This window comes from Mesoplodon mirus, assembly GCF_964341445.2.
Source record: "Mesoplodon mirus genome assembly, chromosome: 8".
NCBI lineage: Eukaryota > Metazoa > Chordata > Mammalia > Artiodactyla > Ziphiidae > Mesoplodon > Mesoplodon mirus.
This window is the reverse complement of record NC_138984.1, coordinates 43,626,933-43,771,111: the sequence shown is the minus strand read 5'-3', so window position 1 is coordinate 43,771,111 and position 144,179 is coordinate 43,626,933.

The following is a 144,179-nucleotide window of genomic DNA, read 5'->3' as shown; positions in this document are numbered from 1 at the left end:
TGGTCATCATAGATTTATGTTTGTTATTATAATTCTGCTGAGCATCTCCCGTCTGTTCCTCCTGTTCCACTCTTTGCACTTCTTCACCTTGCTCTGTGTCCAAGAAATTGACCTGTATGAGCTATCTCAATGGCTTCTGGTTGGATTCAGAGAAAATCAGAGGGTAAGAGGAATGTGGGGTGGGAGTATGTCTTCCCCTGATTCTCTTTGCCGGGTCAACATAGGTTGCCCACATCCCTATACTGAAGGTCACAATTCTTGTCAAACAGCCCTTTCCATACAGCTACCTTTCTCTGGGTTGTGATAACCACACCCTGCCCTCCAGGCCTAGTGATAATAGCTCCTGACTGTTGCAAGCCCTGGGGTACTACATTCTCCATTATTTGTTTCCCTAAATCCTACCCAAAGCTTTGTAAATAGTCCTTTTATTAACTGTACCTAAATTATCCAGTTCCAATGTACCATCTGTTTCCTGATGAGACCCTGGCTTATAACAAGCATTTTGCCGCAGGTGGCAGTCAAATATCTTGAGGACAGGGTACCTTTTTCTACCTTGCACCTGAGCTAGCCATCCTGGAGGGGTAGGGGAGGTGTAGGATAGTAGTGGTGATGGTTGAGGTGTCAGGGCTTATGAAATTATTCTGAATGTCAGGATAAGGCTAACATGTACAACAGACAATATAGATTCTCAAACACGTGGACGATGCTCTTTAAGATTATTCTGGCAGCTCTGTGAAAAACGGACTGGGATAAAGGACAGCTTCAGAAAAAGAAGCCAACTAGAAAACTGCTGCTCTGTTGTTGGAACAAAGCAGTGAGGGCCTAGACTAGAAAAGAAACTCTAGGAGAAAAAGGAAGCATCCCAGAGACCCAACGAAAGGAAAAGGCAGAGCTTCCTGGCAAGTTATGTTGTAGATAGAAGGAAAGAAAAACAATGAGAAGAACAAAACATGACTGTAGCACCTATGGGTAAACTAGAGAGTTGAGGCAGATGACAGAAATAATAATAATGAGAATGACTAATTACAGCTTAGATTTATTAGATGCTCCGTGAGTTGCGATCACAAGGTTTTAAGAGCTAACAAGTATTAGGCCCCTTAATCCTCCACGACTTTGTGAAATAGATCTCATTATTGCAATTTACAGTGAGGAAATAGAGGAACAGAGAACTCCAGTTACTTATCCAAGGTCACATAGTAAGCAAGTTAGTGAACACCTGAGCTGAGATTCGAACTCTAGAGCCTGAACACTGCCGCCTCTGAAGATGTGTAGGAAGTGCTGAGGGCTCAGGGAGCTGGAGTCCTAAATCAACTCTCCAAGTTTATCTCTACCCCTGGTACCCACCAAGGTGGCCATAATTAACTTCTAGCTGTTTCCATATTCACCACATCCTTCCCACCTCTGACTGGGATGCCCTCGCCTTCCTGCCCACCTAACAATTAAAATAATAATAACATTGTTGAGCATCTGTTACATGTGCTCTGACTGTTTTGTGTGCTTGATATGTGTTTGCTCCTTAATCTTTCATGACAACCCCTTGACTTGGGTATTATTATTATTACTATCATTATTCTCATCCATTCAAAGGTAAGCTGTAGGGAGCAAGGATTTCTGTCTGTTTTATTCACCAGAATGCTGCCTAGTACACTGTAGGGCTCAACAAAGACTTGTTGAATGAATGAACTTTACAGATGAGAAAACTGAGGCACAGCTAAGGCTAAGACGACACAACTCTCATGCAGTAGGGCCGGGCTGGAGCCCAGCTGTCTGGGTTCCTAGCCTGTGCAGTATCACTAACTCATTCCAGCCCAGTCTTTAAGACCAGCACAGATGTCACCCCCCCTGGAAGTGGGAAGGGAAATGGATCTTCTGGGAAAACTTTCCCGCTCCTCTCCCCTTCCCATGGGAGATCTTAGAAGAAATAGCAGGTCTTGGGTTTTGAGCAAGATCACCAATCATGTATGATCTTGCTTGATCTTTAAGTTCTGCACTGCTTCTTTGTGGTCTTCCTCGCTTCTCCTCGGCCTCTTCCCTTGTATTCTGTGCTTCTATCCTCTCATGTACTCATTTTGGATTCCCAGGATCACACTCCCACCCTCAGCCTTGCCCTTTATCTCCCTTGGCCAAATTCTGGCAGTAACACTGTCCACGCAGCCACTCCCCGCCAGTCCCTGGGGACCAGTGTGCTAGCTCTGCAGAAGACACTTGGGTTTCCATTTCTATCCAACCTTTGATCCTCTCCAAGACTCTTTTTTTTAAAATTATTATTTATTTATTTTTTTTGCAGTACGTGGGCCTCTCCCTGTTGTGGCCTCTCCCGTTGCAGAGCACAGGCTCCGGACGCGCAGGCTCAGCGGCCGTGGCTCACGGGCCCAGCCGTTCCACGGCATGTGGGATCCTCCCGGACCGGGGCACGAACCCACGTCCCCCGCATCAGCAGGCGGACTCCCAACCACTGCGCCACCAGGGAAGCCCCAAGACTCTTTTTATAGTCAGCAAGTTGCATTTCCTGTTTCCTCTCAAACTTTGAAATTAGGCAGTGAAGGCTGCCCTGCATGTGGTACTCTAAAAGTAGGACTGGCACTACCTCCTTCTTATTTCTCCTAAGGTAGCAGCAGGAAGAGGACTGACAGTGAGTATTTATTAGATACCTAGTAGAAGCCCAGCAAGGAGCTCAGGTGAGCCTACCTGTGGGGAGAAGGGTGGGCAGGATGGCCTTAGAAGGACACTGCTATCACAAAGCCATGCTTTGAACCCATGCCCTAAAATTAAGTAAAGCGAAAATGCCAAAAGAACAAGTAGGCTCATCAGACTTCCCAGATAGGAGCAGATTGTGTCAATGATTGTGTTCAGTTAAGCACTGCATTTGCTGTGATCTAATGTCCCATGAAGCAGCTCTGGATCCAACAACCGACAATGATAAGTAAAACCAAAATCTCGGTTTTTCCAATTGGAGATTAAAACTCATATCTGGAGCTATGTGTCTAGGAGGAAATAGGACATGATATTTCATAAGCCACAAATACTATTTTTTCCTTTTGGGAAGAAACCAGTTCTTAGGAAACCAGTTATGGAAGGCAAATTGCCTTTCGTGGTCTCGTTCCGATTACTGGATCTAAGAGTTTGTGACTCATAATCACAGACTTCAGCCTGAGCCTGGGCAGCAGCGTGGAGCTGGGAGTGGAGGTTATTCCTGGAGGTGACTAACCAGCATCCAACTGAGGTAGCGGAACCTGGTGCTGCTAATGAGAAGTGATGACTACTGCTTTTTCTTTTCCATAAGTTGGAGGTTTTCTCTGGCAGATTTTCATCCTCTGCATGAAATGGCAGACTCACCTCTCCAGATATAAAGTTTCCATAGATGTAGAATTTTAGAACTAGAAAGTTCCTTAGGGATTATCTCCTCCATCTTCTCAAGTTATAGAGAGAGAAACTCCCACACTTGTGTAAGGTCTAATTCCTGTAAGAAGTCCTTTATCCTGTAACACACAGAGGGACTCTGCCCCTCTGACTGTGCCCTGATTGATTCATGCTGGATCTCCAGGAAAGATAAGCCTGGGGCATCCAGGGCTCCTGCCTCTCCCTGCATTTGGTAATCCACCACGGAAACCCAGGTGGCAAAGGAGGAAGCAGGAAGTGCTCTTACTGTGTGCGGGCAAGTATATGTTGTCAGCACCTCCCTGTAAGACTCCTCAGGTGAAGAAAGAAGGTCCCTGACTCTGTCAGCAAAGGACTGTCGAGGACGATGGAGGAAGCTGAAAGCCACACATCCTAGTGGGCCTCCCATGGGGACACTGCTTCCATCAGTCAAAAGCCTTTCCTAAGCCTTAGCAACCTTCCAACCTCTCCCACTCCTCTCCTCCCCCCAAAGAACTGAGCTGTATTATGAGATTTTTGGTTGTCTAATGGATCTACAGAGCTGAAGCCTGGCTTTCTTAATCTATTTTGACAATTCCTATTTCCAGACCCTTCTGGGACGAGATAAGTTGTGAAAATCAATCTTAAAAGGATTATGATTAACTGAACTTTTCCGACCCCTACAAAATACATAATTTGTAGCTTCTCACATTATTGTTTTTCACCCTGTCATTTAAAAACATGACATGATAGTGGTAAAAAGTCAGAATATCATTTGAATGAACTTCCTGAGGCCTAAGAAAAAAAGCCCCCAAATTAGAAAACTGCTGAACTCACCACATTTTAGCTAAACCCGAAACAGCAAAGGAAGGACATGACTATATCTGACAGTAGGGCATCAAGTGATTTTTTAATAAAAATTTTCCTCTGTTCTCCTTTATTGAGCAATGCAAATTTTCCTTTTAAATTTCTTCATTGATTTTTAAAAATAGCTAACTCAGAAGTTCCTGAAAACACTGATATGCAGGTTGTTGAACAGATGTTATAAAAGAAAGATGTTATAACCATGCTTCTGGTTAAAGCATGGGAAGTACTGGCTTCATTCAAAAAAAGAGACAAAGTGCCTCCTTGTCTCAGGAGCTGTGCTGGACACTGGGCAAAATACACCCAGTCGAGCACAGTTAAACAAGCTTGCTTCCTGGAAGATTCTTTAGGACCAATGTGCATTGTGAATACTAAGGGGAAATGCTGTGCCACATTTTCCCAACTGATGTGACCGCACTTCTTCCTCTTCCTTTCTCTTTTGTAAAGCTTACAGAGGAGAACTACTTTTCCTTAGGATATTTGTTTGTGAATAGCTGACCTAAATCAAATAAAATCCTGAACCTAACTAATTTGTAGAAAGAGTATTTCTAAGGAGCAGCACTGAAGTCTTGTCCAAGTTGAACCCTGCATCATTTTAAAAAATAAAATTAAAAGATGCTATTCATCCTTTGTACAATGAACTAAGAGTCTTGACATCATATTGTTAGCAATGCAAAGATGGATTTTGATGTTTTTTTTTTCTTTTTTTTTTGCGGTGTGTGGGCCTCTCACGGTTGCGGCCCCTCCCGTTGCGGAGCACAGACTCCGGACGCGCAGGCTCAGCGGCCATGGCTCACGGGCTCAGCCGCTCCGCGGCATGTGGGATCCTCCCGGACCGGGGCACGAACCCGTGTCCCCTGCATCGGCAGGTGGACTCTCAACCACTGCGCCACCAGGGAAGCCCAATTTTGATGTTTTTATATAGCTTTAAGTGGGACAAATATTTAATGTATCTATTATAGTGGTGATAATTCACAAAGCAGAAAAACAAGCAAATTCTTCATGTAGGGCTGTGTTTATACTTCTGCTGTAAAAGATTAATTCAATACAACTTGATGATATGTAGTAGAAGAAAAAATTTGAGTCTGGATTGTTTTTTGAATTATAATCCAAGTGTCTGCCTGTGTCCATTCAAGGATTATCTTCTTTGGTGCCTCTGGAGAAAAGGGAAGCTTGTTTCATTTCTGCTCCAGGGTCAGTCCAAACCAGCCCACTTCTGTGTTATGCTCTGGCTGCAGCTCCCACTTAGACCTCCATTTACCTGAATCCTGGTCCTCGTGGACTCTGTTGTCCCCCCTTGATATCATGCTGCTGTGATTCATGCTGTTGGCCTCAGCCGAGCAAGGCTGCAAACACATTTGCCTACATCATTCTGTTCCTGAACTTCCCACTATGCTGTTGGTGGTAAAAGGTTTATTTTTTTAAGTAAAAGTAGCTGAGGATGGAAATGAAATTTAGATATTACTCTCTTAAAATCCCTTAGCCATTTTATCATGGTGAATTTCTAACCTCCTCAATGCCCTGGATTACCTGTATCTTCTTTTCTCTCTCCTTCTCTCCTCCCCACCCCATTTCTCATTCTTTTAAAAGTCGAGTATATGGAGGTATAATTTATATAATATATAAAATTCACCCTGTTTAGTGTACAGCAGTTTTATGACTTCAGACAAATGCTACAGTTGTAGGACCACCACCATAATCAAGATATAGAACATCTTCATTACCCCCCCAAAATTCCCTTGTGCTCCTTCTAGTCACCCCTCACCTTACCACCAGCCCTCGGTCACCACTGATCTGTTTTCTGTCTATATCTTTGCCTTTTCAAGAATGTCATAAAAAAGGAGTCAAAAAGGAGTCACACTGTATATAGCTTTATTTACTTAGCATAATGCATTTGAGATTTATTCACATTTTTTCCATGAATCATTGGTTTGTTCATCCTTACTGGTGAGTAGTACTCCATTGTATGGGTGTACATTTTTTTTAAATCAATTTGTCAGTTGAAAGACGTTTGAGCTGTTTCCCATTTTTGGTGTTTATTAGTAAAACCACTCTAAACATATGCTTACAGGTTTTCATGTGACTATAAGTCTTCATTTCTCTTGGGAAACGAGATAAGTGAATCATGGGGTAAGTATATGTTTAACTTTATAAGAAACTGACAGCTTTCAAAAGTGGCTGTATGTCATATTGCATTCCCACCAGCAATGAATAAATGTCCAGTGGTTCTGCATCTTCATCAGCACTTGGTATTGTTTCCTTCCAGCAATTCTAATAAGTGTATAGTGATATCTCATTGCAGTTTTAATTTGCCTAATGACTAATAATGTTGCACATCTTTTCATGTCCTTGTGTGCCACCCATATCTCTTTTTTGGTGAAGTGTCTGTTCAAATCTTCTGCCCACTTTTTAAAATTGGATAGTTTGTTTTCTTAATATTGCATTTTTAAGGTTCTTTATAAATTTATAAGTACTTCATCAAACATGTTTTACAAATATTTCTCCCAGTCAGTGGTTTGTGTCTGTTAACTTCCTTAATTGTGTCTCTCAAAGAGCAGAAGTTTTAAATTTTGATTAATTCCAATTTATCAAATTTTTTTCTTTTATGGATCATGCTTTTAGTGTGGTATATAAAAATGTTTTGGCTAACTCAAAGTCACAAAAATTTTCTCTTATGTCTTCTTCTAAGAAATTTATAGTTTTAGATTTAACATTTAGGTTTAGATTCATTTTTGTATATAGTGCAAAATATGGGTCAAAGTTTGTTTTTTTTTCATATAAATGTCCAATAGTCCACCACAGTTAGTTGAAAATACTATTCTTTCTCAACTAAATTACTGTATTAGGGTTCCTCAGAGACACAAAACCAATAAGATATGTATATATCTTTATATTAATGTTATATGTATTTATATTATATACAAAATACATATAATTGTTTATTATGAAGAATTGGCTAATGCAATTATGCAGGCTAAGAAGTTCTATCATCTGCAATCTGCAAGCTGGAGCCCCAGGGAAGCTGCTGGTGTAATTCCAGTCCAAGTCCAAAGGCCTGAGAACCAGGAACACAGCTGTTTTAAGCCCCAGTTCAAGAGCAGAAGACCAATGTTTTAACTCAAGCAGTCAGGCAAAGAGAGAGAAAATTCTCCCTTCCTCTGCCTTTTTGTTTTATTCACACCCTCAGTGGTTTGGATGATGCCCACCTGCATTGGGGAGGGCCATCTGCTCTACTCAGTCTGCCAATACAAATTCTAATCTCTTCCAGAAAGACTCTCACAGACACACCTCGAAATAATGTTTAACAAGATTTCTGGACATCCTGTGGTCCAGTCAAGTTAACACAAAACATGAATCATACCAATTACCTTGGAATCTTTCCAGCAATCAATTGACCATATATATTGGCTCCATATCTGAACTCCCTATTCTGTTCCATTGATCTCTCCTTTCACTAATACCACATAGTCTTGATTCATATTGCTTTATAATAATTCTTAAAATCAGGTAGTATAGGGTCTTACAATCTTGTCCTTCTTTTTCAAAATTGTTTTGGCTTTTCTAGTTTCTTGGCTTTTCTGTATAAATTTTAGTATCAGCTTGTCTATTTCTATAAAATATCCTGCTGTGATTTTGGCTTAGGTTGAATCTTTAGATAAATTTGGGGACAATTATTAACTTAACAATACTGAGCCTTTGAATCTGTGAGTGCAATAACCTTTCCATTTACTTAGGTATTCTTTGGTTTCTTTCATCAATGTTCTGTAGTTTCCACTATACAAATAAATATTCCACATATTTTTTTAGATTTATACCTAAGTATTTTTGTTTTTCAATGCTATTATAAATGGTACATTTAAAAAACTCAATATTCCATTGTTTATTATTAGTGTATACAAATACATTGATTTTTTTTTGATACCAACCTTGTATAAAATGCAACCTTGCTAAACTCATTCATTACTTCTAGTACGTATATAGAGACTTCTTGGAGTTTTCTATGTAGACAATCCTGTCTGCAAATAGAGATAGCTTTATTTCTTCCTTTCCAATCTGTATGCCACTTTTTTCCTTGCCTCATTACAGTGGCTGGAATCTCCAGAGGATGTTGGTAGGAGTAATGAGAGCAAATATCCTTGCCTTATTTCTTGATCTTAGGGGGAAAGCAATCAGTCTGACACTATTAAGTACGATGTTAGCTGTAGGTTTTTAAATGATGTCCTTCATCAAATTAAGGACGTTCCCCTCTATTCCTAGCTTGCTGAGAGTTTTAACCAGAATAGTAATTTTGTCAAATGCTTTTTATGAATCTATTGAAATGATCATATAATTTTTCTTCCTTAGTCTTTTGATATGGTGAATAATATGATTGTTTTTCAAATATTGAGCCACCATTGTATTCCTGGGATTAACCCCATTTGGTATGATGTATTATTCTTATTGCTGGATTCAATTTTTTATTGTTATGAGGATTTTTACATCCATGTTCCAATACTCATGTGGGATGTTGGTCTGTAACTTCCTTTTCTCGTGATGTTTTTGTCTGGTTTTGGTATCAAGCAATGCTTGCCTCATAAAATTATTTGGGAAGTATTCTCTTCTATTTTCTGGAAGAGTTGGGAATTATTGGAATTATTTCTTCTTTAAATATTTGGTAAAACTTGACAGAAAAGACATATGGGCCTGAAGTTATCTTTGGTAGAAGGTACTTAACTGTGAATTCAATTTCTTTAATAGATATAGAGTTATTCAGGTTATCTATAATTTTTTGAGCAAGCTTTGGTCTATATCATCTAAATTGTCAAATTTATGGGTATAAAATTGTTGGTAATATTTCCTAGTTATCCTTATAATATGTGGAGGATCTGTAGCAAGTTCCCATAATTTGTTCCAGGTATTAGTATATTACATTTACTTTTTTTTTTCTTGATCTTTGTTGATCTTTTCAAAGAACCAGCTTTTGATTTCATTGATTTTCTTTATTGTTTTCCTTTAACTTTTCTTGTGGGCAGAGCTGTTAGTCATGAATTCTCTAAGCTTGTTTGTCTGAAAAGTTTTAATTTCACCTTCGTTTTTTATCAAGTGTGAAATTCTGTGTTGACAGTTTTCTTTTAGAACATTAAAAATGTCACTTAAGGGCTTCCCTGGTGGCACAGTGGTTGAGAGTCCGCCTGCCGATGCAGGGGACATGGGTTCATGCCCCGGTCCGGGAAGATCCCACGTGCCACGGAGCGGCTGGGCCCGTGAGCCATGGCCGCTGAGCCTGCGCGTCGGGAGCCTGTGCTCCGCAATGGGAGAGGCCACAACAGTGAGAGGCCCGCGTACTGCAAAAAAAAAAAAAAAAAAAAAAAAAAAGTCACTTAATTTTCTTCTGGCTTGTATTACCTGTCTTCAATATTTTCTCTTTACCTTTGGATTTTAGCAGTTTGAATAGGTTTTCGTTGTTGTTATTTATTGGCGTTCTCTAAGTTCTTAGATCTGTGGTTTACATCTTTTATTATTTTAAGAAATTCTCATCCTGAATTTCTTCAAGTATTTCTTCTTCCTAGTTTATACTCTCTTCTCCTGGGATTCCAATGACATGCTTTTATGTCCATTTAGATTGGCCCATAACGCTTGCATGTTCTGGCACTTTTTTTTTCAGTCTTTTTGTGTTTCAATTTGGGTAATTTATGTTGACCTCTCTTCAAATTCACTGATTCTTTCCTTAGTTGTGTTGAGTCTACTGATAGCCCATTAACTTTATTCTCCATTTTTGATACTGTGTTTTCTATTTCTAATATATCCATTTGAGTCTTTCAAATAGATTTCTCCTCTCTACTGAAGTTCTATTTATTCACATTGTCCATCTTTACCACTAGACACTTTGATATTAATCACAGTTATTTTAAATGCCCCGTCTGATATTCTGTGTCATTTCTGAGTCTGGCTTTGATGATTACTTTGCCTCGTGGTTTGTTTCCTCTTGTTTTTTTCCCTCCTTTGTAATTTTTGCTTGAATTCTAGATATACAGTATAGCACAGGAGAGACCGAGGTAAATTGAATTCACCCCTGAAAATGAACATGCCTCTTCTGCTAGGCCATTCATGTGGGGAGTTGAGACAGTCTAGTCAGAGTTTGACTGGGGTGGGATCATTTGTTGCTGTGGTTACCTTTAGTATACCACCAACTTTAAATTCCTTTAGCATTACCCTGAGCTTAGGGTGGAGATTGGGTAGCTGGAGGGTATCTCTCAATGCTCTTTTTTTCTCCCTCATCTTATGTCTTTCTCCATCTCCATTCCCTTATCCTCCGTCATCAGTAAATGGCTGTTGTGTGTTATTGGGCAGTTGATAGTCTGGTGGTGGTGGGGAGCAGAGCGTGGTCCTCTATTGCCTTGATCCAACCTCAGTCTTAGGTAAACTGTGTCTCACTGGATCTTGGGGTCAGTATTTTTCAGTGCTCCTTCCTGTCCTCCCACTGGCACCCAAATTCTACCTGGTATTTTTGGAGAGGGCATTTTGAAAGAGTCTCCTGCCCCTCCACCAGTAATAGAAGGCCTCTAATGCTCTGGACCCAGAATACATCACTGGGAGAGGGCTTGTCTCTTCCCTTCCCCCATCCCCATGGGTCTTTGTCTGTGCTCTGGGAGTGACAGGCTTTCTTCTATTCCCCCAGCAACTTATGACTTTGGTTCCAAAGGGCAGATTGTCCAGGCAGGGTTTGTGATATTCCCAACATGGCAGGCAGCCACTCCTCTCCTCTCGAAGTCCACCACCAAATGAGGTGTGGTCAGGCCCCCAGTCTTTCTCCAGAGTATGTGGGAGTAGGGTGGAGGGGTGTGGAGAATAGCCTGTGAGTGGGTGCAATCTTCCTTGGTGTCTGTGGAATTCCTGGGAGTCACACTTGGCAATTAGTAATCCATTAAACATCTTAGCTGAATTCATCTTACCTGCATGTGCGGCATCCAGTGTCTCCTCCTTACTCTGGCTTGAGCCAGTGCTTGCATCCTGTCTCCTTGGAGGGGCCTGTTTTTCTTAGATTTTAGGTTAATTGGTTTCCTGTGAATTCAGCTCTCTGATAGGTTCTAGAGAATTATGATTTTGCAGCCTATGCAGCTTTTTCTTGTTACTATGGTGGGAGTGATGCTCTTCTTAGCTTTCTATAATCTAGATGGAAGTGCCATCTTCTTTCTCTTTATATAACTTCCATACATCTCTCATTTCTTTCCAGTGTTTTCCCCTCTCTCTCACTCCAAGCTATCAACAGAAATACCAAGTCCTAATTTCACTAGGCAGAGAAATCCAGCTCTTTTTCTGTCCCATCCTCACACATCCAGGCCATGGTTAGGGGCCCTTACTTTCTTTTAATCAAAAAACAAAACAAAACAAGAACACATGAAGATCTTTCATAGAACTAAAGAATGTGTACAACTTACAATAGTATGTGTTCAGCTGAAGGTACCAGAAAATATAGGAGCTATTAAATCACTATCATGCTGATTATTACATTGCAAGAAATCTGGAGGTAATCAGTCCCAGGGTTAATCTGATGGCTTAATGATGTCCTCAATAGCACTAACCTCAGAGTCTGGCTCTCTTCCTCAAGCAGATCACCTCATACTTACTAGACAGCTGCCACATCACTGGATATTATATCCTTACAAAACAGTGTTCAAAGGAGGAAAAGTAATAAGGCAAGAAAGGAAAAAAGAAAGCTTGTATCAATCACATTTCTTGGATGCAGACATCAAAATCCACTCTAGTTAATGTAAGCAGAAAAGGATGTATTAAAGAAGAGTAAATAGTTCATAGAATTTCTTGGAAACCAGAAAAACAGGTTTTCTAACCAGGAACAATACAACTGGGGACAATGCCCTTCCAAACCTTAGGGCTGCTGTAGATGAACAGGCAGGTAGACTCCCGGCTATGCAGCACCTATGAAAACAGAGCTCTACCATAGCTGATTGATAAGAATCAGATACTTTCATCCCCCTGGAGGCCAGAATATCAACCATGGTGCTCACTTACACAATCCAAGTCTAACACCAGTACATCTACTTGGTCAAACCAAGATCATATGCCTCTCTTCTAACTGCAAAAGCATCTTGGAAGTGTAACTTTTCAGGTTTACAAAACTGGGGCCACATGCATACCTCAAGACCAGTTATTGACACGGAGACTGTGATTCATTATTTAGGGTGCATATATTCTTAGTATGGAAGGGATGAGGGGAAAGGCTGTTGGGCAGGCAAACAATATTCATTCCTTCAAATAGTTGGGCACTAGCTACTGTATATGCTGACACTGTTCTAGCTGCTTGGATGCCTCAGTGAACAAGACAAAAAGTATTCCTGCCCTTGAAGAGCTTACATTCTAGTTGAGGGGAGACAGGCATTGTTTATTAAGTATGGAGTATTAATATATGTCGTGCTAGAATGTGATAAGTAGTATGGAAAAGAAAAACATTAGAGCAGAGCAGGGAACTTGGAATATAGGAGTCTGGGGTGGAGGGAGGACTTAGGACAAACTTCTTGAAAAGGTAAGATCTCAGCAAAGACCTGAAGGAGCAGAGGAAGTGGGGCTTGGGGCTCTATGGGGAGCAGTTATCCAGATGCAGAGAAGAGCAAGAGCAAAGGCCCTGAGGCAGGAGTGCCCTTGGCCTGTGCAAGGGACAGCCAGGGGACCAGTGAGCAGACAGTAGAGGAGATGAGCTCGGGGAAGGAATGGGGAGCTAGAACTTGTGGGGCCACTTTGAGGACTGGTTTCTAGGCTGAGTGAAATGGAGAGTCACTGTAGGCTTTTGAGCAGAAGAGGAACATGATCTGAACTGTAAGAGCGTCGCCCTGACTGCTGTGTTGAGAACAGACTATTGGAGGCAAGGGAACAGCAGGAGTACCTAACAGACTAATGCAGAGATGGGGTGATAGGACCAGGGTGTTCCACTGAAGGGTCATAGCAGTGGTGCAGCCTGGCATGTATTGTTAAGGCCCAGCCAGTGGGATATAATGAGGGGAAAGGATGTGAAATGGGAAAGAAAGAGCACAGTAAAGGTGACTCCAAGGTTTTTGTTCTGAGCAGCTAGAAGGATGGAGCTGTCATCAACTGGGATGGGAAGGCTGTGGGTGGAATGGATTGGGGGCCAGGGGATGAGGATCAGAAGTTCACTTTTGGAGAGGCAAGTCTGAGAGTCTTTTAGACATCAAGAAAAGTTATCTCCTAGACAGACAGTTGGGTGTGTAAGCCTACAATTCAGGTGAAAAGTATGGGTTACAAATATAAATGGTCTCTAGAGGAAGCAGCAGCTAGCAACAGCTTTCGTTTTAAATGGGAGTTTTAGGATTTTCTTCCCCCTCCTGGTACAAGGCCTCCAAATTAATAAAAATCCTTTGATGCTTTCCAAAAGCAAATGTACTTTCACACATTAAAACCCTTTTTTTCTTTTTTGAGAGAGAGAGAGAGATTTAATCAAGGTAAAGTACCTTAGTTAAGACAAAGAATTTTTAACAGAATTAAGGATCCTTAATATATTTGTTCATTATTCTTCTGTTTTCCTGGCTGAATTTTGAAGGGAGGCAGGATGTTGAAATATTAAGGACGTGAGCACTGACATGAGACCACGGTGTAAGTCTAGGTTCTACCATTTATTAGTTGTGTGGACTTGGCAAATCATTTAACCTCCCTGAGCCTCAAGGTCAGGAGTAATTACAGCACCAAGTGTCATTACAATTAAAAACACAAACTTCTACTAGCATCTATCAGAATGCTTAATCATTCGTTCATTCAGCAAATAATTATGACTACCTATTTTGTGCTAGGTGATAAGTATTCTGCTATGAATAATAGACTGCTTTGCCCTTATGGAATTTTCAGTATAGGAAGCAAGCAGCTTATAAAAGAAGAAGCTAGAATGTCCAGAAACTTGTGAAAACCTGCTCAATCTCACTGATGGGGGGAATACAAATTAAACTCACAATGAGATATCACTTCACACCCATTAGCTTAAGAGGAAAAAAAAGTAATGATACCCAAGTTTGGTGAGGGCAATGGGGGAAACAAAATGTCTTTTTTCAATGAAGGTGGGAATTCAGTTGTACAACCACTTTGGAGATCAACTTGACAACATTCAGTAAAGTGGAAAATGCATATCCCCTACAACTTTAAACAAAGTTTAACGGCTAGGAATGTGCACAAGAGAAACTCTCACGTGTGTGCTCAGGGCAACATGCTCAGGAAATGATAGCAAAAAAGCAGAAGCAAGCTAAATGTCCATCAGTGCGGGATTGAAGAAACACAGTAATATTCAGGACTTTAAAATGCATGGACTCCATAGACCCGTGTGCATAAATCTCCCCAAAAAGATGGGTAAAAAAGCAAGTTGCAAAAGATATTATCCCTCTGTCTAATTTAAACACCACACAAAACAATATTATATGTTCTTATGTAGTAAAATGTTAAAGTATACACGGAAGGATACATGCAAAGGTGGTTACCTCTGTGGAGCAGAAAGAGGAATGAAACAGATGGAGTGAAGAGGGGCGATTTAGCTGCATCTGTGATGATTTATTGCTTAGAAATAAAAAAGAAGCAAACAGCAAAATTATTAAATCCAGGAGCTTAACACAATTGGCTGTTATTATATGTACTTTTCTGTATGTTTGACATATTTCATAGTTAAACATTTAAAAAATGTTATTGTGGTAAAATATATATAACATAAAAGTTACCATTTTAACCTTTTTTTTTTTTTTTTTTTTTTTTTTTTTGCGGTACGCAGGTCTTGTGGCCTCTCCCATTGCGGAGCGCAGGCTCAGCGGCCATGGCTCACGGGCCCAGCCGCTCCGCGGCATGTGGGATCCTCCCGGACTGGGGCACGAACCTGTGTCCCCCGCATCGGCAGGCGGACTCTCAACCACTGCGCCACCAGGGAAGCCCTAACCATTTTTTTTTTTTTTTTTTTTTTTTTCTGTACGCGGGCCTCTCACTGCTGTGGCCTCTCCCGTTGCGGAGCACAGGCTCCGGACACACAGGCTCCGCGGCCATGGCTCGCGGGCCCAGCCGCTCCGCGGCATGTGGGATCTTCCGGGATCGGGGCACGAACCCGTGTCCCCTGCATCGGCAGGCGGACTCTCAACCACTGCGCCACCAGGGAAGCCCCCCTAACCATTTTTGAGTGTACAGTTCAGTGGTGGTAAGTACATTCACATTGTACAGCCATCACCACCGTCCATCTCTAGCACTTTTTTCATCTTCCTAAACTGAAACTCTAGCTATTAAACACTAACTCCCCATTCTCCCTCCCCTCAGCCCCGGGCAACCACCATTCTACTTTCTGTCTTTATGAATTTGACTGTTCTAGGTACCTCATATAGGTGGAATCGTATTGTATTTGTCCTTTTGTGACTGGCTTAAAATAATGTCCTCAAGGTTCATCCACGTCATAGCATGTGTCAGAATGTCCTTCCTTTTTAAGGCTGAATACTATTCCATTGTGTGTATACACCATATTTTATTTAACCATTCATCCCTCGATGGATACTTGGGTTGCCTCCACCTTTTGACTATTGTGACATAAACACTTTAAATCAAAATAAAATTAAAAAATAACTGGGAAGTTATAGAGAAGGCAAAAATAAAACAAATTTTTACCCAATAAGAATACCCAGAGTTACACTTTTACCACACTAAGTCCATACTCACTGATCTAGGTAGGCTCATGGGAACATGTGGCACAATGCGAATGTTGTGTGTGTGTGTGTGTGTGTCGTGTTTCAAGTTGAGAAGGAGCCTCTGTCATTCACAGGGCACGTGGCATGGGCAATCCACACCAGCGGACTGTCTCCCCCGTCAGAGGCAGGGCTGGCTGTGGGCAGCGGCTATGCTCTGCAACCCTGGCTTCTGCAACTGCCCCTCCTGGAGCTGCTTCAAGCCAAATGGCTTCCTTCTCAATAAAGCTGGCAAAAGCCGAAAAAGAAAACAGTCCCTGGCAATCGGCAAGTGGTAAGTATTTGGACTGAGAAGTATTCTGAGCTTCCTGTGCCAGCAAGCTGATTGCAGTTGATGCAGACCGGAACCCACCCAATTCTTGCGCACAGCCCCATGCCTTTTGAGCATCACACCCCATCCCTACAGCTCATCTGAGTGGTTCCAGATGCACTCTGCCAGGGGGTTCTCAGACTGAAAGCATTCGACTGTTTTCTCCTCAGCATATTACTCAGAATTGCTTTAAGTTACATAGGACAGATGAAAATGGAGGTGCTTTGGTTAAAGGGTGGGTGTCGGGTGGCTGTGAATCTGGGGGATCCAAACCCCAGTGTAGGTTCAGGGAAGCTCTGCACAAGACTAGTGACTAGAAACTCCAGGCTGAAAGCCCGTTGGCATATGGGAACACAGGAAGAAAGAGGATTCTAATCCGGGGAGGGTCAAACTCTTGTACATCAGGCCAACCAGATATTCTGGTTGCAGTGTGTGTAAAAGTGTGTGTGTGTGTGTGCCTGTGCATGCATAAGAGGGTGAGATCTGATTGCCAGACCCCCCTCTATATTGCCAGAGTGGTCTCTTTGATATGTCCTCCAAACACTTAGGGCTCCTCAAGGAGGGATTTGAAAATCCCTGAGTCGTCTGACCTCACTTCAACGTTATGATACTCTGCAGACGAAGTGTTATCATCCCCACGTAACATGGTCAAACTGAGGTCAAAACCCCACAGGCTGGAAGTAATGGTGCTAGGAAGTCTCCATCCCAAGACTTGAACTGCCTTTCAACAGAGGCACATACACTGCAGCAGCTTAAAGAGTGGAGGTTTCTGGGAACTGTGGGACTGCCCCCAAATGAGTCATCCCCGGATAGGGGAAACCCACTCTGGCTCACAGAAACAGAGTGAATTCTAGCTGCTGGGGAAGCAGGCCAAGCTGAGCGAGGTGGAGCCTGAACTGGGATTACTGCTCATCTCCAGGGGAATCCCCCTGCGTTCAGGTCTCTCTTCCTCCAGTTCCTGCTCTCCAGGCTCCTCTCCCCCTTCCAGCAGGGAGATCCAGGCTGCCCGGTGTCTGGTAGAAAACACATGACACATGGCAGAGCAGCAGTAGGCTCGATTCCTCTTCCCAGCCCTCCAGGTGCCCGGGTGCTGAGCTCTTGCCCAAGGGGACGGGGAGGGGCCAGCAGCGTGGGTACTGGGGAGAGCCCCGGAGAGCAGGAAGGAGTGAGACACAAGGGAACTGCGTGCGAGGGGGCTTGGTGGGATGGGGGTGCCACATGTCCAGCCGGAGGAGTGAAGGCCGTGTTGGGAGATGGCTGTGGCCTTTGTTAAAAGCTCTGCTTGGGAACCCGGTTTCAGTTTAAGTCTCTCTGTTACTGAATGCAATTTCATGTGCCTGATGCACAGTGAGGTCAAACAAACCAAAATGTCAGAGTTTAGAGCAGAGAAAGAGCCCAGCAATGAGAAAGGGTGGCTTGTGCCCCCAAAAGCCCCAAACTCCCTGAAGGGTTTCAGCAAAGCATTTTTTCTGGGGTGGGGGGAGCCGCACCATGCGGCTTGCAGGATCCCCAACCAGAGACTGAACCCGGGACACGGCACTGAAAGCACCAAATCCTAACCACTAGATCACAAGAGAAATCCCTCAGCAAAGCATTTTAAAAGCTAAGTGTCCATGATTGGATGAATGGATAAAGAAGATGTGGCACATATATACAATGGAATATTACTCAGCCATAAAAAGTAATGAAATTGAGATATTTGTAGTGAGGTGGATGCACCTAGACTCTGTCATACAGAGTGAAGTAAGTCAGAAAGAGAAAAACAAATACCATATGCTAACACATATGTATGGAATCTAAGGGAAAAAAAAGGTCATGAAGAACCTAGGGGTAAGAGGGGAATAAAGACTCAGACCTACTAGAGAATGGACTTGAGGACACAGGGAGGGGGAAGGGTAAGCTGTGATGAAGTGAGAGAGTGACATGGACATATATACACTACCAAATGTAAAATAGATAGCTAGTGGGAAGCAGCCGCATAGCACAGGGAGATCAGCCCGGTGCTTTGTGACCACCTGGAGGGGTGGGATAGGGAGGGTGGGAGGGAGACACAAGAGAGAGGAGTTATGGAGATATATGTATATGCATAGCTGATTCACTTTGTTATAAAGCAGAAACTAACGCACCATTGTTAAGCAATTATACTCCAATAAAGATGTTAAAAAAAAAAAAAAAAGGTACGGTGAGGGAGGAGAGTCCCAGGATAGGTGATCAGCTCGTGTGCACAATTCTCTGACTGGCTGATGTTGAGATAACAGGATGTTTAACATTATCAAGCCTCAGGCACCAGTAGGTCTGGAGGCTATGTGCTCATAATCATCAGATAGTTAATTCTTCCATTTGGAGGTGGTTTTTAGCATCTGAAAAACTCAGGAAATATGCATGAGGCTATTATCTAGATGCTTCAGAGAGGAGATACAGCAGAGGATATGGGGAAGGCCCCATATGGTCCTGCTCCGTTGCATCTCTAGACAGGACCCTTTTCTCCAAGGGCCAATTGAGAGGTAAGCTGTAAAGGGAAAAGCGCACAGAGGGTCTCAAGTGTAGGACCAGAAAGAAAACCAGGAGCTATCTCAGACCGGGAGGTAGCTGTCTCCACCTTTGGGGAGTAGAAACAGATGGTGACGGGCCAGCAGCGGGAACTTCAGTTCTGGAGGCAAGGGCGACCCTGCAGACTAGCCCAGAGAAATGAGGTGGAGGCAGGGAGAACACACAGGTCTAGCGTCTCCTGAGTGTCAAGCCAGTTAAATGGAGGAGCTTGCATAGCTCCCTGCCAGATGGGGCCAGAAACGGGCCAGGCTGCCAAGCCTGCCCTGGGACTGCAGCTCCTCAACCCTGCAGACTGGGTTTGTTAAAGGACTTTTCCCTTCTCCTTCTTAACCCCCCCTCCTCTTTCTTCTTTTTTTCCTTTTTTTACCCTTTTTCTTTTGGAAACTGTATCACCCAACAGAAATTTGAGTGTGTAGGTGTGTACGCACACTCAAAGGTTTGCCAACTTGTTTTAAGATATTATTTCACTTCATAGAATAGAAAACTACACCCTTAAAAAAATGACTAAACCTAAAATGCCTTTGGAAATTTCAAGAAGTCCTTGAACAGAATTATAGTTTTACTCTTTTTTTTTTTTAACTTTCCCTGAGGAAATTGAGCATGAACCTGTCTCCCTCTTGTGGATTTAATCTTATCTCTTGGTTGTGCTGTGTGTCATAAAATCAGAGTGAAATTTACTGGGGACTTCTTGTTGCCTTGTCTTTCTTTGCAAAAGAAAAAGAAGCATTATAATTATCAAAGAAAAAGTTTACTTTTCTGAATATAAGTGTTTTGAAATAAACTTTAATCAACACATGATAATGCAAAAATTCTGCCTGTAAAATCTAATGCTTAAAGATTTAACATTAGATTAAAATTACTTAATCCTTCAATATTAGGCTGAATCTATTCTCCATTTTATAATTAAGGAAGGAAAAGAAAAACCATAGCAAAACTAAATTTATGCCTCCTAGGCCAAACTAAAGTTCTTTGCAGAATTGTTAGCAGTAGTGACACGATACAACAATACTTAATATTTTATTTATTGATCATTTGCTTTTTGCCAAGCATTAGGCAAAGCGCTTGACCTAAATTATATCACTTACTCTTGGCAATGAAAGTATTAGTCTAATTTTGCTAGGAAACTGAGGCTTAAAGAGGTTAAATACTTGCTTAAAATCACACAGCCCTTGCTGAGGTTTAAATTGGATTAATATCAATAATCCTAAATGGAGACACAGGAATGAAGAATAACAGAAGCACACATTAAACCCTCTTCCAAATTTTGGTCTTTGGGAGATGAGCCGAAAGATATGTGAATAATCCATAGGGTTTTTTTTTTTTCATCCTCTGCAATATTTCAAAGGATAGTGGGCTTGTAAATAATGTAGGTTGATCATATTTTATATTTGCAAGGTTAAATTAAACTTTAAAACATGGAATACTTACGATTAATAATTGAGAAACAGCTCTCCTGCCACAAAGAGGGGTCGAGACCCAGATGTCAGGAGGTGGAGATGGCTGCCTCCTGCCATCCAGCCACACCCACCCCCCTGATTGTGTGAGACGGGGATTACAAACCACCCAGAACATAACCCGACAAGGCTGCATTGCTGAGCCGGAAACCCCTGGGGCTGGACAGCAAGAAAGGGTAGGGTAACAGAGGCTCTTCTGAAACAAGTCAGTCTTTTAAATATTCACTATGGTGTCGTCGTCTATGACACGTCTTTCTGCTATCTTTGAACCGAATTTAGGTCTACATAAAAGAGACAGAACAAATAGATGCTGTTAGTGGCCTCCAGCAAATTATGGAAACTTGATTGCCTTGGTGATTCCTTTTCTCATAAATTTGGCTGTGAGCAACTAACCTATCACCTCAACAGCACCCTTCTCCTTCTTAAGACCATATGGTAAAAAAAGAAAAACAAAACAAAACCTGGGGGTCCAACAGTCATGTTTCTGTCCAGAAACAGCTGGTATTAATTGCCAAGAAGGCAACATAAACACAGAGCAATTCGAGAGTGGTGAATGAGATCAAGCATCCTTAAATCTGAAGATGAAAATGGCAGTCCTTGCCGTAGCAGCTCCCATTGACATAGTGTAAATATTGTATTCAAATGGGTTTGATTTTAGTCAATGGGCTTGAACACAGGGTAGAGGGATGCTTTCCACGCTAGAAGCCAGAAAACCCAAACTCAACTGGATAAATAAGGGGGCAATTTAGTTTTTCTCAGAAAAAAATAAACGCTGAGGCAGCTCCAAGGATGATTAATTCAAAGGTAAAATGATATCATCAAGGATTCAGGTTTTTTCTGTGTTTTCACTCTGCCATCTTATCCTGTCAGACTCATCCTCTACCTTACTGTACTCATAGTTACAAGCTGGTGACTGCAGTTCCAGGTATCATAGGCAGACATGAAAACATCCAGTATAAGAGATTATATGTTCCTTGAGCTTTTTTTTTTTTTCTGCAGTACGTGGGCCTCTCACCATTGTGGCCTCTCCTGTTGCGGAGCACAGGCTCCGGACGCGCAGGCCCAGCGGCCATGGCTCACGGGCCCAGCCGCTCTGCGGCATGTGGGATCTTCCCGGACCGGGGCACGAACCCGTGCCCTCTGCATCGGCAGGTGGACTCTCAATCACTGCGCCACCAGGGAAGCCCGAGCTTTTTTTTTTTTTCCTTTAAGAGTGAAGGGAATGCTTCCCAACATTTCCCAGTAGATATTTGCCCATTATTATATGTTGTCCAGGACTAGATCACATGCCCATGTTTAAAACAATCACTGGCAAGAGAAATTGTGTTTCACGATTGGCTTACACCAATCAAGATTTATCCTTGAGTCACGTGGGAGAGGAATCACCTCTGGAGTGAAATAGGGGCCCTGCTATGATAAAGAAAAGGAAAGGGAGATGGCTGTTGTGTTAGCAACCAATGTTGGCTACATATGGTTTAGAATATATGAGTATGTATACATATGTTTTCTTTTTTGAACATCATTTAAGGATGCTATTTATAGTCCAGACCCCATCTCAACCATTTGGAATGTAACTTGGCAGAAATAGCCACACCCAACACCTATAGGAACTTTGAGTAAAGACACCTTTTAAAGAAAAGAAAGAAGGAAAAAAGGAAGGAAGAAAAAAAGGGGCCTTCTGAGTTCAACTCTCTTGACATGAGGGGACTATAAAGGAAAAACAGTGTTTAGTACTGTTACTTTATATTTCAGTCTGACAGTGGGCATTCCCCAAGTACCTCTGCCAGCAGTTTCCAGACCAACACAGAGAAGAAAGCCTACCAAGTCATTATTTCTTCATGTTTTCTAACTATAAAAGTAATTTTATATAATAAATATTTTAAATATTTACCACACTACCTGTGTGTGCATGTGTGTGCGTGTGCACGTATGTGTGTGTGTGCATGCGTGTGTGGGGGTGGGGAGAAGGGGGAGAGAGAGAGAGGTAGAATGAAATTGTAGTTTTAGTTGTTTAGGAAAAGTGCTTAGTAAGTCTCTCATATACAGAAAATGAGGCTCCAGGGCATGTTTAGAAGGAAATAGCCAAAGAGACAGTGAAATTGCCTTGCATGTGAAATGATCAGAAGTGTAGTTATGGGAAAAGAAAAGAGAGGAGGAAAGAGGAAATGAGAAGTGAGCAGGGCAACAAGTCAGGAAGCTACAGGCTGAAATGAAAAATTCCTATGGCAGGGTGATCACAGGACTTTTATGAGCAAGTATGTCTAAGACTTCATTTGAACTTGTGTGATATATGATCCTCTTTGGTCACCCAAATCTGTGTCATCTTGCTTCACATCCTAATGCCTGGTGTGGGTGTTTTGGGGGAAATCAAAATGGCTGCATCCCACATCTGGATCAGTGCAGGGGAAGGTAGAGAAATGCCATAGCAGTGACGTTTGCATGAGATCCAGAGTTTAGCAGAAGCCTGGCACCACAGGTGACTCAGAAAGTTAACCCCAAAACGCACAGAGATTTTGGAGATGGTCGCAAACTCCAGTTGGGATTTAGAAAGGAGGCAAAACCAATTTTGTTTAAATCTTAAAGGAAGGATAGTGTCAACTGACACTTGGGTTGCGTCAGTATAATGAAAAATATTTGCAAACACACTGGGCATAGTTTTATGTCCTTCCTCGACCCATGTTCCATAAACATTTACATGTTTTTGAAAATATATCCTATTTAAATCTTAATTCTTAAAATTTTATTATGAGTTATAGTCTATTCCAATTCAAAAATAGATAAAATGTTATAGGCCCACTATTACAGATGGATGGTGGAAGATATTTGTACAGTCCTTATAAATTCATTTTTGTAGATTTAGACAAGTATTTAATTTTTGTTGTGTACCTACAAATAACTAAATGCTGAAATAGCAAGTAACGTGTCTCCTTGAATTTTAAATACTAAAATTGCATAAAATGTGCTAAGACCTCAAAATATCAATAGATGTGTTGCGCTGACTTTAATTGGTGTGAACAATTAAAACAGATTTATTGTGGTTGTTTCTTCTTCAAAATCTATTATCTTCTTACTTCCACATTATTCTTTAACTTTTGGCTATGAGTTGGGAGACATGTTAAGAGTCTGCCTTATGCTAGGAGGCTACTTTACCCTTTTTCTCTTCTTGCTGGATATAGACAAATTTTCCTGGTAGATACAAACTATTTAGTTTTTTTAAAATGCAAAATATTTCCTTGAATATCAGCTGTTAACACAAACAGATGCGGGGCCTCTGATAACATACGTGAAAGCTATGTTATGATTTCTAGCCCTGAAGTTTAAGGATTTTTCTTAAATATTACATAAGACAAATACAGGCCACTGACAGCAAATTAATGCCTGCCTTTTATTTTAAGGGACCTTAATAAAACTGTGGTTTTAAAATCTCAGGAAATGTTAATGCTACTTTTCTGTGCCTATTTCTGGAACATTCTTTGCAGATGAGTGCTGTAATCAAATCTTTCCCACCTATGGGCCAGAGACCCCTGATGAGCCTATGTAATTTTACAAGATATTAGAAAATCATACAGGAATTGAATAGTTTTTATTTTAACCTGTGTGTATATATGACAGCTTGTTAAATGTGTGCGTAGTTACCATTGTGATTAATGAAATATTATACAAATTCACTGAAAAGTACTGCTAAATTAATACTCGCCTTTTGTTTCCCAGTGAGATACTATGACTGTTGTCATGTATCTATCTGATAATTTCTTTTTATATAATAGCAAAAAAAAAAAAAAAAAAACCCAAAAGGAAGCAACCTAAAAGCCCAGCATTAGGGGGATGTTTAAATAAAAGATGGTACATTCTTATAATTGGAATATTAGGCAGCCATTAAAAATCATATTGTAGAATAAAATACTGAACAAGGAAAAGATGTTAGCAGAATATAATTATATGGAAAAAAGAAAGATGTAAACCAGTATAATGGTATGACATTACTATTTAACAAATTATAGACAGATAGATAAAATATAGAATAAAAAGATATCATTATAAGGTTATTATTGTTTATCTCTGTGTAATGAAATTACAGCATTTTTAATGTTCTATAACTTCAATTATAAGAGAAAATTTGAATTTATTTTTAAGGGTCCTCTTTTTAAAGAGTTTGCTATTGTCCCATAAGTAAACAGTGTTGGTGACCATTGGCTTTTCAGCCCACTAGAAATCCTAAATTTGTCTAACTTTAGGTATGTGAGACAATGCCAATTAGTTTTTGCTGGCAGCCCTCTCCCTCATCCCATCATCTGTGGCAGTCCTGCTAATGATGTGACGATGCCTGTCACCATTACTTGGGGAGAAAGCACAGCTGGGCACTTCTTTCTCAGGGAACAGGAGAGGTCAGAGGCCTTCCCTGATGATCATGAGAAGAAGGGGAGTCATTTAAAGGGTGTGTTGCGATGATAAAAAAAATCCTCCTTATCTCTAAACAAATATGTATGTGCATATGGGTGTGTATAGCATGTATGTATATAGTGTTTTGCAATAAGGGAAACTGTAATTAAAACCAAGTGTTGCTCTGGGCTATTGTGGGCCGTTACTGCCCCTTTTGCTGAATTGCAGATGGACAGAATTATGTTGCCTTAATAACGTGACTCTTAAGTGCCAGCTGTCATACAGCATGGCAGCCCTCCATGCTAACAAAGCCCTCATTGAATGGTTTGCTCAGAATAATTTGCCTGCTCTCCCTGCCTTTCTAGCAACTGACAGCTCTGCTCCTTCCCCGGCTCCCCCGGACCTTCAGTGGCCACCGTTAATCACTGAAAGAGAAGTCTGTGCCATGTGTGATGGGATGGTAATGTTTTTAATAGTACATGTCTTCATATTATTTTTATGCCCTGTTTCAAAAGTTTTTAAACGAGGTTGGTAGCTAACGTCCTGTGCTATCATTCATTCTGTGGCAAAATAATAATTGCTAATTTTCTTCTTCAGAGAACCAGGGCTTTATCGGGAATAACATTATGCAAATGACTATGCAAATGTTAGACAGAGGAGTATCGGGGAAAAAAAAAAGTTCAGATAAAACCTTCAGAGCACGTCCAAAGTTGGCTGAAAAAATAACTGTGCATTTTAAACTATAAGGTCACCGTAGTAGCAAAGGGAATTTATTATGAATAAGAATTTTGTGAGAAAGCTCTGCACTCAGAGGAGGTAGGGCGTACATTAGTATTTATTCAAGCTTAATTTATTTATGATATTATGGTTGTCCTTGTCAACCATTAAATCTCCTTAGGATGGGTCTCTTCATCCTTTGTATGATGTCTAACAGTCCAAAATTCTTAATGTTCAAAGTTCTATTAGCATTAAGAATTAATCCTTTATTTTCTCCACCGTATGTAATTTTTCTTATCATCAGTGTTTTTAGCTCTTTCGTGTTGAGTACTATTGGAAGAAAGTGCATTGAAATACAGAGATATATGCTCAAATCTTTCAAAACATAACTTTTAGGATATTGGGAAAAAAGTGTGTCTTTAAAAGCTCTACATTATTCCTCGGGATACATCCTTTGGAGCAGTGGGGAAAGAAGCCTGATTAAAAGGAAGGATGAACTCCAATACTGTTTATTTCATATATATGATATATGTATATATAATGATCAAAAAGGGGAAAATGGTTATTTAGTAAGTTTCATGATAATAAACCTGAGGTTTTATTTTTGTTCTTTTTTTTAAAAAGACCAATTCGTTGAATTTGATATGAGAAGAATATTTAAAATATCCTTGCTTTAATATCTCTATGAATAAAATCTGTAACCAAGAGTGACCTATATGATAGCAGGAGAAAAAACAAAGGCCTCTCTGATGTAAAATATCTCACCCACCCTGGCCTGAAATTCCCACTGGAAAATCCCTCCCTACCGTGCAAATCTGTTGCCAAAAAATAATGAAATATTGGACTAATGTAACTGAAGCTGGGCTGCCTGGGTCTGAATCAAGGTTGCTTACTAGAAAGGCAGATGGATATCTGGGCTTCACCCAGTTCTACCTCATCAGAGCCTGGGATTTGTATTTTCAGCAGACTCAGCACTCTAAAGTGCTACCTCAGACCGTGAAAAATTAGAATGGGATAAATAAATTATTAGTTTCCTTATAAAGCCCCTCCCCCAAGGAGACAAAAGAGGGGGCCGTTTTATGATGATGCCTTGGGGTTTGGTGGGCAGTGAGGAAGGTGGGCTGCAGTGAGAGTTCAGAGACAGAAAGGGGATAGAGAATGGAAAAGAGAGAAGGTGGCAGCTGTTCGAGAACACCTCAGACACCCACTTCAAGGCAGACACTTCAAGGCCAGACACCCACTGAGATTTCTGGGGAAACAGAGTTCAATGCCCAGGAGCCAAGGCTTTGGAGTCCAAGGGATCTGAGGAGGACCCCAATTACTACTTGTATTAATTAACATCTCTGGACCTCAGTTTCCTCATCTGCTAACTGGGTATAAAAGTAGAATTTTTACAAGGATGAAAAGTGGCTGAACAGGGAAGGTAAAATAAGATGGTTAAGGGTATGATTGTTAGAGCTTCCAGACATCATGTCCCAGCTCCAGCTTTTACTCCTTGTGTGACCTCGGCATGTTATTTAATCTGTCTGAACCTCAGTTTCCTTATATGTCCAATGGTGTTAAAAATCTGTATCTACCTTAAACTTGCATTTTCTTATGTAAAGAATACATGTAAATGTAAATACATGTAAGGAACCTATAACAGTACCTAGCACATAACAGGCAACTCAATAAATGTTACTTCTCATCATTATTTCAGATATAACAGCTGGCACCTGGTAGGAATTTAATAAATGATAGCTATTATTAGTAATAATAATCACTCCTGGCTTCAAGACAGGGTCTATTGCCAAAATCTTCTTGTGCAATCCTGGCTGAACCCCATACCTTATTCCTAGTTTTTCATAATAGTGCTATTGAGGTTATTCGAGATAACATCTTGTTAGGAGAGAGAGAATCGCACAGTGGTATATGCACAGATAATCGAGCAGAGAAATATCTGAATGTTTTATGAAGGTGCATGGGTGGAGGGGCCTAGGGTGAGCTGCAAGAAGACTCCCCTCAGTCCTTCTGTAGGGAGAGCCTGGCAGCTGTGTCAACAGCAAAGTGGCAGCTGGGTCAGTAAGAGCTTATCTCTCAGAAGCTAATGGACACACTTTAAAAAAAAAAGACTTGAAAATCTAAAAATTGTACTCACTTGATTAAAAGCTTATCATATTCCCTCATGTCCTGTGGTTGTTTGCTGCCTTGAGTTGAGCTCCCCAACAATCCCCACAGCGATGGCTACTTCTTTTTCAAAGCTGGAAAGAGCTGAAATATGTTTTTCCTCTGGTGAATACTGTTTTTTAATTTCTTTGTTTTCAAAATTCTCAAATCTGAAATCGGTGCCCAGTTCAGCATCCTTTGTTGCCACATGCATCCTACAATCTTTGTAGAAAAATAAAGAATACAGGAGAGGGCTTCCCTGGTGGCACAGTGGTTGAGAGTCCGCCTGCCGATGCAGGGGACACGGATTCGTGCCCTGGTCCGGGAAGATCCCACATGCCGCGGAGTGGCTGGGCCCGTGAGCCGTGGCCGCTGAGCCTGTGCGTCCAAAGCCTGTGCTCTGCAACGGGAGAAGCCACAACAGTGAGAGGCCCACGTACCGCAAAAAAAACCCCCAAAAACGTACATACCATTTAGTCTGTTTGTATGTATGTTTATGTATTTTTGTGTGTGTTCATACACTAATTTCTGAGTGTGGAGGAGATTTTGGTAGAGTACGTTGATTTGAAAATGGCAGTTTTGGCCTCGCAAAGGTTACAGTTTAAAGGGAAATTATGAACCATTATTTGGAATGTTCTTTTTCTTTTTTTTCCTAAAGTACAACTTCTTATTCCAGAGGAAAATGATTAAAATTTTGATAATGAATCATGTGGCAGATGAGGCTTAGCAAGTTGTTCTTTTGTAATTCCTGCCACACAAGAGCCCTGTTACCTGGGACCAAGGTGACATCCACTGTAGTAAGAGCTTTTCTTAAGGCTCCTGAAGAAAGAAAGAGCAATTGGAAAATGAGGTTTAACTATTGGCCTCAATTTAAGGTAATAATGGGTACTCAAAGTAGCTCAAAAAAAAAAAACTTGTAATTTTGAGAGGTGTGGGAGGGAGAGGTTGAGCATATCTATGATACAGATTATGTCAATATATAGCATTCCTTTTTCCTAGAAGCTGTTTTCTCCCCTCTTTCTCCTACAAAAAAACAATAAATGAGGAAAATCAAAGAGCTGACAACAAGGGCTTAGTTCTTGGTCATAATCCATTGTGGAAGCATATGTTCCATATAATATTTATGAGGGATGATCTTTGTAATTGGTAGGAAAGCGGTCTCTGGTGCTGATATGAATTAGAAAGTGCATGTAATTATGGATCTATTTCCCTAAGCAATTACCATTTTATAGGTAAAGGTCCTGTTTGTAAGATCTTTAATATGATGCTGTTAAAGAAGTCAGAGCCTTCAGCTCTCAAAGAGGCTGTCTTGAATCTTTCATTTACATATGATTCTCCTATTGCACTCTCTTTTTTCAGAAGACCTCTTACTTATACTATTTGCTTAATATAATATTTCTCTCCTCCCATTAGTTGTTAAGTTTCACGGGTATCTATATCTAGCCATCTAGTCCTGACCACTTCTTTGAGCTTCGGTTGCCTCAACTCAGTTTCTCTACTTGAGTATTTAATAATCACCTCAGATTTCTCAAGGCCAAAACAACTCCCCTCCCCTCAGAGAAAACCTGCTTCTCACTCAGGCTTCTCCATCACTAGATTTCTCAGCCAAAAACCCAGGAGCCCTTCATGACTCTGCTCTCTCCCTCACATGCTGTGGCCAATCCGTCAGCAGCCCCTGTCGCCTCTAACTTTCAAACATATTCTAAGTCTGTCTGCTTCCCATCAACCCCACTGCTCAATCCTAGTCCAGTCACCATCCTATCTTTGTAATGGCCTCTGAACTTGCCTCCTTGACAGAATGATACTTTAAAAGGGTAAATCAGGTCAAAGCATATCCCCACTCAAAACCCTCCAGTGGCTTCCCATTGCAGTTAGAACAAATTCCAAGCCCCTTATCTGGCCTGCCAAGACCCTACGGCACCTGACAGCATTTATCAATTTCTTCTCTACTCACTATTCAGCGAGTCAGTCATAATGGTCTTCTTTTAGACTCTCAGAAAACCAGAGACTTTGCAAGCCTCTGCCTAGGACTCCTTCCCCAGATCTAATCTGTCTTATTTGCCTTGATACCTCCGGTACCAGAAAGGGTGACTAGGACGTGGTGGACACTCTAAATACTTGTTGGCTGAAGGAATGAATACAGTTAGCGTTAAAGAAGTTGAATATTGTAATCAAGGTATCATCAAGACCAGGGCAAATCCACATCACCTAGAAAACTCAGCAAAATGAAGGAAGGAAATGTAGAAAACAAGCTCAGGTCTATTTATATATAAGAAGGTTATTATATATAAAATATCATTTTAACATATGGTAGAAATATATTATACTTCAAAGATCACAGCATCCCTAAGAAGCTGTATACGTTTTCACAATTCTTTTATGACAATACTAAAATATTCCTAAAGATAAGAAGAGATAAGGTTTGAAAGTTCATTCCAAGTACATTTATGCCTTGATTTTTCATGGATAACTCATATAACAAGTGTTTTGCGTATGAATTTGATTGTGGAAAAATTACAGGGCATTACAAATGAGAAATAGAACTGTCTAGCTAATTTTTAAACATATGCTGTGATAGTGAGTGCATACCAGACCACTTTCCAAATCAAGCCCCAAATCAAATGCATTTTTAAATGAAATGAAACATATACAAAATATTCGTTTCATATTGGACAAGAAAATAATACAATTAATCCTTCACCTTTGGTCTTTTTGTCAAGAATGCAATTTCCCCCTCTTTCACAAAGGGCTGACAATTGACTTCTTCCATTGTTGAATGCAAATTACCAATGAACAAGCCTGTTTATCATTTAATTCAAGTTTCTCTCTTGACCATTTAAAGACACATACAAAAAACTTTTCTAAAGAAACCTTTTAGATTTCCTTCCCTCAGGATTGCTATTAATAAGCACATCAAAAGCAAGGGAGATTTGAGCTATTTTAAAATATGCAACCCACAGTAATGAATTACTCACCATATAATACTTAAAGCTTTGATTATTCGTACATGAGAGCTTCCATTATTAACGATTGCTTATGAAATTAATCTTTCTAATTTCCATTGTGATTCAAATTAACTTGATTAGTTGGTCTCATGATTCACATTTCTATCAACGTCTACTTTTAATTTCTGAAGCATGAAATGACATAAAATGTCTTTGGGGGAAAAGCACTTAAAATTAAGATTTTACTTTGATGTACTAAGTAAATGAATTGAGTTAGATGAATAGTAAGTAACTGAACTTTGTTTTCATTCACACACTGTCCTCTGGTGTTTAAATGTCTACATTGCATGTTAAAATGAAAACCCAACATGGAATGAAAAAAGTTAATCTTGCACTTGGGAAGGTACGTTTATCTTTATGTTTGGTCTAATAATTATCTGCCTTATTGAGACTGTAGGTAAATGCATGAAAAATTCAAATAACATGATGAAAACTAAGAGCTTTCTAAAAACACAAACTAAAGGCTTATAGAACTCACATTAGTGATGATAGGATTTAGACTATCTTTTTGAGTGCACATGGAGATTTCTTTTAAAGTAAAACCACTCAGTACTAAATAGTTTGCTTCATTTCCTTCCCTTCCCCTAGATTTTCTCTTTAAGATGCTAGTGTTTTGCCTAGAGGTTTTGACAAAGAAGGATTTAGTGATGATCTAATGCAGGCATGAGGAGCAATTAGGCCTCAATCAGGGCTTTGTGCTTGTTTAGGAATAATGTAATTCTAATAAATATTCCCCAATTGCTTTAACTGAACATTTTTTCCCCCAACATCTTCTGTCCCTTGATTTGAAGTGAAATCAGGGTTAAAACTTTCTAAATGCTCTTTGTTTCAGTTTATTTTAAATATCTTTTCGGGCTTCCCTGGTGGTGCAGTGGTTAAGAATCTGCCTGCCAATGCAGGGAACACAGGTTCGAGCCCTGGTCCAGGAAGATCCCACATGCCGTGGAGCAACTAAGCCCGTGTGCCACAACTACTGAGCCTGCACTCTAGAGCCCAAGAGCCACAACTACTGAGCCCGTGTGCCACAACTACTGAAGGCTGCACGCCTAGAGACCGTGCTCCACAACAAAAGAAGCCACTGCAATGAGAAGCCCACGCACCACAATGAAGAGTAGCCCCCTTTCGCCGCAACTAGAGAAAGCCTGCGTGAAGCAACGAAGACCCAATGCAGCCAAAAATAAGTAAGTAAATAAATAAATATATTTTTTAAAAAATTAAAAATAAATATCTTTTCAATTGGCTGGAAGCTGGACTTGTGGATTTAAATTTTTTTTATTGTTGCCTTTCATTTTTTTGAGCAGTCTTTCCCCCCATTTTCTTCTGAATGATGGTTATTATCATGTTGCTTTTTCAAAGGTCATGAATCTAATTTTATTTGTTTGGTAGAGTCCACTGACGAAGCTCAATGAAGTCCATGACCAAGATATGGGAAATGATTAATGATAAATGTCTGCCTAAGGGAATTTATCTTTTTATTGCAATATGTTCATGAAAAGCTAGTCATTCCAAGTAATTAGCATGATGCCATCAGGGAAAAGCTACTTTCTGGGAGCAATGTGCTTTGCAGATAAATCTATTTTCCTGAAGCTGGAAGAATACTTCTCAGACATATCAATGGGAGCTTCCCTCCTCAGGAGTAAGGGTGACCCTGATGACCTCTTAAGTGATTGTTGACACTAAGAACCTGTGACTGAGAATGTCCTTTTGTAAACTTCCCACTATAGGGCAGTGACGGATGATACCCAGCGAAACCCGATCTCCAAAACAGGAGTTTTCTCTTTGAGTGATTTATACTCTAGAGAATTAGGATAACAGTCATTTGATGCTATTTCTTGCAGTAACATGAAAGGATTTATACATTTAGAACGGAATGCATCTTACAGATCACCTGCTTAGATGTACCACAGCCCTGCTGGGTACATCCAGGGCACTCCCTTTTTTGGAGGCTCATGAGGGCAGGGAGCATGCTTGGCTTTGCTCACTATCAAATCCCCTGCATCTAGTAAATATTTTGCATGTAACAAACATTTAATAAATATTTGTTGGAGGGAATGAAAGTTGTCATGGTAAAATTCCAAGCAACCAAATGATAATATTTTTAACATTGTACCATTGAGTGTCTCTATCTATCTATCTATCTATCTATCTACCTATCTATCATCTATCTATCATCTGTCTATCGTATATCTGATCTATTTATATCTTATATGGAGGAAAAAGATTACCTTGAAATTTGTAAGGAATTAATATTAATGGCTTAATATATTCTTTTTTCTTTTTTTTTTTAGTTTCTGCTTTATAACAAAGTGAATCGGTGATACATATACATCTGTTCCCACATCCCTTCCCTCTTGCGTCTCCCTCCCTCCCACCCTCCCTATCCCACCCCTCCAGGCGGTCACCAAGCACCGAGCTGATCTCCCTGTGCTATGCGGCTGCTTCCCACTATCTATCTACCTTACGTTTGGTTCTGTATATATGTCCATGCCTCTCTCTCGCTTTGTCACGGCTTACCCTTCCCCCTCCCCATATCCTCAAGTCCATTCTCAAGTAGGTCTGTGCCTTTATTCCTGTCTTATCCCTAGGTTCTTCATGACATTTTTTTTCTTAAATTCCATATATATGTGTTAGCATACGGTATTTGTCTTTCTCTTTCTGACTTACTTCACTCTGTATGACAGACTCTAGGTCTATCCACCTCATTACAAATAGCTCAGTTTCGTTTCTTTTTATGGCTGAGTAATATTCCATTGTATATATGTGCCACATCTTCTTTATCCATTCATCTGATGATGGACACTTAGGTTGTTTCCATCTCTGGGCTATTGTGAATAGAGCTGCAATGAACATTTTGGTACATGTCTCTTTTTGAATTATGGTTTTCTCAGGGTATATGCCCAGTAGTGGGATTTCTGGGTCATATGGTAGTTCTATTTATAGTTTTTTAAGGAACCTCCATACTGTTCTCCATAGTGGCTGTACCAATTCACATTCCCACCAGCAGTGCAAGAGGGTTCCCTTTTCTCCACACCCTCTCCAGCATTTATTGTTTCTAGATTTTTTGATGATGGCCATTCTGACTGGTGTGAGATGATATCTCATTGTAGTTTTGATCTGCATTTCTCTAATGATTAATGATGTTGAGCATTCTTTCATGTGTTTGTTGGCAGTCTGTATATCTTCTTTGGAGAAATGCCTATTTAGGTCTTCTGCCCATTTTTGGATTGGGTTGTTTGTTTTTTTGCTATTGAGCTGCATGAGCTGCTTATAAATTTTGGAGATTAATCCTTTGTCAGTTGCTTCATTTGCAAATATTTTCTCCCATTCTGAGGGTTGTCTTTTGGTCTTGCTTATGGTTTCCTTTGCTGTGCAAAAGCTTTTAAGTTTCATTAGGTCCCATTTGTTTATCTTTGTTTTTATTTCCATTTCTCTAGGAGGTGGGTCCAAAAGGATCTTGCTGTGATTTATGTCATAGAGTGTTCTGCCTATGTTTTCCTCTAAGAGTTTGATAGGGTCTGGCCTTACATTTAGGTCTTTAATCCATTTTGAGCTTATTTTTGTGTATGGTGTTAGGGAATGATCTAATCTCATACTTTTACATGCCCTTGTCCAGTTTTCCCAGCACCACTTATTGAAGAGGCTGTCCTTTCTCCACTGTACATTCCTGCCTCCTTTATCAAAGATAAGTTGACCATATGTGCATGGGTTTATCTCTGGGCTTTCTATCCTGTTCCATTGATCTATCTTTCTGTTTTTGTGCCAGTACCATATTGTCTTCATTACTGTAGTTTTGTAGTATAGTCTGAAGTCAGGGAGTCTGATTCCTCCAGCTCCGTTTTTCATTCTCAAGATTGCTTTGGCTATTCGGGGTCTTTTGTTTTTCCAAACAAATTTTGAAATTTTTTGTTCTAGTTCTGTGAAAAATGCCAGTGGTAGTTTGATAGGGATTGCTTTGAATCTGTAAATTGCTTTGGGTAGTAGAGTCATTTTCACAATATTGATTCTTCCAATCCAGGAGCATGGTATATCTCTCCATCTATTTGTATCATCTTTAATTTCTTTCATCAGTGTCTTATAATTTTCTGCATACAGGTCTTTTGTCTCCTTAGGTAGGTTTATTCCTAGATATTTTATTCTTTTTGTTGCAATGGTAAATGGGAGTGTTTTCTTGATTTCACTTTCAGATTTTTCATCATTAGTGTACAGGAATGCCAGAGATTTCTGTGCATTAATTTTGTATCCTGCTACTTTACCGAATTCATTGATTAGCTCCAGTAGTTTTCTGGTAGCATCTTTAGTATTCTCTATGTATAGTATCATGTCATCTGCAAACAGTGACAGCTTTACTTCTTCTTTTCCAATTTGGATTCCTTTTATTTCCTTTTCTTCTCTGATTGCTGTGGCTAAAACTTCCAAAACTAGGTTGAATAAGAGTGGTGAGAGTGGGCAGCCTTGTCTTGTTCCTGATCTTAGTGGAAATGCTTTCAGTTTTTCACCATTGAGGACAATGTTGGCTGTGGGTTTGTCATATATGGCCTTTAATATGTTGAGGAAAGTTCCCTCTATGCTTACTTTCTAGAGGGTTTTTATCATAAATGGGTGTTGAATTTTGTCAAAAGCTTTCTCTGCATCTATTGAGATGATCATATGGTTTTTCTCCTTCAATTTGTTAATATGGTGTATCACGTTGATTGATTTGCATATATTGAAGAATCCTTGCATTCCTGGAATAAACCCAACTTGATCATGGTGTATGATCCTTTTAATGTGCTGTTGGATTCTGTTTGCTACTATTTTGTTGAGGATTTTTGCATCTATGTTCATCAGTGATATTGGCCTGTAGTTTCCTTTCTTTGTGACATCCTTGCCTGGTTTTGGTATCAAGGTGATGGTGGCCTTGTAGAATGAGTTTGGGAGTGCTCCTCCCTCTGCTATATTTTGGAAGAGTTTGAGAAGGATAGGTGTTAGCTCTTCTCTAAATGTTTGATAGAATTCGCCTGTGAAGCCATCTGGTCCTGGGCTTTTGTTTGTTGGAAGATTTTTAATCACAGTTTCAATTTCAGTGCTTGTATTGGTCTATTCATATTTTCTATTTCTTCCTGAGTCAGTCTTGGCAGGTTGTGCATTTCTAAGAATTTGTCCATTTCTTCCAGGTTGTCCATTTTATTGGCATAGAGTTGCTTGTAGTAATCTCTCATGATCTTTTGTATTTCTGCAGTGTCAGTTGTTACATCTCTTTTTTCATTTGTAATTCTATTGATTTGAGTCTTCTCCCTTTTTTTCTTGATGAGTCTGGCTAATGGTTTATCAATTTTGTTTATCTTCTCAAAGAACCAGCTTTTAGTTTTATTGATCTTTGCTATCATTTCCTTCATTTCTTTTTCATTTATTTCTGATCTGGTCTTTATGATTTCTTTCCTTCTGCTAACTTTGGGGGTTTTTTGTTCTTCTTTCTCTAATTGCTTTAGGTGCTGGGTCAGGTTGTTTACTCGAGATGTTTCCTGTTTCTTAAACGTGGGATTGTATTGCTATAAACTTCCCCCTTAGAACTGCTTTTGCTGCGTCCCATAGGTTTTGGGTCGTCGTGTCTCCATTGTCATTTGTTTCTAGGTATTTTTTGATTTCCTCTTTGATTTCTTCAGTGATCACTTCGTTATTAAGTAGTGTATTGTTTAGCCTCCATGTGTTTGTATTTTTTACAGATCTTTTCCTGTAATTGATGTCTAGTCTCATAGCATTGTGGTCGGAAAAGATACTTGATACAATTTCAATTTTCTTAAATTTACCAAGGCTTGATTTGTGACCCAAGATATGATCTATCCTGGAGAATGTTCCATGAGCACTTGAGAAAAATGTGTATTCTGTTGTTTTGGGATGGAATGTCCTATAAATATCAATTAAGTCTATCTTGTTTAATGTATCATTTAAAGCTTGTGTTTCCTTATTTATTTTCATTTTGGATGATCTGTCCATTGGTGAAAGTGGGGTGTTAAAGTCCCCTACTATGGTGTGTTACTGTCGATTTCTCCTTTTATGGCTGTTAGTATTTGCCTTATGTATTGAGGTGCTCCTATGTTGGGTGCATAAATATTTACAATTGTTATATCTTCTTCTTGGATCAATCCCTTGATCATTATGTAGTGTCCTTCTTTGTCTCTTCTAATAGTCTTTATTTTAAAGTCTATTTTGTCTGATATGAGAATTGCTACTCCAGCTTTCTTTTGATTTCCATTTGCATGGAATATGTTTTTCCATCCCCTTACTTTCAATCTGTATGTGTCTCTAGGTCTGAAGTGGGTCTCTTGTAGATAGCATATATATGGGTCTTGTTTTTGTATCCATTCAGCCACTCTGTGTCTTTTGGTGGGAGCATTTAGTCCATTTACATTTAAGGTAATTGTTGATATGTATGTTCCTATTCCCATTTCCTTAATTGGTTTGGGTTTGTTATTGTAGGTATTTTCCTTCTGTTGTGTTTCTTGCCTAGAGAAGTTCCTTTAGCATTTGTTGTAAAGCTGGTTTGGTGGTGCTGAACTCTCTCAGCTTTTGCTTGTCTGTAAACGTTTTAATTTCTCCATCAAATCTGAATGAGATCCTTGCTGGGTAGAGTAATCTTGGTTGCAGGTTTTTCTGCTTCATCACTTTAATTATGTCCTGCCACTCCCTTCTGGCTTGTAGAGTTTCTGCTGAGAGATCAGCTGTTAACCTGATGGGGATTCCCTTGTATGTTATTTGTTGTTTTTGCCTTGCTGCTTTTAATATGATTTCTTTGTGTTTAATTTTTGACAGTTTGATTAATATGTGTCTTGGCATATTTCTCCTTGGATTTATTCTGTATGGGACTCTCTGTGCCTCCTGGACTTGATTAACTATTTCCTCTCCCATATTAGGGAAGTTTTCAACTATAATCTTTTCAAATATTTTCTCAGTCCCTTTCTTTTTCTCTTCTTCTTCTGGAACCCCTATAATTCGAATGTTGGTGCGTTTAATGTTGTCCCAGAGGTCTCTGAGACTGTCCTCTGTTCTTTTCATTCTTTTTTCTTTATTTTGTTCTGCAGCAGTTATTTCCACTATTTTATCTTCCATGTCACTTATCCATTCTTCTGCCTCAGTTATTCTGCTATTGATCCCATCTAGAGTATTTTTCATTTCATCTATTGTGTTTATAATCGATGCTTGATTCATCTTTAGTTCTTCTAGGTCCTTGTAACTGTTTCTTGTATTTTGTCTATTCTATTTCCAAGATTTTGGATCTTAGAAATAGAATCTTGGATCATCTTTACTATCATTATTCTGAATTCTTTTTCAGGTAGACTGCCTATTACCTCTTCATTTGTTAGGTCTGGTAGATTTTTATCTTGCTCCTTCACCTGCTGTGTGTTTTTCTGTCTTCTCATTTTGCTTATGTTACTGTGTTTGGGGTCTCCTTTTTGCAGGCTGCAGATTCATAGTTCCCGTTGTTTTTGGTGTCTGACTCCAGTGGCTAAGGTTGTTTCAGTAGGTTGTGTAGGCTTTCTGGTGGGGGGGACTAATGCCTGTGTTCTGGTGGTTGAGGCTCGATCTTGTCTTTCTGGTGGACAGGTCCACGTCTGGTGGTGTGTTTTGGGGTGCCTGTGGCCTTATCATGTTTTTAGGTAGCCTCTCTGCTAATGGGTGGGGTTGTGTTCCTGCCTTGCTAGTTGCTTGGCATAGGGTGAGCAGCACTGTAGCTTGCTGGTCATTGACTGAAGCTGGGTGCTGGTGTTGAGATGGAGATCTCTGGGAGATTTTCGCCACTTGATATTATGTGGAGCTGGGAGGTCTCTTGTGGACCCGTGTCCTGAAGTTGGCTCTCCCACTTTAGAGGCACAGCACTGACTCCTGGCTGCAGCGCCAAGAGGCTTTCATCTACCCGGCTCAGAATAAAAGGGAGAAAAAGTAGAAAGAAAGAATTAGTAGAAGAAAGAAAGAGAGAAAGAAAGAAAGAAGGAAGGAAAGAAAGGAAGGAAGGAAGGAAGAAAGAAAGAAAGGAGGGAGGGAGGAAGGTAAGAAAAAGAAAGAGAGAAAGGAAGAAAGAAGTGAGGGAAGGAGGAATGAAAGAAAGAAAGAAAGACAGGAGGGAGGCAGGGAGGGAGGAAGGAAAGAAAGAAAGAAAGAATGGCTTAATTTTTGTAAATAAGGCATCTGCTTTAGAGAGAGAGTCATCAAAGATGTTTAAGAGGTAAGTCTGCTGACTGGCATGGCATGGTGAGGTCACTGTGGTTTGAGGTCTGGCCCTAAGCTTGACAGCTTCAGAATCTGGATAATGTGGCTCAGTCACTGATGTTACTACTATCTCACAAATTACTACTGTTACTGCTGCTGCTGCTACTAAGTAACATTTATTAAGGGTTAGTCATGTGCCAGGCTCAGTGTCTTAAATGCCTCATTTAGTCCCCATAACAACTACCTGATGTCAATACTATCAGCACTCCCATTTTTATAGATGAAGAAACTGACATTCAGAATGGCTAAGTAATTTTCTTTAAATCACACAGCCATAATCTCCTTTGTGAATGGGAAGTCCCAGGCCAGTGACTCCCTCCTGCTCTCCATACCCCTTGATAGGCCATGTGATATGAATCTCTGTCTGGGAAGGGGCAGGCCTGCCAAAGATGGAATCTTCCTTCTCTCCTGGACAGTCCCTGGCTTCTTCCCTGCCACTGATGTAACTTCCCACCCAGTACTTCTGGGCAGAGCAGGTGGGGAGCCTGTCCTTTAGCAGTGCTGTGGAGAAAATGAGGTGGATAATTCAGATAATGTGGCTTGCCAGATACTGTGTATCTGATGCCTCAGCTTGGCATCCCCAGTAGGAATGTGGAGTGGCTTAAATCTGGGTCTGCCTCTATCCTCTCTTTGTCTCCTACCACTCAGGAGTCCCCCGGGCACACCCACCCCAGGCCTACTGCATCAGGAGCTCCCCAGGTTTGGGTCCAGAATCTTTTAAAATAATTCCCCCAAGTATTCAGATCAGCTAGACTGTGGAAACACAAGCTAAAGTCCTTGAAATCCAGGCCTGAAAGAATGAGGTCAAGGGAGAGTGGAGGTCTCCTCTGAAATCTCCACCTGGTCTCCTCTGAAATCTCCTTCTGTGATGATGGACAACAGGAGGCTCCACTCCCTTCAGGGAGACCAGGCCTCTCCAGGCTCATTTGGTACAGTGCCATTAACATAAACATTGCTTCAGAAGGTACCAATGGTCACTGAGCACTTACTATGTGCCTGGCACATCTAAGTGTTTACAGGTATTATCTTAATGAGTCCTACCTAATGCAATAGGCCTGGGGTGAATGTACTTGGGTCACTCCTGAGGAGTAGGGTTCAAAGAGAGGATAAAGGCAGACCCAGATTTAAGTATAATATAGTAATTATACTGAGATATAAAGACTATAGATAGGTTTGGTTAGGGAGAGAAATAGTTGTGAGACGATAAATAATGAAACAAAGTACTATTGACTTACTTGCTTCTTCTTTAACTTATGTCCCCTGCCCCTCTGACTTTGAGAACTGTCAGGGCAGGGACCGTGTCTGTCTTGCTCACTGTTCTGTGCCATGTGCATATTTTAGTGCACAGCACATAAGAGGCTCAAAAATATTTGTCAAATGCATGAATGAAAGGGGAGTGAAATGCTCACTTCCACTGATAAAAGTTTATTTTCTGTGAGAAAATGGGAAGCCAAATTACATTCAGATTCAGAGCAAAGAGTTATTTGGAAGGCATTGTTGACTGGTGGCACCACACCATGATGGTCTCTGTTGTCTAGACTATTTCTGCTAAAAGGGATCATGACCCTCTTCCCTGAACAGAAGTGAGTTTTTGTTCTTTTTAAAAAAAAATAAGTTTTAGGGACTTTCCTGGCAGTCCAGTGGTTAAGACTCCACGCTTTCACTGCAGGGGGCACAGGTTCAATCCCTGGTCGGGGAATTAAGATCCTACACGCCATGCAGTGTGGCCAGAAAATAGAAAAATAGGAAGTTTTATAGAAACATAATTTACATGCTATAAAATTCACCCCTTCAAAGTGTAAAATTTTAGTATATTCACAAAGTTGTGCAGCCATCACCATTATTTAATGTTAGAATATTTTCATCACTCGAAAAAGAAATCCCATACTCATCAGCAGTCACTCCTTATTCCCCAATCCCCTCAGCTTCAGGCAATTACTAATCTACTTTCTGTCTCTATGGATGTGCCTATTTTGGACATTTCATATAGATGAATTGATACATGTGATCCTTTTTGTCTGACTTCTTTCACTTAGAGCCATGTATTCAAGGTTCATCCATCTTGTGGCATGAATCAGTACTTCATTCCTTTTTATTGCCATATAATATTCCATTGCATGAATATATTGCATAAATATAGCCATTCTTTAATTGCTGGACATCTGAGTTGTTTCCACTTTTCACCTATTATAAATAACACTGTTATGAACATTCATGTATGAGTTTTTGTGTGGACATACATTTTCATTTCTCTTGAGAGTATATCTGAAGGGGAATTATTAGATCATATGGTAACTATGTTTTACTTTTTGAGGAACTACTAGACTATTTTCCAAAATGACTGCAAATTCCTATAATCCCACCAGCAATGTATGAAGCTCCCAATTTCTCCACATACTCTCTAACACTTATTATTGTCTATCTTTTTAATTTTAGCCATCCTAGTGGTTGTGAAGTGGTATCCATTGTGGTTTTAATTTACATTTCCCTGATGACTAATTATGTTGAGCATTCATGTGCTTATTGGACATTTGTATCCTTTTGGAAGAATGTCTATTAAGTCCTTTATCCATTTTTCAGTTGTGTTATTTGTCTTTTTATTGTTGAGCTGTAAGTGTTCTTTATATATTCTGTATATAGGTTCCTTATCAGATATATGATTTGAAAATATTTTTTCCCATTTTGTGCATTATCTTTTTACTTCCTGGTGGTATCCTTTGAAGCATAATAGTTCTAAATTTTGATGATGTCCTATTTATCAAGTTTTTCTTCTGTTGCTTGTACTTTGGGGTTATATCTAAGAAACTATTGCCCAATCCAAGGTCATGAAAATTTACACTTGTTTTCTTCAAAGAGTTTTATAGTTTTATCTCATACTTTTAGGTCTATGATGAATTTTATGTGAATTTTTATATATGGTGTGAACAGAAGTGATTTAATTCATGGAATTCTTTCTTTTCGAATCTTCTAGGCTCAAAGAAGACCGTTCTTTATTCAGATATTGAGAAGGCTGCAAATCTTTTACACCAAGCCCCAATTGTTCTTTCTGGGACCTGCCCTTCTGGTATGTTGACCAAAGGGGTAGCCTACCTTTTAAAGTGAGGTAGTCTGTCTTTTGTAGATTGATAATCATATTCACCATGTGTTGACTCTTTGAGAGAAACTGTGGATCAGGTTCTTTGGGGTGGGGTCATCTAACAGAAGTTTCCTATACATTGATCATATAGAATGGATTATTCTGAACTTTTGGTCATGGTAAGAGTTTATAATTTAGTAAAATATATAGCTTTGCCTCAATTCAATTGAAAATCAAAATAAAGATTTTGGTAGCCCTTTACTTTTCAAGATCTTAGAAGAAAACTTTTTGTTAATGTCAACTCAAGTTTGTGGCTGATAGTTAGGGGTTTAACAGGACAACATTTACCTTGGCACTTGCAGAAATGTGTGTGCTTTCTAACCAGGTTACAAATTTACTCCTGAGGCTAACTCATGGTGATGTAATTATCTGGTGAAGGCTTCCAGGTCTGGGCTTCCCAAGACCCCTGGTGACAAAGACGAGGCACATGTTCCTTTTAATTGCTCCCTGAATTACAATCTAAAGAGCTAGAAGCCGACAGTTCACGGTAGACAATTCTCATTTGGTAACTGAGGTTTCCCAAGTCAACAAAGCCTAAGGTCATTAGTTCTTAGAGGATGGGAAAGGGACATTTTCAAAATGAAATCTTACTTGTTGGGAGTGGGTAGAAATCAGGGACCAAGTTAACTTATTTTCTAATTACAGTACTTGACTGATTTACATACACAATGGCACGGTGGTTTTGCCGTTGGTCTGAGGATCACTGAGAAGAATAGTTTTCTTCAACTAGGGTTAAAATAAGTTTCCTAAATTTATGAAAAGCCTTCCTTCATCATTATTTTATGTTCCAGTATCCATACTAGTGTTCACATTAAAAAATTCATGTTGTCTTCTTTTATATAAGTAGATACAAATAGACGTCAAAACAGGAGCATGCGGGGCCTCCCTGGTGGCGCAGTGGTTGAGAGTCCGCCTGCCGATGCAGGGGATGCGGGTTCGTGCCCCGGTCTGGGAGGATCCCATGTGCCGCGGAGCGGCTGGGCCCGTGAGCCATGGCCGCTGGGCCTGCGCATCCGGAGCCTGTGCTCCGCAGCGGGGGAGGCCACAACAGTGAGAGGCCCGCATACCGCAAAAAAAAAAAAAAAAAAAAAAAAAAAAACAAAAAAAAAAAAACAAAAAAAAAAAAACAGGAGCATGCAACGTGATATATGGTTCAGAAAATAGTTCGAAAACACATTTGATGGTTTTCAGACAACCAACTTGTGACTACCTGAGCTAGGGATCAAAGTGGAAATATATCTTAAAAATTCGCAGTCTTTCTTTCAATTAATCAACTGATTTTTTAAAATGTGGCTTGCATGTGGATTTGCCATAAAACTAATGAAACTTAAGTTTTACAGTCCTTCGTTTGCCAGAGCCCTATCTAGGCCCTGTACCAAATTTGCCTGTGGAATTTCATATTCTTTTCTTTAAAAGGAGTCTCCAAAGTGTTTGTTTCAGGTCTTACAAATCTGGATTCACCCTTGTCTAGGTTAGCTATGCCTCCTTTCTTTGTATAGGCTATTTTTTTTAGTTGCAAAAACAAATGGCTAAATGCAGATGATTCCTAAAATGAACTATTTCTTCAAGTCATATAAAGAGATGGCAAAGAGAAAAACCCTAGATTCTTGTATCTTAAAAAATTACCTCTATTTATCTATTGACTTTTATTCTCTTTTGCTTCAAACCCCCAATTTATCACTGAGTGAGCAGCTGAGGTCTAATGTGTTTAGTGTCTGAGAAGTTTGGTTCTATTCTTGACTTGGTAGGATTTGTGGAAAAGCCAGTTCTACTTTTCTTAGTGGCTCCACGGATCTGCTGTGTGGGATGCTGTATTAGAGAGATCTGGATTTGGCTTACCTAAATGCCATGTCATGTCTGGCTTGTAGTTTTTATGTGTGTAAAATAGGCATAAATGGCTTTCCTACTTCAGAGATTTCAGGTGAAGTTCAAAAGGACAGATGCTATTAAGAAGACAAGATGATTTGAAAATTAAGGGGCTTCTGTGTAAGCTCTGGGAGGGTTGGGCTATATCTGTTTTCTTTATCTTATAGCCCCCAAATTTAGTACAGGGCCTGGTATATAGTAGGTGCTCAATAAATATTGCAGAATGAATATGTAGCCAGCTTTGGTTATTTTCATTAATCTCATGCGTTAGTTAAGATACCACTAGCTGTTTCAATAGTAATCCCCCAAATCTCAATGGCACAACACAGAAAAAGTTTATTTTTTGCTTATGGAAAAGTCAATGGTTGGAGAAAGAATGAAAAGTGGTGGGGGGACTATGGAGGGGCCCAGGGCATCAACATCCAGCCAGCTGAGGCAGAAAGTGAGAGCACAGAAGGTGTAATGAGCCAGGTCTGGAAGTAGAGTGCATCCTTCTCACATTCAAGATAAGAAGAACTCAGTCACTTGTCTTCAACTTAGTGCCAGGGAGGCTGGGAAATGAGGTCCCTGGCTGGGTAGCTGCTCCCCAGAAACATCTCTACCCCAGGGAAGGGCACCACAAGGGTGGCTGCTGCACTGTCATAGAGGATGTAATGAGAGAGCGAGGACAGGTGATCCCAGGCAGAAATGATGTGGCACGTGGCCAGGGAGGAACAAGGACAAAAAAAGTTCCCAGAACATCAGTTAGAGAGGAGGAATGGAAGCACAATAAGGATACAATTCAAAAATAGAAGCAGGGCTTCCCTGGTGGCGCAGTGGTTGAGAGTCCGCCTGCCGATGCAGGGGACACGGGTTCGTGCCCCGGTCCGGGAAGATCCCACATGCCGTGGAGTGGCTGGGCCCGTGAGCCATGGCCACTGAACCTGCGTGTCCGGAGCCTGTGCTCCATAATGGGAGGGACCACGACAGTGAGAGGCCCGCGTGCTGCAAAAAAAAAAAAAAAAAGCAATTAATGTGAGAAATGTCCTTTGATCCCTTTGTATAAAAACAAAGCAGCATGCTTTAAAACCCCCCTCCATGTATGTGTCTCTCGCCTATGTCTCCTTGGACTAAACCTTCCATTCATTTTCCATGGTTCACTCTGCCGGAGAGACTATGAAAGCCTTTCAAAAGCAGTTTTCAGGCTAAACTTTGAGTAAGAGTGCTACACAATACTAAATCTCCAACATTCGACTCATTCCAGTTTCACCTTAGTGATGTTACTCTGAAAAACTTTATGGCTATTAAAAAAGAAAATACCAGCACCACTTAGTTTTTTAACAGCTTGTCATCCATTAGCAATAGATTTTTTTGTTGTTGTTACTCTGCCAGTGACCTAGAAGTCTCTGAAATGAAATGAATTCCTAAAGAAGGAGGTCCACACACCAGAGTGAAGGTGGCAGTCTACCTCTTAGAAATCAAATTGTGCTGAAGTAGTTGCAGTCAACCTCAGCCAGAAACAAACTGTTTGAACAATAGACTTAATTGACTTGTGTTTATGTCTTTCATCACAGCAGGTATGAAGTCCCAGGGCATCTGCCGATACACCTGAGCTGAAAACCAGACCTGCCTCTAGAAGAGTGTGAAGAATGACTGAAGTGTTAAATAAGGCCATGATGGTACCGGTAGCTCTCCCCTGCTGCCTTCTGGGAAGGCTCCGAGGGGAGGGGAGATATAGGGCTGAGTCTCCTGAAGCTCTGTCTATTGTATTTCTTTTCATTTTAAAAGAGCATTTAACATTCATAGAAGTGCAGTTTGGGTTGACTTATAAGGAGGACTCTCAGACACATGCTGCTTCTAGATGATACAGGGAATGCCAGGAAGGTGAGAGCAAACTGGTATATATGGAAACCCAAATCAAATCGATCCTTTTCTTATTTCTAATCTGATTGAGAGAAATCCCTGCTCTTACAATAAGGCATATTTGGGAAAATGCTTCAAGAGCTTTCTCTCGTAAACAGAATTAAACACTCCTCTCTTCAGATATGTGTTTGAAGTTGGGCTTACCTTCATTAAATGTCCTTTTTCTTAGACTTTTAAAGTGTTTATTGTAATGTGTATTAAATATGGCAATAAGATGCCTGGGGACAGATAATACAGAGCACAGAAATAACTTCTTGTCTAGTTGTGTTTTCAAGCTTGGTTTCATCCACTAATGATTGGGTTGTGAAATTCACTTGGGTTTCCTACACATTAAAAAAAATCCAATCTACTTATTATTAATCTTACTGATGAGATCAACTGCATTCTAGGTCAATGATGAAACACTCAACTAATAGAGAAATAGCTTCCCCCTCAAATTTTTATTTTCTGTCAGAAATTTTGCTACTAATTTATGATATAGTTTTGGGGAGAAAAATATAATTGTTCAGTAGAACTTTTTTTTTTTAGTCATCAGTTTTATACACATCAGTGTATACATGTCAATGCCAATTGCCCAATTCAGCACACCACCATCCTCACCCCACCGCGGTTTTCCCCCCCTTGGTGTCCATATGTTTGTTCTCTACATCTGTGTCTCAACTTCTGCCCTGCAAACCAGTTCATCTGTACCATTTTTCTACATTCCACATACATGTGTTAATATATGATATTTGTTTTTCTCTTTCTGACTTAGTTCATTCTGTATGACAGTCTCTAGATCCATTCACGTCTCAACAAATGACTGAATTTCGTTCTTTTTTATGGCTGAGTAATATTCCATTGTATATATGTACCACATCTTCTTGATCTATTCGTCTGTTGATGGGCATTTAGGTTGCTTCCATGACCTAGCTATTGTAAATAGTGCTGCAATGAACATTGGGGTTCATGTGTCTTTTTGAATTATGGTTTTCTCTGGGTATATGCCCAGTAGTGGGATTGCTGGATCATATGGTAATTCTATTTTTAGTTTTTTAAGGAACCTCCATACTGTTCTCCATAGTGGCTGTATCAATTTACATTCCCACCAACAGTGCAAGAGGGTTCCCTTTTCTCCACACCCTCTCCAGCATTCGTTGCTTGTAGATTTTCTGATGATGCCCATTCTAACTGGTGTGAGGTGATACCTCATTGTAGTTTTGATTTGCATTTCTCTAATAATTAGTGATGTTGAGCAGCTTCTCATGTGCTTCTTGGCCATCTGTATGTCTTCTTTGGAGAAATGTCTATTTAGGTCTTCTTCCCATTTTTGGATTGGGTTGTTTGTTTCTTTAGTATTGAGCTGCATGAGTTGTTTATATATTTTGGAGATTAATCCTTTGTCTGTTGATTCATTTGCAAATATTTTCTCCCAGTCTGAGGGTTGTCTTTTCATCTTGTTTATGGTTTCCTTTGCTGTGCAAAAGCTTTGAAGTTTCATTAGGTCCCATTTGTTTATTTTTGTTTTTATTTCCATTACTCTAGGAGGTAGATCAGAAAAGATCTTGCTGTGATTTATGTTTTCCTCTAAGAGTTTTATAGTGTCCGGTCTTACTTTTAGGTCTCTAATCCATTTTGAGTTTATTTTTGTGTATGGTGTTAGGGAGTGTTCTAATTTCATTCTTTTACATGTAGCTGTCCAGTTTTCCCAACACCACTTATTGAAGAGGCTGTCTTTTCTCCATTGTATATCTTTGCCTCCTTTGTCATAGATTAGTTGACCATAGGTGCGTGGGTTTATCTCTGGGTTTTCTATCTTGTTCCATTGATCTATGTTTCTGTTTTTGTGCCAGTACCATATTGTCTTCATTAGTGTAGCTTTGTAGTATAGTCTGAAGTCAGGGAGTCTGATTCCTCCAGCTCCGTTTTTTGCCCTCAAGACTGCTTTTGCTATTTGGGGTCTTTTGTGTCTCCATACAAATTTTAAGATGATTTGTTCTAGTTCCATAAAAAATGCCATTGGTAATTTGATAGGGATTTCATTGAATCTGTAGATTGCTTTGGGTAGTATAGTCATTTTCACAATATTGATTCTTCCAATCCAGTAACATGGTATATCTCTCCATCTGTTGGCATCATCTTTAATTTCTTTCATCAGTGTCTTATAGTTTTCTGCATACAGGTCTTTTGTCTCCCTAGGTAGGTTTATTCCTAGGTATTTTATTCTTTTTGTTGCAATGGTAAATGGGAGTGTTTCCTTAATTTCTCTTTCAGATTTTTCATCATTAGTTTATAGGTATGCAAGAGATTTCTGTGCATTAATTTTGTATCTTGCAACTTTAAATATTTTTAACTTTTCAGGGAAACAAAGTAACATCTGTCAGATACCCTACAAACTGCTACTTGTTCCTTGTTTGGACCTAACTATTTAATAAATGGAACTGGGAGGCAATTTCTTTTGGTTTAGGGAGTGCCATGAAAAGATTACTGAGACTCTGAGGGTGCCATGAACTGAGAAGGCTTGAGGACTTCTGGGCTAGGCCCTCATACCTTGGGACCTCAAGAAGGATGTGAGCATGGCTATCCCTGCCTTGCTCAGTCATTGACTGGGGCCCCCTGAGAAGAATATGACCTCAGTCTGAAGGCTGGATGGTCCCTAGTGAAGCTGGTAGCTGGTAGCTGTCTCACTAACTACAGCTAAGCCCACTCCCCCACAAATGAAATGTTCCACAAATGTTGTAAAAATGAATGACAACCCATCTGCATGGCCAGGGGAGCACGGTCCCACGCTACACTGAAGGAACCATCCAGAACTGTTGCCCACATGGCAGGGGCTGTGGGAGTAGTTCCCCAGAGGAAATGGCAATTTTAGAAAAAAGCAACAGTCATCTGGTTGTTCCAGGCTGGAGGCAATATTGTGTTCAGTTTGGCTAAGGCTGAACCTCCCATGGGAGGTGGCCCGGCACCTTTTCCACCAGTCCAGCCATTCAGATGGGATTCAGTTCCTTTGATGCAAGCAGACATGGTTGTCAAAGGAATTGTTAGAGGGCCGCAGTTGGTGTTTCTAAACAATTTTATGGAGAAGGAGGAACCGTTATACAGTTCTAATATCTGTGATCCCCCAGAGCGCTCCCATTCTTTAGCAATTCACTTCCCATTCGCAAATGTGTTACATAGGTCTTAGTGTGACTATTAAGTCACCAGGCCCAAGCTTATGAATAAGCTTCTATGTGTCAAGTATTGTATCCCACTTGTGAACTGCCTCTTATTTAGATGATAAAAAGCAATTTCAGTAGCACTTAATTGGTTTGTGACCAGACAAGGACACTGGGTCCCATTTACAGAGCTTGGGCTGTACGCGCTGGCAGTTCTAGAAAGCATGCATCCTATATGTTCAGTCATCACCTTCAGTCACCCATTATTTCTGAGCCTGAAGGTGGGCAAATTCTCTACATGTTAAACAAGGTTTGTGGAACTTAATCTAGCAAATAACTGAAAGAAATTTTAGACAGCCAAAAGGTTGAGCTGTATTTGAAAAAGGTGCCAGATTTCTCATCTGGCCTCCCGTTCTCATATTTTCATTCCCCCTACTTACGGAGCCACATTTATTCATGCTCGCATTTGTGCCCTATTCCCAAGCTCCTGTTTGCAAATTTTTCAAAATACTATTCTTTTTTTAAAAAAGAATAGGCATGTTTCCTTGATTGTCAACTAGTCAGAGGAGACCTCATCGTTTCCTACTTTTGTGAACTGGGACGTGATAAAAAGAGCCCTTACACACACATTACATCAGCTGTGTCATCAACTCTTGGAAAGTCCCATTCCTCTATCTCAGTTTCCTACCTGTAAAATGAGGAGCCAGGAAAGGCCCTTTAAGCTTCTGGGAGTCTATAAATTCCAGAGCCCTACCCCTGGTGTACTTCCTGCTCCCAGGAGCCTCTTCCTGACCCTGCCTGGGGCAGGACTCCCTTCCATGATAAATGCAAACAAGCACAAGGGCCCTCTGCTCAGCTGGTGACACCTGACCATGTTTTCTGTTGACTCTAGCCAGTGATACTCAAGCTGACCATGAAAAAAAATCTATTTTTATCTGAGATGATGGACAGTAAATCATATGCCTGGTTTACAGTAGCTCAAGGCCAAGAGGAAACCTGCCACTTAATAGGAGATACTAACCTAGGGCACACACGCCAATCTTTTGAGAGGAAACAACCCATACAAAAGATGGGCAGGGCAGAGTTTGTGACTTTGGTTAGCTTTTACTTGAATGAGAGACTAATTAACATAAAAATTAATTTTATGTGGCTATCAACCAGCGCAGAGTTTATATGCTGTAAGAGAATTATGGTAATTAGTGCATCCAGCCAGCACAACAATACAAATATTCAGTGGCATTTGTGATTTCCAGCAGTGCCGTTGCTACCTGGGCAATTCTCCTTCTGAGTATCTGTTTCTCAAGAACATGGTTTTTAATAGCTTTGACTTGACATTTATGTCGAGCAAAACTGAAATGGGCAGCTGAAGACTAATTATGCTAAATATTCCAACAAACATAATTACCAGCAATCCAGCAGGGGGCACCGAAAGCAATGTTTCAATGTGTCTTTTTTTTTCTTCTTCTTCTTTTTTATTTATTAATTTTTTTTCATCCTCCTCCCCCGCCAGCTCCTTATTTTAGGCTTATTTAATGGAAACTGATTGCCTAATTGTAATGATTCCTTTTTTGCATAATCTACACCACAGTAACCTAGAAGCATTTTTATTTCAGCATAATTTAAAATTTTGGTTTCTGCTCTGTTAGATTCTTTTTTTAATTAATTAATTGGCAGTAATTAATTAATTTTTGGCTGCATTGGGTCTTTGTTGCTGCACGCAAGCTTTCTCTAGTTGCAGCAAGCGGGGGCTACTCTTCGTTGCGGTGCGTGGGCTTCTCATTGCGGTGGCTTCTCTGGTTGCGGAGCACGGTCTCTAGGTGCTCAGACTTCAGTAGCTGTGGCACGTGGGCTCAGTAACTGTGGCTCATGGGCTCTAGAGTGCAGGCTCAGTAGTTGTGGTGCACGGGCTTCGCTGCTCCACGGCATGTGGGATCTTCCCGGACCGGGGCTCGAACCCGTGCCTCCTGCATTAGGCAGGCGGATTCTTAACCACTGCGCCACCAGGGAAGCCCTCTGTTAGATTCTTTCCAATTACAGAAGAAGCAAAATCTTGGCCTGAGCTCCAGCCTAGGAAGTTTTTGAGCAGAACCTCCTGATTTCATTTTAAGGGCCTCTATGCTGCGTGCCACCTGGTGCCTTGCCCGGTGCTTGCCCGGTACTGGAGTTAATTGCAGAGGGCCTGAGAGGGCGGGCACGTGTACTTGCAAATGTGGTTTCTATTAAGACAAGAGCGAAATTGAGAAACAAGCTTTTCACTAGCAAATGCTAATTATAATGAAAAACTCCTAACAATATACACAGGAGAAAAACATATATAAGTACAGCACTGTAGTTTCCTGCAGATCATAGTTGGCAGCATTTGACTACACAAGTCAAGGACCTTATAAGCAAGATTATCTAGAAAATCCCTTGCTTCAGAAGCCAAAATCCTTTAAGTCTTCAGTATTTAAATGCAGCTGTATTGCTGATTAGATGTCAGAACGAGAGCACACTGAAGTGCCCTGTTTAGTGATTAATTCAATGGACCAATTTTGCTTTCAGATACTTCTACCAGAGGAAAAATTGCATACAAATTCGGAAACGACTATCATCTTTCTGGGTTATGCAGGGACTGGGGGATGCAAAACTTGTGAATGCCACAATAATCCTGTTCCACAATTGTCTTCTCTCTAATTTAATCTCTTAGTGAATTACCTTTATGACCAAGAGTATGGCAGAGCCACAGGGGTCTTGCTAGAATCAATTCTTGTTTTTTTCAGTGCTTTATTGATTAGTATCCCCACTCTGCTATGTAGGAATCAGCACTCAGAGAATGCTTTCAACTCTGTATCATGGATTAAAACCTTAGGCTATATGTGGGAGTTCCCCAGTAGATATGTATGTGACTTTTTTGCTTTTATGCTTATAATTAACCCACCTAGTGCATCATAAATTGGAGATATAATCTTAGCACTCCTCACCTTACAGGGAAATCCCTGTAAGTCTCAGCTTAAATTCTCCTTCCTTTCTGGATCCCTAGGCACAGGTAGACAGGGCCTCCTCTGCCATCCCACAGCACGTGGGCAGCTGAAGGGCAGGATAGGGTGTGAAATGGTTTAACTGTGAAGCCCATACTGCGTCAGCCAACACGGGCATTCGTTAGTGACACCAGAACATGTTCCCTTGACTTTGGAGGCTCAGACTCAATTTGGAAACTGCATTTCCCACTAAAAAGGCTGAGTAGAAAATAGAAAGAACCAAGAAAGAGACTAAACTCTAAGCTCTAAATCCCTGAATATATAAAAAGCCACAATACGTGATAAGCAGCAGATGTTTATTAGAGGCATTAGAGGAAGCAAACACAGTTGATAAGGACTATATATAAAATCTGAACTGTGAGCAACTGCAGACACAGAGAATATTCTGGGGTTAGTAAAGCGGGGTCTGATACAAGGAAATAATCACGAGGTACACATAAGGGGCCAGAACGGCAGGATCCCTCTTAACATTTCTAGGGTCCAGACAAGAGTACAATGGGAAGCTCACATACTATATGTCTAAATATTTTGAAACTATTAATCAGGTTTACAGGTTGATAAATAAAATATGTTATTGCTCCCTACTCTGATAAATAGGAAGGTCAGGTTCAAATCAAGACTTCGCATTGTCCTCAGGCCTATGATCTACTTCCTTTTCTTACTACTCAGGCTCCATCCCACATAGCAGGAGCCCGCCTGTATACACATGGCCAGCTTGCATATCCAAGCTCCAGCCACATCCCCTGCCAAGAGTCACCCCTTGGCCACACCACTGGCATTGGGGTTGTACACACACCATTAGCAAGGCCCTACCATGGAGAGGACAGCCCAAGAAAGAAGTTTGTACAGCTTGGAAGTGGGCTCAGGGCTATTAGGAGGGGATTCCAGGGTCCTGGATACTGACAGGGGGACCTAGAAGGAGGCCTGGGCTCCAGATATGCCCCATGATGTGGACAGGATGGGCTTTTCTAAAGTTCTGAGTCCAAGGCAGGGCCCTTTACCTGGGTCTAAGGCAGCATAGGCATGTAGAAGAGGATCTGTGGATCCCAGTGATGAAAGAACAAGAAGGATGTCTGGGCCAGATCAGAGTAGGGACAGTTTCCTTAGTCATACCTGGTATGGCTCCAGCAATTCCTGGTGAAAGGAAAATGGAATTTCATGCAATAATAGTACTCTAAGCTATGCTATTTATAAATTGGTATACACGGTTCCACATTAGCTACCTGTATATTGTTCTAATCCATAGTGTGGGTTCAGTAATTTACACTTAATCTTACTTCCTTGAATCAAAGGCTTGGGCAGATAAACTCCAGTTGACAATGGCAGTACACATGCTGGTACCCAAAGTGGGAAGACCAAGTGATCAGTCTTCTCTTAGAGATTTTAAATGTTTAATCCTATCTGGGCATGCTACAATCACCACAATTCTATCACAGTTACAGTGTGGGAGAGGCGGTGGGAAAAATAAGGAGACTAAAAATAGTGATCTATAATATGTGCTGTCTCTATGCCATGCTCTTTTTTTATCCTCTCAATAAACCTGAGAAATGAGGTATCATTATATCCACCCTGTCTCAGAGAACTGGAATAATGCCACACAGCTCATGTCTCTCGTCCTCTATTATGACATTTAAATATTATTGTATTTTTGTTTGTTTATTATTTTTTCCTTATGCACTTCTTGTCTGTAGGGTCCATGTTTCCACCTGGTGCATTATAGGTACTCCATAAACATTCTTAAATACACATTAGTTTCTCATGTATTTAATATTAATTATGTCAGTCTTTGAAAGCCCAGAAGGTAGTGTGGTATAAAGACCAAAGTATGAGTTAACAGACTGAGGTGTCCAAGAAGTAGGCATGACCAAGGCTTGGGCCTGTTAACAATGTCATTTCTAGTCTCTGGAGTAGTTTGGCAAGTTAGGCTTGCAAAGGGGTTCAACCCATGCTGTGTTCCTGAAATGCAACTGATCTCTCTTACAGGAAGGGCTGCTTGGCACTGATCTGCATGGGACCACAGAGTAGAGGGGCACACGATATCCAATTCTGTGCTGAATGGCAAACAAAAATGGGCGGAAGAAAGGAGCCTGAGCAGAAGCAATGCTTTAAGTTGACCCAGGAAGACACAGGCATGGATACAGGGTGTGAACTAACATGTGTCCCTCAGCAAGGGGGATGTCCTTTCTCAGCAAAGGGTAAGGTGCAGTGGGCCACGTCCTCGCCCATCTGTAGTGAGAAGAGTTACATCGAATTGCACCATTTTGCCTATAAAGGAAAAGGATGTGTATTTCTTAGTTGTTGTGGCAGTGGACAAGCTGTCCTCCTCGGGAGAGACTTCGATGAAAACTATTTGCCTTTTTACAGGTAATGCTGATGAGTAAACAAGTGGAGATCTGTTGCCCAATGGACTTCTTACCATTTCCTCACTCGAATTATAATTCCCACTCGCTCCGGCAGGCTGGAGGCACACAGAGTGGCCAAGTAGGAAACAGCAGAGAACGGGCTGCTCCTGAAAGGCTCAATGCAGTGCTGGGCATGGCCAGTTTCTCCTCCCAAGCTCTCACAGCAGATCTGTCACCTCTTGGGAGCAGTACGTGGAGGGAAGCAGGACCTGGCACTGCTGGGGAATGGAAAGTTCTCAGCTCTCCCCAGTGGACATTCCAGCAGTGATCTCTAAATGATATCTTAACTGAATGACTTGGAAGAAGATTTGAATGCAGTGAGTTAACTAATGGCTTTAAGAAACAGGGGCTTCCCTGGTGGTGCAGTGGTTGAGAATCTGCCTGCTAATGCAGGGGACACGGGTTCGAGCCCTGGTCTGGGAGGATCCCACATGCCGCGGAGCAACTAGGCCCGTGAGCCACAACTACTGAGCCTGCGCATCTGGAGCCTGTGCTCCGCAACAAGGGAGGCCGAGATAGTGAGAGGCCCGTGCACCGTGATGAAGAGTGGCCCCTGCTTGCCACAACTAGAGAAAGCCCTCGCACGGAAACAAAGACCCAACACAGCAAAAATAAATAAGTAAATTAATAACCCCCTACCCCCAACATCTTCTAAAAAAAAAAAAAGAAACATATGTATCTCAGTCTGCCAATTTTTGCTCTGAAAAACAAAATATTTAAGAAGCAACGATCTCTTTCTAATGCGTTGTTCTCCTTATTAATATGATTGTAGGTCTTCTTTTTCATGACATTCTCCTTCAGCCTCTTACCTCATGAGCTTGACATCATTTCTGCAGCAAATTTGGGGCCCACTGCCTGCTTCCAAATCTCATGGCATGTGATCAACTGATAGACTAAATAGAAATTACCAAGAATAAAACTATATAGACTCATCACATAGGTCTTAACCATGAAACTAAATATAGCAGAGGGTACCAAAATAGAACAGAAAATATCAAACTTGCTTTCCTTTTGAGCTCATTACCTATTGCTTTTCATTGAATGCTAGGGGCCAGCAGTGTCTTCCTGGTTCCCTTGAGATAATGTGCTATCCCTGAAACTCAGCATGATGGATGAAACACTTTTGATGACATTTAGTTTTTGAGAAAGTACTGGGAGAGTTAAAGGGCCCCGTTGCAGGGCAAGCACCCCAATGCTTTGTTAGCTCAATTGATATTAACCCTTTACAGTTATTCACTATTTTCCCATTATTTCCCCAGGAACAATGCTGCCCTAAGAAGAAACCAATCATTTAGAAGGTAAGAATTCAAGATAAAATATTATCGTTGACTTATAAAAAGTTGGAATGCATTTCTGCTTGACTTTCTGTCATCAAAAACAGCATGAAAGAAGTAAATTTTCCTTCCCAGTGGATATATAAATATGTTTCTGTTTTTGCTCATAGTGACCAAGGGTCTAGAGAAGACAAATTCTCACTGTGGCAATACTTGGGGTAGTGGTTGAGGCTGAAGGCATTGTTTCTGTTTTAAACTTAGCTTGGGACATTGGTGTGACTGTAGTTAAGTCATAAGATTCCCAGCGTTTATCTCCTTCAGATGTTCAGAAATTTTGCACCTCATGCAAGTATGTACCCGGGAGGGAAGTTGCTCTCTAGTAGATGTTCCTTTACAGGACTGGATTTGGCTTTGGCTCCCGTGGAGCTGTTTTTACCATCTTTACAAACAGACCAAGCTCTATAAGCCTATGCTGCAGGCTTTTATTCATGTCTGTGATGCCCGCCTGCCTCTCCCAAGCAAGCACACCTCTCAGCCCCTCGGTGAGATCCACGGATGATACTCTGTGTTCGTTCCTTCACAGGATCACCACCTGGTGATGTGCTTGGGGTCCAGTTATGGGCATTGTGTGCTGAAAACAGGCTTGAACTGAAAACAGTCTCCTTGGTTAGGCAGCAGGTTTTAAGAGGAATATGAGTCAGGCATTCTTCTTTATTTGCTTTACATTATGAGGGATTTCTAACTCAGAAGAGCAGGAGGAAAATAGGTCAGTGTACAGATGCAAGATTTTCTCATAGGATGATTTCAGAAGGAGTAGCCAGGTTTGCTTGAACGCTAAAGCCTTCCTTTTGCAGTGGCAGCTGTTGTTTTCCTTCCTGCCCCTCAGTCCTTCTCCTCTCTAGGTGTATGGCCCCCATACCTCCTGTTTCCTAGGGGGAACTTCCTCTCCAGGAGGAAAAATGATGAAGCAGTATTACCTAAGTTCATCCCTGCTCTCTAACTTTGGGCAAGATACTCAACCTGTCCAAGCGTTAGCTTTCTTATTTGTAATGTGAGTAATAATGCAGTTCACAGTGTGATGATGAGGGTTCCATTAACTTAAACAATGCATAAGCGGTAGCTCATATGTTAATAAGATTTAGTGTGATAAGCCAGTTTACTAACCTGCTGTTTAGCTGGTATTTGCCTGGGACAGGTGTCAGGAAAGGCCTGGGGAAGCAGGCTGTGTGGTTTCAGGGGTCAGCCTCATTGGCTGAGGGAGGTAGGCGTAGCTCAGGCCTGGGAAACCCGTCGCCTTTCCTGTTGGCGTCCGTGGGGAGTTGCCCGTGGCGGGTCCCTGAACTGGAGCCCATGCCTCCGGGGGCCTTGGTCCTTCAGCGGCTGCCCCTCAGGGTGCTGTCCTCCTTCACTTTTCAATCCCACCCACGAGCAATGTTTCTTTCTCTTTCTGCAGCAAGGAAACATCATCCTCTCTTGTTGCTCCACTGCTGTCCCACAACTTTTTAAAAAACTCAACTGAGATTTTAAATGTTTAATCTGTTCTTTGGCTGCTCAGGAAAAGGTCGGTCCCTTTTCCTTTCTCCATCTTGCACAGGGCTAGCACAGCTGGCTCCTTTCTTTTCCTTTGCTCTATGTCGTGTCAGCAGTTCTCAAAGTGTGGTCCCAGGACCAGCAGCGTCAGCATCACTTGGGAATTTGTGAAATATGCAAATCCTTGGGCCCCTCCCCACACTTTGTGGATCAGAAACTCTTGCGTGGGGCCCCTCAGTCTGGGATTGAACAAGCCCTCCAGGTGATTCCAATGCTCATTTAATGTGAGAGAACGACTGTTCTACATCTTTAGGTTCAGACTTTGTCTCTAACACACTTCTCAGGGAAGCCCCCAGGGAGACAGATACAAAGTCAAGGACTGTTGGGTCTGCCTTAAGCACCCACTGTTCCACTCACTAGCCTGAGGTGTATAATCCCATCTGGTAGGGATTCCCATTGGGCCACCATCTAAACTGGCCGGGACTCTACTTATTTCTGTCCTAACTGGCTTCTTGTATTCCCTCTGCATCCTACCCACCTACATTCCCCCAAATCCCCCCTCTTGGTAACCTCGTCATCACAAAATGAACCCAGCGATGCTTCAAACTGGCTGCAAGGAACTTGCTGGACTTTCCTGATCAAATCTGTCCAGATTTTCTCTACATTCTTGGAACAGATAACCCCAAACATTCTCCAGTTTTATTGAGATATATCTGGCATACAACACTGTGTAAGTTGAAGGTATACAGCATAATGACCTGACAGACATATATTGCTGAGTGGTTACCACAGTAAGTTTAGTTAACATCCACTACCTCATATAGTTACAAAATATTTTTTCCTTGTGATGAGAGCTTTTGGGATCTAAGACTAGCAACTTTCAAATATCCCCTAAAGCAGTGCTAACTATAGTCATCATGTTGTACATTCTATCCCCAGTACTTATTTATCTTGTAACTGGAAATTTGTACCACAACTTCTCCAATCTTTAAGATGATATCCCAATTGCTCCAGTTATGGGTACCACCTGAAGCTTTTTTTTTTTTTTTTTGCGGTACGCGGGCCTCTCACTGTTGTGGCCTCTCCTGTTGCGGAGCACAGGCTCCGGACACGCAGGCTCAGCGGCCATGGCTCACGGGCCCAGCTGCTCCGTGGCATGTGGGATCCTCCCGGACTGGGGCACGAACCTGTGTCCCCTGCATCGGCAGGCGGACTCTCAGTGACTGCGCCACCAGGGAAACCCCACCTAAGAGGTTCTTATCGGTATTTTCCTGAGTGCTGAGTCCTTCGCTCATTGCTCTGGTCAGCATTGGAAATGTGGCTTCTCTTTCTCTGTTAGAAGTCTTCGGGTCCCAGGGAGCCCTCTTTTCTAGTCCCATCTCTAAGAAGAGTGGGACCTGGGAGCATCTTCCTCTGGCCTTCTTATCTGTCTAGCCTGGCCTCCAAGATCTTATTCTCCTTTTTGCATGTGCCCAAGATGTCAGCCTCCCTCAAAGAAAACAGCACTTTTTCCCCACCCCCTGGCTTGCCTGCCTTCTCTCAGTTTCTTCCCTTCTTTCAGGGCACTGGCCCTGGTAGGAAGTCTGACACGTTTTCTTTTTATTTATTTATTTATTTTGGCTCCTTGGGTCTTCGTTGTTATGTGCGGGCTTTCTCTAGTTGCAGTGAGCGGGGGCTACTCTTTATTGCGGTGCACGGGCTTCTCATTGTGGTGGCTTTTCCTGTTGTGGAGCACAGGCTCTAGGCACGTGGGCTTCAGTAGTTGTGGTGCGTGAGCTCAGTAGTTGTGGCTCGCAGCCTCTAGAGCGCAGGCTCACTAGTTGTGGCGCACGGGCTGAGTTGCTCCGCGGCATGTGGGATCTTCCCAGACCAGGGATCGAACCCGTGTCCCCTGCACTGGTAGGCAGATTCTTAACCACTGTGCCACCAGGGAAGCCCTGACACATGTTTTTTTATCCCAACTTTTAATTTTAGAAAATTTCAGACCAACGGAAAAATGGATAGAATAGTACAACAAAAGTTTTTATACCTCTCCACTGGACTCACCAGTGGCTGACATTTAGCCACACTTACTTTATCCTTTCTCTTTCTCTCTACACACACACACACACACACACACACACACACACACACACACACACACACTTTTTTCCCTGAACCATTTGAGTGTGAGATACAGACACCATGACAGTTTACCCCTAAATATTTCAGCTTGTATTTTCTAAAACAAGGACATTCTCTTACATAACCACAATATCATTATTATATACTATGTAATATATGTAATTATATTATATAGTGCATATATTTTAACTAATATATATATAGTCCCTAGTCAAATTACTCCAAGTATCCTCATAGTTGTATGTCATTGTGTCTCTTTTGTCTCTTTTAGTCTGGAACAATCCCTGTGACTTATTTTAAAATTTTTTAACTTTTCCATATGGTGGCATTTTTGAAGAGTGCAGGCCAGTTGTTTTGTAGACTGTCTCAGAATTGGAATTGTTCTGATTGTTTCCTCATGATTAGATCCAAGTTAAAGGTTTTGGGTCAGAATACTATGTAAGTAATATTGTATTCTTTTCATACCCAAACATTGGTGTGATCTGGTGAAATTCAGGTTACACGCAAATAGGAATGTATATTATGATCCCAGAACTGTAGAGCAGAAAAGAACCTCACAGCCTCACGCAACTACCTCACATTTCAAATGAATACACTGAGGCACAAAGAAGTCACAAGCCCATCGCTGGACTCAGCTGGTGGCAGTTAGCTGTGGCTGGTACACCACGTGCTAAACCCTCCTAAAACGTTAGTGTTCACTTTCTTCAACTTTTCAGGACCCTAGTGAGTGTGAGATGAGTCCTGGAGATGTGGGGCAGTTGACATTTATACATACGCCAGAGAGTGTTATCTCGAAGTGTTTTTCTTTCCCCTGCTTTGAAGTCTGGCAAATCCCCCTAGTGCCCTCTCTGAGAGATACTCAAGAAGCAACGAATGCCTGTTTTCAACAGGGAAGACAAGTTTTATGTAAAGAGTGTCCTTCTACAAAGCTTCCGAAACGCTTCTAGGTTAAGAGAAGCAGCAGCCCCGCACTTTTGAGCTATTTGTGTCGATTTAAAAGGCAGGTCTCTCCACTGACCTGTTTTCAGTGCTATAATCCCATTACCTGGGCACCATCCTCTGGAGTTTTGTTTTGTTTGGGAATTTTTAATTCCTTTATTTGTAACAGATCAAAAGCTATCTGGCGTACTTGATGCATTTGGATGCGGGCCCTTTGATGGATCTTGCTACCTTCCTGAACGCACATGTCCGCATATTTCCCAAATAACCACTCACAGTCTGCCCATCCCTCCCTATTCGCAAGCCTTTCAACTCCTCTCCCTAGGAGATTAACTAATAACTCTGTTAATGGATAAAAAACCAGGACTTTGTGCGAGACTTACCAGGCTGCTTTATGCCGTTGAGTGGGGCATCTCTAACAGACCCTTCAGTCTGGGTTTCAGCGACGTGTTTTGTGCTCTGGCATGCCAAATCGTTTTGAGTGGTGGGCTGCGTCCCATAACCACACCTCCAGCACTGTTCTTCCATGTGGGACAATGGCACAGTACCCAGGCTGAGAACTGTGATGGGTAGTGTGAAGGTTCAGAACAGGGCTTGGCAAACCATGGCTTGTGGACCAAATCTGGCTGTTTCCTTTTTTATCCAGATACCCCAGATCTACTCTAACAATGGCTTTTAAACGGTTGGAAAAAAACATCAAAAGAAGAATAAATTTCTTGACATGTAAAAATTATGTGAAATTCAAATTTTATTGTCTATAAAGTATTAGAACACACCCATGATTATTCATGTATGTATTGCTTATAGCTGCTTTTGTATTATAAAGGCAGAGTTGAGTAGTTGTGAGAGAGATCACAGCCCACAGAGCCTAGAATAGAGACTATTCATTCATTCGTCAAATAACCACCAGGCACTTTTCATGTGCCAAGGTCTCTGCTAAGCATTGACGGTTGAAAGATGTGAAGAAACATCTCTTCTCTTGGGGAGCTCAATCCATCAGGTAAAACAAGGTAAACAGAAAAATTACAGTGATAGAGCTGCTATAGTAGAGATGTATGAAAAATGCCGCAGGAGGGCTTCCCTGGTGGCGCAGTGGTTGAGAGTCCGCCTGCCGATGCAGGAGACACGGGTTCTTGCCCCGGTCCGGGAAGATCCCACATGCTGCGGAGCGGCTGGGCCCGTGAGCCATGGCCGCTGAGCCTGCGCGTCCAGAGCCTGTGCTCCGCAACGGGAGAGGCCACAACAGTGAGAGGCCCGCGTACCACAAAAAAAAAAAAAAAAAAAATTGCCACAGGAACACAGAGTAGGCAGCCTTTCTTTCTTGGGGGGTGAGGGAATGGGCAAGCAGCTGACATTTTAGCTGCTGGGGTAGAGGTGGGCTGCTCAATATTCCTACCACCTCACATAACCACTACCGTAAACTTTGTGGTATTTCTTACCAATCTCTCTTCTTATGCATGTTTTGTATGGTTGCGTTTATAGCACAAATATCTTGTATTCTACTTACTTGTCACCTGTTATGAGTGGGAAGCAGTACAGGGTTGGCATTAAGCGCCAGTGTTAGTATTAAACTGCATGGAAAGTCACTTCACCTCTCTAAGCCTAAATGTCCTCATTTGTAAAATGAAGATACAATGAAAACCTATCTGAGAGGGTTGCTGGGAGGGTTAGTGAGACAAGGCATTGAGTACACTTAACACAGGACCTGGTGGGTGACAGGTGCTCAGTGATGTCAGCTGGGACAGCCCTCCTTTTCAACTGTTACCCGTGGCCTGATGCTTCTCCTCCATGAAGGAATCTGCCAGAGAGATGGGAAGTGGGTGGAAGTGAAAGACCAGGGATGGGGGTTAACTCTGGATAAAGGGTACTTCAGGAAACGAGAGCAGCATGTGCAAGGACCCTGAGGCATCAAATCACATGGTATCCAACAAATTCAATGGATTTTACAGATTTAGTTATGCATGTTTTACTTTATTATCAAAAGATTTGAGTCGGGTTACATATATAAAAACCAAACAATGGGACCAGGGTTAAGGAGAGTTGACAAAGATGTTGTATCCCTGTTGTATTCCTGGCAGCAGCTCGCAGCTTTTCATGCTTGGTAAATGTTTTTTACTGAAAACATGGTATGGTGTTTCAGGTAATGGAAGGAGTTTAGCACAAAAAGAGCATGGGAGAATAATGCTAAAATATTGGGTTTGAGCCCTGTTGTTGGTAAATGTGTGCTTTGTTGAAGGTTCTCCAGTGCCTAATCTGTAGGCAGTGATAAGCCAAAGGATTTGGGCACATTTTATTTTAGCAAGAGATTTAAAAAGCATTATGTAAAACAGAAAGGGAAAATCCTGGAATTAAGGAGAACCAAGTAGAAAGTTACAGGAGTAGCCCAAGTGAGGAATAATAAAGTATAGAAATAGAAAGTGGAAGTAGAGATAGAGAAGATGGATTTGGAAGCAATTCTTGCAGTGGCTGGGCTGGTATGTTGAGCCAGGACGAAGCTTCCAGACTGAGAAGCTGATGACACAAGAAGGAATTGGTTCTGTGGGCAAAGTGTTACAGTCAATTTGGTTGAGTTTGGATTGCTGTGGGATGTGGATCAAGCTGCACTCGTGGACCTGGGACTTGGGAAATGTTGGCACCGGAGATGTTGAGAGTCATCAACACATGGGCGGGGGCAGAAACTACAGGAGTGACCTGGGAGAGGATGGAGTGAGAACAGACGAGGCACAGGACAGAACCTGTGAATGTCCACATTTAGGGGGACATGAAGGGATGGGAACTAATGAAGAAAGAATAAAGGAAAGAGAGAGTATCAGTCAGATAAAGGAGGGGAGGCCAGAACTGAGGAGGCTCAAAAAGTCATGGGAGGAAGATTTCCAGGGGAAAGAGGGCCACCAGGACCCACAGCAGGAGGGGAGTTAAACAGGATAAGGTCGGAGAAGAAAACTTTGCATTGTCAATTCATCGGGAGCTGTCATGGATAGTCATTTCACCAGAATATTAAGGGCAGGATTCAGTTGATGGTGCTGCAGTGACTGAACAGGTGAGAAGGAAGCAAAACTGTCATCCACCTTCCTTGATTGCAGTGCTGACACATACAGGAATCCCCCTCATACATGGGGGATGTGTTCTGAGACTCCCAGTAGATGCCTAAAATGGCTACCAGAACCCTAAATATTCTGTAGGGGAGCAAAGTTTGCCACCCCAAAATGTCTCTTTGGCATGCAGATTATTTCGAGCTGAAAACAATCAAGGCTCAAAAGACTCAGGAAGAAACTTTGACCTGTCCCCTTAGCTGTCTAAAGAATTCAGATAGAGGACCTGTTAAGGGAATAGAGCAACCACCATAGATAACTACAGTATGAACTAGGGGGAGTAGGCAAGAAGGAACCTAGCAAAGTCTATTTGATAAAATTCCTCTCTGTGTCCCATTGTCTCTGCCTGGCCCAGCAAACATTGTCAATTGCCTTCCTCCACTTTGAGGTTCCAAGCCCTGCATCCGACATCCTCTTTTGTCTTTAGCTAAGGGTGGTATTTAAAGTGGACTTTCAGCCATATTAGCGAGTACTCAGTTTTTCTGGGTCTCTCCCATGTCTACATATTATTAGACTTTGATTTTCTCCTGTTAATCTGTCTCATGTCAATTTAATTCTTAAACCAGCCGGAAGAACCTAGAAGGGCAGAGGAAAATTTCTTCCTCCCCGACAATACTGTTATATATACATGCCTATGATAAAGTTTAGTTTATAAGTTAGGCACAGTGAGATCTTCACAATAACTAATAATAAAATAGAACGATTATAACAGTATATTGTAATAAAAATTATATGAATGCGGTCTCTCTCTCAAAATATCTTATTGTACAAATTTAATGCCTTTTCCCTCTTAACTAAGCACTTAGCCCTCACTGTGGCAGTAACTCTTGCAGTTTGAGGTACAACAGCAAAAGTAGCATGAATTTCTTTTTTCTTCTTCACAGTTTCACAGATAGGAGATTTGTTCTTACTGTAAGTCTTAGCACCCTCAGCATAGGATTTTTTTTTCCTTTTTAAGTCCAGAACTCTCACCTTTTCACTTAAGGGAAGCACTTTACGGCTTCTCTTTGGCATATCCACATTGCCAGCATCACTACTTTTGCATCTTGTGGACATAATTATATAAAGTAATGGTTACCTGAACACAATCATGGCGGTATTGTGACAGTTGATCTGACATCCAAGATGGCTACTAAGTGACTAACAGGATATGGTGGACAAAGGGATGATTCACGACCCGGGCAGGAAAGAGCTGGACAGCATGAGATTTCATCATGTTACTTGGAATGGCACACAATTAAAAAACATATGAATGGTTTATTTCCGGAATCTTCTATTTAATATTTTCAGACCGAGGGTGACCTTGGATAACTGAAAACCTCCAAAAGTGAAACCACCGATGAGGGGGGTCTATTGTACTCATCATGCATGAAGTCAGATTTAAATATCAAGATCCACAAATTAGAACGAGCCTTCACCATAGTGCCTTCTTTTGCATTCTTGCTGGTCTGCTTATCCAGGGCACCAGTTTGCAGTAAATTCCCAAAAGAGAAAAGCTTGCTACTATCCTATAATGAAAAACCTAGGCCAAGCTACTTCCATCATAAACCCTATTAAATGTATCACATTCCCAACCAGTAGAGGTTATACCATCAATATAAAGAGAAAGCAAATGCTGTGGCTGTTCCATGTGTAATTTAGAGTCCCATGCCTTTCTGGCCGTACATAAAGCACCGCAAACTAGATACATTCATACTAGAATATCCCAGGGGAATGTTTTTTATTAGTTGGAACAGCAAGAAATAAAGCTAAGATAAATTTAATATTTAGCTCTAAATCTTTAGTTTCCCTCATTAGTCCGACTTGCCCGCAGCCATATTGCTGTACATTAAACAGCTGAACCTGGTGTGTTGCCAAAATGCACAGCCAGAGAAATGTTAAGTTCTCTCCTGTTCTTACACCCGATCAAGTTAAAAACAAAAAAGTAATCTGTTTGCCATCCAGACACGTCATTAGAAAACTCTTAACTTATTTTTGAAGTTGGAAATAGAAAAGTGGCTCTGTCTTCAGCTCTAAGGTGGTCTTTATCGAAAGGAGCTGATGGGGCTAAATAGGGAAACCGCTTTTGGTGGGGCCTCATCACTGAAGAGTTTCAGAGAAGATTCCTCCAATCAGAATGTTGCCAAATTATTGTTGCCCAAAGGAGTCAAGAAAATGCCGCTGACTTGTGGAAGCCAATGCATGTACACTAACACTTTTGTGTGGAATGTCTCAGAAAAGATCCTGGAGGCTAGATTTCTCTGTTAGGGGAGCGCTGTGCCAGACCAGAGGGAACGCTCCTTCAGGTGCTTGACAGGCCGAATTTGGTTTGGGGTGGAAATGGGGGTTTGGTCTTCTCTCCCCATTTATCTCATTAGATCGATCTTATTGATCAAGGATAGACAGTTAGCTGTCCTAATGTCTTCCTACCATACTAGTGACAGAACACAGTTCTGGTTGAACAAATATTTATCAAACAGTACAAACTGTTTATAACTAAAGAAGAATAGAGGAAGACAACATGTTAGCTTTACTTCTGCTTTCCCACGGCTACCAGAATAGTGGTGCCAGAGACACACATTCTTTGATTCATCAGCCTCAGCAGCCTGGAATTTTCAGTCATCATATTCTTAAACTAGGTGCTCTTAAACCAAGTTTCCCCAAATGTGACTGCACATTTGAATCACCTGGAGAGCTCTAAAAGCTCCCAGTACGCCGGCCACACCCCAGACCAATTACATTATTATCTCTAGGGGTGTGACCCCAGCATCAGTAGCTTTCAATGCTTCCCAAGTGATTCCAATAAGCAACCAAGTTTGAGAATCACTGCATTAAATCTCAATCCTGACCGCACAGTAGATTCACCTGGGAACCAGCCCAGGCCAAGCTAATCATCAGAATTTTTTTAAAAAGTTCCCCAGGTGATTTTAACACGCAACCAGGGCTGAGAACTTCTACTTTTAAGCAGTGACTCTCAGAGTGAGGTTACAGAGCCTGCGTTAGGATCAGCCACGTTCCTCATTAAACATGTCATTCCCAGGCCCACCCCAGACCTACCGAATCAGACATGGGGCTGCACCTACTGTACAGGCTCCCCAGGTGATTCATATCCGCACTAATGTTGGAGGCCCACCACCTCAAACCTCTTCTAACCTGGCCTGACAATCCCTCAACTTGTAGGAAGAGAGCTTTATTCTTTTAGACCGAGGAAGAGGGTTATAATTCCTGTTAAAGTGCAAACACCATGACATAATCTCCAAGATACATTAAGTGAAAAGAGCAAGATGCAGAATAGCCTGTATAGCATTTGCCTTTTAAAAATAAGAAGTAATATTTGTATGAGTATATTTATATATGGGCGGAAAATCTCTGGAAGAGTACAGGTAAAGAGGTGCTTCTGTAGAATGGAAGAGGGTGGTTTGGCGGAGGGGAGGACCTTTTGTAATTTGTACCATGTACATATATAACTCCTCTATTCAAACACAGTGCAACTAAAAATGCGAACATTCTAGGGGGAGAAGTCACATTAAACCTTGTTAGTCACTTATACCCCAGAGTGAATTATTTTATCAGAATTTTTTTTCTGAACAGATTTTGATATGAGGAAGAACAATAGGGTATATGGCGTAAGGACAAGGGAGTCCTAAAGGACAAGGGAAACCAAAGAAGGTACGGGGAAGAGGAATAGGGAAGAATCTCAGATTCTCAAAGTCAGTCTTTGCCAACTTTACATATTTGCCCATGGTCAGTCTTGACCTTAATTTCGAATCCAAATGATGGAAACAAACTAGTAAGTATCTCCCTCTTCAGACACTGTATTTGGAAAGTAAACAGAGGCTTTTTGTCTTCACCAAGCTCTAGTAGAGTAGGGGTGAGGGGCGGGGAGGCCCTTGGCCACTTGGACCTTAGCAAACAAGCTTCTATGAAATGCTGCCTCAAATTCCCCTTGTTACCACCAGGTGGCAGCAGCAATCCACTTCTGGTCTCGCCCAGGAGATGCTTAACTAGCATGGTTCTACTTGTTTCATCAGCGTCTGGTCAGAGAACTGTAGAAATTGAGACGCCAAAGAACATTTCTTAAAAGTTCTCCTAATGACCACATGTGCTGAAATGGAGGGAGAAAAGAAGAACAATGTATTAATAACACTTAATATTCAACACAACAAATTTCATCTGTGAAGGGAAACAAGCTAAATCATAACATTTCCAGACACCTACTGTGTGCCAAGCACTTTACTAAATGCCTTGTATGTTATTTCATTTGATCATCAATACAGACTTGTGAGCTGGATACCAATGCCTCTATTTTACAGATGGGGAAGCTAAAGTGGGGATAGATTAAGTAACTTGCCTGAAGTTTCAGAGAAGTAAGACAGAGGCAAGGTGTGAACCCAGTTTGATCACATAAATCCATGATTTTTCCATTACTGTATGTCAGACCATCTTCTGTAATTGGGAGTACCAGGCACTGGCTAAAATGGCCTTGGAGTTGGACCACAGTATGCTTGGGGAGGGGTGGATTTACCAGCCAAATAGCAGGATTTTGATAGTGAGAGAATATGATTGTTGTTTGTGTACCCTCTGTTTTATGTCCCAGTACTTGCCCTTGACACAGGAAGTAAGAGATCAACAGTACTTTCTAAATTTGAGCTGTCTGTATAATCAGGAGGAACCCCTTGGAATCAGAAGAGTCCTGACCTAGAGAGAGAATTATGTTCTAAAGAGGGGATAGAATGCTTTTTTCCCTAGAACAATATGAACCTGAAGTGAATGACAGATTTCATGCATGTCAAGTGGGAATGTTTATTAGTGGGAGGTTCCTCTATACTTCTTGCCTTTGTAACTAAATAGTATACTTAAATCTCTACTTCGTATCTCTTGACTTATTAGGTAAGATGAAGAAATTACCTCCCTATATGTTCCTATATCTCTCCTCCCTATAAATTTCCCAATTTTGGCTGGTTAAACCCTTATTTTTATGTCCTCAAGGTTAGTCATTTACATTCCGTCCTACAACTGTAACGAAAAGTAACTGTGGTATAATTACATAGAGTATTTACCACAGGACTGAGCAGTGTATGGTCAGTAGGGAATTCTCTATGACTAACCTCAAGTCTTGAAAGGAGAATTCTCCCATCATCAAGGTCACATGGATTCTCTTCTCTAATGTGTTCAAAATAACACCATGTCTGGTTTAATTGCATCTGGACCACAACTTTCATGTAAATATTTTGTTTTTTTACAGGTTCTATTTGCCGTTTCTTATTCTTATTGTTAGCAGAAAATAGGCTTCGTTTGTCATGTCGCTAGAATATGGCGCCTTGACCATACCATCTGTTGGATGGTGCAGTGTAGTCCCTTTATGGGTTTGTTCCACGTCTGTCACTGTGGGCTTTCTTTGTTGTGTACTGCTTGGCTGGTTTCCCAGTTTGTTAGATCTCAGGTTTCCTCCTTAATTGGATTTGCTTTTGTATTTTGCTAAAATACATCCTTAATAATTATTTCAGAAATAGTGCATGAAGAATCTATTTTCCAAGGGCTTGCATATCTGGGATGTCTTCTTGTCACTCTTTCTTGATTAAAATTTCATAAGAAAAATGTTCTTTGATTTCCCTCTTAACAGTTTTTAGTATTCTGGAATTAATGTTAGTTGTGTCTTATAATTTCTACTGGAATTATTTCAGTACTATCTTAATATTATTTTAACAAAGGAGATCATACAAGTAAATTTTGGTCTTTAATGAGTCTTTGGGGCTGCATCCAGTAAGAAGCAGCCACCTCCCGTTTCTTTTACACCTTTGTAACACGAACTAGGCATTTTTTTTCTCATAAAAAAAAAATTTTGTTACCTTGAAGGCTTCTGGAGGGGTTTTAAAAGCAATATTTCTACCATCATTTTGTGAGTCTCATTTTCACAACTCACTTAGAAGCAAAATATTTTATGAGAAGATATGTTGGGTCCAGAACAAGTGAAACACTGGTTGTCAGGCAAGATTTAGAAAGTAGAAGCTTCCCATAAATTTAAAGCTAGAAATCCCATCTGCATAAAGAAAGACCCCTTAGCCCACCAAGAAAACGCCTATGGGTTTCTGAAAACTCCCTTCCTCTACAAAAGAGAGAAAATCATTAAAACTTTTGATTTATGCCCCAATCTGTTGCTGTTTATAGCATAGAAATCTGTAATTCTCCTGCCAATGGAACTAACATTGCTTTTAAATGGTTACAGTCAAAAAATGCCCAAACCAAAATATTTGCCGCATTTTTCTTTCTAGTGACCTCAGTAATACCTGAGTGGATATATAATTATTTCTTGGATATTACTTTGTGTTTAAACAATTACTTTGGGATTATCTAAAATTCACTTGACCATGAGTTTTTGACATTATTAAAATGGCTAGCTAATTACTCATAGACTGCATATAGTAGGCAGGTTTTGAGTAATTCCCTTGAAAACAAATATTCAAAAAGAGTTTTTATGTCCATTTAGGTCTCTTTCTTGAGCTGAAATAAGCAAGGCCAGCTGCGCTTCAGCCTAGAATCATAAAAGTGAAAGAATGTAAATTGATACAGCCACTATGGAGAACAGTATGGAGATTCCTTAAAACACTAAAAATAGAACTACCATACAACCCAGCAATCCCACTACTGGGCATATACCCTGAGAAAGCCATAATTCAAAAAGAGTCATGTACCACAATGTTCACTGCAGCTCTATTTACGATAGCCAGGGCATGGAAGCAACCTAAGTGTCCATCGACAGATGAATGGATAAAGAAGATGTGGCACATATATACAATGGAATATTACTCAGCCATAAAAAGAAATGAAATTGAGTTATTTGTAGTGAGGTGGATGGACCTAGAGTCTGTCGTACAGAGTGAAGTAAGTCAGAAAGAGAAAGACAAATCCCATATGCTAACACATATATATGGAATCTGAAAAAAAAAGGTTCTGAAGAACCTAGGGGCAGGACAGGAATAAAGACACAGACGTAGAGAATGGACTTGAGGACACGGGGAGGGGGAAGGGTAAACTGGGACGAAGTGAGAGAGTGGAATTGACATATATACACTACCAAATGTAAAATAGCTAGCTAGTGGGAAGCAGACGCATAGCACAGGGAGATCAGCTCAGTGCTTTGTGACTACGTAGAGGGGTGGGATAGGGAGAGTGGGAGGGAGACACAAGAGGGAGGGGACATGGGGATATATGTATACATATAGCTGACTCACTTTATTATAAAGCAGAAACTAACACACCATTGTAAAGTGCTTATACTCCAATAAAAATGTTTAAAAAAATAAATAAAAATAAAAGTAAAAGATAATGGCTTATCTCAAATGAAGATCCTGCTACAATTGCAGGCCTGACCTGGCCACTCAGCCGTGCAAGTGTGGAGTTCTCTATTTGAGACTGTAATGGTCAGCCCTGCTGAACATTGTTGCATCCTGGATGCAAAACAAAAGGGCTGTTAGAAGAAAAACTACTTTTCTTGAATGTAAATATATCTTTCTAGAGGTTGGAAAATTGGAAATGATCTCAAGATGTCCATCTGACAAAATTTGGCCTGCGAAAGAGTCGCACCAGGCCAACAGGGCCTTCAAATGCATCAGGCACTATTTCTTCCTTGACGTAAAGCACTACTAACTCTTGTTTACCCAAAATTTAACCAACCAGAAAGTTAAGGTAATCCCTTCTCCCCAGACTCTATCTTTAAGAGAAAGTGATAATTAAGGTTGTGTGGTTTTAGGGATACATGAACACAATAGGATCACCTTGACTTAAGCCCGTTCTTCAGATGATGTCAGTTTTGTGTGACATTCCTGGTGGTGCCCCTAAAGCAATGCAGAAACTTGGGGGTACTTATGCCACCTCAGAGATTAAATTGCACAGTGTCAGTTTCCTAGTTGTATTGTACTGCTTTCCTGATTCTAACCAACTCTAATCATTCTGAATAAATGTAAAGCCAGAGACAGATATAGTGAGCCCCTATATATGTTTAAAGTAATCTTTAAGAGTGTAAAAGCTTTCCCTGATAAAACATGGCTTTTGACTCCTCCCACCTTCCCTACACAACTTACCTTTAGAAAATAGATAGATAAACAGATAAATGGATGAATCAATCGATCTGGCTGTGCATATTGATAAGATATAATGCAAGGAAAATGTTGATTCAAGAAACCATTGAGAACATTTTTCTTAGTCATCACTACTTTTTGTGTTTCTAAACTTCTTATGAAAATAACTCAATTTCTAGCAGCAGCTTGTGCTGGTAGAGGCAAGCCCGGATATACACAGGAACTGCTGAGCCTGTGTTATGATTTAAGGGGTGTGGGAATTAAGTGAGATTTGAAGTGCCTTGCCTATCACTGATACACAGAAGGCATTCCACAAGTATCAATTTCTTCGAAGTCTAGCATTAGAATCAATCTTTGGATTCTTTTTTTTTCAGTCCTCTTTAAATATACTCAGCTCATTCTTTCATTCACATCTAGATTCTCTCACCCAGTATTCATTCATGGTTCCCTGTGTGCCAAGGCCTGTGTTGGGCATGGGGATACAGTGGTGAATAATAAATCCCTGAGCTCACAGAGCAACAAGTCTAGTGTTAGTGATATAGCAGAGACTTTTCCTCCGTTAAGAGGAATGAAGTCAGGAACCTGTATGAGAGAGGGGGAGAGGGTCAGGAAAATGTCCCAGATAAATAAAAGCAATTTTCAAGTCCCTCAAGCTACGTCTCATTGTGGTCCAGAGCTGGCCTTGATGCTACCCTCGACTCTGCACCCAAAGGCCAAGGTGAGAATGACATCCTTTCCTTAGCTCTGGCTCAAATCCAAGGGTAGTGATGCCAGAGGAACTGCTGCTTTAAAACAAAGAAAAAGAACAAAACAATAACCATAATGAAATAAAAGGCTTAAAGCTAAAGAAAAACAAAATGTCATGATTTGTGCATTGTTTCTACAAAACTGATTTGTTCTGTGGTGGAAGATAGAGTCTGCCCTTGATTTCTACAAAATATGCAGTAATCGGTTATGTACTCCAGGGAAAAACTATTCTTAAGGGAGCAGGAACATGATGGATTCACTTCCTTGGTGAGGTTTATAATATGTGGCAGTTTTAGCACAAGCAGGTACTTGGTCTATAAACCGGGAGAACACGGCATTAGTGGTGGCTTGCTTCGAAATGAAGAACGCAGCTCACCCTCTCACTCTGCTTGTGAGTCCTTCTGGGGATAAGCAGGAAGATTAAGTGTTTTCCTGATGTTGTGTTTGCCTGTCACGGCAATGTGCACACGCCCCATTGCCGGCACCTTTACACAGCCCCACAGACCTGCTGTTTTCGTCGGCAGGCGCTGTTCATTGCAGACCCAGGTCTCATTCTGTGTTGAATGGAGTCAGGGTTATTTCCACTTCTTGTTCCAACGCTCCCTCTCAATTAGATGCTCTACGATTAGCTGCTTCGCAATTAGACACTGGATCTCTTAGTCTGTGAGCATCCAGTTTCTCGGTCCCCGGAGGCCATTTCATGTCCTCACTCCTCAAAGCCTGCTGTTCTGCTTGTTGCCATTTAAATGGTGCTAAAGAAGGCAGCCCTGGCAGCCAGCTGGCTTCCCGGAGGCCTCTGGTGCTGCTGAGCCACCAGAGACCCAAGTCTGGTCCTCAGATGGGTGTGTGGGAACACGGGCTGTCAACTCCAAAAGGGATTTCATTTTCCAGGCCTGATTCATGTTAACTCACGTCATAAGAGACCGGCTGTAAGCTAAAATGCCAATTTCTGTATTTACCATTAGAAATGTAGTTGCCAAGCAATAAATCTGCGTCAGCCACTCAGTTCGTTATTTTCACACAATTAAAGTCTGTTTGGGAAACCAAATTACAGATCACAAGGTTTCTTGGTGAGGGGAAAATGGACTCTCATACACTGCTCATTGGAGTGTAAATGGTGACAAGTTTTCTGGAAGGCAATGTTTTATTATGTGCAACTTTTACATTGAACAAGCATGATGAGTTCTTTATATGCGTCTCCTCTCACCCCTTGAAAATTGTATTCAGTGGTGGAATCTTGCCCCTGTCACCATCTAAAAACTTGGCTGACCCCCTGACTTTTCCACTTACTCATATGGAATAGATTGGCCTATGATCAAAGTCACAAACCCTGGCTCGATTCAGGAACGGGAACTATACAGTATGAGCTATTAATCAAACTTCAGTCTTCAGTCAGAGGTCAGACTTTTCCTCCCCTCTCCCAGCTAAGGCCTACGGTTGATGGGCCACCTATCTTTTGGACAATAGTCTTGATCACCTTAGCAGTCCTCTCTTCCCTTCTTTTTACTTGCTAATTGCATCTTCTGGCCTCTCAGAGGATGGAACATGGTGGAGGAAGAGGCTATTAAGCTTGAGGTAAGGGTAACCATGCTCCTCCCACCCCCATCCCCATGATGGGGCCTCACATCACAGCTCAGCTGAAGATTATTTCATCATAAATCCACTTCCCCTTCCAAACTTTCAGCCCTTTCTGCCTGAGTGATCCAAGGGCGGAGGAATTGACTTTATTTTCATCCTTTGAAATTTTGTTCAGGCATGTAACTTTGGTGTAGAACATCATTGCAGTTCAGATCCATGTACTTTTAGTTTGTGTGGGTCTGTGTATTTTCTCAGACTGAATGCCTAGAACTGGACAAGTTGTGTTTGTGGGTGCTAGTAACATGGTGGGTAAGAGCTAGTGTTCTGGAGTCTACTGTTTGCAAGTGTCAGGGTCAAACTTTTAATATACTGTTACATATGCATTGAAAGCCTTAAAGATGTTCATAATAGTAGCAAATGCTTATTCTGCACCTACTATATTACACAGACGATTCCAAGAGCTTTATCTGTACTAATAAGTTTAGTTTCTCAACAATCGTGTTGTTATATATTATCATTATCTCCATTTTGCAGCAAAGAAACCAAGGCAAGGAAAGACTGCATTACTTGCCTCAAGTCATAAAATCATACATTCCATCCAAACAGTCTGACACCAGAACCCACACTCTTGATCACTCTGCTTATTAATGCTCATGAACACAAGAATTCTAGTTCTAGGAATTTAGTCTCAGGAAATAGACGCACAAAATAACGTAGCTGGATCTTGATTGCAACGTCTCTTATAACTTGAAAAAACTGGGTACAACTCTTGCGTCTGATAGTAGGAGACTGATTAAATAAACAAGTATGTTAATATGAACCCAAAGCCTTTAAATATGTATTTTAGAGGAACATTCACATATGAAAAATGCAAAACTGCACCAGTAGTCAGCGAAATGCAAATGAAAGTAGAGTGGAAAAAGTGAGAAGGAGACATAATGTTCAGTGCTGTCAAGAACAGGCACTTGCCTTCACTACTGACGAGAGTGGGAATTGTTAGGATATCTTTGCAAAGGAATTTGATCAAAACTTCTAACGTGCTTAAAAATTAGAAACGTGTAACCCTTTGACTAACATTATTATTTATGAGAATCTATATTACAGAAAGTAAAGCATGGACATAAGGCAAAAATCTGGAAATAATTGAATGTCTCTCAATAAGACAATGACTGATTAATTACAGTACATCCATGCTATGTTATATTAATGCAGCTCTTTTTTTTTCTTTTTTTAATTGAAGTATAGTTGATTTACAATGTTTCAGGTGTACAGCAAGGTGATTCAGTTATACATAGAAATATATATATGTATTCCTCTTCAGATCCTTTTCCATTATAGGTTACTACAAAATATTGAATATAGTTTCCTCTGCTATATAGTTAAGTCCTTGTTGTTTATAAAAACATATTCTTTTTGTGTAAAGAACTGGAAACAATAAAAAAGAATTGTGACATAATCTAATCTATATAATTCTGCTTTGTACTATTTTTTTTAACATCTTTATTGGAGTATAATTGCTTTACAATGGTGTGTTAGTTTCTGCTTTATAACAAAGTGAATCAGTTATACATATGCATATGTTCCCATATCTCTTCCCTCTTGTGTCTCCCTCCCTCCCAACCTCCCTATCCCATCCCTCTAGGTGGTTACAAACCACCTAGCTGATCTCCCTGTGTGATGCGGCTGCTTCCCACTAGCTATCTATTTTATGTCTGGTAGTGTATATATGTCCATGCCACTCTCTCACTTTGTCACAGCTTACCCTTCCCCTCCCCATATCCTCAAGTCCATTCTCTAGTAGGTCTGTGTCTTTATTCCTGTCTTACCCCTAGGTTCTTCATGACATTTTTTTCCCTTAGATTCCATATATATGTGTTAACATACGGTATTTGTCTTTCTCTTTCTGATTTACTTCAATGACAGACTCTAGGTCCATCCACCTCACTACAAATAACTCAATTTCGTTTCTTTTTATGGCTGAGTAATATTCCATTGTATATGTGTGCCACATCTTCTTTATCCATTCATCCAATGATGGACACTTAGGTTGCTTCCATCTCCTGGCTATTGTAAATAGAGCTGCAATGAACATTTTGGTACATGACTCTTTTTGAATTACGGTTTTCTCAGGGTATATGCCCAGTAGTGGGATTGCTGGGTCGTATGGTAGTTCTATTTTTAGTTTTTTAAGGAACCTCCATACTGTTCTCCATAGTGGCTGTATCAATTTACATTCCACCAACAGCGCAAGAGGGTTCCCTTTTCTCCACACCCTCTCCAGCATTTATTGTTTCTAGATTTTTTGATGATGGCCATTCTGACCGGTGTGAGATGATATCTCATTGTAGTTTTGATTTGCATTTCTCTAATGATTAATGATGTTGAGCATTCTTTTATGTGTTTGTTGGCAATCTGTATATCTTCTTTGGAGAAATGTCTATTTAGGTCTTCTGCCCATTTTTGGATTGGGTTGTTTGTTTTTTTGCTATTGAGCTGCATGAGCTGCTTATAAATTTTGGAGATTAATCCTTTGTCAGTTGCTTCATTTACAAATATTTTCTCCCATTCTGAGGGTTGTCTTTTGGTCTTGTTTATGGTTTCCTTTGCTGTGCAAAAGCTTTTAAGTTTCATTAGGTCCCATGTGTTTATTTTTGTCTTTATTTCCATTTCTCTAGGAGGTGGGTCGAAAAGGATCTTGCTGTGATTTATGTCATAGAGTGTTCTGCCTATGTTTTCCTCTAAGAGTTTGATAGTTTCTGGCCTTACATTTAGGTCTTTAATCCATTTTGAGCTTATTTTTGTGTATGGTGTTAGGGAATGATCTAATCTCATACTTTTACATGCCCCTGTCCAGTTTTCCCAGCACCACTTATTGAAGAGGCTGTCCTTTCTCCACTGTACATTCCTGCCTCCTTTATCAAAGATAAGGTGACCATATGTGTGTGGGTTTATCTCTGGGCTTTCTATCCTGTTCCACTGATCTATATTTCTGTTTTTGTGCCAGTACCATGCTGTCTTGATTACTGTAGCTTTGTAGTATAGTCTGAAGTCAGGGAGCCTGATTCCTCCAGCTCCATTTTTCGTTCTCAAGGTTGCTTTGGCTATTCAGGGTCTTTTGTGTTTCCATTCAAATTGTGAAATTGTTTGTTCTAGTTCTGTGAAAAATGCCAGTGGTAGTTTGATAGGGATTGCATTGAATCTGTAGATTGCTTTTGGTAGTAGAGTCATTTTCACAATGTTGATTCTTCCAATCCAAGAACATGGTATATCTCTCCATCTATTTGTATCATCTTTAATTTCTTTCATCAGTGTCTTATAATTTTCTGCATACAGGTCTTTTGTCTCCTTAGGTAGGTTTATTCCTAGATATTTTATTCTTTTTGTTGCAATGGTAAATGGGAGTGTTTTCTTAATTTTACTTTCAGATTTTTCATCATTAGTGTATAGGAATGTCAGAGATTTCTGTGCATTAATTTTGTGTCCTGCTACTTTACCAAATTCATTGATTAGCTCTAGTAGTTTTCTGGTAGCATCTTTAGTATTCTCTATGTATAGTATCATGTCATCTGCAAACAGTGACAGCTTTACTTCTTCTTTTCTGATTTGGATTCCTTTTATTTCCTTTTATTCTCTGATTGCTGTGGCTAAAACTTCCAAAACTATGTTGAATAAGAGTGGTGAGAGTGGGCAACCTTGTCTTCTTCCTGATCTTAGTGGAAATGCTTTCAGTTTTTCACCATTGAGGACAATGTTGGCTGTGGGTTTGTCATATATGGCCTTTAATATGTTGAGGAAAGTTCCGTCTATGCCTACTTTCTGGAGGGTTTTTATCATAAATGGGTGTTGAATTTTGTTGAAAGCTTTCTCTGTAATGCAGCTCTTTAAGTAATGAATTCGATCTTGACTTATTGACCTAGAGGAGTGTCCATGATATATTGTGTGAGAAAAGTTGCTTTCATAATCTGTAGAGCAAGACCCCATTTTGTGAAAACAAACAATAATCTCTGTGTGTATGAAAGTTTGTATAAGAGTGGAGAAAGCTCTGTATGGTTACAAATCAGGATATTAACTTTGGCTACCTCAGGTGGGTAGCATAAATGTGTTTGTGTGTGTGTGTGTGTGTGTGTGTGCATCTTTGGACTGTTTCATTGGTTGCAGTGAGAATTTATATTTAGAAATTAGAAATTTTTTATTAAGGAAAAAAGAGTATTAAATGATATGAAAGACATTTATGATCTATTGTCAAATGGAAAGAAAAAAATATATAAATCCCATTTTAAAAAGCAATCCAAAATGGTATATGTGTTTATTAATGTGGGTGTAGAGAAAAAGACTGAAATGTTAGCAAGAGTTATTTCTGACTTATGGGCTTTTTATTGTGTTTGATCTGTCTGTGTTTTCTGAATATCAAGCAATTAATATATATTAATTATATAAGGAAAAAGCTTTGTTAGAAATAAAATGAGGAACTGGTTTGTAAGGAAAGATAAAGAGTTAGAATTGAGTTTGAAGTGAATTTTTTTTTAAGAGGGTGATTGGTAAAATGGAGTCAGAGCAAAAAGTTGAAAGACCTCAAGGATGGTACATTTGAACAGTCCAGTGCCTGAAAACATTTTCTCCATTAGAGGGCGACATCTCCTGTGTCGTTAGTCAATAATGTCACAATACATGACCTGCAAAGATTAGGGGGAGACCCAATTTTGAGATTTCTTTTGGCAATATTTTCTCTCTAAAATACCCTGGCTTATACAAAACCATCTTTTACCTAGAAAGGGGAAGATAAAGAATTTGGAATAGAACCTTAACAAGAAAAGAAGATGAATCCAGGCAGACTTGTGGACGCAGGACATAAATGGAGTGCAGGGGTGGATATGGACCGGTTGATAGCAGAGGAATCCTGACTCAGGGCGCCGCAGTCCTTAGTGTACTGTAGCCATAAATCTGTGGAACACATCCATTGAGAACAACAGAGACTAACGTACATGTTTTGTGTTAAGAACTGGACTTAACTCTTTCTGTCAAAGGCACATGGCATTTGTGCAATTCGTCACTTGCCATTTGCAGAACTGTAAGGTACATTTGTGGGGCGAGTCGGGGGAGCATATGTGCAACATTCATCAGGCCCTCATAGAATAGGAGGGAAGGTGGTTTAGTACAAAAAATTATTTTTATTTCTTCCTCATCTAGGTAATAGCCAAACCAAAGCTTCAGTTATGCAGAACCTCAGATCTGGATTTCTTTTCAGGATAAGGTTAGTACATGGAGAGAAGGAAGAAGAAGAATTAGTATAAAATTAGAGAAAGAAATTTAACGACAGGGAAAAATCCTAAGCTTCTTAGCCATTTAAAATTGTGGCTGAAATAAACCCTCATTGAGCAGACTGGATCATAAAACTGAAGCTGTGAAAGACCAAAGACGAGAATTCTTGTTTTTCTACAAGGATCCCATTCAGGAAGAGGACTGCGATGTGAAAGGAGGAATAGATAGCAATTTATTTTTTACTGTCTGTGATGCCAGTTGTACAGTTTTGAGCTCCATTGTTGTGCGGAATGTCAATGGCCCCTAAACGGTCCAGCATAACCGGGAGGTGATGGGTTTCGGTTCGGGGCTATAGTGCCGTTTATTGCAGCTATTGAGAGGTAGCATTTCCTGGAAAGCTGAGATAATGGTGAAATGGAATGCCTTTTCTTTTTATGTCCCTTTTGTCTGATACAGTATTTTTAGTTGTTAACTCAAGGTTGAAATAGACCAAAATAAAAACCTGAAAATAAGAGCTTCAAGTAAAAATCTCTGTTTGGCCCATGCCAGCTAGAACTGAAACCCAAACTTCTGGCTTTTCAACATCAATTAGAACAAGTGCTATGGAAGATGTTGCTAATTAGGCATTTCTGCAGAAACTTATGATGTGTAGTCAAGAAATAATTATAATCCTAGAAGCTGATTTTTAAGGAGTGCTTCCTTGTTTCTGCTTACTCCTTCCCTCCTATTTTGGAGGATTAGATGTGAATATTCCTTCAAAAGTCACTCCACCACCTCTTCTCCTTTAGCTCATCCTCATGTAGTCCACTGACTTTTATCTCTGGCCTCTCTTTGTCCACCAGGGCCTTTCCTTTTGTCCATAAACACACTCTAGTCTACTTCATCCTTTAAAACCAACCATCCACCCAACCCAGAAAACCTTCCCTCAATCTCCAATCTTTTGAGCCTCCTATCTCAGTCTAAATTCACTAGAAGTGTAGTCTGAATTGTCCTCTCCCAGTGCTTTGTCTCTCATTCTCCCCTCACTCATTTCCAAACTAGTGTTCATATTCATCTCCCTACTGAAGGTAAAAGTGACCCTCAATTGACAAATTCTCTCCCTCCTGGGCTCTAGGGCATTTAACGTTTCCATCCCTGTGTCTTTCCTGGAATTCTTCCTCCTTGGCTTTTGCAATACCAATCCCATTGCTCTCCCTCAGCTCTTGTTGGTTCAGTCTCATTCTGCTTGTCCTTAGAGTCTGATGTTTTCCAGGTTCTGCCCTTCTCTCTCTTCTCTGGCGTTGGGATAATAAAATGACATTTATTCATTTCAGGTATCATGATAAAAGGCAGGAATGCAAGGTGACTAAAACATCGCCACCTACTAGGAATCCTTAGACAGAGTATCTATTGATCATAGTATCAATAACATCTCTAGCCTCAATTTCCAGATGTCATAAATACCTAAGATCCAGATCTTCATTTGCAACCCTCTCCTGTGCATCCCCAGCTGAAGCCCAGCAGGACCAAAAGCAAACAACTCAACACCCCTCCCTCATTGCGGCCTCCCTCAGTAGTCCCTCCCATGCTTAACAGTGGGAACATTCCTCTGGGATAGACAAACTAGGAACCTGGGAATCATCCTACATCACTTTCTTTCAACCTCCACTTCCAATAAATCTCCAACTCTATCACTTGTCTAACAGAAAGATTGTTTAAATACCTGCCCTTTCTTTTCTTTTTTCTTTTTTCTTTTTTTTTTTTTTGCGGTACGCGGGCCTCTCACTGTTGTGAACTCTCCCGTTGTGGAGCACAGGCTCTGGACATGCAGGCTCAGCGGCCATGGCTCACGGGCCCAGCCGTTCTGCGGCATGTGGGATCCTCCCGGACTGGGGCACGAACCTGCGTCCCCTGCATCGGCAGGCGGACTCTCAACCACTGCGCCACCAGGGAAGCCCTCCACTTGTTTTTAATAACACCTCTTGAGTTAGTTTGTGAAAAGATTCTCAACTGACACTTTCTTTTTATCTTCTAAAGTGTTTACTACTAAAAGATTCAACTTTCAGATTCTCTGAAGGCAGAGTCTAATTTAATGTTGCTACCGATTTCTGTATAAATAGCAGTGAATTTCTGTTCTTTAGGACAGGTGATAAGATTCCACCAAGTTGATTGTTTCTGAATTTCGCAAATGGGGTGTGGTGGTAATGTGGGGAGGGGTAAGAAGGGTGATTATGCAAATACAGCCCTCCGCACAATGGATGGGTCAGGTAAAACATGCGCCTGCTGTTCGAGATGAATATTAGGAGCTGAGGAAACAGAAGTAAATGCCTTCTTCAAAAACAGAAAACCAACACTAGAGGCCATGAGCAGAACTTGTTTCTAATATTTGTACTGTGATAGTCAAAGGTAGTTGGACTGACATCTAAAATGTGACACTAATCTGATCATCTAGGTAGTCTGAGGATAGTATGAGTTTGGGGGAGCCTCTGTTCTATTTTCAGTGCCCTGAAGGATCTCCAAAATTGTTCAGCAAAATTTAGGTTGTCCCTTTAATTATCCCTTTGCCATCACTACGCCATTACTGCCTCTGAATGACGGCTTTGTGCATTTTTCACTTAAGGGTAATGAACTGCTCTCTTAATCTAGTCCCATCATTCAACTTTGTTCCAAGGAGATTCTTTATAGACAATTCTCATTTTAATCAGAAGTGAGAGGGACTATTGCCTTTAAAGTGGACCATCTGTGGGTTTACCAGGAATTTTATCAACTTTGATCTTTATTCAATTTAACTTTCTGCCGGAGCTTCCGGTAAAGCTCTTTTAAGCCTGCAGAAAGCAGAGCTCAGAGCTCAGGATGGAGGCAGTTGCCTGCAGTCCCTGTGCCAGTGTACATGCTCCACTCAAAATGAGGCCACTTGCTTTTCTGAATCCCCATGTTGGAGGGGTGGGGGGAAGCCAGTTGGAAAGGTAAGAGGAGGGACTGTGTGGACACAGGCTACAATATTGGTGTCAGTCTAGGTGAAAGTGGGAGCTGGGAACCTTCTTCTGGAAGAGCCTGGAGCAAGTCCTCACCATGACTCCAGTTTGAGACTCCTTTGTGCTAGCAAGTTCATCTTTAGTGGACACTGCTTTCCCTAGAGTCATAGTCTCAAAAGCCCTGAGGCCAGCCTGGGCTGAATGGGATGGACAATGCAGTGACATAACTGTGTGGGCAGGTCCAGGCACTACCCACTCTGAGACAGGACCAGGAGACACGTGGGGAATATCCATGGTGGCTTTGGTGACTGAGGTCAAAGGGCTGGGCAGCAGGCAGAGTCTTCTGGCACCCAGCTTGTGCAGGCCACAGCACAGGCCACAGGCTTTGCTTTTAGAGATTCCAGATGACTTGTCTGGCCTTTGAAGTGGAGCAATTCCAGATGCCTGCAGACCCCTCTGTGTTTAATGAATGCCCCCTGCTCTCTGCCCAGGGACAGTTGCTCTTCCTGGCCTCTAACTCATCCATCCTCTACACATGGACAGGAAATCTTCATGGATGTCCAAGCTTCCCCAAGCTAGGAACAGACTAGGGTCTGTTTCTTTTTTTCTTTTTAAAACAACTTTATTGAAGCAATTGATATACTGCAGACTTAAAGTGTACAGTTTCATAAGTTTTGACTTACATATTTACCTGGGAAACTGTCACTTCAATCAAGGTAATAAACATATCTTTCACCATAAAAGTTTCATAGTGCCTCTTGGTAATCCCTCCTTTTTGTCCCTATCCCTAGACAACTACCATGACTATAGATTAGTTTGCATTTCTAGAATTTTATGTAAGTGGACCCATCTTTTTTTCTTTTTCTTTTGGTCTGGTTTCTTTCACTTAGCAGAATTATTTTGAGATTCATCCATGTCGTCACATGTATCAATAATCCCTTTTTATTGCTGAGTAGTAACCCATTGTATAGACATATCACAATTTGTTAACCTGTTCAGCAATCATTCCTTTTGTTTTATAAAAGAGTTATAAGGGGCTTTCAGATTCCTTAATCTAAGAAAATCTTTGTACAGATTAGATAACTGAAGCCAGAACTACTTGAGAGTTTCCTTGGAGATTATTTAAAATTCAGATTCATATCTTTTCCTGCCCCTCAATCCCAATGATGGGGTGGACCCAGCGTTCTGCATCTTTAACCACATACTCTGGTGATTCTAATCCAGATATGTGGCTAGTAATACTCAAGACAATGAACCAAATGATTTAAATAATTTGTTCCAGGTCATAGAAGATTAGGAGCAAAGGCTGGATTTAAATCCAGTTTCTGATTTTTAAGTTCAGGGCCCCTTCCACTATATCATGCCAGCACCAAATCACATCTGACACATGGAAGCCTGACACTGTCTGCTGGCATGAATCACTGCTTTCTAATGAAAGAGAAGGCCGTGGCTCTGGGATTCTGAACTACCGTCATCTGCTTCCAGAAGAGGGCACTGATAACAAATCCTTTATTTTATGTCTGTCTGCCTGCCTACTGCCCTTCCGTCCTTTCCTTTCTCCCTTCCTTCCTTGCTTCCTTTCCCTTCCCTTCCCTTCCCTTCCCTTCCCTCCCCTCTCCTCCCCTCCCCTCCCCTCTCCTCTTTTCTTTTCTTCTTTCACCACCAAAGTTGCAGACATGAAAAGGAATGAAGTGAGACAACCACGGTATGGGGAATTATTTTGCTTCAATACAAAGATAAGGCCCCTAGAGAAATTTCTTGACTTCACTGCACTTTTTTTTTTTTTTGCCATGCCGCATGGCTTGTGGGATTTTAATTCCACGACCAGGGATTGAACCTGGATCATGGCAGTGAAAGCCCAGAATCCTAACCACTAGGGAATTCCCTTCATTGCATTTTAATATAACCTTGCCCATAGATGTTTTCCCTTATTTGTTTCTGGTGTCTAATTTTGTGACAACCCTTTCTCTTAGTGACCGTCTCAAAACTGTAGGGATACACAGGACTGAGTAATACTTCAGAGTCAGGGACGCTGAAAATTTAACCAGAGCTGAAGAAACTTTGACCTTTAGGAACAACAACAATAAAAACTGTCATGCGAGCCGTCTTGCTCCTTACCTCTTTCTCTTGGGTTTGCTAGGGAATAAGCCACAAAGCCCCACTTGGCACATTTTTCCCTTTGGTTATTATAATTTCAGTTACTTTTAGGCTGTCTTCCTCTAAACTCTGAAAATCTGAGCTCAGATAGAAAGGCCTGAACACTGACTTGATGCCTAGTGGCTGAGAATGTTGCTTCTATAATACACAGCTAGCTAGCTAAGCAAAGATACCAAAATTGTGAAAAACCAAGCAATAGCATATCAGCTGAAAGAAAAGGGGAGAGTGACTCAATCTTTCAGAAGAATGTAATTCATCTCTTTTTTCTTTAATGTAATTCTTCTTTGATAGTGTTGGCATTTTCCTAACAATACTTTTATGATGAATTGGGTAGTTGAAATGTGCTTGCTACTTTTGAAGCCCTAGGATGAAAGTGGGCTTTTTCCTCAGTCAACAAGATGAAGCAAGAAAGGGCGTTAAGAACTCAAAAACTTCCTTGGGCAGAACTATGAGAAGGCACACTGTGTTCCCAGGACCCCCAGACTCCATTCCTCCTCTTCGAGAACCTCTTCCTACCCTGTCTTTGTCAGGTATAGACATTCCATTGCTTTCCATATTAGATCCTTAGTGTGAGCTACACAGAGTCTGAAGTATCTTGTGCTGATCACATTTGCATTTTAACATTAATGGTGGGCATGAAGGGCTTTGTCTTTGAGACAAAAGGTTTGGTAATGAGACAGAAGATTGGTAATTAGACAGAAGTTCTAATCTGCGTTCATCTATTTATCACTTGTAAGCCTGTAGGCAAGTCATTTAACCTTTATGAGTCTGTTTTCGCATCTGTAAAATGGTAATGATGACCATAATCTGCACATTTGTGAGTGGCTTTAGAGATTAGAGATAATATATAAAGTGCCTGGCCCATGAATGGTAGTTAAAGGAAGGTCAGACATACAAGTGGCAGGCATGCAGGAGATAAAAACTTTTGGACTTTTCCTTTTGACAAAAGGACTTTTCAAGAACAATTGATACTGGATGACCATCATGGAGAGTAATGGCCATCTACTCAATGAAGGTGCTTTATGTGTTGTGTCCTACTCTTTTATGTTCACCTAATTTGTCTAGATGTTCATTGTAATCATGGAGCTTGAGTGAGGCTCATAAAGCTATCTAGGTGAGTGCTGAATTGAGAAGGGACTCCAGCATACTTATGAGTTTAGCTATTTCAGTGTTGCATTTGAAACACAATTATTGAGCACAAACATATACAGAATGACAAACGCATTATTCCATGAGTCTGACAAGGAAATGATTCTGTTACTTTATGGTCACACTTCTATGATGGTACAATTCTATTTTGCCAAAATGTATATCTGTGTTTATGCACATATACATGCTCCTTGATGGTCTATTTCTATACCCAACCCCAAATAAATACAATAAAAACTGTCTCCTTGCAATCCAGTTAGTTATTTCTTGCAGGTGTTATGACAGAAGCATTTTCACTGTGATTTCTGTTCTTGGGTAATGAGAAGCTGTGATAGACGTTAACAGAAGAGGCTTCAAGTGGAAAGTTCCCCCAGATTTTTCTCACCGCCTCCCTCCAAATTTGATAAACTGTGATGTTTTTAGTCTTATTATTCTAGTGTCTGGGTGGAGATGTCGAGAAAGCAAAGATGAAGTGCTGGAATCTAAAAATGAGTAAACAGCTGTCAAGAGAAATTCTGAAGAAGTGTCCTAAAGCTTGGAGAAGGTTTAAAGAATTTATTCTTGGCACCATTGCCTATAATCAGTAATTAGTAACCCATTGAAATAATATTTGTTAAATACCTACATTTTAGATAAAGACAATTGAGACTGCATTAAGCCAGTGGGAAAACATATTGCAATATTTGCTCTAGAATAGATTTCTGTCTCTTGGAGTAGGGAGCCTCCTGAAGCCAAATAGTTGTTGGGAATCAAAAACATAATTAGCCCCAGGAGACTAGGAACTCTAGACTTAGTAGAATGGTAAAGTTGCTGGAACACCTGTCCATGGGCATCCGTCTTAGAGGAGAGGTTTTTTTTGTTTTTGTTTTTGTCTTTGCAGGCTTTAAAGCTCAGAAGAATTTGGAGAACAGCTCTCCAGGTACTGAACAACTATTTATCGATATTACGGTTGGACTCATTGCTGTCCCTGCCCTGAAGCTTTTTTTTTTTTTTTTTTTTTTAATATTCTTTTATTTTATTTTATTTTATTTTTTTATTAGTTTCTGCTTTATAACAAAGTGAATCAGTCATACACATACATCTGAGAAGCTTTTGTTGAAGTCTCCTTCCAATCAGTCAGCTCAGGGTTTAATCTGGTTAATCCCACTTGAGCACTGGAGTCCTTTTTTTGCTGTAGCTTTTCCAGTCCAAGGAGAAGGGAGACATGTTTAGATTCAGAAGAGGTCTGTGTCTTCCAGCACACTGCAGCAGTATCAGACATATGTGGCAAAAAAGAAGCAAACTGTTTTCCTTCTTCCATGGTTAGATGAGAAATGTTTGTAGTTTCTCAAACTCAGGTAAAGTTAAGCTATGTATGTTTCTGCTGTGTGGCTTAAATGACTGCCAGGCATGCTAAGGAAGTTCATCAATGATGACAGTCAGGTATGTCGTCATTTTCCTGTTTCCAGAAGTGCTCAGTTTGGGCAGATAGTGAGTATAAAGCATAGGGTTTGTAAGACCATGCCCAATAAAACTCAGATTAGAAGGTTGTCTTGGCCACTACCTGGTAACCTCTTTTCCTATCAATCAAAATATTTGTAGAAATTAATGGTTATTTGAATTACGTTGGTGGCATGAGAGAGAGTTTAAGGGATGGTTTCAAAGATATCCAAAAGGTACTCTCAAGAGGACTGGTGACTGTATTAGTTTCCTGGGAGTGCCGCCACAAACTTGGCGCATTAAAACAACAGAAACTTATTCTCTCACAGATCTGGAAGCCAGAAGTCTGAAATCAAGGTGTTGACAAGACTACATTCCCTCCAAAGGCTTTAGGCAAGAGTCCTTCCTTGCCTCTCAGCTTCTGGTGACTTTAGGCATTCCTTGGCTTATGGCTGAATAACTCCAATCTCTGCCTTGTCTTCCCATGGCCTTTTCCTCCTTCTCTACCTTCTATGACAAATCTCCTCTGCCTTGTCCTTAGAAGGACACTTGTCATTGGATTTAGGGACCGCTGAGATAATCCAGGATGGTCTCAAGGCCACGCTCATATGTTTGGGGGTTAGGACATGGACATATCTTTTTGGAGGTCACCATTCAACTTACCATAGTGACCACCTGAATATGTTAGTTTGTTTGAGAAGGTTCCAGTGAGGATAAATCCCAAGTCCCTGGTCTGGACAGATGGGAAGATTGTGGTAGCAAATACCCAGAGAAGAAAGACTAGAAGAGATGCTGTTTTTGTCATTTAGTTTTGGATACCAAGTTTAAGGTGAAGGATAGAGAAAGTAGAAACTTGACTTCACCATTTTGCCTCATATAAACACAGTCTTGAGATTTCCAATAATGCTGCCAATGTTATTCAATTAGTAGTCAAGAAAATAGATGAAAGGCTACAGTGTTCCTGATTATATTAGAATATTATCTTTGTAAAACTTTAAAAACACTTCAGGATAAACAGTATGATGTAGGAATGAAATTAATTTTTCATTTATATCCTGGCAGCAATTAGTTAGCATTTGAAGGATCCTGATCAGGAATCCACACTCCAGCCATGATTACCAGGCACTTCAAATATTACTATGGAAATCTGCACATGAGGATTTTCTAATTAGCATAAGAAATGTCAGAAATAATTTTTCACTGCTGAAATGGGTCATGTTCAACATATATGTTGACTCTCAATTCCAACCACCCTTGCATGAAAACTTATGGGAATCTGGCAAGCTCAGCCACTCAGTTCCTTTGGAGAAGCCCTCAAGTGTAGAGCTCATTTAGTCCTGGGTCCCACACTTCACAGAGCTCTGGCACATGATCCGAAAGTTGCCATTATCACCATTAGAACATCATGGCGTCCACCTTGGAGGGAACCTTTCCTGTTCCCTCCAAGTGCCTGTTGGCAAGTCTGAGAACAGAGAGTGGGACTTCGCCAAACTTACCAGATCAGGTTGACTGTTTTTGTGCCTGCTTGCTAAAAAATGTTTGAGTACTTGGCAGATTTTGGCTAAAGACTGACTTTCATCTTAACCTACCACTTGTTAAGGAGCATATGGGGAAGCTGAGGTGGACTCATCTATCTCTAATCCCCAGAGGCTACTGACCAAAAGTTCCATTTACCAAAAGTCTCAAGGTGTTTGTTAAATGTACCCCTTAGTTTGGATAATTTTGCAACAGAATCCCTTGGCCTTTGAGCCCAAATCACTGCAAGGACTGTTGACAATACACTCTCCAAGTATCCAAGGAAAGAGAGGGTGCCTTCGTACTTGGGTAAAGTGATGGGCTGAGTGATCTCTTCATCCATAATCTGATGGCAAGGGTCTGCCTAAAACCAGGTGTTGTATAGTCACTGCATAAAACATGGAACTCAATGACATCTCTGATTGGACAGGTTGGATCCTCTGAGAGAAGTTCCCAAGTTCCCAGAATTTAAAATGTACTGACTAACAGTGGATTGCAGTGCTATTTACACATTAGACTCAGTGTTCGATGAATATATGTGTGTATGTGTGTGTACTTGCATTCATGAATAGAAGAGTGGTGCACCCATCTGAGAGATTCTTCAGCCTTAGAAAGATCTTCTATATGTATATACACACACACACACACACACACACACACACACACCTGAATGAGAGGAGATAGTCCTTCTGATGCTTTATAACTGATGATTCAACATTGGAGGACTAATGAATGATTGCTACTTGATATTTGCTTCTGTAAGTGGAAAGTATCTTGATGATTCAATTAATAATTATTACTAAAAAATCAATAATTTAAAAAATTCCAGGGGCTTCCCTGGTGGTGCAGTGGTTGAGAGTCTGCCTGCCGATGCAGGGGACACAGGTTTGTGCCCCGGTCCGGGAAGATCCCACATGCTGCGGAGTGGCTGGGCCCGTGAGCCATTGCCGCTGAGCCTGCGTGTCTGGAGCCTGTGCTCCGCAATGGGAGAGGCCCACGTACTGCAAAAAAAAAAAAAAAAAAAAAAATTCCATATGTTAAACCCATGTGATTTGAAAGAGTTTCAATGACACTTCAGCAGTTTAGAAACTACAAAAGGGAACAGTTCTAGTAACTTAATAGTGCTGTTGGTTCTGTATATCATAAAATTGCCACTGAGTTTATACTTCTGAAGGTGTCCATAATTAACACAAACAAAAGGGATTTACTGAAGAGAGACCATGGAAATATTATAAATGTAAATTAAGGGTAAAATTCTCTAACTAAAACATTTTGTGTTTCTAAGAGTAAAATTTGCATATGGAAGAGAAAATAACTTTAATAAATGAGGGAAATACATCAGTTTTAGAGAAGACTGCAAGCAAAAAGTTGTGAAATACTAGCTACCTACTTATAACTTTTAGCTACATCTTATTCCCTCTATTTTTGGTGAAGAAATTAAAGACTAGGCAGAAACAGGAAATGAACTGAGACTTTTTATTGAAATTATCTTTCTAAAGAAATTTATGCAATAACTTCAGGGTAATCATTTGGAATTAGGACTTCTCTTGAAGTAGAGCCAGTGAGTGTCACATAGCTACCCAAGTCTTAGGTCTGAAACTAAACAATCCAAGAGGCTCTTGGCCAGAAAGTCTTAGTCTGATGGGAAAAGGAGAGGAAGATAAGGAAGAGGAAATGGCCAAAGGGAGGATAAAAAGCCAGTGAGAAAACCTGATTCATTCCTTATAATCATAGATCATAAAATCTTAGCAGCAGAGGTGACCTAGGAGTCACCTAATTCTGTCCCCTCAACCACATTGCAGGCAGTGGTCACCCTGACCCGCCTCCACTAAGGCCGTGTTTACAGTTCACACTGCTCTAATTGTTACAGTGCTTTCCCTCATGTTGAGTCCAACTACCTCTCTTTAGATTTGAGGGGTCCTGGTTCTGTCCTCTGGAATACATGGGATAACTCTTCTCCCTCTTTGGCCTGACAACTTTTCAAATATTCAAAGACAGCTGCCATTTCTCTTCCCTGTCTTAAAATAAATGGATAATCAAGGACAGTTATACATGTCTGAGGTTTTGGATGTCAGGGACATTCTAGGGAATGTCACACCATCCCTATCCAGCCGATCTGGAGGCAACAACCTGACAACCTATAGAAGAGTCCCTAAGATAGATTTATTCATCCTCATCTCAGCTTTGTTTGGTCAAAAGACTTAGGAAAAAAGAATTCTAATGCTATTTTGAATTCTTTGTTATTAGGTAAAAGCTGAATAAAGTCTGGGAGTCATGAATTGTGATATTATTTTTAAATTGCTATTTTCATTTATTATTAGCCCAGTTTTATGCCCTTGGTTTTATGATGCAAACAAAAAATTCAGTGCAAATAAAAGATTAACATGATATTTTGGTAATGCTTAGACCAAACTACAAATGATTATTTTATATTTAATTTTTTTTTTAAGGAGCCCAGAGACACAGCCTAACAGGGACTTGCAATTTGAATGTAAGATGACAGGTATAGAAACCACCCACCCAATCAGCATTCTTTTGGACACTGACTAGTGTTGTATTTAGTTTCAATGTACAGTAGTAGCTTCAGAGTACATCCAATGATAGTTAGTTACCATTTGAAGTACACTTATTACAAATACACAACAGGAATGATAATCCAATATTGTAGAGATAGGACGCAGAGATCTGTACTCCCCCAGGAGCTACTCCAGCACTTCAGCCAATTTTCTTCCTAATTTTTGATCAACACCAGTGATTTTTTTAATGGTTATATTACTAGAAATATGTGAAAGTTTATTAGAAATGATTTCTTTATTGATAAAATTAGTAGTGAAAAAGAAATATGGATTTGCTGAAAATATCGTACAGGCAGTCCTGCTCTTGCAGGTACGAGGTATAAAAATCTCAAAACCCCAGTAACTGTAGCCTCCAGAAAGGCACTTCTGACTTCTGACTCTGACCCAGTAGGTTCAGATTTGGAAGATTTTGGTTATTTGACATCTATTAAAAATTTAGATAAATCCTGCCCCTGTAATAAACCTTTCATTCAAGAGCTATCACAGCACCTAAAGGGGTAGAGATTTTGGACTTTGTCAAGCTCACAGAACAGCTTCTGTGACTGTTTTTGTGCCTGCTTGCCTGTAGGTAAGGCAGAATTCCATCTGACACTTACTTACGTTGTATCATTCTACTTGAAAGCAAGGATATGGGAGAAAAGACTTATGACTTTCACTCACCTCTAGTTATTGAACATATGTTAGTTGGATTATTGTTCAAAAACCTTCACTCTCTGCCCCTAAACGTCCCCACCCCCATGTAAGGAATACACTTTCCCATCCTTTGACACTGGGATGGCCACAGGACATGTTTTAGCCAATGTGATGTTAGTTTATGACACAAGTATGGGCTTGAAATGTACTTGTGCAGGAGGCTTGTCCTATCACATCTCTGCCAAGACCGTGAGAGGAATGTGTCCTAGGTGGCACTCAGGGACAAGGAAGCTGAGAAACACTGGGAGCCAACTGGGTCCCAAACTGCAGCACAGAGATTGCCCAGTCATCAGCAGAGCAATGGCTGCAGACCCGCAGAGAAACTTAAGTGTTTGTCGTTGCATACCACTGAGACACTGTGGTGATTTGTTATGTGGCAACCGCTGACTAGCACACAAGGCTACAAATGTTTATGCATCTCTCCCCCCGCAAAAAAAAGCTAATAATCATCAGTGTCCAAATCAGATTAGGTTCTAAGCACTTGACAAATATTGCTTCATATAATTCTCATAACAAATCTGGGAGGTGGGGACTATTTTTCCTATTATACAGATAAAGTAATCATGGCTAATAGAGATAAAACACCTTGGCCCAAATCACACAACTAGGAGGAACAGAATGGAAGTTAGCTCCAATCCCGACTGTAGAGTCCATCTCCCACTATACTTCATTGCTCACTCTTACCAACTTGCTTAGATTGAACTGAACCTTAACTAAAGATGTATCCATGCACACAGCCAGAGGGACAAAAACTGAACCCATGCACCAGTGAGGGTCATTCACATGCACATTAAGTCATTCAACACTTGTTTGATGAGCACCTACTCTGTGCCAACGCATTGTGGTGTTTCCTGAGGATTTAATGATAAGCATGATAGACACCATCCCTGCCCTCACAGGGCTTACACTCTCATCTTATTATAGATGTGTTTATTAAATACATGCTTAAGGGGTGTTTTTTTGTGGTGTAAGGATTATGGCCTCATTTTATACCGTGTGTATAAACAACAGCCCTAGACAAAGGAAACTCCCTATCTTTGACTGTCTGACTTTTAATGTGGTGATCACTAATTAGTTGGAATGCAAGTAACAACTACTCTCAGAAATGTATTCAACTACTAATGGTAAACCTGAGTTGTTGCTATACAGAGTTCTCAAACGTTATAGGTCAAGGAGTTTGGGAAAAACGAAGTTACTCCTTCTGTTCCACAGGGAGAGGGAAAAAAAGCAATGGGATATTATAATTCTTATTAATAAACATTATTAAGCTCAGACAATTTCTGAATTTTAGAATAAAAATAATTAATCTACTGAAAGAATGGTAAACTAGGAAAGATTAAAATTATAATTAAAGAATGGGAATGACATTTGGTATCAGAGGCATCTCAGCAGACTATCTGAACAGTACACTAAACAAAGTGAATTATTTCTACCATAATAATGGCATTTACTATAATACAATGACACACAAGTAATCTAATTGCAACCTGCCAAGGATTTAAAAAAACACAGTTACAATGTAAAAATACAGGAAGAATAGATATGATCTGTATTTTTAAATGCCACTATATGGTTCAATTTTCAGATATCAGGATTTAATATAATAAGAAAAGACAGAGAAAATGAAAATTGGGGAGACTTTTGAATAGGTACTTTAAGAAGGGGATTTGCAACCGAATGGAAAAGGCTGATTTTGATTACACTTTAATATGAGATAAAGTAAGGATGGGGTAAATCCAAAGTAAAACATAATTATAAGTTTTTGCATAATCCCTGGCAAAAGTATTAAAGATTAGATTCCAGAATTGTGTTAGTAGCTCCATACAATTTTACTACTCACAGTTATCCACAGTACAATAAGAACTGTCGCAAAACAGACAAAAATATATTCATAGATGGAAATAATCATAAAGGTATTTAATAAGATATCTGGATTTTAAAGTTTCACCTTCCTCTTTCTGAAATAGAAAAAAATCATAAATACAACTTATAATAGAAAATAATCTGTATAAACACCAGAGTGAGGGTGAGGAGACAGAATGCTATGAATTCACTTGTCAGTAGAAAAAAAATTAAGTGCAAACTACTTTTGCTATGAAGAAAGCATGAACACAGTATGCTTTATACTAACCCTTGATTACTTTTCACAATATCTTTTGCATATATTGACAAATTCCCATGGATGGGAACACAGATAATGTGTCACAGAGATTAACTGACCGAATATTCAGACTAGTGGTCCTAGATCCACAAAGGGTAAGAAAGATGGGCATCATTCATTCTAACATAAAAATAACCTTCAGTTGCGAACAGAAAAATCAACATTCCTTAACTTAAATGTTGACAATCGACAGATTTGCAGTACTGCACGTAGGTAAGAATAATAGCTTCATTTTAGGCGAGTATCTGAGATTTGGGAATATCTGATTATGAAGAATCTGAGACTGGCCAACGAAGTGTTGATAGAAACTGATCATGACATGTGGCCACCATCCATCCTAAACTCTCAGAAACCAACAGGGTGGTAATAAATCTAGTGATTATGGTGTGTTTTGTTTTTTTTTTGTCTGTCTTTTTGTCTGTCTACCTCCGATACAAAAGCAGCTGGACTTACAGAAAATAAGCTTCTACTAAAAATCTTGATGGGTGATAAATACCATTTACCAATCGTAGATCAAACTTACTTTTAGGGGTTGTATATTGCAAGAGTGGAGAGAGAGAGAGAGAAAGAGAGAGAGAGAGAGGGAGAGAGGGAGAGAAAGAAGGAGAAGAAGGAGAAGGAGAAAGAGGAAGGGAAGGAGGAGAAGAGGGAGGGAGGGAGAGAGAGGGCATTAGAATATATTCTTTTTAGAAATGGATTTAGACATTTTTAGAAATGAAATTCAAAAAACAGAAAGCATTGTAGGTAGGGAAATATAAGTAAAAATTGCATTCTTATAGTAATGTCATCTCTGAAGAAATTATTTTAACTTTATCCATTTCAAACTATTTTTCTGGAATATGTAATTAAATAATAATATTCACTTCTCATATTTTATAAAGGAAAAAGATATGTTATTTTATTATTTTTACTTTCCTGAATTCATTATTAAAGATATTGACATTAAGGTAGAGTACTAGAAGACCTAGATATGGCTGTGAAATTATTATGCTTTAGAAGAATGTGTATTTTATTTCTGATTATAATGTTGTTACATTGTGGGCAGGATGGATAATTAGAATCATAAAAAGAAGAAATTGACAAACCTATAATCCTTTCACACTGTTTATAGGTGTTACCACCTTGGCATATTTTCTTTCCGTCATTTTACTGCTCTCTTTAAAAAATATATATGTATTATATGTAAAATTTGTGTCCTATTTTTCTTAATAGTACATCAGAAACATTTTCCTATGTGATTAAACATTTTAATAAGAATCATTTTAAATTGCTGTGTAATATTCCATTACATAAATGGGCTCTACCTTTAATGTTCTATTTATTTATACATTTATATTTGCTTCTTTCAATGACTTCAGAATGAACAAACATATTTGCATTTCAGAATATTTGCTTAGCAAAGATCCTTAGAACTGGAATTACTGAGTCAAAGACTAAATGTTTTATACAATGCTATGGCAGACATTGGCTAGCTGTTTGCCAGACTTGTTTGATTTTCCTTCTGCGCACAGAGATCAAGTACATTTCTTATCCTTCTTTGCAGTGATATGTGCACTTAAGACGGAATTATTTCCAAAGGAACATGAGAAGAAGTGATGAAAGGATGTACAGTACTTCCAAGTGTGGCCTGTAATCACCTCTCACACAATGCTCAGCCTCTCTCTTCCCTTCTCTGCTGGCTTTTGTTGAAGACAGTAAAGCGTCTGTCAGGCTGTTTCTGAAGGACTGTGAAGCGAAATAGCCCTAATTTCCACTGCCTCTAATTGATGTTATATGAGTGAGAAATAAAATTCTATTATGTTAAGCTATTAAAATTGGGGGTTTTATTCATTTTACTGCTAGCATAATCTTAACTAACATGGGATGTTGGCATTGGAAATGAGCTGCAACTCTAATAAAAACCTAAAAGATGTGGAATCGGCATTGGGTAGTGAGGAAACTAATATCAGAGGATGGGGAGATGGAGACCCATGTAATACAGTGGTAAAATATGTGTTAAAACTGTCACTGGAGATAGTTTGAAGGCAGATCAAGTACTTACTAAGCCTGTAGCTCTAGGGGAAGAGAATGGAAAACAGAAGTATGTGATGTGTGTTGGTCGTTACTGGCTTCTATTAGGAATATACTAGAAGAAAAAATGAGTCAGAAAATGGCTGGATGATTTTCAAGCAGAAATTTTTAAAAAATAGAGAGAGAAAAGAAATTTGGGGCAGCAAAGAGTTGGAAAAGCTAACTGTTTCTAGATCCCAAACAACAGAAAATAAGATTGAAAATGCTTTTAATTGATGGCCCCATGACAAAGACCAATTTAATTAAGGGCATAGCCTTCTCTGCCAAGACTCCCCATACTCTGTATGACCTCAACGATGCTGGCAATAAGCTGCGTGTATGTGAGAGAGGCATGAGGGTGAGGGAGCAAGGACAGACATGAGAGTTAATAATTATATTTAATAAAGAGCTTTGGGTGGTGCTCCTGGCATGTGAGACTGAGTGGTAAAAACATATTGCCAAAGAAATCATAAACCTGGAGTAAAAAAGTCTTTGGCTGCTTGAGCCTTAAAATCGTTCTTGGACCCCCAAACTTGCATGAGCAAGAAATGCGCTGAAAACGCTCTTTGGTCCCACAGGAGGAGGTCTCCCACTTCACTGGAATTATGACCAAGATGGACATGGACAAGGAAGGATCTCCCAAAGGGCAGATCCAACAACTGTGGAGAAAAATGGACAGAGAAGCTTCCTACACAAAGTAGAATCAAGGTCAAAGCAAAACACTTCTCCACCCTGGACGTAGGAGTTTTCAGTCAGCGTAAGTGCTATAGAGCTGTGACTCCCATATCCAGAATCTTCCCTTTTCTGAATGAGAGGGTTTTTTTTTTTTTTTTTGTAATTATAAAAAATGCTGTTTGGCAATAAAAAGAAATGAAGTACTGATAGTGTTACAGAATGGATGATCTTCAAAAACATTATGCTAAGTGAGGGAAGCCAGACACAAAAGACCACGTACTGTATGATTTCATTTCTATGACGTGTGGAAAAAATGCACATCTATTGAGGCAGAAGGTAGATTAGTGTTGCCTAGATTAGATTGAGGTGGGAGTGAGGAATGATTACTAATGGGCCTGAGCAGCCTTTTGGGGGTGCTGGAAATATTCTAAAGCTGGATTGTGGAGATGGTTGTACAATTGTTAATGTACTTAAAAATCATTGAATTTTATACTTAAAACAAGTACATTGTAAGATATGAAAATTCATCTCAGTAAACCTTTTTCTTTCATTTGCTGGTGAATATGGAAGAAAATAAGCACTTTAATACATGGTAAGAATGAAATTTGGCATAATCTTTGGAGAGTCATCTGATAATATATACCAAAACTTCAAAAATTCAAATGTTTGTATTCTTTTACCCAGCAATTCCACTCCTAGAAATTTATTCTAAAGAAATATTTGGATACATGCTGCAAGATTGTTTCTTGCAAAGTTGTTTACAATATTGAATAACTGAAATAAATTTAATTATAAATTAAATAATTAAATGCCTATCAACAGGGGATTGGTTAAATACATTAGACTATATCCAAATGTTGAAATGCTTACAAGTGTGGTTTTTACCATGGGAATCTTAATGTTTTTTTGTTTTTTTTGTTTTGTTTTTCTTGCGGTACGCGGGCCTCTCACTGTTGTGGCCTCTCCCGTTGCGGAGCACAGGCTCCGGACGCGCAGGCCCAGCGACCATGGCTCACGGGCCCAGCTGCTCCGCGGCATGTGGGATCTTCCCAGACCGGAGCACGAACTCGTGTCCCCTCATCGGCAGGCAGACTCTCAACCACTGCGCCACCACGGAAGACCGAATCTTAATGTATTTTTGTGGAAAACTATCCAACAACAAGAAAAATGCAGTTAAAGTATGCTGTTTATGGTATGGACCCATATATGTTTACTAAAACACAAGGGTATAAGGGTGGAGGTTTTTACTTTTCCTGAAATATGTGAATTTTTTCAGCCATCATACATTATCAGGAAAATAGCAACAAAACATAGATACTTTGGAACTAAGCTTATGTTAAAGTAAAAGAAAAATCAGATTAAAATTTCATGCCTTTGATATTATAAATTTAATTTGAGTAAATTCAGGAAAGATCCCCCCCTCCAGTTTGAAAATAGTTCAATTTATGTGCGTGTGTGTAACTCCTTTGGTGTTCAATGACCCATTTGACATACATTTTCGTATTTTAATTTCTTTGACATTGATGAAGTAAATAATTCATTTTTATTTAATTTTTCCTATGGGCTGATTCTAATTAAAAGTACCGTAAATAAAATCCAGTCTGTGTTCTGGAGGAGATTCAACTCTGCAATACAACACATAGGATCATTTAATCAAAATGTGCTAAAATAGTCCGATGTGGTTTGAAGTGAGGATCACTCTTTCAGGTCTTATCCTTCACAATCACCTAAAAAAAACTGAAAAGGGGATGTTTGGAGGCTAGATTCCTACCAGGAAGTAAAGAATTTGTGAATTTCCTTTATTTACGAAAGTAAATATTTAAGGAGTTTTTACATCAAATAGCCTGGGAGAAATAGATGTGACTCTAATAGCTCTTTCTTATACAGTAGTATGTTACAAACATATTTGCTTAAGGGATTTATGATATTTGTTGATAGGTGCTAAAATCCAAAGTAAAGTACTTTTCCATACATCCTGTACAAATCTAGGATAGAATAGAGTAAATATGTCAGATTATGTATCAGAGTTTTCTGAATAGATTAGAACTGGTATTTGGGGCACACTACAAAAAAAAAAAACCCAATTATTTTCAGAGCACCCCTGATGTTAAGCAGCAGGTAGCAAGCTGTGTGTTAGAAAGTAGTACTGCCTTGGGACTTCCCTTGTGGCGCAGTGGTTAAAACTCCATGTTCCCAACGCAGTGGGCCCAGGTTGGATCTCTGGTTGGGGAACTAGATCCCACATGCACGCCACAAGAGTTCACATGCCGCAACTAAAGGAGCCTGTGAGCTGCAACTAAGACCTGGTGCAACCAAATAAATAAATAAAATAAATATTTTTTAAAAAAGAATGAAAGTAGTACTGCCTTTCAGCTTACTTCCAAAAGCAGCAAAAATAGTAAATTGGTAGGTATTCTAAGTTCCAGGTCATTGATAGAAAACTATGAATTTAAAACAATAAAACTTGAATTGAGAGGTGAGCAACATTGTTTGAAACCAATGAATATTCATCACAATAAAAATAGATTGTGTGTATGAGTGGAAGAGAGAAATATTTGAATATGAAGTATGAAGCACAGGACATTAACAGCCTGAGAAATAGAAAATACTGGGACTGTTTGAGAAATAAAGCACTGAACTTATATTTTACTTAATATAAGAAACTATTCCTTTGATTCTTTCTGTAAAAAGGAGAATTAAGGGCTTTCCTTGCAATATAATACAAAACTATTATAAATTTTTAAACAGACAGTATTTAGAATTGTGTTATCATTTTCAACAGGTTACCATTTCCCCCTAGCTTAAATATGTAATTAGGAATGTCATATATTTTTACTTGGTAGTGTGTTGTAACATCATATTCCTATTCCTTTAGATCAGAGGCTGTTTGTAAACTTCGACTCTTAAGCAGGAGAAGCATTTGCTTGAGAGAAAATCCTAGGCCCAGGGCAGCCAAAGGGCAGGGTGGCTCATGGTCAGTGTTACTGCCCTGTTTCCTTCACATTTACTTGCTCCCTTTCTTTATTGTTCTTTTGGCTTCTAGGGCAGTGGTTCACAGCTTTGGCTGCACAAAACCAGCATCTTTAATCACCTGGGGTGCTTGAAAATTGTGATGCATGGTCTCACCTCCAGGAAGTCCGACTTAATTGGCCTAGAGTGTGGCTGAGGCATCAGGGCTTGAACAAGTCTCCAGGTGATGCTGACTTGCAGGCAGTATTGAGAACCGTCGCTCTAGGCAGCGATTTTCAGACTGTGATCCCAGGACGCGCAGCAGAGCAGCACCAGGGCACATGTGAGAAATGCAAAGTCTTGGGCTCCACTCCAGACCTCCTGAGTCAGAAGCCCTGGGACTGGGGTCCAAACCTTCCAGGTGATCTAATGATGCACGCTCAAGTTTGAGAACCCCGGCTTAAAGAAACGAAACTTCCACTGGTAAGAGTGAAGCAAGTAAAGAGTGAGTGAGAGAATGTGGCAGTTGTTCACCTATCTTTTTTCATCTTCAAAAGTGGCTGATAATTTAAGAGGATTTTGAAGGCTTTTTCCCAGGGTGGTGTTCCTTCACAAGTTTTACTGTGTAGCTGATGACATCACATTAAGTATGTCTGTTATGAATGTTTTTCCTGATTCTTCCTCTGAATTGAGTATTTTTAGGCTTGTCAGCTGAGAGTAGACACTAATGAGCATGATGTCCTTAGCTGTACACAATAGATGACCTTCCATATCTTCTGATAAATTGTGAAGACTGAATCTGAAAAGGAAATCTTACTGCTATCAAGCAACTGAGGCTGTTTGGTTTTTTGTTGTTGTTGTTTTGTTTTTTAAGATCCTGGAATTGTTTACTGTGATCATTGTAACTATAGGTCTAATTAAGACCTCTAATCAAAGAAATTGATAAATATAAATCCTAAGGGAACACTAAATATGCCATCTTTTATGTGGTAGAATCTCCAAATGAGATAAGCTTCACCAGTATTAGCACTGCTTGTCTTGAATTACAATACTTTCTTTTCTATATATTTTACACATTGTATGTTTCCTATTGCTATTATAACATATGACCACAAATTTGGGTCAGAATCCTGATACGAGTTTATGCTGGGCTGAAATCAAGGTGTAGGTAAGAATACATTCCTTCAGGAGGCTCTTGGGGAGAATATTTCCTTGCCTTTTTCAGCTCCTAAAGCCTACTTGCATTCCTTGGCTTACGGCCCCTCCTCCATCTTCAAAACCAGCATCTTTAAAACTCTGACTTTGCTCCTCCTTTTTCCACTGTAACATCTGTTTTCTGATCCACGAGCCTCTCTCTAATAAGGATCTCTGTGATTACACTGAGCTCACCTATCTAATCCAAGATAATCACTCATCTCAAAATCCTTAACTTCATCACATCTATAAAGTCCTTTTCACCACGTAGGATTCACAGATTCTGGGGATTAGTATGTGAACATCTTTGAGGGGCAGTTACTTATGCAACACACATGTCAAGAGACAAAAAAAAAAGTTAGGGAAGATGTTTTGATAAGATGCCCTCGGAGACTAGACTGTAGTGGAGAGTAGAAAAGTAGCTCCTTGGGGAGACCCACAAGGCAGTAAATTTCAAGTTGTTGCATGCTTAAAAATCACCTGGGGATGTGTAAAAAATGCATATTTCTGAGCCCTGTCCCCAAAGATTCTGATTCAGTGGTTTAGCCTGGGGATCTGCGCTTTACCCAAGAGTACACTCACATCTCCCCTCGCCAGCAATGCTCCCAGAGGCAATTTGCTACAGATAATCACAGAACACAGGGAGAAGCTGCCAGCAGGGAGGCGGTGAAAAGCACAGAACCTGAGACAACTGTACAGCAGCAGCATCATTAACTCTGGGTAAACATCAGAATTACTGGGGGAACTGTTAAAAATACAGTTTTCCTGAGCCCCACTCCAGGAGATTGATTCCAGAGGTCTGGGAAGGGCCAGGACCTGTGTTTTTGAAAAATCCTTCCAGGTGATTCTGACTGAGGACCATTGCCCCCACCTTAGTAGAATTCCTCAGTGTTCTTGGCAGTTCTACCTGATTGATCCAGCTGTAGCCAGAGGAATCTCCTATTTTCCTGTATTCAAAAAACAATCTTACTGGTTAATATTCCTTTTCTTTGTGAGTGATTAAACTGTGGTTCATGTTAAGTTTTTATTTTTGTGCCCCCAGTGCCTTTCTTAGAGGCTGGCACACAGTGGGTACCCAATAAATGTTTTTGGAATAAATCAATGATTCTCAGCTGTTACCCTGTACCATAATCACCTGGAGGCTTGTGAAAATACAGATGGCTGGGCCCATCCCCAGAGTTTCCAATTCAGTAGGCCTGGGTGGTGCCCAAGAATGTGCATTTCAAACAAGTTCCCAGGTGATGCCAGTGCTACTGGTCCGGGTACCACACTTTGAGATCACTGGAATAAATAGAGTTTGAATTGTTAAAGCTAGAATTCTTCTATTACAATATGAAAATTTTTATATATAGTTGAGAGATTTAAAACTTTTCCCAGTTTTTGAATTGTCCTTAACATTTTTCATCATTTCTATTTTTTCCCTTTAAAAATTTTATCCTCTTGAAATTGAAAAAGAAAATCATATTTCTCCAGTAATACCTGTCCTGTAATGTTTTATTGTTTATTTCTTCTCTGTATGTGAATTCTCTAGAAACAAAACAAATGAAAATAGTTGAGTTCCTATTGATAAAGAATTTTTTTCAAACTTGTGTCTTTAGCATTGTGGATGCATAATCCAACAGTAAATTATCTTTTAATCTGAAGCTTCAGTTTGATTTACACTTTTGCTTGTTTGGTTAGTTGATTTTTTGGTCATATTCCTCAAATTGTAGGAAAATGTAAAGGAAGATAGTCACATATGCATTACGAGGCCAGTCACCACTGGAAAGACAGCACAATTAAGAAAGATAAGTACTATTGAGTGATTTGTCGGATTTGCCTGAGACTTGACAGTGCATACTTATTATTATAGGAGAAAATATAAAATTCATCCAGTATATATTTTCATAAAATTTTATTTCTTTGGAAGAATATCTGAATTTTCCCTATATTTATGCAGCTAGAGATCATCCATAGGGGATTGATAGCCCTTATATGTACTTTTTCAACCTAAGAAATCCTTTTTATGGGGCTTCCCTGGTGGCACAGTGGTTAAGAGTCCGCCTGTCAATGCAGGGGACACGGGTTCGAGCCCTGGTCTGGGAAGATCCCACATGCCGCGGAGCGGCTAGGCCCGTTGGCCACAACTACTGAGCCTGCGCTCTGGAGTCCGCTAAGCCACAACTACTGAGCCTGTGCGCCTGGAGCCCATGCTCCGCAACAAGAGAAGCCCCCGCAGTGAGAAGCCTGCGCACCACAATTAAGAGTAGCCCCCGCTTGCTGCAACTAGGGGAAGCCTGCGCGCAGCAACGAAGACCCAACACAGCCAAAAATAAATAAATAAATTTATTTAAAAAAAAAGAAAAAAATTCCTTTTTAGGATTTAAGGATAACTTTCCTTATTCATACAAAATTGTAACAGTATGCTTTCCTTGTAAAATACTCCCTGAAGTTTGGATCAGCCTTGCAGACAGCCTTATGCCTTTGAATCTGGGTGTACCAAGAGTTTCTGGTGGTGAAGTAATAAAAGGTATTGATTTTATTTATTATACTTGCATGAAAAGGCTGTATAACCAGATTGATGGGATGGAGGATTACTAAAAATATTTTTATAGGGTTAGGGAATTTGAATCTTGTATACAATGCTGAATTTGAACATATTGTTGGGCTGAAAGCAGGCATCTTATAAACAAACTCTTGCAATGAACCACTCTTGCATGGCTATTAGTCGTCAATACATTTTTATTAAGTGCACACCATGTTTGAAGCACTGTGTTAAATCATCTTCTATCTCAAAAGTTTTCTTTTTTTGACTTTTGCATATAAACTGGTAAAAAAAAATTGGTAAAAAATTTTATTATTACCCAAAATAGGTATACTCAGGTTAAAAAATTTAAGATATAATTTTCATACAATGAAAAGCACAGATCATAAATGTTCATGTAGATTATGACAAGGCATGTACTCCTGTAATGCACATCCTTGTCAATCAAGACAGACATTTCAATCACTAAGAAAATTGCCTCAGATCACTTCCCAATCAATCCCCTTCCCTCCCATAAATAACCACTGATCTGATTTCTATCATATGCACTCTCGTGTCTGGCTTCTTTCACTGAATACAGTACTTTTGAGATTCATACCTCTTATGTGTATCAGCAATTAGTTCCTTTTAATTGCTGACTACTATTCCATTGTATGAGGCATGGGCAAATTTCCCATATCCCTCTGAGTCTTCCCCAGTGGAATGAGAGTACAGACAGAATGTGAGGGCTATCCTTTGTTTCCTCCACTCCTCATACGTTTAAACCATTTTTCCTGAAAGTTCAAACCTTGCACTTCCTTTATCAGTATCACTAGGGCCCCACTATGAGATCTGATCTTATTAGTTCCGAATGTAAATACAGGGAAGAAGACCTGGCATTTCGAGCAAGCTCTCTATGGGATGCTGAACATCCCATATGAACATTAATGACTGACACTACTGCTTTAAGCAAATATTTTGCAAATATAAAGGATTAAGGAAAGGGCTAGAAGAATAAGAAACAGAGTGGCCAAATTGCTCCCAGTAATTCATGTTCATGGATTGAACTAAGCAAATTTCCAAGATGATAAGAAGACTGTAGGAGGTGACAGGAGCTGGAGTCTTTCGTCAGGGGTGGGGGTGAGGGAGACCTAATGAATTAGCATGGAAATAGAGAATGGGACCTAAGCAAGTCACTCCCCCTTTCTGTGCTTGTAAAGATGGGTTTGGGGAAAACAAAAGCAGAAAATGTGAGAAGGGAAGAAAGTGAGACAGTTGGTGGTGTCTCACAGGGAGAAAAAAACAGATTTCAGTTTACCAAAGGAACCAAAGCCTTTCCTTGCTTTCCTTCCAGATCACTCTCCTCCCACCTGCTGCCTCCCTGAGGGCTATCAACCTCACCTGTTTTTTCCTCGTTGTTGCCTCCCAGCAGAAATGTGAGTACAGCTCAAAATTAAACGAGCAAGTGTATCGGGTGCCCCTGAATCACTGGTTAAAAAACACAGCCCAAAGAAATGGGATCTTTTCTCTCAAGGGCAGAGATAAGGTGCTTAAATGCCAACATGATAAGAACAAGATAAATAATAGCAACAAGCCTTGTGATGCACCCAAAAATGTCAGGCTGGCGCTACATGCTGTCCAATGAAATGTTTTGGATGATCTAGGGGCTGGGAGGGGAATATATAATTTTCATTCATACAATTTATTCTTTTGAAATGACAAACTACTATGAAATGTTTCTATCACTTCAGTAAAGTGTCTGGCTATCTCGTGCTTGCAGTCTTGGCACAGACACTGTGCACAGATAAACATACGTCTCGTATTTCATCTGTCTTTGTTCAGTGCTGCTTGGGGCATATGGCTGCCAGCAACACCCAGCAGTCCTGGAGGGCGGGGCTCAGAGCTATGGCTATGCCTATCAAGAGGCTAATGCATCCCCACCCTCTACTCACCTTGGGCCTTTCCTCCTCTCCTCTCTTCTCAGGACTCAGCAGGGAGATGAGATAACTGAGGTCATTCTGACCATTATCCTTGTCAGAACTTTCCTCTTCCTCAAGGGAAAAGCTTTGGCCTTAACTTACACACCCATTAGGTATTTTAGAACACAGGATGTTACACATCATTCGTTAGTGGAATATGGTCTAATAAAAATACAAAGCAATCTTCACTTTCATTATTGTCTTGATGTTAGTAGTAATACTGATACATTTCATTATACTATATTTTATTGGTATTATTTTGAAGTTATTATAATTATAGTTATGAAGAAGTGATTATGTTTTTAAAAATGTTTAAAATTTTGAAATGTTTTAAAATTCAAAATGTTAAAATACCCCAGCTCTGTCCACTGAACAGATCCAGCAGCAATGACAACTTAGTAATAATGAGAATGTTAGCACCCAAACTCTGGTCTCTGAATGCTGTTTCCTACTGAAAGGAACCAGTGATTCTTTTTTTTTTTTTGCAGAAGGAGAGTGTGTTTTTTTTTTTTTTTTTTTTTTTTTTTGTTTGTTTTTTTTGCTGTACGCGGGCCTGTCACTGTTGTGGCCTCTCCCGTTGTGGAGCACAGGCTCCGGACGCACAGGCTCAGCGGCCATGGCTCACGGGCCCAGCCGCTCCGCGGCATATGGGATCCTCCCAGACCGGGGCACGAACCCGTATCCCCTGCATCGGCAGGCGGACTCTCAACCACTGCGCCACCAGGGAGGCCCGAGTGTGTTTTTTTTTAAAGTAATTATTTGTATACATTTCAAAATCATCTCAAGCTTACAAAAATGCTGCAAGAACAAAGAACTTTTTTTTTCTCTGAACCATTTGAGAGTAAATTGACATAATGCCCCATGGCTCCCCGACACTTGTGTGTCTTCAGTACAAATAAGGACATTTTCCTACTTGTCCACAATACAACCAGTGAGATCAGAAAAGTAACATTGGTCTCTTATTCCCAGCTAATCTTCAGATCCCATTCAATGAAGTTTTGCAAACTGTCCCAACAGTTTTTTTTTTAATAACAAAAACATCTAATCCAGAATCAGGTATTATATTAAGTTGTTGTGTCTCCTCACATCTGGAATTAAATTTAATTTTAATATAATGTAGGATAACGAAAAGTCAAGGCTTTGGAGGTCACTGGCTCTCCAAGGGTTGAGTGGAGAGGCCAATGGTGAGAGGGCTGCTGCCTTGGACACCTGGCCACGAAAAGCCACAGGGGCTGCCTCTGGAGATTCACCCCCATGGTCCAGAGCAGACTGGGAACAACTGGTCATGATTTCCAGGAACCAGTGATTCTTGAAGAGATTGCTGATTCCAGATGTGGAATGGCAAATGACAAGCCGAGACTTGATCATCTTGTTATGCTAGAAAGCAAGGAAGCTGTCCATTGGCTAAAGGTGGACAATTTTACCATCAAACGGAAGATGACAGCAATTGATTGAAACACACTGATTAAATAAATATGCATGAATTTATGATACTCAAAAGAGAAAGCCAAAGCAACAAGTACAACTCATTTGTCATTATTAGAGGTAGTCAACTCTGTACTCTGAAAATTAGTATTTAAAGGGAAAAAAATTGTCTTGATCTGCCTTTCCTGTGAAAATCTATTTGTAAGTTACAAAATAGCCCCAGTGGATGAGAGAATGTTTCCTTACAGAAGTATTTTAACTAACAAATGTAGCTGTAATATCTAATGAAATAATTGATTCAGGCAATAAACATTTATGGATGCTAAAAGTAAGAAACTAAATATTAATGAGGAACTGGATATTCCAAGGGAGCCGAAAGGTCACCTTATAACTTTACAACTACCGATCAATTGGCATCTTTAAAAGGAGGGCAAAGAGGTAGTATGTACTTCCTCATGTGGTTTCACATGAAGTATTGATTCACAGGACCACCTGTGAAGTATCTGTGCCAAAAATGTTAACACTGAATCTAATCAAGCCTTTGTAGCTAATTTCCAGTTACAGAAATATAGGTGATAGGAAACAAGTTGAAAAAAATCAGCAAAATCTGGAATGTTATGGAACAACTGACCCAGTCTCTTCACCAAGTCAATTCTTGAGAACACTGTGATGGGGGAGATGAATGTGTCAGACAAAAAAGAGACTTAAGAGACATATCAACTTAAACAGCAGGAGCAACAAAATTCCCTTATGTTAGTTAATTCTATACCTTGAATTTGCATATATATTGATATTTAAGCAAAGGACTGTGGTTGGTTTTTTGACTGATGTTGTGCTTCTGCTAACCTCTAGTGAAGAATATAACTGGCTGGTGATTCCTGCACCTGCTCCCAAATTCGCTGCCCTCCCCTTCCTACCTCCATCAAAATCCAGAGGGGACAAGTTCATGAAACTAATAGCAAGTATAGGGGCATAAACAGACATAACTAGTTCTTACACAAAATGGAGTTTTTCTGAGGCCATCATGGATTGGGGGGGGAGAGGTCACAGAGTCAAATGCTGTAATAAAAACCAGATAATTTTGTGATCAATAAGTTATAATTAAATATGCTGAGATAAAAGCAATCAAATCTCATGCTTAATGATGTAAATCATTGTGCACTGTGCAGGACTGTGTTGCAGGGTTCTAAAAAGAAATTTCCCCTGAACAGTGTGTAGAATATTAATAGTCGATTAGAGTTCTCTCTTTAAGTGTCAAATATAGGTAGATCTAGTGGGAACAGTGGTCCAAAATACAAACCCCATTTAATCAGCCCCCTCTGTTTAAAATTCAGAGCATGTTTTTATACATGTACAGGAGTGTGTGTGCATTTATCCAGTTTCATTGAACTTATGGTCATTCACACTGTTGGAATTATCCGGACTTGTTTTTAAAGATTTTAATTGGATGAGTTTCTTAGTGAATCACAGCTAGATGCTAAACAATCCCAAGATAGTGGTAGAGATGAAATATCCTTAAAAGGAATATTAGGGTATAGAATAAACTTATTATGTAATAGACCATAATCTACCTAGATCAGTGATTGTTTCTACTTTTTCTTTTTTTTGGGTCAGATTCCTTTGAGAATCTTATGAATATCCAAGATTCTCTTCAGAGAAAGATGTAAACATGTGAAAAATTAGTCCACAATTTCCAAGAGTTCCTGCCAGCTCCCCACTGTGGCAGATTGCATTTTCCAGAGATGGCCATAATAATAGCTTCCATCCCACATGCACTTCTGCAGTGTAACTTGCTGCTCTCCCATCAAAAAGTAGAGTCTAATGCATCGCCCCTTGCTTCTGTGAAGGCTTGAGTGATTTGCTGAAACAAAAGAATGCAGTGGAAGAAATATTCTGGGACTTCCAAGGTTAGATCATTGGGAGTCTTGCAGCTTTTCCCCGGGACTTTTGGAACACTCATTCTTGGGAGTGTTCACTCACTCTCAGGACACTGCACCACCGAGCATAGCCACCATGCTGTAAGGGTCACAAGCTACAAGGAGAGGCCACATGTGGCCACTCAGATTAGCACATTCAACTGAGCTCATAGCCAACAACTACTACCAATTGCCAGTCCTGGGGGGGAACCATGTTGGACACTCAGCCCAGTTGAGCTATCAGATGAGTCAGCCCCAACCAACATCAGACTGCAGCTGCATGAGAGACACCCAGATGGAACTGCCCACCTGAGCACAGCTGACCCACAGAACCATAAGTAATAATAACAAATTGTTGTTCTAAGCTACAAAGTTTTGGAGTGATTTGTTACACAGCAGTAGATAACTGTAACACCCACGGGCTCCTGTTGAGAACCACCCTTAGTGATTTATTGAGAAAAAGAAATAAAGTTAATAGACTGTAGTTAAAAATTCTTAGGCCCAATAATTTACTAGCAGTACATTAGTATATCTTATGAAAGTTACTACCTAGGATTTGAACAGTTTTTTTTTTTTTCATTTACAAATCAGTATGAGTATACCTGGCTATTCACAAAGGGTTTTCCTAGCACAACCAGTAATTCTTATATAATACCTGGTATCATTTTACATTGGATTTGGATGATTCTCACATTAAATTTCTTCTCCCTTCTCTTTCCTCTCTCTTCCCTTCTGCTTCTCTCTCTCCCTTATCCACCCTGTTCATATACACACAAAAACCACACATATTACTATATTCTCATGTTATATGTGGTCAGTATCTCAAATCCTTATATCCCCAACCAACAGCTTACCATTAACACTCTTGATTTTAATACCAGATTTAATATCAGATAACATTGAGAAGAAAAACATTTTGAAAACAGTTGTTTCTATGCTTTGACCCAGAAATTCCACTTGTAGATATTTTTTTCCTTAAAAATAAATGGTTAATTTAGGTAAAGATTTAGGATGTTTATCACAACATTACATATAGTAGGGGGAAAATTGGAAACAACCTAAATGCACATCAATAAGCTGTTCTATGCTACAGAATACTGTGCAACAATTAAAATGAGATAAAACTACTCATATTGACACAGAAAAATGTTTAGGATATACTGCTAAATGTGAAAAAAGCAAATTGCTAAATACTATGTATAAAATTTTAATAAATAACAGTAAAACACATATGTGTATGTATAGAAAAAGCTCTAGAATTACATACCATGCTGTTAACAGAGGATACCTGTAGGTGGTGGGACTATAGGCTGACTTCCACTTTCTATTTTCAACATTTTTGTATTGTATGAATTACTTTTGCAATACTAACAATTTTAAAGGTGATGTTTTATTTAAATGTTATATAAAAGGAAAAATTCATAAAATAAAATAGACTGTAGGCTTACCTATTATTTCTAAAAGTTTTCTTTCTCAGTGTATGAAGAAAGAATGGGGTAATCGTTCAGTGAATCCATGTCCTTATCCATAAAACTTTTTAAAGGAATTGTCCTAATACATTAAACCTTAATAACTTGGCGCCATATCTCCTAACATTCATGACTTTGGACTTTCATTCCTATATATTATTTTTCAAATATTACTAAATAGCTTTCACATGTATGTATTTTACATCCTCAACTGTATAAACTCTTGGTTATTGCCTTTTCTTTCTCTTATACAGTCTTCTATGACCAATAAATGCTAAGGACTTTGCTGGTTAAGAGGCTAATACAGGCGTCATCAAACAATGGCCTGTGGGTCAAATCTGACCAGCTACCTACTTTTGTACAGCCCAAGTACTAAAAATAGCTGTTACATTTTTGAATGATTAAAAAAAATCAAAAGAAGAGTAACATTTTGTGACATGTGAAAGTTATGTGAAATTCAAATTTGTATCCATACACAAAGTCTTACTGGAACACAGACACACTTGTTTGTTTATGTATTTTCTGTGGCTGCTTTCAGTTGTAACAAAGACTGTATGTCCCCACAAAGCCCCAAATATTTACTAGCTGGTTTTCACAGAAAAAGTTTGCCAGCCCCTGAGTTAACATTATGTGTGTAAGTAGCATCAGTAGCATCAGTTCTTTAAAAAAAAATCTGCTATTGTAGAGTGCCTTTAGTAGTATGGTAGATTGCATTGTTTTTCTCAATTCTTCTCTGCTGCTTTTTTTTTTTTTTTTTTTTTTTTTTGCGCGGTACGCGGGCCTCTCACTGTTGTGGCCTCTCCCATTGCGGAGCACAGCCTCTGGACGTGCAGGCTCAGCGGCCATGGCTCACGGGCCCAGCCACTCTGCGGCATGTGGGATCTTCCCGGACCGGGGCACGAACCCATATCCCCTGTATCGGCAGACGGACTCAACCACTGCGCCACCAGGGAAGCCCTCTGCTGCTTTTGTAGTAGGATTATACATCATATCTTTGTGCACATGACATTGCAATGTCTCTTAGTAAAGTAGACCCATACACCCCTGCCCCAATGTTTTAGGCTTGGTCATGGTATGCTTTGGCCAGTGGAATATTAGCAGATGTGATGTGAGCGAGGCTTTATATGTGCTTGCAGAGTTTGGCCTGGATTCTTGAGCATCTGTGATCTGCCATGAGGTAGCAGCCATCTGTCTAGGTAACTATTGGGCCCAGAGTGAGAGACACACAGAACATACCTGATCTTGAAGCAGGGTCAACTCAGTCAGTGCACAGACCCATGAGTGAGAAATGAATGTTTGCTGTTAAGAGTCGTTGAGGTTTGTGAATTCTTTATTATGTGGAAATCTGACTAATACTGTGGGATTCATCACTCATTAATTATGGTGATGTTTGTGTAGCTCTCCTATGCTAAACATATAGAAACTGGAAATCTCATTAGATTTAGAAAGCAGTGATATAGATTACCCCAGGTAACCAGTAAATGTAATATATTTTTACTGCTTTATGAGTATAGTCATAAGTTTGAGAAAAATCTATTTATCTTTTTCACCAAGCTGTTCTAATACCTTGAAATCACATTTTCAGTGGACTTATTGTCCAATATTATGAAAGCTACTTGGTTGATGTTAAAATGAACGAACTGAACTTCTATGCTTCTTTATTCCCCCACTACTCTTGTTTGATGTATGATGTGACATGCAATTGTACGCATTTCTGTATGTGATTTCCGAGTCTTGAAATGCAAACATATTTTTACCTATAAAATGAGAATCCTTTGTTGATATAAAATTTTGCTCTATTCTAAGCTCATATTCAAATTTGGTGCTATTTCCCATAAGCATTTAGAATCTGGTTATATTACTGAAGATGTATAATTTCCTTAAAGCAAGGTTTTTTTTTTTATTAGTTTCTGCTTTATAACAAAGTGAATCAGTCATACATATACATCTGTTCCCACATCCCTTCCCTCATGCATCTCCCTCCCTCCCACCCTCCCCATCCCACCCCTCCAGGCGGTCACAAAGCACCGAGCTGATCTCCCTGCGCAAGGTTTTTTAATAGTAGCACTATTGATGTTTTAGGCTAGAAAATTATATGTTGTGAGTGGCTGTCCTGTGCACTTGACCACTTTAGTAGCTTCCCCAGCCTCTATACACACTAGATGCCAGTAGTGCCTCTCCAGATCCACTCCCCACTCCCCACCCTGTGCAGTCATCAATGATCAAACATGTCTTCAGACCTTTCTATATGTTTTCTGGGAGGTAAAATCACCCAGATGAGAACTACTGACTTAAAGAGTGAGTTTTAATGCAGTGTTTTTCATACCTGGTTACATATTATAATAATCTAGTAAGTTTTTTTAACATCTTGTCTTGAAATAATTTTAAAATTACTGACAAACTGCAATTACAGTACAAAGAACTCTCAGGTCCCACTTGTTAATATATGCCAGATGTACGTTTTCATTCTTTTTCTACATATATGCATAGATGCTTTTTTCTGGATCATTTGGGAATAAGTTTCAGGCAAGATGCCATCTTACCCTTAATGTTAAGTGTGTGTTTCCTAGGAATAAGGATATTCTCTTACATAATCACAGTACGAGTAACAAAAACAGGAACTTTAAGATTAATACAATATTATTAATCAATCCACAGTCCATATCCAAGTTTTGCCAATTATCCCCCAACCTGACTATTTTTTTCACAGTCCAGACTCCAGTGAAGGACACATATTGTAGTTTGTTATCATATTTCTTAGCTTCCTTTCATCTAGAGAAGTTTCTCAGCCTTTCATTGGTTTTTATAACCTCAGTATTTTTCAGGAGTACAGACTACTTTTTTTGGTAGAACAGCTCTCAATTTGACTGTGTCTGACGTGTCCTCGTGATTAGATTCAGGTTGTGCAATTTTGGCAGAAACATTATGAGAGTAAAATGCTGTGAACTTCTCAGTGCATCTCATCAGGAACCACATGATGTAGGTTAATCCCTCTATTGGCGATGTTAACCAGTCATTTTGTTAAGGTGGTGTCTTAGTTTCCTAGGGCCACCATAACAAATGATCACAAATTGGGTGCTTACAACAACAGAAAAGTTTTCTCTCACAGTGTGGAGGCCAGAGTCCAAAATCAAGGTGTCATCCGGGCTGTACTCCTTCTGGAGGGTCTAGGGTATAATCTTTCCTTGCATCTTCCGACTTCTGGTGGCTGTCAGCATTTCTCATGGCTGCCTCATGCCAATCTCTGCCTCTATCTTCATATGGCTTTCTTTTCCTTCTCTGTCCATGCCTTCTCCACTTCTGGTCTCTTATAAGGACACTTGTCATTGGATTTAGGGCCCGAGTAATCCAAGATGATTTCATCTTGAGATCTTTAACTTAATTACATGTGCAAAGACCCTTTTTCCAGAGAAGGTCACGTTCACATAACCTCCTAATCCTGGGGGTTAGGATGTGGATCTATCTTTTGGGGGCCACCATTTAAGCCAGTACAGGGGGCACATGCCAGGCTTTTTCACTGTAAAGTTACTGTTTTTCTTTTTTCATTAACAAGTAATTAATGGGGAGGTACTTTGAGACAATGTAAACATTCTATTCCTCACCAAACTCTCACCCACTGGTTTTAGCATCTCTTGGTGATTCTTGCCCAACCAGAGATTTTCTAATTGCATTATTCCTTCTACATTTATTAGTTGGCATTCTATTGTAAGAGCCTTTCCTTCCTTTCCTTCCTCCTTCCTTCCTTCCTTTTTTATTTCAATATAGACTTTTTATTCAATGGGTTATAATATATTATTGTTATTATTTTATTTTCATGCTCAAAATTTCCCAAAGGTGGCCAGCAAGAGCCCCATCAAGTAGGCTTCTGTGTCCTTGGACGTGATCCCCACCATTCCTTGAGCAGTTTTCTTTCTGGTACAAGAAAATGTTCTAAGCTCATCTTAAATGTTCTAAGCTCATCAAGCTTTTCTACCTTGGCCCTAGAATCAGCCACTTCACCAAGGATCCTTGGTTTCTTTTGGTAGGGAATAATATTTAAAAACTAAGATCTGGGTGTCTGAGAAGCTTTTTTAAATAAAAAAAATTGGGGCCCTACTTTCAAAGATTGTAATTCACAAGTCCTTGAGCAGGGCCCAGAAATGTGAGTGTGTGTGTCTGTGTGTGTGTGTGTGTAAAGTTTCTGGTAGTTTTGTTGCATAGCAGTGTGTGGGAATTATTGCTCTAATACCTTTAAACCATGATTTAGTTTACACTACATTTTTCAGAGCACATTGTTTATCTAAAAGGACAAATAATTGCTTCATATCTTAATTACCGGATACCAGAAAACTAAGCAAGATAAAACCTACACTATCTGAAAAAAACATGCTAGATGTCAGTTATAGATGTCTGAGATGGAAAATGTGTTCCATAATGTAAAATAATTATTGATTACAAAATCATCAACTTAGATTAAAGTCTAGATATAATTACAATCTCAATTAAAAACAAAAGTAGACATTTTACTTTTTTTTTAAAATTTTTTGCTTTATAACAAATTTAATCAGTTATACATATACATATGTTTCCATATCCCCTCCCTTTTGCGTCTCCCTCCCACCCTCCCTATCCCACCCCTCCAGGCGGTCACAAAGCACCGAGCTGATCTCCCTGTGCTATGCGGCTGCTTCCCACTAGCTATCTACCTTACGTTTGGTAGTGTATATATGTCCATGCCGCTCTTTCACTTTGTCACAGCTTACCCTTCCCCCACCCCATATCCTCAAGTCCATTCTCCAGTAGGTCTGCGTCTTTATTCCTGTCTTACCTCTATGTTCTTCATGACATTTTTTTTTTAAATTCCATATATATCTGTTAGCATACAGTATTTGTCTTTCTCTTTCTGACTTACTTCACTCTGTATGACAGACTCTAGGTCCATCCACCTCATTACAAATAGCTCAATTTCATTTCTTTTTATGGCTGAGTAATATTCCATTGTATATATGTGCCACATCTTCTTTACCCATTCATCCGATGATGGACACTTAGGTTGTTTCCATCTCCGGGCTATTGTAAATAGGGCTGCTATGAACATTTTGGTACATGTCTCTCTTTGAATTATGGTTTTCTCAGGGTATATGCCTAGTAGTGGGATTGCTGGGTCATATGGTAGTTCTATTTGTAGTTTTTTAAGGAACCTCCATACCGTTCTCCATAGCGGCTGTACCAATTCACATTCCCACCAGCAGTGCAAGAGTGTTCCCTTTTCTCCACACCCTCTCCAGCATTTATTGTTTCTAGATTTTTTGATGATGGCCATTCTGACTGGTGTGAGATGATATCTCATTGTAGTTTTGATTTGCATTTCTCTAATGAGTAAAGATGTTGAGCATCCTTTCATGTGTTTGTTGGCAGTCTGTATATCCTCTGTGGAGAAATGTCTATTTAGGTCTTCTGCCCATTTTTGGATTGGGTTGTTTGTTTTTTTGCTATTGAGCTGCATGAGCTGCTTATAAATTTTGGAGATTAATCCTTTGTCAGTTGCTTCATTTGCAAATATTTTCTCCCATTCTGAGGGTTGTCTTTTGGTCTTGTTTATGGTTTCCTTTGCTGTGCAAAAGCTTCTAAGTTTCATTAGGTCCCATGTGTTTATTTTTGTCTTTATTTCCATTTCTCTAGGAGGTGGGTCCAAAAGGATCTTGCTGTGATTTATGTCATAGAGTGTTCTGCCTATGTTTTCCTCTAAGAGTTTGATAGTGTCTGGCCTTACATTTAGGTCTTTAATCCATTTTGAGCTTATTTTTGTGTATGGTGTTAGGGAATGATCTAATCTCATACTTTTACATGTCCCTATCCAGTTTTCCCAGCACCACTTATTGAAGAGACTGTCCTTTCTCCACTGTACATTCCTGCCTCCTTTATCAAAGATAAGGTGACCATATGTGTGTGGGTTTATCTCTGGGCTTTCTATCCTGTTCCATTGATCTATCTTTCTGTTTTTGTGCCAGTACCATACTGTCTTGATTACTGTAGCTTTGTAGTATAGTCTGAAGTCAGGGAGCCTGATTCCTCCAGCTCCATTTTTCGTTCTCAAGATTGCTTTGGCTATTTGGGGTCTTTTGTGTTTCCATACAAATTGTGAAATTTTTTGTTCTAGTTCTGTGAAAAATGCCAGTGGTAGTTTGATAGGGATTGCATTGAATCTGTAGATTGCTTTGGGTAGTAGAGTCATTTTCACAATGTTGATTCTTCCAATCCAAGAACATGGTACATCTCTCCATCTATTTGTATCATCTTTAATTTCTTTCATCAGTGTCTTATAATTTTCTGCATACAGGTCTTTTGTCTCCTTAGGTAGGTTTATTCCTAGATATTTTATTCTTTTTGTTGCAATGGTAAATGGGAGTGTTTCCTTGATTTCACTTTCAGATTTTTCATCATTAGTATATAGGAATGCCAGAGATTTCTGTGCATTAATTTTGTATCCTGCAACTTTACCAAATTCATTGATTAGCTCTAGTAGTTTTCTGGTAGCATCTTTAGGATTCTCTATGTATAGTATCATGTCATCTGCAAACAGTGACAGCTTTACTTCTTCTTTTCCGATTTGGATTCCTTTTATTTCCTTTTCTTCTCTGATTGCTGTGGCTAAAACTTCCAACACTAGGTTGAATAAGAGTGGTGAGAGTGGGCAACCTTGTCTTGTTCCTGATCTTAGTGGAAATGGTTTCAGTTTTTCACCATTGAGGACGATGCTGGCTGTGGGTTTGTCATATATGGCCTTTATTATGTTGAGGAAAGTTCCCTCTATGCCTACTTTCTGGAGGGTTTTTATCATAAATGGGTGTTGAACTTTGTCGAAAGCTTTCTCTGCATCTATTGAGATGATCATATGGTTTTTCTCCTTCAATTTGTTAATATGGTGTATCACGTTGATTGATTTGCGTATATTGAAGAATCCTTGCATTCCTGGAATAAACCCCACTTGATCATGGTGTATGATCCTTTTAATGTGCTGTTGGATTCTGTTTGCTAGTATTTTGTTGAGGATTTTTGCATCTATGTTCATCAGTGATATTGGCCTGTAGTTTCCTTTCTTTGTGACATCCTTGTCTGGTTTTGGTATCAAGGTGATGGTGGCCTCGTAGAATGAGTTTGGGAGTGTTCCTCCCTCTGCTATATTTTGGAAGAGTTTCAGAAGGATAGGTGTTAGCTCTTCTCTAAATGCTTGATAGAATTCGCCTGTGAAGACATCTGGTCCTGGGCTTTTGTTTGTTGGAAGATTTTTAATCACAGTTTCAATTTCAGTGCTTGTGATTGGTCTGTTCATATTTTCTATTTCTTCCTGGTTCAGTCTTGGCAGGTTGTGCATTTCTAAGAATTTGTCCATTTCTTCCAGGTTGTCCATTTTATTGGCATAGAGTTGCTTATAGTAATCTCTCATGATCTTTTGTATTTCTGCAGTGTCAGTTGTTACTTCTCCTTTTTCATTTCTAATTCTATTGATTTGAGTCTTCTCCCCTTTTTTCTTGATGAGTCTGGCTAATGGTTTATCAATTTTGTTTATCTTCTCAAAGAACCAGCTTTTAGTTTTATTGATCTTTGCTATCGTTTCCTTCATTTCTTTTTCATTTATTTCTGATCTGATTTTTATGATTTCTTTCCTTCTGCTAACTTTGGGATGTTTTTGTTCTTCTTTCTCTAATTGCTTTAGGTGCAAGGTTAGGTTGTTTATTCGAGATGTTTCCCGTTTCTTAAGGTGGGATTGTATTGCTATAAACTTCCCTCTTAGAACTGCTTTTGCTGCATCCCATAGGTTTGGGGTCGTCTTGTCTCCATTGTCATTTGTTTCTAGGTATTTTTTAATTTCCTCTTTGATTTCTTCAGTGATCACTTCGTTATTAAGTAGTGTATTGTTTAGCCTCCATGTGTTTGTATTTTTTACAGCTCTTTTCCTGTAATTGATATCTAGTCTCATAGCATTGTGGTCGGAAAAGATACTTGATACAATTTCAATTTTCTTAAATTTACCAAGGCTTGATTTGTGACCCAAGATATGATCTATCCTGGAGAATGTTCCATGAGCACTTGAGAAAAATGTGTATTCTGTTGTTTTTGGATGGAATGTCCTATAAGTATCAACTAAGTCCATCTTGTTTAATGTATCATTTAAAGCTTGTGTTTCCTTATTTATTTTCATTTTGGATGATCTGTCCATTGGTGAAAGTGGGGTGTTAAAATCCCCTACTATGATTGTGTTACTGTCGATTTCTCCTTTTATGGCTGTTAGTATTTGCCTTATGTATTGAGGTGCTCCTATATTGGGTGCATAAATATTTACAATTGTTATATCTTCTTCTTGGATCGATCCCTTGATCATTATGTAGTGTCCTTCTTTGTCTCTTCTAGTAGTCTTTATTTTAAAGTCTATTTTGTCTGATATGAGAATTGCTACTCCAGCTTTCTTTTGGTTTCCATTTGCATGGAATATCTTTTTCCATCCCCTTACTTTCAGTCTGTATGTGTCTCTAGGTCTGAAGTGGGTCTCTTGTAGACAGCATATATATGGGTCTTGTTTTTGTATCCATTCAGCCAATCTGTATCTTTTGGTAGGAGCATTTAGTCCATTTACATTTAAGGTAATTATCGATATGTATGTTCCTATTCCCAGTTTCTTAATTGTTTTGTGTTCGTTATTGTAGGTCTTTTACTTCTGTTGTGTTTCTTGCCTAGAGAAGTTCCTTTAGCATTTGTTGTAAAGCTGGTTTGGTGGTGCTGAACTCTCTCAGCTTTTGCTTGTCTGTAAACGTTTTAATTTCTCCATCAAATCTGAATGAGATCCTTGCTGGGTAGAGTAATCTTGGTTGCAGGTTTTTCTCCTTCATCACTTTAATTATGTCCTGCCACTCCCTTCTGGCTTGTAGAGTTTCTGCTGAGAGATCAGCTGTTATCCTGATGGGGATTCCCTTGTGTGTTATTTGTTGTTTTTGCCTTGCTGCTTTTAATATGATTTCTTTGTGTTTAATTTTTGACAGTTTGATTAATATGTGTCTTGGTGTATTTCTCCTTGGATTTATTCTGTATGGGACTCTCTGTGCCTCCTGGACTTGATTAACTATTTCCTTTCCCATATTAGGGAAGTTTTCAACTATAATCTTTTCAAATATTTTCTCAGTCCCTTTCTTTTTCTCTTCTTCTTCTGGAACCCCTATAATTCGAATGTTGGTGCATTTAATGTTGTCCCAGAGGTCTCTGAGACTGTCCTCTGTTCTTTTCATTCTTTTTTCTTTATTTTGTTCTGCAGCAGTTATTTCCACTATTTTATCTTCCACCTCACTTATCCGTTCTTCTGCCTCAGTTATTCTGCTATTGATCCCGTCTAGAGTATTTTTTATTTCATGTATTGTGTTTTTAATCGATGCTTGATTCATCTTTAGTTCTTCTAGGTCCTTGTTAACTGTTTCTTGCATTTTGTCTATTTTCTTTCCAAGATTTTGGATCTGGGAAATAGAATCTTGGATCATCTTTACCATCATTATTCTGAATTCTTTTTCAGGTAGACTGCCTATTACCTCTTCATTTGTTAGATCTGGTGGGTTTTTATCTTGCTCCTTCTCCTGCTGTGTGTTTTTCTGTCTTCTCATTTTGCTTATGTTACTGTGTTTGGGGTCTCCTTTTTGCAGGCTGCAGGTTCGTAGTTCCTGTTGTTTTTGGTGTCTGTCCCCAGTGGCTAAGGTTGGTTTAGTGGGTTGTGTAGGCTTCCTGGTGGAGGGGACTAGTGCCTGTGTTCTGGTGGATGAGGCTGGATCTTGTCTTTCTGGTGGGCAGGTCCACGTCTGGTGGTGTGTTTTGGGGTGTCTGCGGACTTTTTATGATTTTAGGCCACCTCTCTGCTAATGGGTGGCGTTGTGTTCCTGTCTTGCTAGTTGTTTGGCATAGGGTGTCCAGCACTGTAGCTTGCTGGTCGTTGAGTGAAGCTGGGTGCTGGTGTTGAGATGGAGATCTCTGGAAGATTTTTGCCGTTTGATATTATGTGGAGCTGGGAGGTCTCTTGTGGACCAGTGTCCTGAAGTTGGCTCTCCCAACTCAGAGGCACAGCACTGACTCCGGGCTCCTCAATTTGGGATGATGTGTTGTCTATTCATGTATTCCACAGATGCAGGGTACATCAAGTTGATTGTGGAGCTTTAATCGCTGCTTCTGAGGCTGCTGGGAGAGGTTTCCCTTTCTCTTCTTTGTTCTCACAGCTCCTGGGTCTCAGCTTTGGATTTGGCCCCGCCTCTGCGTGTAGGTCGCCGGAGGGCGTCTGTTCTTCGCTCAGACAGGACAGGGTTAAAGGAGCAGCCTCTTCGGGGACTCTTGCTCACTCAGGCCGGGCGGGAGGGCGGGGCGTGGAGTGCGGGGCGAGCCTGCAGCGGCAGAGGTCGGCGTGACGTTGCACCAGCCCGAGGCGCGCCGTGCGTTCTCCCAGGGAAGCCGCCCCTGGATCCCGGGACCCCGGCAGTGGCGGGCTGCACAGGCTCCGGGAAGGGCGGTGTGGGCAGTGACCTGCGCTCGCACACAGGCTTCTTGGCGGCAGCAGCAGCAGCCCCAGCGTCCCACGCCCGTCACTGGGCTCCGCGCTTTCAGTCGCGACTCGCGCCCGTCTGTGGAGCCCCTTTAAGCAGCGCTCTTAATCCCCTCTCCTCGCGCACCAGGAAACCAAGAGGGAAGAAAAAGTCTCTTGCCTCTTCGGCAGCTCCAGAGTTTTCCCGGACTCCCTGCCGGCTAGCTGTGGCACATTAGCCCCCTTCACGCTGAGTTCTCGCCGCCAGCCCCAGTCCTCTCTCTGCGCTCTGACCGAAGCCCGAGCCTCAGCTTCCAGCGCTGCACGCCCCGGCGGGCGAGCAGACAAGCCTCTCGGGCTGGTGAGTGCTGCTCGGCACCGATCCTCTGTGTGGGGATCTCTCCGCTTTGCCCTACCCAGGTATGTGGGGAGTTTCTTGCCTTTTGGGAGGTCTGGGGTCTTATGCCAGCGTTCAGTAGGTGTTCTGTAGGAGTTGTTCCACGTGTAGCTGTATTTCTGGTGTATCCGTGGGGAGGAAGGTGATCTCCGCGTCTTACTCTTCCGCCATCTTACCCGGAAGTCCCCGACATTTTACTTTTAAACTGCATTCCTCTGACTATAATCTCTCTCTGTCTCATACACACAAAAGAATACACCACTTTGTGGGAAGGGGTGCAGGGAACACAAGAGTTTTCACAATGGAATAGAAAAATCATTTATTTCAATATCCGTTGCCTATCTTCAATAATTGATAACTCAGAGAAGGAACAAAATTACTTCAGTGAAGCCAACTGTACTGTTGAATAGTTATATCACATTTTGGTATTGAACATGAAAAAGCATTTTTCCCATATGAAATTTTGGGTTAACCTTTTTTTATTCCTTAAAAAAATAAGAGCATTCCAAGGAGCTAACATTTATATATTTGAGGAAGAATTTCTTGTTCTATCTACAGGTGATCAGTATATATATTGAGACTTTGGGTCTGTAACTTTGCCTTTGGAAAAAGGAATACAATATACCTCCTCTTTCAGATAGCAGCACTTTTTTCCCCACTGAAAATCACTGAGGTAAATTAGAAGAAAATCCCCCATTGGAGTAAGAATTATAATTCTTATTATCAACAAATAATAATAGTTGTCATTTTTGAGTTTGTATCAGGAATTTTGCATATAGTCTCTATTTTACAATAAGGAAAATAAGTATAGGTAAATGAAATGACTTGTCCAAGGCCACGTAACTTGGAAATGGCCAAGCCAGGACCCAAGCCCAGTCAGGATAGGCTAGGTTGTGTTTAATAACAAACAACCCCCAAATCTCAGCAGCTTATAATAAAAAAGGTACAGCTCATGCTAAACATGCACCTTGGTTTTTCTGTGGCTCTACTGAGTTTCATCTTCATTCTCTAACCCCACTGACAGTGAAACCTCTGTTTGGAATATTGCCAGGAGTTGCAGCAGAGGGAAAGAGAGTATTATGAACCACACAGTGGCTCTGAGCCCTTCTACTTGGCAGAGAAACAGAATGGTTTCAGTGCAGCCAGCTGCAGCATTAAACAGCTATGTCACATTTGGTTTTGAACATTGATAATTTGTATTTCAATGTCCAGAGCAAGTTATGGCCGAACTTGATGTCAGCGAGGTGGGGAAGTATAATCCTCTCACAGGTAGGGGCAGCAAATATTTGCGAACTGTAACCAGCTTACCATAGACTGGTGTGCAGATGGCATAATTTAACCGTAAGCCAGTGTAGCAGTCCCCTGGTCTCAGCGATTGGTCCATATTTGTCCAATCAGAAGACTGTTGATTGATGGTTTGGAGAAGAGTTGACCTTGCTCTTTCTCTAATATGGGGCAGCTGCAACCTTTTTTCTGTCACAAGGGAAGAAGTGTGACAAAAAGGCTGATATATGCAGCAAGGCAGAGTCAAGAGAAATGGAACCCCAGCACTGAGGACCTCATGAATCTCTGGAACAGCTCACCCTGAGGGTGGTCCAAACTCTGAACTTTCCAATGATATATCCTAGTAAATTCCCTTAGGTTAAACCAGTTTGAATAAGAACTTCTTTTACTTCTATTTGTAAGTGATAATATTAAAATCCAAGACCTATCAAAGTCCTAATCTTTGTCTTGGAAGAAGTACGTATGTGTATGTGTATAATATAATTTTGTGTAAAAACAATGTGTCAACACTATGAAATTTTTGAACATAAGGAAATTATCCATAATCATACTAACCTAGAACATGAACTATTAATCAGATTCGTATGTGTTCTTCCAGTCCCTGTTCCTCCCATGTGCATTTATTTTTATATAAATTGTATTAGAGCATACAAATCATTTTGTATCCTTACCTTTTCGGTTAAATGTACATTTGAATTCTTTTACCACATTGCTACATATTATTATAAAGATCATTGAAATAGCTGCAAAATACCCCAGCAATTGGCTATAATACAGTACAAATGAAAATTTCCCTAATCTTGGATATTTAGGTTGCTTCCCGTCTTTTACTTTATAGATAGCAGTGCCACACATACAGAAATATACGTGCGTGGAGAAAAATGGGGAGGGCATACACAAAGCATTCTGGCAGTGGATGCTTTTGTATAGGCCTCTGTGCCCTCTGGACCATCAGGTGATGAAACTCACAGAATTAGGCAGGGGTTGGGCTCTGCCTACTGCATGTAACTGTTTTAGATACCCATGTATGCAGATCTGGTGTTACTGTGCTAAGAAAAAAAAATGGCATAAACATCTTGAAATTTTTGCTAGAATAAAGAAGTCTGATTTGGAATAGTTGGTTAAAATTCAGAAGATAATAACTTGTAGGTGGAAGCTAGTAGGCTGGGGAGACTTGCAAACATATTAGTAATAACAAGTTAGAAGTGAGTGCTACTGAGATATATCAATAAATATTATAGGCAAAACCAATTTTTTTGTACTGAGGTCCTCTACTGGCCTGAACTACTCATGTAAATATGTCTGGCCAGTGTCCTCTGGGGAGGTTATACTGAACGGGGGCAGTTCCTTAGTGTCCCCTAATAGTCTGTGTACTGCCCTGAATGGGTCAGGTGGCTCTGCTGGCCTCGCCTGCTCACTGGCCTCTGAGGACTCTCATCTCTGGTCCAGCATCCCCCAGAAACTCCACAGCTTGAGTGCTTTCCAGTGAACTTGGGATAATATTTCCCTTGCTTGCTTGAGATTCATTTAGGTTATAAATAATTAAAAGGGGTGATGTATTTATTCAAGAGTAGCGTCTAGGCAGTTCTCCAAATCTGTTTAGCTTTCTCAGTCTCATTTAAAAACTGGAAGACTGGTGGACCCTTGATTAGATGTTGAAATTTTTGGCTCTGCTCATCTTGGTCTGGAGGTACAGGGCCACAGCTATAGATCTTGACACCTGTTTCTCAGTCCAGGTTCCAAACACGATTTCTTGACAACTATATTAGCAAAAGTGTTTAACCTGTGCCCACAGGGCCATTAAAAGCAGAGCTGGATAGTCTGTTTAGTGGATATGATTTCCTAAATTAGGGAATCCTTCTTTGGCAGAATGCGGGCTGGCTCAGGACAAAGCAACGTTACGTAGTGGAGCCATAAACATGTATATTAGTAACTTCTGAGCAGAGAACAAAAGCAGGGCCTAGATCTTTGAAAGAAACCTAGTAAGAAAGAATCTCCAAACAGTGAAGTTGATCAAGCAGAGGCTCACAGGGAGAGGCTATGGCATCTCCTCCAAGATGATATGAGTGTAGGTTGACCTAACAGTGAGGGGATCTGTAGTTCCCAGGAAGTGGGGGAAAGGATGAGGACCACCAATAAAAATAAGGCCCTTTTCCTTCTGACAGTCAGACAAAATGCAATCTCTACCCACAACCCTTACATAATCACTGAGTGAATGAGCAACTGGTGTAATCACTGTGGCTGAAATGACTAATTACTTAACATGTATCTTTGGCTACATTCTTTTCAAAGAATACAGAGAAATAACAATGTATCTTTTTATTATGAATTTTTTTTAACATTTTCATTTTCAACCAGTGGCTTTTGTACTATTTTAGACAATGCCTTAGAATCCTTTTTTTTTTTTTTTGGCTGTGCTGGGTCTTAGTTGTGACCTATGGGCTTCTTAGTTGCAGCCTGTGGACTCTTAATTGTGGCATGCATGCAGGATCTAGTTCCCCAACCAGGGATCGAACCTGGACACCCTGCATTGGGAGCCTGGAGTCTTACCCACTGGACTGCCAGGGAAGTCCCAGAGTCTTTTTTTTTTTTTTTTGATAGAACTTTTCTTCCAAAAAACTTCAGTATGATGCCAAGAACATGTATCCCCCCACAATTCAAATTTGGGGTTATGCCAAAGCCTATTATAGGCTTTCATTTTGATACTTGATCCTGAATATCTAATGTAGACCAACATATCTTTATTCTTTTCCAGCAACTGCCAAACCTTCACAGCAGCACCACATAAGCAACTTGTTTGTAAAGGTTTTGCTCCCAGCCTCTCTCAGGCCCCCAGAATGTAAGCTCCCTGAGGGCAGGCCACACCTATAGCATTCACTGGCTTCTCCTCCGGCTTAATAAGCACCATGCTGGCTCAATGGATAATAAGTGCTAATGGATTTCCTGTATCCTATAGCTATATTTACTGAAAAAAAGGTTAAGTGGAAGTAGAATAATAAATAAATGTTATCAGATGAGAGAACTTGAATGAAGTTCCCATTTAGTGAAATATGTGCTTAGCACACCAACAAGATGTGTGGCTGTTTCAAAAAGAGGGAGAAGAAGCAGAAAAGTCTGTGGCATGTTTTCTCTTTTCAGAATTCCCCAACCACAGTAGATTATTTTGGATTTTCTTAAGGGTTTTTCTTGCACTCTCTAATTATCCTTTGAGGACCATCACTAAAGGATGAAGCTGGCACTTCTGCTTTCTGAAATAGCCCTGGTACCTCATGGAGATGAGATTCTCTGGCTTTCAGTTCCTATTTGTTAACAGCCCCATGCATATCAAGCCTGACAGGCCATTTATAGCTTTTGGCAGTAGAGTGAGGTCTGTGCACAAGAATGGCTGATGAGAGAAACTCCACAGAGGGATTCAGGAGAGAAAGCAGCCTGGATTGTCTGGGAAAGGGCAGCTAAGGGAGCTGGTGCCCCGGATGCTTGCTAACGAGGATGACAGCTCAAAGAGAGCTATTACCAGCCCACAGAGGGCCCACGGGCACATCCTCCTCCCCCATTTTCTGAGGGAGCCATCCTCCTCCTCACGCATTCCTAGGTCCTCAACCCTACTGCCTGCCCAACAAGTATTCTGTAAAGACAAAGGGCAGACTTGAGAATCATCAAGAATAACTTGGTTTGTGGAGAAAAGCAGTCATCACCCAGCAATTACTCAGGGAGCAAAGAGTCTGAGTTTTATTTCTGAATGAAAATTTACTTTATTTTTTAAATTTTTATTTATTTATTTTTGGTTGTGTTGGGTCTTTGTTTCTGTGCGAGGGCTTTCTCTAGTTGCGTTAAGTGGGGACCACTCTTCATCGTGGTGTGCGGGCCTCTCACTGTCGCGGCCTCTCTTGTTGCGGAGCACAGGCTCCAGACGCACAGGCTCAGTGGCCATGGCTCACGGGCCCAGCCACTCCGCGGCATGTGGGATCTTCCCGGACCGGGGCATGAACCCGTGTCCCCTGCATCGGCAGGCGGACTCTCAACCACTGCGCCACCAGGGAAGCCCTGAAAATTTACTTTAAGGTGGAAATATACTAGATATCTTTAATCAGTCCCTTTAAAATGGGCATCATTGCATTCATTTAGGCCACGCTGATGTTAGAAGGATTAATTAATGACTTCAAGTGTGGACTTCAAATCAAAATAATTTCAACTTAAACCACATGGAAGGCTTTTAAAATAACAGGCACATACACCTGTATATGTTAATCACTAGGGAATTTCCTTTTTTGAAAAACTGTGATAGAATGTTTTCAACCCTACCATGTAGCTCTAGTTATTGATTAGTGAAATAGTGCTCATATAAATACTGTAAGACTTAATAATGCCTTCGCAGAATCTGATTCATTAGGGAGAAATACTCTTTGCTATTTTAAGCACTTAGGTACATGTCCTTTGAGCACGTCTACCGTCAGAGCAACTGATTTACCACAGAAAAGCAAGGAATTGCCTTAAGAAGAGCTTTTCCTTCCCCTTCATTTGGGAAGCTTTCCTTGGCTCTTAGAATTAAGTTGCATGACTCAGACACCTATCATGGAAAATTTCACCTAATGAATGATAATTCTGTGGCAGTTAAAAAATTTCTGAAGTGCCAGATTTAAGGGTCATTTAGATGCTATGGTTTAGCCCCAAAGGTTGGGAAAGCATGCCAGTATGCCAGAAAAATAATGTGACAGATGAATGGGAAGATGAACCCTGTGAGTCTGCATAAATATATCCAGAAAAATTCAGATTGAACAAACCCAGATCAGTCAGAAATTTAAGGCTCATCAGGGTCTCCTTAATTTTAATCACATCATGGTTAATCTGATCCCACATGGAGTTATAAACTGCTTTACACATTCCAAAATAGTCAATCAAACAACCCAACAGTGGCCTGATAAAGCAATTTCCCATATTTAGACACTGTCTAAGGAGAAAAAAAAGTCCATGGGGGCAAACATTTTAGTAGCTCACAATGAATGAACAAGGAAACTATCAGCAAGGGGATAGGGGGTGGGGGACGACTGAAATGACTTCTGTATAAAAATTAAGTTTAAAATTAAGAGCTAAAATTTTAAAAAGTTTAAAATCCACTGTGACACTTGAATTTTCTAAAGTCACAAAGTGTTTGTATAACATGGCCATAGATATTCACCAAGTCGAAGTATTAGATATCAGAAAACACCTGACACTTAACTCTTTAAAAAAGGATTGGGGTGGGGGAGTAAAAGAAAGGATACATATCTGAAATCACTTATCTGAGACACTTGGGGTCCAGAAATGTTTGTAACTTAGGACTTTTTTGGACCTTGGATAGGTAAAAAAGCAAGTATACCATATCACTGGTAAAACCCTGAGTGTGGTCTGGGCGAAAACAAATTGACATTTCAGCAGTGAAATGTGTAAACATTCACTCTGATTGTGATCAATGAAGGTTACAAATAGCCTCAAGTCAGTTCAGGGCCGGTTTTGTTGCCAAATGAGTTCAGGTCTGCTCAGGCTTTAAGGCCAAGCGAGTTATGAAAAGTCTTTCATTTTTCAACCTCTTTGGACTTCAAAATTGGTGGATAAGGGATGATGAACCTAGACTACTTTATGCAATACTTCTCTCTCTCTACACTGAATAAAGCTGAAAGAATGCACTGTTCAAAAAAGAAAATAGGTGAATTTAGGAGTGGTGGAGCTACAAGTTGGTAAAAGAAAATAGTAATATTTGGGAACACCTGCCTTCCAGCAGAATACCCTGTTTATGTTTCTGATAAAAAACAGGAAGCTGAGTAGATGGAAGACCTGTTCTGAGACCTGTTATAATGATTCTAGTGTTATGTTGGTACAAATGTGGGCAATTAGGACATACCTTCACACAATAGTGAGGCAAGAAAGTGAAATAGGAAAAATGGGATGTCTAGTAATAATAGGTATGATTATATGACAGACACATTTGTGGAAAGGCAAAGGGATTTGGCATCAATTAGCAGACTTACTGAGTTCAAACTTGACACCATTACTTGCTTAACTTATCTAAGCCTCAGTTTCCCCATCTGTGAAATGGGGAGAGTAATATCATAGGGTTGTCAGGAGACACCAATAAAATAAAATCTGTAAAACACTTAGCACAGTGCCAGGTATATGGATAGCAGTAAAATAAAATAAAAAGTTAAAAGTTAACTGTTGTTACTAAAGGTAAAGATACAAATATCTCACCCAGGGTGTTGGTGTCACAAGATTACATACAAATACACAATTTTCTCTACTTGCAATATGCCTCTGACGGGGCACTGATATAAAGAAAAACACATTTGAGAGATGTCTCTTGCATAGGAATCTTGCTTCAGTTATACCTTAACATAAGCAAGAGGATTTTTTGTTAAAATAACTTACCTCCCCACTGCCCCGAACTTTCCACTTTGTTTTGTGTGATAGTGGCTTTTAAATCAACCAACATACTAGACCCTAGAATTCTGTCACATCTGGATTCAAAACACTGTCTTCTTCTATAGTTTTCTGAATTAGTCTTATTTCTTGGTTGTCATATCTCATAACTCACAACTTTCTCGGTATTGAATTTGGGGCTTTCTGTTCTTTTTCACCATAAAGCTACATATCTGAAACATAGCCAGAACTTTCCTTTTTCTCTCCTAATTTTCACTGCAAAATGTATTCACATACTTTGCTGATTTTTTTAAAAATCCAAAGCCAAATAACATAGGTGTGTGTGTGTATGAAGAAAACAAGTAAAAAGGGGAAATTTATCTTGAACTTTCATAATTTCATCACCTGCATCCCACTTTACAGAGATAATTGATGTTAACCATTAGGCCTATGTTGTTCCAAACTACTTTCGAAGTACATGCAAACATTTATATCCTGAATATTAGGGAGGAATTTGTTGTGGTTGATTTAGCAAAAATAAAATCATTCTATACATATTATTCTGCAGCTTGCTTTTTTCCTGTTTAACCATGTACCATGGACATCTTCTCATATTGTTATTGTTCCCATTCTTTTGTAATTAGTTGTATTCCTTAAGCATAACTTGTATAGTTATTAACTTATTCCTTTATTCACCAAAGTAATATTTATTGATCATCAAAATGAGGAAAATATGTGCTAGTTGCTGTAGAAAAGTGCAACTTTGTAAAAAACATAGTTTTCACCCTCTGGATGCTTACTATAATCTGGAAACAGAAATAAAACAGGAACATATACAGCTACAATATTAAGTAGTACAGAATATGTAAACTTAGATTTTAGTACCACTGTAGGTCAGAAGAAAGTTAATTCTTACGAAGGCTGATCAGGAAGGTTTTTTAAAGAAGATTTTTGATTTATATTGGGTCTGGAAAAACTGATTGGATTTCCACTGACGTAAAAGAGGGGAAAAAAAATACTTTTAGCCAAATCTCTGAGAGAAGAAAACAGAGGATATGTTTAAAGGAGGGCCATCATCCAAATGCACTGATGTACTTCTTGATTTCAGAGATATTAAAAAGTGGGCAGAATTGTACAACTTAAATTTTAAAAATACAGTATTTGGTCAATTTGGCTGGAATGGAAGATTTCCAGAAGATAGAATTGATTAAAAAAAAAATTCTAGAAAAGTAAGTAGAAGCCAGATCATGGAGAGTCTTGAATGCCAGGGGACATCTGAAATCTGCCTGTTTTGACTCTAGCATAGAATTCTCTTCCAGGTCTTTCTTTTCTTCTTATCACAAGCCATTAGAATTTAAGAAGAGACCAGATAAACTAGTCTTGAAGCATGAAAGTCTATATTCTAGAGTCCTTATTCAAATGATGTCTTTAAATATGTTGGTCCATTTGGACGGGCTCTCCCATTACAGACTGTTTTTTCTTTCCAAAAAGAGATCAACATTCCATATTTAGTTTACTCATATATGCCCAGTACTGTGCTAGGCGCCAAGATGTCAGTGGTGAACAAGACAGTCTGATCCTCATGTGCTCATGGCCTAGTTACTAGAATTTCTAGTGCCTTCTCCCCACTTTCCAGACATCATCAGTGTCAAATTTTTCTGGCCTATCAACCATAAAAATTATCCATTACCTTGACACCACATTCTGCTGTCTTGGCATTGTTTCTCATTTGTGGTTATGATTTCCTGTTTGCCTTGCTGAACTCTGATTTCTTGAAATCCCTGTGCCCTTTCTTAACACCTAGGTGATCTTCCTACTGAGTGTTACTTAAAGCCAAGTTATTTACAAATGAACGTTTATTTTTTACAGCATTTCCATAATTATTTCATCAAAGAAAAAATGTATGGGTTTCTGGATTCCCTCGATACTGATGAGGACAACTATAATGAAGATGATGATGAAGCATAGGTGGACTTAGAAATATGCCAAATATCTCCTACAGAAAATGCTTATAACAATAAACACAAATGGAGAAAACCTCTATTTGGGTTTTAGGATTAGGCATGAAGCTCAGTATACACATTTAGAATTTTTCATTTTCTTGAGGAATTGACCCCTTTACTACTATGAAATGTTCCTCTTTATCTCTGATAATATCCCTTCTTCTGGAATCTACCTTGTCTGATGTTCATATAGCTATTCTAGTGGGCTTCAAGATGGTTCCCCATGATCCCCACCTCATGGTCAACACACCTTTGTGTAGTCCTTCCTCATATGATACCAAAATTGGTCTGTGTAATTAATGAATTTGGTAAAAGTGAAGTTATTTTACTTCTGAGATTAGATGATAACAGAGTGTGGCTTATGTCATGGGCCCTTTCTCTTTCTGGGATCACTCTCTCTGGGAGAAGTCAGGTCATGGGCAGCCCTATGGAGAATCCAAGTGGCAAGGAGCTGAAGCCTCCTGCCAACCACCAGGTAAGTGGGCCTGGATGCAGATCCTCTAGACCCAGCCAAGACTGGCACCTAGACTGTGTGAGACCCTGAACAAGAACACCAAGCTAAGCCACCCCAGAATCCCAATGCACAGAAGTGATGAGATAGTAAATGTTTGTTGTTTTAAATTGCTAAATTTGAGGTGATTTGTTATACAGCAATGAATAACCTCTACATCTTCTAGCTTTCTTTTGACTAATATTTTCATGGTGTTTTTAAGGGTCCCAAGACACCCCAATTTCGGTGATTGGCCAGAAGGACTCACAAGACTCAAGAGAAGGTTATACACACAGCTAAAATTTATTATGGCAGAAAATAGAGAGTAAAGCAGCAGGAAAGATATTTTCATTGGGTAGAGTCCAGAGAGGTCCAGTACAGGCTTCAGAGTCCTTCATCAGAGGCCACCAACAGGGAACTGTAGGAACATGTGTGAAATGTCCCTACCCAGTGAGTCCTGTTGGAGCCCTAGGGTCCAAGGCATTTTTGGTGTGCTGGTCACATAAGCATATCTTGCTATGCAACCAGCCATGGCAACTAAAACGTGGGACCCCAACAATGAAACCGGGTGCACCTTGTTCATCTTGATATTTGTGCAGAGAAACTTGACAAGGTGATATAGCACAGCCCATTGCTCTAGGTGTACATAACCAAATCAACAATCCCTGACATCCAAGGGACATATTCCCAGTGGACGGCCAAGGATCATTCACGGTTCCACGTTCTCTTGGAAATATGCAAGGAATAAGCAACCAGACCTGCTCTGTCAACACTTTCCTCACCAAAGGTGGCCAACAATTAGCATCAACTGCCAAATATGTAGCTGAACAAGACCTCAGAAAATTCTAGCCCCCAGACTTCAAATCTTCCAGCTTAGGTCCCAAACACTGTGAAGCAGAAACAAGCATTCCCTATTGTGCTCTGTCAGAATTCCTGATTCAGAGAAATGATAAGAAAGAATAAATGATCATTGTTTGAAGCCACCAAGTTTGGGGGTAGTTTGTTATACAGCAATAGATAAATCATACAGGGTAATAGTTTACTAGTTTTTACAACCCAGCAATTTTTATTGGATGAATTTTATGTTTGGGGGCACTGAATTTTGTTGTATTTCATTAAATAGTGTTGGATTTTGTTCACTGTTAACTATATTACTAGGAATTTGTAGAATCCTTTTAAGGATTGCTTTTAAGTTTGCTAGGGTGAGTCCAGAGAAGCCTTTAGCTGGGGACTAATTTGTCTCCACTACTAAGCTGGCTGTATCAGGGACTGACAAACTTTTTTGGTAAGGGGGACACACAGTAAATATTGTAGGCTCTGCAGGTCATATATAGTCTCTGTTGCATATTTTTCTTCATGTGTTTTTATAATCCTTTAAAAATATAAAATCATTCTTAGTTTACAAGCTGTTCAAAAACCAATCTGTGGGCTGGATTTGGCCTGTGGGCTGTAGTTTGCCAACTCTGCCCTATCTGATGTCCTTTGCATGAAGAGGTCTTTCCACTCTGACTGAAAGGAACATGAACTATTCCCATCCTGGCATGAGTTCCAGAAACTTTATTCTCAGGATTCTTCCCCCAGCCCTGGGTGGTTTCCTCTCATGCATATGTAGATTAGCACTCAGCCAAAGACTTGAAGGGACCTTTCTCCAAATTTCTCTCTGTGCAGCTCCCTCCTCTCTGGCACTCTTCTACAAATCCTAGCTATCATGGCCTCTCTGAACTCCGATCTCTCTCTCTGCCACTCAGCTAGATTGCAGGTTCTGTGTGGGTTCCCCCTTCCTGTGTCACAGCCTGGTAACAGCCTCTAGGAAACATGCTGTTTCCCTCCTTTCAGGGATCACAGTCCTGTGCTGTTTGTTTTTCAATACTTTCAAAACCATTGTTTCATATGTTTTGTTTTGTGTTCTAGTTATTTCAGGTGGGAGGTTAAATTTAACCCCTTTATTCCATCTTGGAAAGAATATTTATTCTTGAATTAAGTTATTATGAGTGGTCATGTTTTTATTTGCTTACATATACTCACTCCCATGTGTTGGCTTCTACTTATATTGAACATAAATTTCTGACAGAAACTATTTAGTTCTGTTTAGTTCTATTTAATGTCTTCATTGTTAAACACAGCACCACATCCTCACAAATGTAGGTCATCATAAGTGCCATTATGGTACGTCAGTGACCATAGACTTAACAAGGTTTCTAGTTGAGACAAATCTTAAATGATGTAGCTGATCTCAGTCCATCTCTAACCCTTTACAGAATTTTCCTCTTTAACTTCCTTAGTAGTCAACATGTACTTTTGAGGAACACATTCTACTTTTTAAGATAGCCTGTTTCATTCTTAGACATCAAATAATTATTGTCAGAAAATGTCCATTATAACGAGCTAAAATGTAATTCCTTATAATGTTGACTTTCTAGTTCTTATTAAGTTTGTGTTTAACCTAAATCCAGAGGATCTTTTCTTACCAACTCCTGTTAACCCTTGTTGTGCATTTTTGATTTGGTCTACAAATTGGTACTGTGCTAGGCTCTGTGCTGAGCCTGGGGTTGCAGGGGTGAGAAAAAGAAGGTCATGTCCAGGGCTCAGGCATCGTTCAGTTTGGTGGGGGAGTTAGAGAGTAATCGAAAGAATAAACAGGTAAACATGAGTGAAATTACAGTGTCATATGTGCCAGGAAGAAGCATGGTGTGATGATGATACATAGAGGAGGATTTGACCTGATCAGGGAAGTTAGAGAGGACATTCTGGGGGACATGTGAGTTGAGATCTGAAAGCAAAGTAGGAGATAATCAGACAAAAGGGGTAAGAATTTCCAGGAAGAGGGAACAACCTGGCCAAAGGTCCTGGGGCAAAAAAAGAGCAAGTGGTGTTAAATCTAAATGTAGGACTTTCAGATAACCCTCTTAAATACTCACTCAGTGATTACACCCAATCTCAGAAATATCACTGTATTCCAGAAAACATGTTTCTGATATTTCTGGCATATGTGTAGGGGGGCAAATTTTATTCCAGTGTAAAGATTCGGAATGTTCTTCTCCCCACCTCAGCTTTTGTGGGCCCTGAAGCTTATACATTTTGGGGGGTCCACTTTAAGACAGAAAATACAAATAATGGATACAAAATTAAGTGCAGGGCTTGGAAGAAGCCTTTGCAAATGAGAAGCCCTGGTGCTGATGCTTCATTAGTTTCAGCATAAATGTCTACCTTCTGCCTTGAGGTATTTAGACAAAAGGTTCGTGATCATTTATGGGTAATGTTATCGTGGGAACTCAGATGTTGTGTATAATCTGGACATGATAGACCACTAAGTTTCCTCCAAATGTAGAGATTTTGTTTACTTGGCTTAAGTTGGAGAATTGAATAGGTCAAAGTTTGACTCTTTGTAATCTTCACCCCAAGCTGGTTTATGGAATGAATTGTCTGACAGCCAAACAATACTGCGGTGTTTGGGACTGAGTGGGTGGATGTGGGTGTGGGTGTTGTATCTTTCAGGTTCTCAAATGAATCCGAAAGTTAAATGTCTGCCTTCAACCCTTAGACAATTGTTTTGTTCTAGCTCTCAAATCTCAAACCACAGAATCTGAGCTGAAAAGTCTTCAGAATCAGCGCCTGGGTTTGACTGCTGTGCTAACCAATGGCGTACTTAGAGAACATGTCAGGGATGGCCCAGAGATAGCACCTCCATCCTCCACCCCGACAGTGTATCTCACACGCAATTCCCCTGGTCAGAGGAGGCTTGAGGAGAGGAGATGGGTGTTTTAGTGCACATGCATCATCCCTGCTGCATACATTGCTTACATCACTGTCAAAAAAAAGAAGGAGGCGCATAACAAAGACTCCCCACCACTGCCCCTAGAACGAACAAAAACAAAAATCAGAACTCTCAGAGTCAGTTATGCTCTGAATCATTATTATAAAACAGGAACAATACTAACAACAACAAAATAATAACAGCAGCACTGTGACTGAGCCCTTCTGCATTCCCAGGGTAGTTGTCTGGGCAGATCATAAAGCTCTTAGCAAACTTCAATTAGAGCTCAGAGGTAGGTGAGTTACATCGCTAAATTTCCTGCCATTCTGGTCAGAGAAGTAAAATCAGGTGAGGTTAAGTGGTCAAGTTATGAACACCTGGTCATGCACATCTGATTGCTTTTCCGGTCTGTCAGGTGGTTTGGAATCTAACTTGTTAGCAGGTCTGCCAGGCCCTTTGCCCTTGCTTGCAGGTGCTGGGCTTTGGAGCTAACGTGTTGATGAGGTCAGCTCCTTGCCCTAGGGCTCAGCCATGAGGAATCTGGACCTGTTTGCTTTTTTTGAATTAAGTCTAAAAGGGACATCTCTGAGCCCAGGAATAACAGTCCTGAAGCCAGGTAGATTCTGTCTGACCACCTGGCAGGCATGATGTGCAAGTAAGGACAGCACTTTTCAATCAATAGGAGATAAATGACTGTGAATGGCTCCAAGTTGGTTTAAGTTTTTTTCTACTTTAATATTTAGGAACAGTTTAAAACCATACTTTTGCTATTTATGTGGTCTCAGAAACTGCCACTACTTCTAAGAAGACAGGAAAATTTTAGGGCTAGTGAGGAAATAAAAAATAAAGTCCCCTTGAAGATATGTGAAGACTCGGAACTTCCCTGTCCTGTGTGTCCCCTACTCACTCAGACTTCTGGGGTGTCTTTGCTTTGTGCCTCATGAGGACAGAGCAGTTCTGTCTCAGGCAAAGGCTCTGGGATCAATGGTGGGTAAGCGGGTTTGCTCACCCTGGATTCAACTGTGGCTGATTAGAAATTTTCCAAACATCCACAGTTTCCATTAACATTGTCCATCACACATATTTTGATGCACATCTGCTTCACATCTAGGTATCTTTTTTTGGTACCAACAATTGGGAGAAATTAGCATACTGTCTTTCACTTATTAGGCAAAGAGTGCCTTTCATTTATCATAAAATGACGACTTTTTAAAAATACATCCTTATTGGACTATAATTGCTTTATAATGGTGTGTTAGCTTCTGCTGTATAACAAAGTGAATCAGCTATATGCTTACATATATCCCCATATCCCCTCCCTCTTGAGCCTCCCTCCCACCCTCCCTATCCCACCCCTCTAGGTGGTCACCAAGTACCAAGCTGATCTCCCTGTGCTATTCAGCAGCTTCCCACTAGCTATCTGTTTTACATTTGGTAGTGTACATATGTCAATGCTACTCTCTCACTACATCCGAGACTCCCCTTCCCCCCACCCCGGTATCCTCAAGTCCGTTCTCAACGTCTGCATCTTTATTCCCACAGATGAATACTGATGGTATTCATCAGTACCATTTTTCTAGATTCCATATATAAGCGATCCTAAAACAACACTTTTTAAACTCCAAGGGCTTTCATCAGGTCTAGCACCCTGGGGTGTGGAGGACCAGCCACTGTCCAACCAGACTTCATGTTCGTAATTTCAAAAACTGTAATTCTATTCCAACTCACTCCCCTTTTCCTGGTCCCATCTATCCTCATTTCTAAGTCACTTCTTTCCCTTTAAATTTTCATTTTCTTCTCTGGGCCTTTTCTCTTTCTTCGATGTCTTTCTTAAATTGAAATCAACATTTCACACACTCATCCATCTTTCACTGTGGTTTTTGATGATACCCTAGTGATTTACTTTTTTAAAAATATTTATTTATTTAGTTAGTTAGTTCTGGCTGCATTGGCTCTTCATTGCTGTGCGTGGGCTTTCTCTAGCTGCGGTGAGCAGGGACTACTACTCTTTGTTGTGGTGCGCGGGCTTCTCATTACGGTGGCTTCTCTTGCTGTGGAACATGGGCTCCAGGCGCCCGGGCTTTAGTAGTTGTGGCTCACAGGCTCTAGAACGCAGGCTCAGTAGTTGTGACGCACGGGCTTATTTGCCCTGCTGCATGTGGGATCTTCCCAGAGCAGGGCTCGAACCCACATCCCCTGCATTGGCAGGCAGATTCCTAACCACTGCACCACCAAGGAAGCCTCCTAATGATTTGCTTTCATGCTTTAAAAAAAATTTTTGTGTATAAAATTTCCTAGTTTATAAGTGTTTTTTTTTTGTTCTCAGTAGATATTTGGACTAATATTTGTTTAGAGAAGAGTTGACAGTGACTCCTGGTGCTTTTCTTAGATTTTAACTGATAGCTCAGAATTTATCTTCCTGTACGTGAAACATTTTTTTTCCCTTAAATTCTGCATTATTCTTGCATACATAGAAGCTCATTTCTCTTTTTTCCTTCAGTGTCCAGTTATCTTTTCCTTACTGCTTCATGAGTTGACACTCACTACCTGGAAAATCAATGTTAGCAATAATTTACCAACAGCTTAAAGAGTTGTCCTAAGACATGGACTTGGCAAGGGGAGCCTTCAAGATAGCCCTTACTGTTCTCTACTCCAGGTGTAATATCAGGACACTACACCACAGGGGCAGAAACTTGGTTAGTGTCTTAGTTTGCTAGAGTTGCCATACAAAGTATCACTGACTGGGTGGCTTAACCAACAGAAATTTATTTTCTAACAATTCTGGAGGCTAGAAGTCCAAGATCAAGGTGTCAGCAGGGTTGGTTTCTCTTGAGGCCTCTTTCCTTGCTCATAGATGGCCCTTCTCTCCCTGTGTCTCCACATGGTCTCCTCTCTGTTTGTGTCTGTGTCCTAATATCTTTTTATAAAGACACCAGTCATTGGATTAGGGCCCACTCTAATGACTCATTTTAATTATCTTTTTAAAGACCCTATCTCCAAATACAATCACATTCTGAGGTACTGGGATTTCAGTATATAAATTTCAGTATATAAATTTAGAGGGGGACACAGTTCAGCCCATAACAGTATATTAACAATTCCTCACATAATACCATAGTTCCAGCAACAACAATTAGTTCTAAAACACAGCCCCCAAACCTCAAAGTCTGTGTGAGAGTCGGATTATGGAGCCCCATTAGGTTCAGATGTCACAGGCCCCTCTCTCTCATTACAGACTCTTCATAACAAATGTAAACAAAGTGCTTATCTGATTCCCCAAACTGCAGCAGCCCAGTGGGTACAGTAACCACCAACCAGAAAAAAGCCACACTGCGAGGGGCGGATGTGCCAACGGCAGCAGGAAGTGACGTCAGCACTGAGAGAGCAGCAGAAAAACCTTAAAAGGGCAAAACTATTGTCAATTGCCGTGTAGTGCCATGAGAGCAGATAATAACAATATTCCTGAATTGTCAAGAGTAGGCGATGTTAGTTTAAAAAACCTGTAGAAGGCTGTGGAAAATTTCCCATAAAATACAGTGAAAATTGTTTGGGCATTTAAAAGAGATGCAATTCAGTTATTAGAGTAATTCACCTATGCAAAATTAAAATTTCCTAGTTCTACGAGATAGATACTTCTTTCTGTAGATGATAGACAAGGTCCTGCTTGGAATTCATGAAGGTTTTGCTATAATCCCGAACACAAGCATGTAAAAAAAGGGCTCTGGGGTCAGGGCTTTCCTGTCCCGATGGTCCTTATGTTTAGACTTCACCTTCCAGTGAGACTTAACAGGCAGTCACTGAGATTAGCTAACAGTTTTCAAAGAAGATGTTTATCAGACAACTTTTAATTTAAGCCATGCCCCCCATAGTGTGCAGTAAATTAATATTTTAATGCCTTTATGAATACTGCAATGATATGGCATTACATTTAGTGTGTAAGATGTTTAGCGGAAACGTTTAAAATATACTACTGTTTTTTTAACCTTGTTTTAGCATTTCTTCATGTTTTGGTATACCAGGAGCCTCAAAGCTGGGAGCAACCCGGCAGTTCTCAGCTCTAAGGGCCTGCACTGGAACGTGGGGTGTGCTCAGCCTCACCCTCCTCTGAATCATCTCTAGTTTACACTTCGTGCTTCTGACCACCTCCTGTCTCCTGTCATAATTATGTATGAAACTGCTTTATCTGTCTTACAAGATGTGAGCTTAATTTCCAACGGGCATCTCCCCCACCCCATGGTAAGAGTACCCAGTCTTTGTTTTCTACTTAGTAAACCGTTTGAGTCTTTTCCAGTGTATGTTGCAGATGTCTTCCAAAGGTAACCTTCAGGCCCTTCCCTAAGCTCAGAGGAAGATCACCCAGAGTGCTTTGCTAGAGAGTTAGTACAGCTCACCGCAGTGGTATGCTGGTAAATGTTTAACAACAGGCTCTGAGGTAGGTGGTGAGATGGAAGGCCTGATTCCTAGTGTTTGCTGATTCTAGACCTCACTGAAGGTGGAGTTGGGAAATGTACAAAACTGGCTCCTGCTGGCCAGACTTCAGAAAGTTCCAGCACGTCCATGGCACACACCTCAGGGAGAGTGAGAGATGCTATTCTGCAGGGAATGGAGAAGCCCACTGAATCCCTCCTCCACCTGCATAAGCAAGCCTGTAGTACCTGTTCATACGACTGTCTTGCTTTCCATGCTTGCCTCCTCTTGCCCCTACCCAGCCAACTGCACAAGATCTTGACAAACACTGAAATGACCTTAAAGTCATGGGCAACGAGTCATAAAATGGATCTCCTCAGCAGTTCCTTTTTTTTTTTTGCGGTACGCGGGCCTCTCACTGTTTTGGCCTCTCCCGTTGCGGAGCACAGCCTCCCGACGTGCAGGCTCAGTGGCCATGGCTCACGGGCCCAGCTGCTCCACGGCATGTGGGATCTTCCCGGACCTGGGCACGAACCTGCATCCCCTGCATCGGCAGGCGGACTCTCAACCACTGCGCCACCAGGGAAGCCCAGCAGTTTCTTAAGGGTCACTAATATGATGGCAGTTCACAACTCTCAGAATTAGTAATGTGTACTACAGATTAACTTTGGGGTTATAGTCATTAACCTTCCAAATTAATTTGTTTCAAGTATTTGCTCAACTTCCTAGCCCCCTTTGCACGCATACACACACACTTCTTAGAACATGCTAAGGTGTCTGTGACTCAGCAGTCTGTATCGATGACAGGCTCCCTCCCCAACCTACCTCCTCTCCCACTTCCGTACACCATAATGAGCAGATTTCAAACTTCTTGAATCAGGGATTTTTGGCACTCTTCTATCTCCCAATATAATGTTTTATTCTCAACAGACAGTCAAAAAATGTTTAAGTTAAACTGACTCTCACTTTATGTAGTATATGAGAAATACCTTTTATTCGCCACATAAAGGCGCTCATAAATGTTCATTAGTTCTTGCATGAACAAGCTGAGACACTTCTAATGTAAATGAAACTTTCCATTCTTAGAAGAACTGGTTTTCCTGCCTCAGCCAATAAAGGTTGGACAAAGAAAGTGTCTGGCCTTGCTCTATCCCTTCTTTGTTATAATAACAAGCATGTAGTTGTCCATCTCCCACAACCAGACTCTTTCCTAAATGGCCACAGTCTCAAAAGCCTTAGCCAGTTATGACCCAGACCTTATGCTTAGCCATGCTGGTTTCTGGGATGTGAGTGGTGAGAAAAATCTGAGTCTTAAAAACCAACTCACTAGAAAGACTATAGTAAAAAAGACAGACAATAACAACTATTGCAGATAAGAATGTGAAATGGCACAGCCACTTTGGAAAATAGTTTGGCAGTTTCTAAAAAGTGAAATATAAACTTGCCATATGACCCAGCAATCCTACTCCTAGGTACCTACCCAAGAGAAATGAAAATGTGTGTCTATAGAAAGACATGTATGGGAATGTTCATAGCAGGTTTATTCATAATAGCACACTGGAAAAATTCCAAATGTCTATCAACTGGTGAATGAAAAAACAAAATGTGGTATATCCATAAAGTGAAATACTCCACAATGATAACAAGTAAAGAAGTACTGATACATGCTACAGAACTGAAGGGCCTCAGTAACGGTAACGTTATGCTAAGTGAAAGAAGCCAGACACACAAGAAAACTACATGTGGTATGATTCCATTTATGTGAAATTTTTGGGAAAGGCCAATGAATGAGAGACAGAAAGCAGAATGGTGGTTGCTTGGGGGCAGGGGCTAGGAATAGGGACTGACTACAAATGGACAAAGGATCTTTCTGGGGTGATAGAAAGTTTGCACATTTTGTACTACTGTAACTATTGTAAAAATCATTAAATTTTATGCTTAAAAATGGGTGAATTTTATGGTGTGTAAATTACAATTCAGTGAAGTTTAAAAAAACCCAACCCAACAAATAAAGGCTTTTGTTAATTCCATTTAGGCGTTGGTTTTCCTTGCCTGATGACAGATCCCAAATCTCGCGGCTATGAGTCACGCAGTCACATCTTTTTCTTAGTAGATGAGGAGAGTGGCTAAATATGTTGCTATAGAGGCAGGGGCTAGCTCAGGCCCAGCAAACCCACAGATGCACTGACAGGTTTTTTTCAGCCGTGGGCATACTGGTCACATCATCTGCAGGGGAGGACATGGCTAAAGGAACCACCCTTCCTTTCACATGGTTGGCCCTGGGAGGGAATGATGTTCTATGGAGAAGTGTGTGCCCCTGTTGTCAGCTGTGTGCTGGGGGAACTGTATTGGATGTAGGGTATTGCACTACCTTGATATCAGGAGACAAAGATACTTCTTGTTAAACTGGAGCTAGTCTTACCTTTTCGGATGAGATCGTTTCTTTGACCACCAATCTCTTTCTTACCAAATGTCCTCTCTTTGGGCTACAACAGAATAGGAAGCTCATAGGGAACCTTCCAGTTTTAACCTGGGCTTTTTTTTTTTTTTAACTCTACCTTTATTTTTTATTAAAAGGGCAAACATCATGAATTAACCTGGGCTTTTGATGTTGCCTTTGAAGAATATCCTGGAAGCTTGTTCCAGAACAGCCATGTATAAGATGGCAATTCCCATAAGGGGACCAGCCAGGAGTTGGGAGTGCAGGAACTTTGGCAAGGAGTCCGTGATATTCCAGGACCAGGCAGAAAACAATACATTACTTTTTGTCCATAAAACTGGAAAACTGGAAAATTAGGAAGTACATATTGTTCTAATTTGGAGTTCTTAGAAAATAATGGGCCTGTGACTATAGTCTGGGTGGCTTAATTTGCTTCCAGAAATACCTCTAAGGAATGTTCCTCCCTGGTGGTCTAGTTCCTCTGCCCTGTGGTCCCAGCTACCTTTTCATTTTCGTGTCCTTTGATTCTCTTGTGTGTAACTGATTTTTTAAGGTGTATTCACCCCTTTAAAAAAAAACTTTAATTTTTTTTATTATGCTAAAAAAAACTTTACACGAGATCTACCTTCCTGACAAGTTTTAAGTACACGATACAGGATAGTTAACTATAGGCGTGATGTTGTACAGCAGACAGCTAGAACTTTTTCTTTTTGCATAACTGAGACTATACAACCATTGAACAGAAACTTCCCACCTCTCCCTCTCCCAAGGCCCTGGCAACCACCATTCTATTTTGTTTCTATGAGTTTACTATTTTAGATACCTCATATAAGTGGAATCATTCAGTATTTGTGTGTCAGGCTTATTTCACTTAGCATAATGTCCTCCAGGGTCATCCATGTTGTCACATACAGCAGGATTTCCTTCTTATTTAAGGCTGAATAATATTCCATCATATGTATATACCACATTTTCTTTATCCATTCAACTGTCATGGACATTTAAGTTGTTTCTATATCTTGGCTATTGTGAATAATGCCGCAATAAACATGGAAGGGCAGATACCTCTTTGAGATCCTGATTTCAATTATTTTGGACAAATACCCAGGACTGGGGTTGCTGGATTATATTGTAGTTCTATTTTTAATTTTTTGAGGAACCTCCATATTTTTTCTATGGCAGCTGCATCATTTTACATTCCCACCAACAGAGCACAAGGGTTCTGTTTTCTCCACATCCTTACCAACAGTTGTTATCTTTTGTTTTCTTGATAATGGCCATCCTAACAGGTGTGAGGTGATATCTCATTGTGGTTTTGATTTGCATTTCCCGGATGATTTGTATTTACCCTTCTATTATTAGTGCCTGGCAATGCCTGAAACATAGCAGATGTTCAATAAATATTTATCCAATGAGTGAATTAGTTAAAAGTAAAGTCATCCTCGGGCTTCCCTGGTGGCGCAGTGGTTGAGAGTCTGCCTGCCGATGCAGGGGACACAGGTTCGTGCCCCAGTCCGGGAAGATCGTACATGCCGCGGAGCGGCTGGGCCCGTGAGCCATGGCCGCTGAGCCTGCACGTCGGGAGGCTGTGCTCCGCAACCGGAGAGGCCACAACAGTGAGAGGTCCGCGTACCGCAAAAAAAAAAAAAAAAAAAAGTAAAGTCATCCTCAGTACATGCACAAATGAAGATTCAACGTGGGGAGAAGGGGGGTAAGTAGTGTCTATGACACAAAAGCAAAATGTCTCCAGGATGTTGGGATTTCTTCTGGTTTCATATTAGAAGGCCGCCAAAAATGGCTAGGACCTGGGGACTTGAAAAGTTCATCACAGTGGCAAGAGACAGGTGTTTTTAGAAGGAGCAAAATTTAAATGTTTTGCACAATCTTTTAAAAATCAATATCCTAAATATTTGCATTTTCCGAACGTTTGTGCTCTGGAGCAAAGCCCAGGAATGTTTTTTTTCAATCCTTTCCATCATTCAAGGATTGCCTTAAAGCATCTACCTCCACAGCTGCTTTTCCTGATCTCTCAAATTTTTTTTCAACAAATATTTGTGTTCCCACCTTCCTTTGAATCCCCATAGCTCTTTGCACTCTGCTCACCCACTCACCCTATCTAACCTTCGTCTCCAGTGACAGCTCTCTGCCCTTATATAATCCTCCCTGCTCGATGGCAAGCTCTGTGACAGCAGCAGCTCTTTGTAGCCCATACAGAAACACTAAGGAATTAAACATTTATTTGATTGGACTGATTAATCAAATCCTTTGGTTGGTATCAGATTACTTTCTTAGGCAAAGGAGACAACTCTGAAGAAATGGCTTACAGACCCCACGTGCTATTTTAAAATAGCGCCTCTTCTAGAAACTGGTGTCTATACATAGGTGTTGTGATCCAATTTTTAAACAGAAAAACAATATTTTTTCCTAAAAACCATCTACCAACTTGACAGATGTAGAGGGAATATTTTCAGTTGACCAAGTTTATCAAAACAATGCCTAATTTCAGGAAGGAAGTCAGAACTAGGGGTGAAATTCCACCTCTATATTTGATTGTTGCTATGAAAATATGTAACCAATATTTCACACTGGTGAAAAATATTTATGAAATGCTTTGCCCTGTGTGGACATGCCCCTGATTAATATTATTTTATATGGACAAGGCAAGCTTTTTTAAAAAAAGATCAGTTTAGACTTTTATTAGTTTCATAGTATCTCTAAATAGTTCCAATATATTTGGAACTTTCCTGATATCTTTCCCACACTCTTATTAGCATGGGCATTTCTGGAAAGACCTCAACTTTCCTTTCTGTCTCCATGTGGCATGAAGGAAGCCACATCAATTGGGTGATATTTATGTGAGCTGGATTCCAGCTTTGACTCTGGCAATGAATGACTGAGAAATCTGGAATAAG